This window comes from Pipistrellus kuhlii, unplaced genomic scaffold (assembly GCF_014108245.1).
Source record: "Pipistrellus kuhlii isolate mPipKuh1 unplaced genomic scaffold, mPipKuh1.p scaffold_m20_p_18, whole genome shotgun sequence".
NCBI lineage: Eukaryota > Metazoa > Chordata > Mammalia > Chiroptera > Vespertilionidae > Pipistrellus > Pipistrellus kuhlii.
In genome coordinates, this window is record NW_023425493.1 from 5,286,488 (window position 1) to 5,393,691 (window position 107,204).

General features: G+C 49.4%; 1 protein-coding gene across 8 annotated transcripts; it reads left to right on the forward strand.

The window, feature by feature from the left end:
* Positions 1-2,464: 2,464 nt before the first annotated feature.
* On the forward strand, positions 2,465-100,350 carry ATP2B4 (ATPase plasma membrane Ca2+ transporting 4). Of its 8 annotated transcripts, none has more exons than XM_036442090.2 (22): positions 2,465-2,921; positions 48,723-49,375; positions 65,038-65,235; positions 65,865-66,122; positions 66,508-66,633; positions 67,267-67,392; positions 68,694-68,729; positions 70,231-70,392; positions 73,648-73,862; positions 74,399-74,641; positions 75,210-75,451; positions 76,235-76,466; positions 77,784-77,963; positions 78,641-78,728; positions 80,128-80,234; positions 82,157-82,348; positions 82,681-82,894; positions 83,639-83,850; positions 84,591-84,698; positions 86,385-86,561; positions 89,879-89,986; positions 95,946-100,350. In XM_036442090.2, exons 2-22 carry the CDS (start codon positions 49,183-49,185, stop codon positions 96,258-96,260), a joined length of 3,732 nt encoding a protein of 1,243 aa, XP_036297983.1. In that variant the 5' UTR covers positions 2,465-2,921; positions 48,723-49,182; the 3' UTR covers positions 96,261-100,350. The 8 variants fall into 8 exon arrangements, 6 of the variants coding, with proteins under 6 accessions (XP_036297983.1, XP_036297979.1, XP_036297980.1 ...); XM_036442086.2 differs by having other exon boundaries at positions 89,879-90,056; positions 95,946-96,000; XR_004988679.2 differs by lacking the exon at positions 89,879-89,986 and having other exon boundaries at positions 84,591-84,610; positions 86,383-86,561; positions 95,946-96,000.
* The last annotated feature ends 6,854 nt before the right edge of the window (positions 100,351-107,204 follow it).

The following is a 107,204-nucleotide window of genomic DNA, read 5'->3' on the forward strand; positions in this document are numbered from 1 at the left end:
TTTTTAAACAAGTACAAATTGGTCATTACAGAATAGTCATGGGATAGCAAAAGGAATATAGTAAAGTACAGCATAGGGAATATAGTCAGTAATATTGTAATAACTATGTATGTTGTCAGATGAGTACTAGATCAGTTTGTACATTACATAAATGTCTAATGGGTTATATGACTGAACTAAATAAGAGTGCATGTCAACTGTAATTTAAAAGTAAGAAATATTTTTAACTGTTTAAGTCTATTCAGATAAATATACCTTGCTTTAGGGAGCAATATTTTAAAAAGTTATTTCACTTTTTAAAAAAATATATTTTATCGATTTTTTACAAAGAGGAAGAGAGAGAGATAGAGAGCTAGAAACATTGATGAGAAACACATCGATCAGCTGCCTCCTACACACCCTCCACTGGGGATGTGCCCTCAACCAAGGTACATGCCACTGACAGGAATCGAACCCAGGACCCTTCAGTCTGCAGGCTGATGCTTTATCCTCTGAGCCAAACCGGCTTTGGCAGTTATTTCACTTTTTAAAAATATATATTTTATTGATTTTTTTACAGAGAGGAAGGGAGAGAGATAGAGAGCTAGAAACTTCGATGAGAGAGAAACATCGACCAGCTGCCTCCTGCACACCCCCTACTGGGGATGTGCCCGCAACCATTGTACATGCCCTTAACCAGAATCGAACCTGGGATCTTTCAGTCCGCAGACCGACGCTCTACCACTGAGCCAAACCGGTTTCAGCAGTTATTTCACTTTTGTCTGTTTAACTTTCCCTAGCTCAGAAATAGGATGTCGATGAGCTGTTGAAAAATAGGAGGATAGGAAAGTTGAGAGAGAACAGAAAGGACCCAAATGTTAGGAAGCTGGGAAGGGCGCTCATGGGCAGAGGGAAACCAGTGCCCAGGGTCTACTAGTAATTCACAATTCTTTTTTTCTCACTGTGCATGTGGTTCTTAGATCTGGGGCAGGAAGGAAAGATGGCAGAGGAGGACCCTCCCGGTGTGAAAAGTTGGGTTAAGGTGGGAGGGTCAGAGAGGCCTCTTCTCAAAGCCCTGCAGTTGTGGTGAGTCACTCTCTTCACAGCAGTTTGCAACTCTAACCTGCCTTCCAGAGAAGCATATGTCTCTGAGGGTGTGTGTGTGTGTGTGTGTGTGTGTGCTGAGAGGTAGGTGTGGGAACAGCTCAGTCAATGAAGACGTGGTGTGTGAACCAGTTATGGTGCATGTTTGTACTTGAAAGCCATAAGGTTCTAGGCAGAATCTATGGGTGGCACTGTTGTACAGTGCTGTAGGTGTGTGGCGGCGGGGGTGTGATTAACAGTTTGTAGGCTGTGCGTAAGTGTGCGCGGCATCTGATTGTGTACAGATGAAAATGGAAACGTGTGCTGGGGTTTGATACGGGTGCAGGAAAGTACGGGAAGCCTTGGAGTCCGTCTGACTTCGCCTTGCATCCTGGTTCATCCAGATGTGTAACCTTGGGCCAGTCACTGACCCTCAATTTTCTTACCTCTGAAATAAGGGGAAGAGTAAGTACCTTTTAAGATTGCCATGAGTATTAGAAAGGAAACCCTACATGCAAAGCTTTTGGTGCCACAGACCACACATAGTAGGTCTCAAAAACAGGCAGATGTGATCATGCACTATGGAGGTGCCTCTTGGGGGTGCAGAGGCAAGAGGGAGCAACATGTGGCCCAGGACTGTGTGTGTGAAATCTGGGTGAGGATTGTGTACAGTGTACGAGGCGTGTGCGTGTGTGTGTGTGTGTGTGTGTGTGTGTGTGTGTATCCCAATCAATTCCTTTTCCTTCTCCATTGAGCCCCCTATGTCTGACTGCCAGTTTAGGCCCAATCCCACCCACCCACAATCTGGGACTCCCAACTGCTCAACTGCCTGCCAACCTGATCACCCCTAACCACTTCCCTGCCAGCCTTTTCTACACCTAACTGCTCCCCTGCCAGCCTGATTGCCCCCAACTCAACTGCCCTCCCCTGCAGGCCTGGTACCCCCAATCGCCCTCTAGGACAGTTAGGGGTGACTAGGATGGCAGGGGAGGGCAGTTGGGCAGAGGGTGAGAGGAGATGGTACAAGTTTACACAAACACCTCGGGTTTCTGGTTCCTGTGTCTAAGTGAGTAAGAGGTTGAGGGGCCCCTAGGAGCTGCAGGAAGCCAACTGCCTGCAGAAGCTTCCTTTTTTCCCCCTCCACCCAGCAACGGCTCAAACACTGTTACCCACATCCACGCCCCACCTCCACCCCACCTACTTTCCTTTCAACAAGTGAGAGAGCCCGGGCGAGGAGAACAACCCCCAGGAGGAAGGATTCCTCCCCGGCCTCTCCCCCCAGGTCCCCCTTAAGACGGAGCAGGAAGCAGCGCGGCTCGCGGCCGGGCCACCTTAACGGCGGAGCGCGGCGGGCCCCGCGCCAGGCCCCGCCCCCCCGCGGCTCGCGCCCCGCCCCTCCTCCTCCCGCGCCGCCGCCGGGGAGAGCGGGCAGACTGGAGTCGGTCCGAGTTGGCCGGAGCTGTTGCCATGACAAGCATTTTCTTAGGAAAGCTCCGCTGCTGCTGAGACCATCCAACCTGGGGATCGGAGGGGAAGGCACCAACTTCCCGGGGAGCCATCCTTCCGAGGAGAGCGAGGCCGGAGGCACCCGCCCAGCTCCCCCGCAGCATTTGCTTCCAGGAACCTGAGGTCCTTCCCGGCGGGAGGGCCGGCGGGGGAGACCGGCCCGCTCCCTGGCCAAGGAGGGGGGAAAAAGAAACGAAAAGAAAAGCAAAGCAGGAGCGCCTGCCGGCATCTCTAGCGTGGCTGCTCACTGGGGAGACCAGGGGTCACCCCCTCTCTGCCCTGCCCTGCCCATGGAAACCCGGAGGGAGAGTCCTGCGTGCAGAAGCCTGGATCTTTGCTAGAAAGAAGGAGAGGTAGGCTTGCAGAGAATGAATTGACTCGCGATGTGCAAACTTTTGTCTCTTTCCTCTCCCTGGGTTCTAAAACTCCCTGAATTTCCTGTTCCTGGCATCTTTCTCGTTGCTGGGTTTGGTGTGTGTGTGTGTGTGTGTGTGTGTGTGTGTGTGTGTTATGTACAGATTTGTCAAATACTGTCTTTCCTTTTCCTAGACTCAGTTCTGAGAAATCGCATAATCAAACAAGTGACTTATTTTTCCTTTTCCTAGTTTTTGTCATTCCTGGGCCGCAGGGGGTAGGGAAATGGAGGGATGTGTCTTTTTTTTCACACCCCAATGGAGCTTTTGGAAAAAACAGTTCATTGCCCCCATCTGCTCCTGCCCTCCTCCTCCCCTTCCCCATCCCCCTGGGCTTGGGAATGAGCAGCGCTGAATGGAAAACTTGCAAAAATATTTTCCGCGTCTGTTCCCTTTCTCGAAAGCCCCAAAGAGAGACGGGGAGGGGGTGGGGGGATGAACGGAGTCAGAAATCTGCAACAAGAAGGAGGGGCCGCCGTGGGGATGGGAGATGGGCGCGCTGGAGAGGGGCTGGAGGGAGCTGGACGAGGAAGGGGTGCACACACTGAAAGCCTCTGGCTTAGGGGAGGAACCCCAGCAGCTTCTCCCTGCCGCTTGCAACACATCCTCAGGCTCTCCCGGCTATAATTAGCCGTGGAAAAGCTGAGCGATCCCCGCGCCCTGTTGTTGGGCTGTGTAGCGCGGGGAGCCCAGGACCAACTGTGCGAGTGTCTCCGAGGGCAACGCCCCGCCGGCCCGGCCCCCGAGGGAGGAGGGGGAGGAGGTGGGGTTGGAAAGTTTGCAATCTCCAGGCTGGTGGGTGCTCCGCGGTGGAGGGTCTGGTCGTGGGCGCCTTTGGGAGGAGTGCCCCTGAGCGCCTTGGGGCCGGAGAGGGAGAGAGAGATTGAGGCTGGATGGTCCCTCCCGCCCTCCCTGCACACACACGCTCACTCGCATTCTTGGCCGGCTCCCGGGGCGGAGGAGGCTGGCTGGCATCCTCCCCGGAGGGAGCCCGGCCTCGCGCTCCTCCATCTCTCGGAAGGGCCCGGCGCTCTCCTCGGCGGCTGGGCGTGGAGGGCGCGGGAGGGGCCCGCCACATCCTGGGCGCGAGTGGGCACGCCGCCGGCCGGAGGCGGCTGCCTCCTGGGCATCCCGGCTGCACTCACAGTAACTTGCAGACGCGACGTCGGCGCCGGTTGGCCTGTTTGAGGGTGGGGTGGGCATGGGGAGGGGGTGTCAGATGAAGAAATGCACCGGCCCTCCACGGATGCCGCTGCGGGGGGGAGGGGAAGCGAAGTGCATTCTGCTGCTGCGCCACCTCCTCCTCTGGGTGGGCGGAGAGCCTGAGCCTCTGCTGTTTTCTTGTTTTCTTATTTTCTTATTTTATCCACGGATCTCAGGGTCCTCCCTTCCCTCCTTAAGCCCCTCCCAAAGCTGCCCCTTATGGTCTTCCTACGTGGAGGTGCCCCTCCAGCCCCCCACCCTGAGCTCCGAGCTCTCTTTGCCTGGAAAAGAAGGGAAGAGATGGGGGGGTCTTCCTTGGCCGGGACTGGCCCGGGGAGGGACCGTGGAGAGGGCCCTCGGGGTCCGGCGGGACTAGGTGGGGAAGGTCTGGTAGGAGGAGGAGGAGGAGGGGGAGGATGGGGGGAGGCAGGAAGAGGCGGTGGCTCCCTCGTTGGCTGGACGCGAAGCCCACACACGTGCGGGGGGTCAGGCCGGGGGAGAGGAAGCAGCCAGTTTGGTGGGAGGAGTGTTAGTCAAATGGAGCTCAGGAACTGGAAGGAAGGGACTGGGAGGAGAGCTTAACTGGGGGCCAGGAAACAATAGGAGCCAGTGTTCATGTTGAGGTGACGGTGGTTGACCTGACTGCCCCCCCTACGCCCCCCAAAGCGGCACAGCTGTTCCCTCATCCAGAGGGAAGGAGGGCTTCCCCGCTGGGATCCAAGAGAGGGCCCAGCCCTCGTTCTGCGGGATGAGGGTGGGGTTCCATTCCTCTGCTCCTGCATGGGAGCCCTCTCCTCTCAGCCACCATCTTGCCAAGGTGCACCCCCTGAATCACGACGCTCCGCACCCCCACGCCCTTCCCTCTGGGGCATCACCCCACCATTCCCGCAGCCCAGTTCTCTGGCTAGGGGTAGGTCCTGGTAGGTTTGGGGATGGGGTCTCTATGGAGCGTGCTCTGAGGTCCCTGCTCCCGCACAGCCTGGAGCAGCGGGTCTGGGCTGCAGGGCTGGATCCCGCTGGTGGCGGACCTGCTGCCCCGCCCCGGCAGCTCCCCGCGCGCCCGGCTCCGCCCCGGCTCTGCCTGGATGCCAGCTCTCTGTGCAGAAGGTGAGCGCCGAGGAGGGAACCTCAGTCCTCTCCCCTTACACTGTCCACCTCTGTGTCCCAGGCTAAGTTCAAGGTCAAGTTGAAGGAGCACAGCTCCCTTAGCCTCGGGGCCTCCCCGCACCTAGCACAGTGCCCAAGCCTAAAAAGCGTAAAAAGCGCAAAAAGGGCCAAAAGTGCTTGGTCAGTGTTTGTTGGAAGAAGCAGGTAGCATTTGGGGGGTGCCTGGGAATCAGCCTCACCCAGGCAGATGCTTCCTCAGGAATAGTGGGAGGAAGGGGCTGATCAGATTAGTCGGTTTGGCTCAGTGGATAGAGCGTTGGCCTGCGGACTGCAGGGTCCCAGGTTCAATTCCAGTCAAAGGCACATGCCTGGGTTGTGGGCTTGATCCCCAGTAGGGGGCCTGCAGGAGGCAACCGACCAGTGATTCTCTCTCATCGTTGATGTTTCTATCTCTTGATTTCCTTTCTGAAATCAATAAAAATATATTTTTAAAATTATTTTTTAAAAGAGTTTTCCTTTAGTGTGAGTGCTGGAAGAAGTAGGTGGGGTGGTGGGGAGGTGGGGAGGTGAAGTTCCTAAGTGGGGAGCCTTAGTGTCCCCCACTCTCACACCCCGGAGAGTCTTGAGCAGAAAGAGCCTGGTCCGCCCAGCACTGAGCCAGCTGCCACCTGTCAGCCGTCCAAGCATTCCCCAGCAAACTGCCTCCTACTCCAGAATTTAGCTTCTCTCAGTAACCTCCGTGGGCCCTTTTCTCCTGTAGTCTATGCTCCTGGCCTTGACCAGCACCCAAGGATATGGATAAGCCCTGGCCAGGGCATTCCAGACCCACCAAGCTCTGCAGGAAGGAAAAGAAGGTGCTCATTCTTGGTCCCCAAGGCTGTTTGGCTTCGGGCGGCCCAGGCGTTTGATTTGACCTTGAAGAGGGCTTTCCACCCTCGGACCTCTTCCCCTGAGCCTACCCCTTAGCCAGGGCTCCCTTCACTTCCTCAAGACATGCATTGATCCCCGTCCTCCCCAATTGCCGTCTGGTGGGAGGGGTGAGAAGGAGGGAGGGGTGAGAAGGAGGGAGGGGTGAGAAGGAGGGAGGGGTGAGAAGGAGGGAGGGGTGAGAAGGAGGGAGGGGTGAGAAGGAGGAAGGGGTGAGAAAGGCATGGCTTCTGGGTCACAAGGAAGCAGAGCCTCTGGGCCCCCTCAGACGGGGAGGGCATTCTTCCTCCCCACCCCCCCACTCCCCCTTTCTATAGAGCGGCCTTAGCAATAAAGCAGGTGCTAGGGCTGGAGTCCCAGGGGCTCGTGTGGAATGTTTTGGGCTCAGAATCTCTGTTCCCCTCCCAGCATCTCTGTCTGCTTTTTCCTTTGGATGAGCCATTCTTGTCCCGCTGGCTTATGTCCTCTGCACGTGTTAAAACAGAAGTGACAGGGGCCTTAGACTTCGGCCTCCACCCCGCCGCAGTCCTCTGTGGTGGGCCCACGTGAAGGTGGACGGAGGAGGGAAACCAGGCAGGATCTAGTCGGAACCAGAGCCCGGTCGGGGAGGAGCTGTCGAAGGCAGTTTGTGTTGGGGGAGAGTGGAGCGGCCAAAGGCAAGAACAGGGAGGTAAGAACATGGATGTCATGGGGCGCCGGCCCCCTGCTCTCTTGCCGCTCCTCACCCCTTCAGCCTCATCACTTCTCTCTGCTCTGCTTTTCCACATGAAGTACAGAAATTCAGAAGGATGAACTGGGATGGAATCAGAGACCTTTGTTCTTGCCTTCTGCAGGACAGAGGGAGCGTGGAATAGTGTGTTATTGGTGGGAAGGTCAAAGACTCAGGTTGGCTCAGAACACCTCCTAGATTTTAAATCAATGCCAGGTGTACAAACCAGGTCAACTCCTGTGGAGGGGAAGTTAGCAATATCTAACAAAGCAACATAAGCATTTACCCAGCAGTCCAACTTCTAGGAATTTATCCAGAAAAATGCACATTCACAGTTACAAAATACATATGCACACGGTGATTCTTTGAGGCTTATTTGTAATTGATAGGAAATCATTGGAAACTGCCCAATGCCCATCTCTAATAGACTGGTTGAGGGAACAGCAGGACACCCATATAGTGGAGAACTATGAAGCCAAAAACAAGGAACAGGAAGGAGCCCTATGAACTTATATGATATCATTTCTAGGATGAGTTATTAAATGAAAAAAGCAAGATGTAAAAGAATGCATGTAGTATAACCCCTTTGGGTTGAGAAAGCAGCAGAAATACTTTTTTGCCAACATACATGCACACACTCACGCGCACACACACTCATGCACACACACACCCACACACATACACACAGGAAAGACAAACCAGAAAATAATTAAAATGGTTACCCATATGGGTGAGTGGGAACAAAGTAAAGAAGATAGGAATGGAAGTAACTGATTACTGATTACACCTTTTTAGGCAGTTTTTATTTTTTAAATATATATATATTATATATTTTTTTTTTTTTTAATCAATTTCAGAGAGGAAGGGAGAGGGGGAGAGAGAGAGAAACATCAGTGATGAGAGAGAATCATTGATCAGCTGCCTTAAAACCTGGGCATGTACCCTGACTCGGAATCAAACCATAATCTCCTGGTTCATAGGTCGATACTCAACCACTGAGCCACACCAGCCGGGCCAGGCAATTTTGATTTTTGAACCAGGTAAATATTTTACATATTCACAAATTAAATTAGATCCAAAGAAAGAAAAAACAAACCCTAAAGCTAACCACACAGAGGCAATGAACTTAACTGTATATCAACTTGATTACAAGAAAAGAAGTAATTCAAGTAATTTTTTAGTTTAATTTTTTAGTCCTGCCTCTACAGCCTTAATAGAATATGTATTCCAAGGATAGAAAGAACTAGGAAAAAAATCTTAAACTTTACTTTGTAGGTCTGTTGTTGGTCATGTCACTGATGTCATAAATTGGAAACTTTGTTTATTGCAGGGATAGATCAAGTAACTATTGATGTTACTGAAAAGTAGGGTTTCACTGTGAAAAAAGAGAGACAAAAATATGGGCTGGGAACGGTGGGGAAGAGCCCTGTGTTTCTCTATGTCTCCCCTCAGTCTGTCCACTGGGAGAGTATAGAAGCAAGAATGCATAGTAGCCTTGAACACACCTCATGCCCAGCCTTTCAATCCTAAGCACCACTGCCCAGAGACAGAAAGTGGTGCTCCTTGGAGAAATGGCTGACTTCAGGTCTGGGATGGGGAGACTACAAGTGAGTCGTGTTATGCAGAAAGCTAGAGCATGCTCATGACAAATGGACATGGGAGTTGGCTTCGGGGGGCTCCCACTGCGCCAATTGGGGACACATTGAGCTTCAAAAAGAATAACATTAATAGACTGCAAGACACAGACTAAAAGATTCCATGTGTCTATTCTGACAGTTAAAATGGAGCAGGGAGGGAAAACTCTTAACAAATAAATGCCAGCTAATGCAATGTAGAAGTAATGACCGAATTTGAGATTTAACCAGTTTGCAGCCCCCGATATAATAGCTGACTCAGGCTAGGCTTACTCATGGATGCTAATCCCGTTGAGAGCAAGGTTGGTCTCAGTGTATCACCTCTTGGATTACTTCTTACAAAAGGAAAAACCTTTCTTTACAGAGTCAGCGCTATCCACTTTAACCAAGTAACCAGACAGTGTTAGTGGGATCCCCTGGCATTAATTCCTCTTGATATGCTAGAAGAATTCCAACCACATCACCCATGTTCTTGTCAAAATGTTTGTCCTGAATCTAATTATGAGGAAACAAAAGAAAAATCTAGATTGTGAGCCATTTTACATGACAACTGACTGAGATTTCAGGGAAGTAGATGTCATAAACACATTAAAATTGTGTTATGGGGAGAGGTTGAGGAGACAGAAACTGGTCTGGATTTAAAGAGGCTAAAGAGACATTATAGCCAAATGCATTGCATAAATCTTAATTGGATTCTGGGACACACACACACACGGCCATAAAAGACATCCTGTACACCTGGAAATTTTTCACATAGATATTAGGTAGCATGTAATTATTATTACATTTTTTTAAAATCAATCTTCATTGTTCATATTATTACAAAGGTTCCCCATTTCCTCCCCCCTCTATTATTACATTTTTAATATGTGATCATGGTAATGATGGTGGTTTTGAGGGAGACTGTCCATATTCTTGGAGAATATGCAAAAGTATCAGGAACTGCAAGTGATTTTCAAAAAAGGTGTGTGTGTGTGTGTGTGTGTGTGTGTGTGTGTGTGTACATGAAGAGAGAGCATATAAAATGTTAACAATTGGTGGATCAAAATGAAGGGTCTGAGTTGTTTATTGTACTATGTTTCCAATGTTTCAGGTTTTAGGTTTTCCTAACACTAAGCTGGGGAGAGAAGTCAATGTCAAGAAGGACTCCCACATTCCTAGACTCCTCTCACTCAGCCCCCAAACTCCTGGCCAGCTGAGCTCCCTGGGCCCCACGAGGCACACACAGGGATGTCCTGACAATGTGATTTCCCTCTGGGAGTCTTCCCTCTCACCCTCAGTGCTGCCAACACCAGGCTTTCCTTCCAGATGGGAAGCAGCTGGGCACAATGGGTGGGCCAGCTGGGCCCCGGGGCACCAGTGGGAGCAGGCATTCTCCCCACCCCACCCCCACCTCCTCTATCCCATGGCCATCTGAGGAAGCCTGGGCACAGGGGGCCTCCAGAATCACCCCCCTTGCCTTTTGAGGAGGGGTCTCCCAAGGAATCCATCAGAGACATCCTTCCTGAATTCTGTAATTGAGCAGTTTGGTGAGAACCCAGCTGTGCCTGCCCCGATATTTCAAGCCTGGGTTAAGCAAGACCTAAAGACTCGCACTGTCTGTGACCCACATCACCATGCTGCCCCCACCCCCTCAGCCAGGCTCTGGAGAGAGCTCGTGTTTCCAGGACTGCTCATCTCTCTCTTTCTCCTCTCCCTGGCAACCCTGGGGCCAGACCTAGCGTGACTCAGGCTCTTTTCGTGTAGGAGAGGGCTGGTATTGATCCTTTAGTCAATTCCCCTTCTGTCTAGCGAGGGAGCCTGAAAAAGTGGGGGCCAGGAAGCTGGAAGGGGGCAGACAGGGAGGGGCTTGTTCCCCCAGGCTGCCAGGATTGCCCAAGAGCACGAGACTGGGAACTGGTGATCTGGGCTGCGGTGTGACCCAGACCCGGACAGCTGACGAAGAGGAGCTTGGACAACAGGCATTTCTCATTCAAGACTCTCTTTTTCTGCAAAGAGGCCATGCTCTCCGTGCCTAAACCACACCCTGTTGTCATAGATTCGAGCACCATCTAACAGCCTGTAGTTAAGTTGCATCTTTCTACTGGAGATGGCCAAAGGAGGCCTGGGAGGGTCTACCTTGTGGGCAGCCACCCCTGAGGTTTAAGGGCAGGGTGCGCACTAATTACTCCCCATCTCACCGGCCCGGAAGTTTGATTGAGAAGTGCCTACTCGGTAGCTTCCGAGGCCGCAACTCCATGATGTCCTGAGCCGGAAACAGGAAGATTGGCTGGAGATACAGAGATCCCGGCCTTCAGCGTGCTCCCTGTCTCCTAGGGATCATGATTCCCAAATAGCCACTAGGTCCAGCCAGGTGCAATTGCCCACATGCAACCACTTCTGACCCACTAAAGACAGCTGAATATGGTTCGACCTGATACCGATATGATCAGACACTGGGAACCAGGGGCCAGCCAATGCTAGGGGCTGCAGAGAGAGGGTTTTCATCTGAACTGTGGGTTGGGCTTGGGGGGAAAAAACATTGGGTAAAGTCTCCAGCTGCTGGGCCAGCCTGCCTTCCCTCTCTTGGCCCTGGAAGTAGACACATGGGCGGAGCCCTCGTCCAGACTCTGGTTGAGAGCCCAGCATTAGCCTTCCTGGTCACTGGCCAGAGCTGCTGCCCGTGGGCAGAGAGGAGGGTGCTGTCCACTTGGAGTCCGCTGTCCGGGTGCCCTGGATGTCCCGCTTCATATTGTAGGAGCTGAGGATGGAGGAACCTGAGGAAGGAGGCAGTAGGAAACATCCATCCTGCTCCTCCCCCTGTCCAGTGGCGGACTAGAGCGGGGATCACCCTTCAGGCCTCATCTGACACAGGGACACATGAAGCTGGGAGCCAAGGGGTGTTGTGGGAGTGGGGGGGAACCAGAATTTGGCAGGGCTCACCTGGAAGTTATCCTTGGAGGAGGCGCTGGCCAAATAGGATATGAATGAGGAGAGAGGACAGGTTTGATGGAGAAGAGGATGGGGGAAGGGAGGAGGGGGTTTGGAACAGGAGCTGTGCTGCTGCATCTGGTCGAGGACACTCGGCATCATGGGGAGTCACATGCTCTGGCAGGTGAGGGAGGCTGTCTCCCTCCCACCCGCATCGCCCACTGGACCACCTCGTCTTTGAGCCAGCACCGGTGTCTGGGGCAGGATGGCGTCTGGCCTCAGCAGCCTGCTTTCTGCCTGCTGCCCTGGTGCTCATGGACCCCCGGGTGATATCTGATGTGTCCTCCCCGCCGTGTGTAATGCAGCTTCCGTGGTGGGAGGCATCGTAGGGCATCCTGTTAGGACGCTGGAACAGGTCAGCTGCATCCAGACCTTGGTACCCACGATGTCGGTCACCAGGCTCTGGGCTGGGTGCAGGGATTGGGGCAGGGGGGTGTTCAGAGCATTTGAGATGGATAGAGTGGAAGAGATGGTCCAGTTTTCCTCTTTGGTGAGAAAACTGAAACCTAAAGAGCTGCCCAGCGACACCAGACTAGGCTGAGCCTGAGCCAGAGCTGGAGTGGGCCTGTGCGTGGGCCCCCGCCCCCAACAGGGTGTCACTGTGTGGCCTACAAACCTCCTTGGTCCCCAATTTCTCTACCCACGTCCGAGGGAGACCCACTCCAGCCCCTGCAAGGATGCTGCTTGGCGTGAGGTCATGTGCTGGAAGCACTTGGGAAGAAAGATGCTAGAAACCATAAGTTCTGAGCCGGCATTGTTGCTGCTATTCTTAACAATTAAGGTCATTAGCACGCGAGAAGATGCAGAGGAGAAACACTCCGGGCACCACCCTCATCCCTGAGCGGCTCCCAGTGGCCCTCTGCAGACTGGCAGGGAGCCCTGAGCCAGAAAAGCAGAGACGTGAGAGGGTGCAGAAGTCGTGGGGAGGCCGGGCAGGGCCTTCCTCCTGCCTGGGCACCCTTGCCCCTGCCCTTTCTCAGGTGTAGCTCCTCTGAAAGGTCAGAGGAGGTGTGGAGGGGAAGCTGACTCTGACCAATTTCTTCCTCAGCAGCTGACTAAGCCCGGGAGGCTGAGGAGCCCTGATTTGGGGGCTGAGAGTCAGCAGAGCGAGGTTGCGATCATGTGACAACACAAGCTGATTGTATTGCCAGGGCCAACCTGTCATTCGTTCGCTTGCTCATTCGTTTATTCAACAAACATTGACGTGGATTCAAACTGCATGTCAGGCGCTGTGCTGGGCTTTGGGGAGACGCGGTGTACGGGAGGCAGGGAGCGGCTAAGAATGGCTGCTTTCAGCCGCAGGATGAGTGTGCTGAGCCTGGGGGGTGCCGCAGGCCCTGGCGGGAGCAGTGTTCAAAGGAACTTGCACTTATGTCCCTGGAGAACACTTGAACCCTGACTTCAGGAATAGAAGGCCTTGGCTCCATATTCAGTTGAACTGGAGGGGCCTTGGAGACCACTGCAGGGTGGCCCCTGGGTTACCAAGAGGTTGTGGCCTGGTGGTGAGGGAAGGACTTGCCCTTGGCCAGAGCCAGGCTTCTCCCGGGCCGGGGCCTGGCGCTGGTGCTGAAGCTGTGGGTGTTCAGCTAGTCTGGTATATCTTTCCCTGGGGTGGCACCCCAGTGTTACCTGATTTGGACACCCTCCTCCCTGCTTATATTTTGGGGCCTCTGAGTCTGCTGGGATGCCCAGGAGGGAACTGAATGGGACCTTGGAATGAAACTCTCAGTTTCTCTTTTAATCCTTACTTCTTTTTAAAAAATATATATATATATTTTATTGATTTTCCACAGAGTGGAAGGAAGAGGGATAGAGAGCTATTGTAGAAACATCGATGAGAGAGAAACATCAACCAGCTGCCTCTTGCACACCCCCTACCGGGGATGTGCCTGCAACCAGTGTACGTGCCCTTGACCGGAATCGAATCTGGGACCTTTCAGTCCGCAGACCGACACTCTATCCACTGAGCCAACCAGTTTCGGCTAATCCTTACTTCTTATGTTGGCCCCTTGCCCTACGTATGTTCCAGAGGCAGTATAGTATTACAGGATAAAAGAGTGGACTTAGATTTGGTTGGTACATATTATACACACTTTTACTGAGCCTCAGTTTCCCCATCTATAAAATGTGTATAATATCACCTTCCACTATGTGCCCTATAGAGTGTCCTGACAGACAATGAATGCTGATGTGCTAGGTCTGTGTGCTGCCCTCTCACGTCAGGCCCTTCTCTTCACTGCCCATACCCAGCCCTCCCCCCCACTCCAGAGCCCGCTCTTACCGTGTCTTCCCTCCTCCCCTAGATCAAGGCCTGCAACAATAGTTGTTGCATCTTAAATGATAATAACCACCGTGTGATTGTCTGAGCTAACTAACATTCATTAATTATGCACTAGGTATTAGATTTGGATTTCTCATTTAATATTCTTAGGAAATAATGAAGTCAACGCTAGTGTTGTCTTCATCTTACAGGTTAGTAAAGATGTTCATAAAGCATCAGGCTGAGGGCCTACCTGCTCCAGCCCATCTATGGATTTCCGCTTTCCATTGCTAAGTGACTGACTGCTTGCCAAGGGAAGGGAGCGATTCAACAGCATTTATTGAGTGTCGACTAACTGCCAGCTGCTTTCAAATTGTGTCACAACCACCACCTTCTGAGGCAGGTACAGGAATTGTCTTGGAGATGAGCTGGTTGTAAAAACAGAAACCCACCCAGAGACGTGAAAGTAAAAGGGGCTGGACTGGAAGGTCACAGAGACCCATCCCAGGAGGGTGGGAAGCACCGTCCCTGTGTGGACTGTGCCATCTGCACAGCCACAAAGACTCTCCCCTTTGCTGTCCCCATATCCACGTGTGAGCACCCATTGTGGTTAACCAAGCCGCCGGTTCAGTGGCCAAGTTCATATGACCTTCCCTCTTACCTCTCCAGAGTAAGTTAACAGCCTGTTCATCAGAATGCCAGGAGATGCTGGTTCCAGCAAGGTCCCGTGTGCACGCTGCTGTCTGTGGCCTGCTGCGGGAGGTGGGGAGAGGGAGGGGGAGGGTAGGTCTCTCCCTTCATCAGGGCCTATAGTGGGGGCAGGTGTTTCTAGGGGGGAAATTCCTTGACCTCAGGTGGATTCAAATCCAAGTATGCTCTTCACTGCACCTGACTCTCTAAGATATCATGGAGATGGTGCCCTGGTTGCAGAAATAAGAGGTCATGTGAGTTGTCCTGGACTATGTGGGTTTAGTGGGCTTGGCAAATACGATAGGTTACCATTTTGAACCCTGCTCTATGCCAGGCATTTTATATGCGTTATCTGTAATCATCATAACATACGTTATTGTCTGTACTTTACAGATAAGAAAGCTAACATTCAGGGAGTTAAGTCGCTTGCCCAGAGGTCATCTGGCTGGTTAGGGTTGGTTATTTGACCCAAGCCTTCTCTGACACTAAGTCCATGCTCTTTCTTTAAAAAAAAGAAAAGCCTTCCCAATCCCAGCCGCATGGCTTCCTGTCACAGCACAGATTTGGGAGGGTCAGTGGAACTGAGTTCCAGTCTGCCTGGCCAGCTCTATGACCCTGGACAACTTACTTAACCTCAGAGACTCCACGTTCTCTGGGAAATAAGGATAATACCTGAATATCAAGGGTGATGCATGTCCCAAGGGCCGGGCCCATAGTAAGTGCTGGTTGAATTTTTATTTTTCCTCTTCCATCCTTCCATTTCTCTTTTCCTGCTCCATGGATGTTGGCACAAACCTGCCCGCCTCCTCTCCGCTCGCCTTTGGCTGGACACCTTCATCAGAGGGTTATCGTCTCTCATCCCCCAGTACCAGAAAGGCCCAGGAGCCCCCGCCTGCTGCAGAGGGCCTGCCTGGGACTCCGTCATCCCCACGTGACAGGCTGTCCTCAGTGCCAGCTCCAGGACTGTGCTTGATGCTTGCACAACGAGAGTCCCGGCAAGATAAGGCGGAGTGGCAGGTGCGGAGCTGCCCCCGCCGCGCCTTGTTTGTTCCTGCCCTGCATTCCTCTCCCAGGGGCAGATGCTGTAAGCGCCTCTGCTGGGAAGGGACTTATCTTGTTGATGGGGAAAACCGGGCTGGGTGACTGAGCGCCACTTGCTTATGGAAACTGGGTGATCCCAACGATGCGATCACTATTTGGTCCCCAAGAGGAGCCACCAGCTGTCCTCAGAATGGAGCAGACCGCTGGACACACAGCCAGGGGCATCCCAGCCTGGGACTTCCCCTCTCCCCAGCGTACACCCACACAGAAATCTTCGGGGCATCTTGGCCAAGGCAATGCACGAACCGGAACTTGCCTTCCGTGGAAGGGGCTTGGCATTGAGTGGCTGGGTTGGGTCCCTGTTCTTGCTCCTGCTCCCCCATCGCCTAAATGCTCCAGGCTCTCTTGGGGGGTGGGGGGAGGATTCTCCAGCCCACCTTGCAGTTTCTCAGGGATGGGAGGTACTTTCAGAGGAAGTGAGGGCTTGGCGGTGAGCTGAGAGTGCTGTGAGCAGGCCTTGAGGCAGCAGGGACAATGACGATGTGTCAACTGGCGAGTTCTGGCTGTGGCATCAGCCCAGCCCACTCACAGCCTGTGAGCTCCTTGAAAGGAGAAGTGGTGCCTCCGTCATCTCTGCCTACCCGGTGTTCAGCACAGTCCTGGGTTCTTAGAGTGGTCGTCCAGAAGCGATGGTGGATGGGTGGATGGGTGGATGGATGGATGGATGGATGGTGGATGGATGGATGGATGGATGGTGGATGGATGGATGGATGAGTGGATGGATGGATAACAATAAGCAGATAGAAGTTTTTCTTTAACTAGAGAGCAGAGCACAGCAAGGTTTACCTTTTCCTTTCCCAGGGTCACGGTCCCTGTTCAGCCCTCCATCGCCTCGCGCCTGAGTAAGTGCAAAGGCAATCTAGAGACAGGCAGGTGGCCTGGGGGAATGAGCTCTCGCTTGGCAGGTGAGGGGCCTGGGATTTGAACCATTTATCACTTTGGGGAAATCACTGAACCTTTCTGGACTCCAGGTTGTTCATGTTTAAAGTGAATACGTTGGCCTAAATGTACTTCAAGGACATTCCAACTCTCAAGTTCTCCGCCTCCTCCTAGCCAAGCAGCCCTGCAGATTAATTACAGTTGGTATAAAATTTCACATAGAAGTCTAAATTGCTTCTTCTCACAAATCAGAGGCTCTGACAGAACCAGCCTGCCTTTCCCCAGGGCGGTGGTCAGCAGGGACTGTCCCTGCCGCTCTCTCAGACCAGCCTGTGCTTTCCGGCTTGCCACAGACTCCTCCCCTCCCTGACGCACAGCGCTCAGCCTGCTCTGCTTGTATTTGTGCCCATCTGGTCCCAGTAGGCATTTGAATTTGCAAACCGAGAATGGAAACAAATAAAACTCCTAAGAGTGAAGGCAAGGGCACTTGGGCGGCAGACGCTGTCTTCCTGGGACGTTGGTGACTGGGTTGTGTGGTCAGGGCCCCGGGAGACTTTGCTTAGGGACTTGGCTTCCCAAGAACTGTTGAGCCCTTGACTCACCCACCTCCCCCTCCCTGGGCCCCCTGGGAGCTTGGGAGGCTCCCTGGCGCCGCCTCTGGGTGACTGCGTGGGCACTGCTTGGAGGTGAGGAGAGGGCTGGGGCTCCATGGTGGGACTTTGGCAACGGTGCCAATTCCCCTTTCACTTCTTTCTTTCGTCCACCCTCATCTCGTGGCACCTGTTGCTGTCAACAGCTGCGCTTTGGAGCTCCCTGCCGGCCATCCCAATGCCCCCTGTCTCCCGGAGCTCACCTGTGCCCCGTTTAAGTCAGAGCTTTTTCCCCCTCAGCTCCCTGGCAGTTCTGCCATCTCCTACCCTACCCAGATAGGGCATCCCCTGCCTACCCCTCTGTCTTTTCATACCTTCTGGGTTGTGTACTTTTTTTTTTTTTTTTTTTTTTGAGGGTTGGAGGAACTAGTTCTTTGTTTTAAAATGCCACCTGTGAATTTTCAGTATCAAAACAGTCGCACTATTGGTTTCTCTTTCTCCCAAATGGCCCGCAAAGCGACCGCACCAAAGGAGAGTTTGCTTTAAGCTGATCAGCTGCAGGATGCACACCTCACAGGCCTCACAGAAACCTCACCGGAAAGGGGGTCTTGGGCAGGGACGGGAACCGGGGAAGGTCAGCACACTGCCAGCCCAGACTAGCGACCCTCACAGCCAGAGGGGATGGCCAGCCTGCCCCAACCACAGAGAAGCAAAGTTTCAAAATAATGCAAAATGTGAAAACAGAAACTATTCAGGATTTCTCCAGCACCAACTGGTGTATCCTTTCCTTAGGCTTGTTTTGTATCGTTTATTCTGGGTCTGAGCTAGCGCTGGGATTTTTTTTCTTCCAAGAGCCTCTCTCTTTTCTTTCATTGGCCTGGCGTTTCTCCTCGTGTGACACCCTCCCCTTGTCGTGGCTTCCTTCTCATACAGACATTGACACCCGACCTCCAGTTTACATTGTGATGGTTCTTTTTCAGTTAAAAAAAATTTTTTTTTCAGTTACATTTTGCATTCAGTATTATTTTGTGTTTGTTTCAGGTGTGCAGACTCGTGGTTAGACAATCATATGCTTTTACAAAGAGTAACTGTGTCTGGTGCCGGTCCCCACCTGGCACCAGACACAGTTACTACAATATCACTAGCTGTCTTTCCTATCCTCCACCCCATGACTACTGTGTCACGACCAGTCTGGACTTCTCAATCCCGTCCCCTTTTTCACCTGGCCCCCCCACTCCCTTTCCCCTCTGCCAGTCATCGGTCTGTTCCTGGAGTCTGTTTCTATTTCGTTTGCTTGCTTACATTGTTCCTTAGGTTCCACATATAAGTGAAATCATACGGCATTGGTCTTTCTCTGACTGTTTTCACTTAGTGCGATACTCTCTAGGTCCACCCAGGCTTTTTCGGTCAGTCCATTCGGATGGTTCTTGTCCCGGTCACTTCCAGAGACCTGGCATGGCTTTTGGTATTTCCCCGGTATTCTTTCATCTAAGCCAGGGGTGGAGAGCGTCGGGCCTGCGGGCCCTGTAAGGCCCACGAAATAATTTGGTCTGGCCCTGCCAAGGCACTAGGGGTGAGTTAAATTAAACGTTTGACCAAATATAGCAGGCTATTTTTTTTTCTTTTTTCTTTTTATTGTTGTTATAGCAGGCTTTTAAGTTGATAGTTTTGTATGGCCCGTGAATGATGTTATAAAAATCCAAATGGCCCTTGGTAGGAAAAAGGTTCCTCACCCCAGATCTAAATGGTGGGTTTTGAGCTAGGCAGGTCTTCAGTTTTCTCCTAGGTGTAAAGCAAAGCGTAAAAACAAATCGCTAGCATTTACTGAGCACTTACTATCTATCAGGCACCGTGCCAAGTGCTGACATTCCATGACCTCATTTCCTCCTTAGGACAGCTCTGTGTCATTCCTGGTCTTTCCCAGAGAAGAAAGTGAAGTTCAGAGAGTGGAAATCTTTTATCCAGGGACCCATGGCTACTAAGCGGGGAATGTGGTATTATTCAAAGCATGTCTCTTAAACTCAAATCTAAACTCTGTTGCTTTCATACAAGATCTTTCTAGAAAGTTTGGAAAATTCAGAAAAACATAAGGGAAAAAAAATAAGATTTCTATAAGTCCAGAGATAACAACATTTTGTTTGGTATGTTCCACTTTATTCTCTTACTAGAGGCCGGATGCACGAAATTCGTGCAAGAGTAGGCCTTCCTTCCCCCGGCTGCCAGCACCGGCTTCCCCCTGGCACCCAGGACCCGGGCTTCCCTCGCAGCCCTGGTTTTGTCCAGAAGGTCGTCTGGAAGGACGTCTGGTCTAATTAGGACATTACACTTTTATTATTATAGATTTTACTTTCTTAAATGTGGTTTTGGTTTTGTTTTGTTTTTTTATTGATTTTGAGAGAAAAAGAAAGGGAGAGGGATAGAGACATTGATTAGAGAGGAACATCATCCATCAGCTGCCTCCTGCACGCACCCCTACTAGGGATCAAGCCCACAACCCAAGCATGTGCCCTGACTAGAAATCGAGCCTGCAACCTTTTGGTTCCTGGGTGGATGATCAATCACTGAGCCATACCAGCCGGGCCCCTTTTATTCTTTTATATGTTATGAGTATATATACATGTTTCAATAACTTGTAAACACATTAAATATTGAATTGTTTTTAAATTTTATTTGTTGATTTTAGAAAGAGAGGAAGAGGGGGAGAGAAATATTTATTTGTTGTTTCACTTATTTATGCATTCATTGATTGATTCCTGAGCTACCCAGTGAGGGCAAATATTGAATTTTTTTATTCAGATTTTTTTCTAACCAATACTATATCGTGAGAGTTTTCCTACATCATAAGGAATTGGCCACCAGTCAGTCCCAAACATGGTTATGGAATCCAATAATAGCAGACAACCAGAGATGAAAGGTTAATGTGATTTTAGAAGGGAAATAATGATACTGAAGCCTGCAGCTTTTGCCATGAAAGGGGACCGTCTGGAGCTAGCCTGGGTGGAGCTCCGAGGTCTGGGTATGGGGTGAAGAGATCAGAGAAGGGAGAGAGCTTGGAGCTCTTGAACTGCCTTTGAGAAGTCCCTTCCCTTCCTTTGTGTGTCTGGATCCCACATGCAGGCACAGGCCAACCTGTGTTTGAAGTGAGAGTTAAAATGCAAAGTGGCTTTTACACGGACTCAGCTAAGGGCCAGGGTTTCTGGAAGCTGTGGTACACCCTAAATCAATCCCCTATAAACCTGTGAGTAGAGTTACTCATTAGAGCAGATCCACCGGATGTCAGAGAGGCTGGCTCCTGCTGGGATTGTTAGAGAGAACCCGGAGGCTTTCCTGCCTTTGTTCTCCGGGATGTGTATGTGTGAAAGAGGCAGAGCATATTTCTTAAGAAACTATACTTTTTAAGGTGAGCTCTCATCTGGGGAGCACTCCTACACCTTTCCCCGTTTCTTCCCCCACAGTCAGGAGGGCATCCCCTAAACTCTAAGGGACCCCACTAGACTTGCAACCAGGGGAACAATGGGTGGCGGCAGTTCGTCCTGGGCTAACCCCCTCCCCACACCCCTCTCCCCGAACCTGTCTCCAAATCCCCCTTTTCTCTGCCTCTCCAGTGAGTAAAGCAACCTTGCCTTGGCTCATTTCTTTCCTGTAACATTTCTAGGGAACCAAAGCGGCCCCACCGAGGTCTCTCCTGTTGCTTCTTCAATGCTAAGCCCTTCCTTGTTTCAGTGTCCCCAGCTTTAATAAATGTACGTTCAAAATAAAAAAATAAAAGGTACTTTAAAAAATGATTAAGAATAAAAGCAGGGAAGTGCAGAGAGGAAAAAAAAAAAAAGTTAGCAAATGTAGGGCTGGGGGCAAAGACAGGGCCCAGTGTGTATGACAGGGACAGGGGTCCCGTGCTAGTGGTAGGTGACTCAGCACCCTTAGCAGTCAGGATGCTCTGGAATGACACTCCGAGGTGCCAGCCTCTTGGCGGCTGCACCAGGCAGCTCTCATACATTGAGAGTGAGTGCTGTTGGCCTCCATCAGATACTGGCTTGTCCGAAGAATGTTGGCACTTGCTCAGTGCAGGCTCCAGGGCTGGAACACAAAGTCTTGGGTTCACTCATGAGCTGGTACTATCTCGTGGGTGACTCTGGGAAGCTTTCCACCACTCGGTGCCCACAGTCTGTCCCCTGGCCCACAGGAAGGTCTCACCCCTGCACCTCCCTCCTTCCTAGAGAGGCCTCACCCCTGCACCTCCCTCCTTGCTGGGCCACCTTAGAGAGATAGATGAGGGAAGTGCAGGGAGGTCCTTTGAATGTATGAATACAGAGGATTCTTCATTATCACGTTGGTTCCCCTAGAAGCTCCTGAGACAAGGCAAGAAGAGAACAGAGTGTTATTGTTGCCCGTGTCACTTAACTGTTACACTTCAGCCTTTTCACGCCTTAAAATGCCAAATAATATCATCTTGACTGCCTTTCAGTATTTTTACAAGAACCAAATGGGACAATGGATATGAAAGTGCTTTGAGCCCTGACTGGGTACCTCCGTTGGTGAGAGCATCGCCCCAATAAGCCAAGGTTGTGGGCTTGATCCCTGGTCAGGGCACATATAAGAATCAACCAATCAGTGCACAAATAAGCGGATCGACAAATCAGTGTTTCTCTTTCTGTGTGTCTCTACCTCCTTCTCTCTAAAAGTCAATCAACCAACCAATAGTTTTTAGAAAGAGAAAGGACTTTGTATACCGTAGAGTGCCTACACGTATGTAGATTATGACGTATGAAGATTCCTCAGTGGGGAAGCCCCTGTTCACGCCCCTGGCTCCTCTGAGGATTGGAAAGCCATTGCTCCAGCCCATGTGAAAGTTCACCCTCACTGTTGGGTAGGATGAGTTGAGTCTCAGGAAGTGAATGACTTGCTCAAAGTGGTGAAAGATTTGGGAGTCTCGAGGCATTAAGGAGAGCCCCTTGCCTTAGCCGGTTTGGCTCGGTGGATAGAGCATGGGGCTGTGGACTGAAGGGTCCCGGGTTCGATTCCGGTCCAGGGTACTGTACATGCCTGGGTTGCAGGCTCAGTCCCCAGTAGGGGTTGTGTAGGAGGCAGCCAATCAATGTTGCTCTGTCATCATTGATGTTTCTCTCTCTCCCTTCCTCTAAAATCAATTTAAAAACATACTTTTTGAAAAAGAAGAAGAGCCCCTTAATCGAATTGCACTCTTGACCAGGCCACTAGGTGTGACCTTGTGCAAGTCCCTTAGCCTCTGAGCTTCACTTTCCTCGTTTGTCATTTGTTTCCAACCACAAAGGATTATTAGGATAATCTATTCTAGTGGACTCCAAATGGAAGTGTTTGGGGGGGGGGGGGGGGGACGGTTAAAAGCGCCATATAACAGAGGACAGTGTTAGGGCTCACCGGTCTCCCTGGGGATGCTGAGAGGAGCCAAGGTTTGGTGACGGCTAGAAGCCCTAGACCTGGAAGGGGCCGTCACCCAGCTCCCTCCGTTTTTCAGACCAGACCAATGGAGGCCAAGGAAGCCACAAGGCTGGTCCCTCACGGGGGACCTGACCAAGCCTCACCCTCTATTCCAGGGGTCAGGTTCCCCCCATGCCAAGTGGGGCGCCCTCCAGTTTGCCTCCCTGTCCCCCCAGCCCTGCAGAGCCAGGACCGATGAGATCCCCCGCCTGTACATGCTGTGACATCCTGCGTTAGAGCGGACCACGGGATGTAAACAGCGGCTTTCACCCTCACATCCCGGAGTCACCCCCGTTTTTGTCCCTGGTCTCTGATCTTTTGTTAGAGGCCGAGTCCTTGGAGCGAGGAGGAACCTGCGGGGCGTGGCTGAGCCCGGGAACCCGGGGTTTTGCTCCGGTGTGGGAGCCAGGTGAAGGGCGGGGTGAGAGCTGGGCGGGCCCCACCTTCGAGGCTGCAGAGGAGATTCCTCCCCGGGGTGCGGCGGGGAGGGCGGAGGGTGGGCGGGCAGCTTGGCTGCTGGACCGATTGAGTCATGGCCCTCCCGTGAGTAATCCCCGGCTGGCGGGGCAGCGCCGCCCGTTCTGCCCGTGGTGCTGGGCCGCCCGCGGAGGGCTGTGGAGTGCGGGGCCCGGGGGGGGGGGGGGGGGGGGGGGGGCGCTGAGGGGTGCAGGGCCGCCTGCGGGGGGCTGAGGCTGTGGCTGAGGACCTGCAGCTGCACCGGGCGGGCGGGCCAGGCCGGGACGCGGGGGAGGGGGGTGGCGGGCCGCGCCTGCAGGTCTCAGCCTTCAGGGAGCTCCGCTGCGGGGCTGGAGGGGGAAGCTGGAGATGGAGGCCCAGGGGGACTCCCCGAGGGCGGGAGGCTCGCTCCTGTCAGGGGCCTTCCCCGCCCAGAGCTCCCAGTATGGGGCGGAGGGGGGGAGGCGGGGGAGACGGGGAGGTTGGTGTCGGTTTTAGGGCCCAGGAAGTCGCGATGGGAAGGGGTGTTGTACTCCGGATGCTAGAGGCCTGTGTCCCCGGTGCTGACGCCCTGAGTTTCCCTCCGTGGTGAAATGTGATGCCTCTCTTCTGCCTCCCTTGGCCCGACCCCCCCCAAAAAAAAAAAAAAAATAAGCTGGAGACCAAGCGGCTGCCAAGCTCCCCCACCTCTTTGTGTACTGCTCCCCATTTCCCTTCCTCCCCCTCTCCCTCCACCGCAGCCTTAGAAGAAGAATTTCTAAGTAATTGGTGTTTTTTATGAGGCTGATACGGTCAGCGCAGTATATTGACTATGGAGTTCAATGGCAGTTTCGGACCATGAAGCTGACAGATGGTCTCACCTAAGAGAGTCTTGTTAACTTTTGGTAGATCCATGGCTGTCTTTGATCGTGCTGATTACTAAGTGTTGCTGTCTCTCTCTCTCTCTCTTTCTCTCTCTCTCATCTCTATCTCTTTCTTCCCTTTATTTGATTTCTCAGGTGCAGTTCATATACTTCAGTAGCCTAATGAAGACACCCAAACCCACTCCCCACGCCAAAAAGTGAGGTCACTACCATCACTTGCACCCCCCTCTGTGCCCTTTCTGTCCTGTCCCCTCACCTCTTCACCCGACATAGCCACCACCGTCCTGCATGTTGTGATTATCTCTCTCTCGATAAACATGTTCACCTACACAAATACTTCATTTCGCTTTATATTCTGTATTAAAAAGGTGTACCATGCAGAGTCTTCTGGGGGTTTACTTATTTTCATTCAATATTGTAATACTAAGATGTACGCCTCCCTCTTGAGTGAGGAACGGAGTACTTTGGAATGGCATCCTGAGCTCAGGCTCATTCCTTGTCACTGCTGTCGGCTGTGCCCTGGGTGAAGCCAGCAGCCTTCTTCACCGCTTCTGGTGCGCATGTGCAACTTTCTCCTGGGTGGTGAGCTCCAAGGGAATTGCTAGGTCTTGGGATACAAATATTCAAATGTACATGGTAGTGACGGGTTGTTTCCAATACATCTGAAGTAGTTTAGCCCTTCCCAGTGAAGTGTAAGAGACGCTCTTGACCCACGCCCTCTCAAGTACGTGATTTTGACAAACTTTTTCATTTTTGCCAGAATGGTGTATGTGGTCTTGGTTTGTATTTCCCTGGTTACCAGTGAAGTTGAGGAGCAGAAATAACATTCCACAGACCAGACCCACAAAAATTGCAGATATTGGAGTGGTTGTAACCCACAACCTTTCGGTGCAGGGGCCATCGGTTTAACCACTGGGCCACACCGGCCAGGGTGGAGTGGTTGTATGTAGGAAATTTAAAATATATATTGACTACGTTAAAAGAAATAAGAGGATAATAAAAGAATGGTGAAGGGAAACAAAACTCAATTGACTAGATTGAGTTCTCTTTAGATATCGCTTGTGTCTCAGATGTCCAGAGAGAACTAGAAATGAAAGAAATACAGGGAAGCAAATTAAAATATTGGTGAAAAGGTATAGTGTAATTAAAGATAACGACAGGATTAGTGAATTGGAAGATATTTCTGGAGAAATTATATAGAAGACGGAAGAGAAGAAGATGGAAAAATGTGGAAGAGGTATAGAGGCATAGAAAAGAGAGCAGGAGTCGGCAAATTGTTTTCTGTAAATGACCAGCTAGTAAATATTTTAGGCCTTATGGCCCATATGGTCTGTCATAACTACTCAACTCTCCTATTGTAGTATGAAATTAGCCTGGGTGCTAATAAAACTATATATTTACAAAACCGGACAGCAGGCCAGATTTGTTAATACAGTTTGCCCACTTCCAGAATAGAGTAAGAAGGTCCCTATTTGCATTAAACTAATGTTCCATAAGGAGATAATACAGAGAATAGGAGTATGACAATAACGAAGAAGCAATGATCAAGAGTTGACTAAATACAATTATTATATTTATGAGGCCTAATGAATCACATGAAGAAGAAATAAACTTCACCCCTAGAAACATCATAACGAAACTACAGAACACCAAGGATAAATAATTTCAAAGTGAACTCAAAAGTAAATTGCCTTCAAGGGGATAAAATTAGAATGACAACTGATTTCTCTAGCTCAATAATAAAAGCCAGAAGATCGTGAAATAATGGATATGAAAAGTGCTTTGAGCCAAGACAATAACTGCTAACAAGGAATTCTATTATCAGTGGAAATCTTCCAAGAATGAGGGCAAAATTAAGGCCCGTGGGGGGAGGGGTTGAGGGAGAGGGGGAAGAGACACCGACAAAAAGAGGTTTCCACTAAAGAAAATAGTTCAAGAAGAAACATTACCTAAAAGAAACATCTAAGATTCAGGAAGGAATGATAGGCAAAGGAAATTGTTAGTGTGGTGCTAAGTCTAACTAACAATGATAGCAAAGGAAATAAAGGTAACAATGTCTAACTTATAGGGATAAAATATAGCTATAATTAATAAAGTGAATCTCTCGTAACAATAGCATGTCAGTTGGAAAGTTTGTGATTGGAGTCTGAGTGGTGTAAGGCCCTAGTATGGTTTGGGAAGAGGTTAAAGATGTTAGGTTTCCAGGCTTACACTAAAAAACTAGGAATAATGCAACTTCCAGACTACAAGAGGGGAGGAAAATCAAAAGAAAGACGAGAAAAAAGGAAATGTGAAGACAATAGGGAATGGGGCAGTTAAAAAATGAAGGCTGTGATCTAGAAGCAAATAATAAATATTACCATTTTTTGAGTAGTAGCTACCGTGTTAGTCATTTCCAGGCATTCATAGTCATAATTTCATGCAAAAAAAAGGCAAGAGTGTCCGGCACAAAATGGGTACACAATTATAGTTTCATTATGACTGTACTTTGGGGCGTAAACCAAGGACTGGAACTTAGTAGGCACTCATGTATTGAAGAGAGAATTAAATGGTAGTGATTCTTATCCAAGGATGAGCAAACTGAAGTTCTGAGAAGCAGCATGGCGGGAAGAAAAGCCTCAGACAGTGTGAATATGAAACTTGCTTCTTAGAAATGTTGTGGTGCTGTTTTCTTGTCTGTAACCGTAAGTCAGAGTGCTTGTCAGGTAATAACGTTCCTTAACTGGGCATTCACTAAATCAATGGTCGGCAAACTGCGTGGCTCGCGAGCCGAGGTTTGTCACTCTGCTGACTAATGAGGTTGCCCACCACTGACCTAGACTCTCGATTCCAATAATTTCAGGCTGTTGTTGTTCCTGTGATTAAGCCCAAATGATAGATGTTATTGGCAGGGAACTTTTTCGCAGTCACAGGACCTGGATTTCAGGTATTTGGGATTCAACCAAAGCTACTTTCCCCTCTGCCATGGGGTAGACCGGCTGCTCTCTAAGGCAGAAGCAGCATGTGATGGGTGAGCACGTGAGCTTTGGAGGCAGGCAGACCTGGGTTCGTGGCCCAGCTTGGTCACTAGTTAACTCTGGGACCTGGGGCCTTAGTTTCTCCAACTGTTGAAACGGGATCAAAAGAGCTGTCACAAGAGGTGATGGTAGGATTGCAAGAATGTGTGCCCATCATTTTGGTGGTGGCCACAAATTAGGTCCTAATTTATTTTATTATTTTTTAATATGTTTTTAATGATTTGAGAGAGAAACATCAATGTAGGAAAGATTGATTGGCTGCCCCCTGCATGCCTCCTACTGGGAATCAAGCCTGGAAACCAGGTCGAACCAGTGACCTCTCTGTGCATGGGACGACTTTCAACCAACTGAGCCGCACTGACCAGGGCTAGGCCCCAGTTTAGTACAGACATACCTTGGGGACATCATGGGTCCAGTTCCAGACCACCAAAAAAAAAAAAAAAAAAAAAAGTGTCATCGTCTTCTTGCTGGTGGAGGGTCTTGCCTTCAACTTGTAAAAAATGCAACGTCTGTGAGGCCCAATAAGATGAGGTTTGCCTGTATAAGGAAGAGTAAGAGCTAACGTGTAGGCTCTTAGGTAACAGTAAGAAGAAATGGTTTCTAACGTTGGAGAAGAGATTCGTCTAATCAGGCGTCTTCAAACTACGGCCCGCGGGCCACATGAGGCCCGCAGAGGAGTCTGATCCGGCCCGCCAGGTTTTTTGGGCAGTGAGCGCAGCCGAGGTGTTACAGTAGGAATTAGTAGTTCATATAATCCGGCCCTCCAGCTCTCTGAGGGACCGTGATCTGGCCCCCACTTTAAAAAGTTTGAGGACCCCTGGATGACCTTCAGTCTCTTCCAACCTTGAGGTGTTCCTTTCTCATGGAAACAGAACGAGGGGAGTAGGGCTGTATCCGCTCACCCACAGTCTGACTGATGGGCAGGTCCCCGGTGGCAGGGACTGACGGATCGCGTTATAGAATAGCCACAGCGCTTCCATTGGAATCTTCCCGTGTAGCAGCACTGTGTGCCTGTACATGGGTTCATTGTCTGAAATATTTCAAATGGGGTCGCTGTTGTTACCCCAAATTTATCAGTACCCAAGCTAAAGAACAGAGACAAGGACTCGCTTTTCCAAGGTCAAACAGGTAGTGATGGTGGGTGGGGACTTGGGTTCATGGGCCCACAGAGCCTGTGCTCTCTGTCACTGCACTGTGCTTTAGAGGTGACCTGGTCCCTGAGAAAAAGAGTTCTCGTTTCTGGAAAGCACTTTAAAGCGGTCTTACAGAAAAAGTGTCCTGGCTCTGCTTTTTACTGTGCGGCTCTAGACAAAGTGTTTAACCGGTTTTCTTTTCTACAAAATGGGGACAGTATTACCCATTTCCCAAGTTTGTTGGGAGGATCAAATGAAATAGTAGTTGAGGTATTCAAAAAAGACCGCAGACTCTGTATTTCCATTGTGAGTCTGGAAGGCTGTGTGCTCTGAGCTGATGCTGGGGTGACTTTCCGAGTGTGCAGAAACGGAAGCTGACTTTCCCTGCTCCTTGAAAAGATGACTTGTCCGTTGTTCTCAACACCTTCCCACTCCCGTCACCCCCTGTACACGGAGCAGGGTCTTCCGAAGCCCCATGCATTTCCCTCCCCTTGGCTTTGCCACACAGCCTTGCCAGGGAGCTGTCTGATGCTGTGCCCCTGTGGGCTCCCAGGCCTGGGCAGGTCAGAGGTCACTGTCTGGGGTAAGTGACCTCTATCCCACGGGGCTTCCACCCCCAATAGAAGGAGGTCCTGAGCGCCTGGTGACAGTGGGAGCGAGGCTCACAGCCCTGGGTTTATTTCTGCTCTTCCCTTCCCCACTCCCTCCCATCCCTATGCCAGCACTCTTCTATTTGCTTTCCTGTTTTCTTCTTTTAAAAAAATATTTTTATGGTGGTGAATGGCTTTAACTACATTCACATGATTGTGCTACCATCACTACGATCCATCACAGAACTTTTTCATCACCCCAAATAGAAACTGAACCCATTGAACAATATCCCCACCCTGTACCTTCTCCCCCAATCCCTGACAGCCTCTACTCTACTTCCCATCCTTGTGGATTTGTGCCTAGAGTAGGCACTTCATCTATGTGGAATCATACAATATTGACCCTTTTGTTTCTGGCTTCTTTCATTTAGCATACCGTTTTCTTTTTTGTTTGTTTGTTTTCTTTTTTTAATTTAATTTTATTTAAAAATTTTTAACTTGTTATTGAATTTATTGGGATGACATTGGTTACAATAGCATAACATTTTCAAGTTTCACCCATGTTATGGCACGTATCCGAATTTCACTCCCTTTTAAGGCTGAATATTACTTTATTGTAGGGATAATACCATATTTTGTTTATCCATTTTTCTGTGGATGTTTGCTCTTCTTTTTCTTTCTCTCTCTCTCTCTCTCTCTCTCTCTCTCTCTCTCTCTCTCTCTAATTTATCAATGCCTCTATCTTATAAGTAGAAAAATTGAGACATTTCCTGAAAAATGAAATCTGTATTACAGTGTATAATGCAGATGCTTTCTTTTCTTTAATCAAATTTGGGGCTATCAAGATTTGCATGGAGAACAGCCTACTCTTTCCTTGAAGTAAGAAAATGGAGAGTCACCCTCCCAGGGGGTGAGGAGTTATGCCCATTGTCCTGTTTGCAAAGTCTGCTCTGAAGCCTCTTCTGGGCTGTCACCCTGCCAAAGGTCTCTCAACAAGTGACACCACCTGGACCCGGAAGTGCTAGTTGGAAAGGAGAGAAGGGGTTGTCTGGGGCTCCAGCCACGCCTCTGCTTGCCTTTCAGGGGACAGAGTCCGAGATGCCTGGGGTGCTCTGCTTTCAGGACTGTAGGCAGTGGCTCTCAGCCTTTCTAATGCCGTGACCCTTTAACACAGTTCCTCATGTTGTGGTGACCCCCATCCTTACAATTATTTTCGTTGCTACTTCATAACTGTCATTTTGCTACTGTTATGAATCATAATGTAAATATCTGTGTTTTCCGATGGTCTTAGGCAACCCTGCTAGCGGTTGCTGTAGAGCCTAAGACCATTGGAAAACAAAGGTATTTACATTACGATTCATAACAGTAGCAAAATGACAGTTATGAAGTAGCAACGAAAATAATTCTATGGTTGGGGGTCACCACCACATGAGAAACTGTATTAAAGGGTCGAGGCATTAGGATGGTTGAGAACCACTGGCCTAGAGACGAGAGCAGCTTTTGTTTTACCTGTTTATAGTTCTGAGCTTTTGTTTGTTTTGCTTTGTATATTTCTTCTCCTTGTCAACTCTGTCATTTCTGGTCTCCCACATGGCTTCGATGCCCTTCGTGTATTTCTGTACCACTCCACTGTAATCACAGGGCTTCCTAATTTGGGTGTGCAGCGTCTTCTTTATTTAGACTCTGTGTCTGGGAGTTCCTGGAGGGGAAGGGCCCCCTTCCTTCCTTCCTCTCAGTCTTCCTCCATCCTTTTTTGTTCTCCTTTCTCTGTTTCTCTTACACCCCTCCCTGCACCAGGAATTGCATAACCTCTATCTCGGCCACAGTCTGTACCCTCAAGGTGTCCCCATTGCCTCTGACCCGGCCACGGTCTGTACCCTCAAGGTATCCACAGCCTAAGAGGATAAATGACACACCACATTACACACACCCTCGGCATGTGTCACAGTTGCCTCTGGGAGGAAGTAGGAAAACCCATATCAATCGTCTGAGCTCATCAGGGCAGGGATCCTCCAGCTCCAACGGCCTGGGTTGGGCCTAAAATTCCCAGACTGTTTCATTCTGGCTGCCCTCTTGCTCTCTTATCCCTGTTTATCTTCCTTTGTGGGACCATGGAGCACGGAGTATATTTTAGCTTCTTCTAGGCTCTCTCTGCAGTTGCCTGGCCTTAACTGAGTCACATCACCGTAAAGAACATGTGATATAAAATCCGCAGGAGTAATGTCACCAGGCCTGGCTGTCTTAAAAGGCTGCCCAAAGATAGCACATCAGATGAGAGTTCTTACCACAACCTTCTTGACTCTCATGAACTTTTCTGCCTTTCTTTTTATTTCTTCTTAAATATATTTTTATTTATTTCCGAGAGAGATAGAGACAGAGACAGAGAGAGAGAGAGAGAGAGAGAGAGAGAGGGAGAGAGAGAGAAACATCAATGATGAAAATCATTGCTCGGCTGTCTCCTGCATGTCCGCCTACAGGAGATCAAGCCTGCAACCCAGACATATGCCCTTACTGGAATTGAACCCGGAACCTTTCAGTCTGCAGTCAATGCTCTACTTGCTGAGCCAAAACCAGAAAGGACTTTTTTCTTTTTCTTTTCTTTTTTTTAAAGAAAGTGATTTTATTGATTTTTAGAGAGAGAAGGGAGAGGGAGAAAGATATAGAAACATTTGATGAGAGAGAAACATCAATCAGCTGCCTCCTGCACGCCCCCTTCTGGGGATTGAGCCCACAACCCAGACATGTGCCCTGACCAGGAATTGAACCTGAGACTTCCTTATGCATAGGCCCACGCTCAACCACTGAGCCACACCTGTAGGGCTGTGCCTTTCTTGCCAGCGCCACTTACGAGGGAACCTCAGGCAGACAGATTCCCCAGATATAGCTACAAAAGTTGGAGATGCTGGACAAGTCCATGAATGGCAGTATCAGCGTCTGCCTGGTACACACAGGCCAGGATGTGCAGCCAGGCCTGCAAAGTAGAGGAGAAGGGGCACTAGGAGCCTCTGACGAGGGCCAGCCTCCCTTTGCTTCTGTTGTTCAACAGCTTCCTAATTCAGTTGTTCTTCAGCGAAGGGCACTGGACCCTCATACATGAAAGGAGTGATAATGTTTCCAACTTCTGTGTGAGGTAGATTGCTTTCATTATTTCCACTCTCTGGTAAGAAATTAAGGCCCAAGGAGAATGGATTTGGAGGAAGGAATGCTGAGAGGAAGGCCAATCTGGTGCAACTTGGAGGAGCTGTGATGGGAGAGCCTGAGCTGTGAGGTGCAGGAGCCTGGCCCACACGGGGCAGGCTGGCCCCTAGACAGAGCTCTGGGGTGGCCTGGGCCTTTGGGTCTGGCTGATTTGACATCGTCAGCCCTTCTGGAGCATCCACTGGTCAAACTGGATTCACTTCTGGTTTTCTTCCTTGGATATTTCGCAGGGTCTGTGACCCACAGCAATATTGGACCGTTTCTTGCAGCTGCTAGCCCATAGCAGCTTATAAAGTGGTTAGAAAGATGCCCCCTTCAGATAGATGAATGCAGCCCATCGGCGCGTGGTCTGTCCAGCAACGCTAAGGGTGTTTCGTCTCCCAGCAACCTCCTCACCTGGTGCCCGTGTTCAAGGCACATTTTGTACACGCGTGTGTAGCAGCTCCGGGAAGCCTTAAGGAAGCTCAGGGTCTGAGCCTGAGCCCATTGGGGGAGGCGGGAGGCTCATGCTGTGAGCGAGCTCTTCCCCAGCAGCTGCTGGCTGCACCTGGCCTGCGGGGTGACCCCGGAGGTGTCCTACCAGGTGATCTTGCTCTTCATTTGACACCTATTACAGATTTCATTGCATCAGCTGCATCTGCCTATATCCTGCTTTCTAACCTCTTTGTCCCAGTGATCCATAGATGCTTCATTGTAAAATATAATCCTATGTGAAATAGTATTAGATCTTCTCCGGAGTTCCCACATGGCTGTGACTCTGGGATGCTCTGGGATGTTTGATGCAGGTGAAAAACTGGGGTGCCTGCTCCCTGAAAAGGTCCCTCGCTAGTGCAGTGACTAGTGGTGACATGGTGATTAGGACTGGTCATTTGACCCCTGGCCCTTCTCTGCTTTGAGAAGATAACGGGACGTTTGTGGTCCTTACCCTCCAATGGCACCACAGTCGCTGCCTTTGGGGGTAGCAGAGTCCCGAGCAGCTGTCTCCTTTCCTTCTCTCCAGTGGAGTCATGCTGGCACCAGCTCTGGAGGTGGAGGGGAAGGCATCCAGAGGGTACAGTGCTGCCCAGGAATATGAAAGGGAACCCCTTGGCCAGGTGGCCCTGTTCAGCTGACAGCTCCTGCTGGGAGGACAGGGTAGATATGGCACTTGGCACTGCTCTGCCCATCTGGCTCCTTTAGAATGAGTGTTGAAGACTCCTGGCCAGGGGACCAGGGAGGTGATGCACTGATGCCAGGGTAGCAGGGGGCAGTGGGCCTCGGTTGTGGGTAACAGCACCTCTGCACATCATCACTTCTGGGGATAGTTGTCCCACCTGCCTTCTTGCAGGCAAAACTCAGAGCCTTTGGAGGGCCTTGCCTTTCCCAGAGCAGCTCAATTTAGCCTCGGTTTCTCTTGCCTCCTAGGAGAGTCGGCTGAGCATCTTATATAGAGAGCTGCTCATCTTCCTGTTTACTTCTCGGCTTCTCTCGCCCCTCATTCTATGAATGGGGCCTTTCACCCTGGCCCATACAGGAAGAATGGGAACTGACCGGGCTGTCCATTTTCTCTCCCCTGAACCTCTGTAATCGTCTCATTTTACCCTCTTCCCCTCTGGTCTTGTCTCTTGAAACTATTCCCATAGGAAGAAAAAGGCAGTTCCCCCTCCTACCCCTTTTTTAGCGCCAAACCTCTGTTTGTTGTCTAGGAAACCATGGCAACATGGCCTAAGAAGCCCCTTCTACCCTTTTGGAAGTTAATGTTCCAAAGCCTCGTGCTCCCAGCTGTGAGTTCTCTACAAATTTTTCCCCAAAGGGGGACAGGAGCCTCTGGTTTTTCAGATCTGCTCCAAGGAGAATGTTCCAAACCAACCAGTCCCTACATAATCCTTTTACAAGTGGGTTAGGAAAGTGTTCTCCGTGGGATCTTTTGGGATGTGACTGTACTCACATTGACTGTGATTGAGGCCAGAAGAGTACTCTGGGACGTGGTCTACACTTACTTCTCTTGTGCTCTCCCCTCCTCGCACTCAGTTACTCACAAGACGGGTGTTGGAGGTGGTTATCTCTCGGCTTCCACCAGCTCTTCCCTGCTTTTTCTTCTCCTTGACATGTTTGTCCTGCTTGCTCTGGTGCTACCTTTTAAAGCCCCAAGTTGGGAATCCAGGCCGCCGGGATGATTAACTGCAGGAGCCCAGTCGAAGAATTCCACAGCCTTAGACGGCAAAGTTTCCACGGCCTCCCTGCCGTGGGACTTCCCCCGAGGAGTCCTCTTTCTTCAGCTGGCTGTGGAGGAGGGCGGGGAGAGCAGGCTGGCGTGTCCTCGCCTTCCCTTTGGACTTGTCTGCTTGCAGAGGGGAGGAGAGTCCAGTGGCTGAAACCCTGCAGGGAGAGCTCTGATCCCTCCCCGCACCCCGAAAAGGCTTGCTCTCTGATGATGGAGATCTTACTGATTTGGGACAGCCGGCCCCGGGTGTGTGAGACTAGAGCAGCTGGTGCTCCTGCAAACATTTTGTAGAAGCAAATGTTGGGCAAATAGAGGGAGATGCCTACGAAGGTCTGGCTCTGCCGGGTTAGGCTGCCTTTTGCCCCTCCTGCTGCTCTGGTCCTTTCTGTGAATCCTGGAAGTCTTGCATGGCGGTGGGGAGAGCTGGACAAAGGCAGCCATGTCACCAGGGAGCTGGACTTTAGCCTCCTATGCCTGTTCCTTACCCAAGCTTTCCAGGCTCAGAGTAGAACTGCGATGTGACCGTGGAACTACGGTCTTGCAGCTTGTCGTTGGGAAGGGCTAGCTTATCATGCTCAGTTCCTGAATTTTCAGCTTCCCTATGAGCGTTGAAAGGAGCCAGAGTCGGACTGTAGTCCTGGGTGCCTTTTATATTTAGTCTCCCAGCCTCCTTCCTGCATCGGGCTGCTTCCCTATTTATGCAGGAGTGGAAACTTGGCTGAGCATACCGAGTCCTGACTCTAGTTTTAAATTCATAGGAATAGTCTCATATCCTTCCTCTCCCTCCATCTCTGTTAGGACTCCTCACTTTGAGTCCTCGGTGTTAGCAGTTGGCCTCTGCTTCAAGCATACTGAGATGCTATATATTCGACTTAGCCAGGCAAGCCCCGAGTGGATTTGGGAGCGTGCCGATTGGCTCATAGAGTTCGTTCTGTGTGCCTTGGCCCATCATCCATGACCCCAGTGATATTGACTGGCCCTGTGTTGGTGCCCTCCTGGCTTCTCAGCATATCCATGTTCCTTCCACTGTTCGAACTAATATGGACTAGATGGGGGTGATTGATTTTTAGAGATTACCCAGGTAAGGGGAATAGAATTTCATCCAAGTAGGCTGTCCCTGGTGATGTGCAGAAGAGAGAATCGGAGAGATTCTGAGATTGAGGTTGACCAGTGGCGGTGGGGAGAGAGAGGAAATAGAAGGAGGGAGGAAGTTAGGGAGACAGGACAAGATGGGGAAAAGGTTATACATAGATTTGGAAAAACAAAGTGAGAAATTGGGAATGAGGGATGCAGAGGAAAGTGAGGAGGTGGGAAGAGTTTGGTAGCAGATATCTTCCCTATCATTTCCGGCAGCTCGGTGCTTCAGAAATAATCCTGAAAGCATCCTTTTTGCCACTTCCTACGGACTTCCTCACCACCATCACCATGGTTCTCCTCCCCGTCCTCCCTCAGGGGCTCGGCAGCGGTGTTTCAAATGCTGTGTGTGGGCGTTGAGAATCCAATGGGCGTTTGAGAGAACTTAAATTCTTCATGTTTCTCTTTGCTTCTCCCTAGAGAGGTGAACAGTTCCCGTAGTGACAGCTGGTCTTCCTTCTCCCTGCACCCAGAAAAGCCCTGCACTGTGTCCTGGAGAAGAGGGAACTATGCCTCCAACCCTCTCAGTCTAAGAAGGCCCTCAGGAGGGCCCCAGAAGGGAGAAGGTGGGGGGGGGGGGGGTGCTGAAGAGTGGTTCTGGGGACTTCCAGATAACGTTATCTCAGGGGATGGGCAGAATAGGGTGGCTCTTTCAAGAACTCCTCCTGTTAGGTCGGGCCCTGGGGCAGAGGTTGGGATGGAGAGATGGTACAACCTTTCTGTCAGCTTAGAAGAAGGCACAGTACCTCACACTTTCTCTTCCCTGGGACTCCCATCCACAATGACCAGCTGTGGCTGAGCTCCCTTTGTCTCCTACCCATTGTCTCGTTCCACAATGGGCCCTCTGTCCCTCACCTTGGATCCGAGCCCCGTTGTGAAGAGATGTTCTTTCGAGCCCATGAATTTTGGAAGCTTACTCTGTGTCGGTGGCTCTGAGACATGTCTGCTTCTCTTCATGTGTTCCCAAGTAATGGCCGCTCAGCGTGAGTTAATACCCTGAGACTCGGACAGAAACACTGGTGTCAGGGACACAAGCTCACCTGCCGTGTCTCTCCATCAGCCTACTCCCAGCTGTTCAGGATGGTGGCCCACAGGGGACCCTTCCCACCCCACAGGAAGAGGGGAGTGCTGATGACAGTGGGTTTGACAGGCCCAGAAACCATACCCGCTCTGCTCTTCTGACCCTCAAAGTGCTGCCAAGACTGATTTCTGTCCCAAGTCCTGACTTTCCCAGCAAGACTTTGTCAGCTGTCAGTTGGGACTGTGACCGCTCCTGGGGCAGCAGAGGGCGCTTCCCCAATGGAATTAGCAACAGCCTCCCCCTTCTCCTGCCCTCTCTCCTCCCCGTGGGTTCGTTCTCATTGATATTGTTTCTGAGCCATCATGGCACCATGATTCAATTTCGTTCTGAGATGGTGCTCTTCTTAACAGCGCCCTAACTTGACTTTTAACGGATCCATGTGCCCATCAGCAATTGGGGCAGGAGTAGGTTTCTCCTCTGAGGACCATAGGAACCCAATGGCACTGGAATAGGTGGAGGAAGAGGGATGATAAAACCCCACACCATCTTCTATATTCCAACTAGCTGTTTCTGGAAGGTGGTTCATCTCTCACTTAGATGTCATTTAGTGACTGACAGCCGATGGCGTAGATATTATCAACGTCAGTATCCACTTCCAGCTCAGCTGTGTGTGTGACTCCAGTGGCTGGTTTCTGATCACACGCTACCTCCTCTGCCCAGCCCTGTCCTGGGTGCCTGGGGCCCTGGAGACGTACGTGTCCCAGATGAATCAGCCTCACTTTTGATACTTTTTCAGCATCGGATTCCCTTTTTTAAATATATTTTATTGACTTTTTACAGAGATGAAGGGAGAGGGATAGAGAGTTAAAAACGTTAGATCAGCTACCTCTTGCACACCCCCTACTGGGGATGTGCCCGCAACCAAGGTACATGCCCCTGACCGGAATCAAACCTGGAACGCTTCAGTCCGCAGGCCAATACTCTATCCACGGAGCCACATCGATCAGGTCAGCGTCTGAATCTTGAATGCTGACTGCTTGCTCACCACCCTGACGGAAACTGAAATCTTGTGGTGCAGAAGTACCCCTCACCCCAGAGCTCCCTGAGGAGGGAGAACAGGAGGACCACCTTCTAATAAGGGGGAGGAAAGACCTGGGTCCCTTGCTTCAGAGCCACCTCTGAGGTCATTCCCTTCGGACCTCCAGCAGGGGTGGCCAGGCTGCATGCGGATGGCACTGCACCCTTGGGAGCGGGGAACTCTGCTCTGTGCCTCTCTGCCCATGACCCCTAGTGGGATCCTCAGTCTCTTCAGCATGCTGACAGTGGGGATGGTGGCGAGGCGGGAGGATGTGAGGAACGCTGCTGGCTGGAGCCTGGTTTCGCCAGGAAGGGAGAAGACTGAGTGTAGGTGGTGCAGAGGTGAGGAGAGCTGAGTCGTGGCCTCTCTCTGATGAGCTGGGCCGAGGCTGTGCGGACCAGCAGCCCACCTTCCCTTCTTTAGAGGAACGTACCCCTCCCCCACACTGCTCACTTCTGTCTAAGCCGTGCTGCCGGCTCTATCCTTTTTGTCCCTGAGAAAGTTGTGGTGGCTCTTTTTTATTTTATTTTTGTTTCTGAGGCTGTTTTAGGGGGCTGGGAAAGGGAAACATTAAAAGTAAAATAATAAAAACAGACCACTCTGCCATCACAGGCACATAAATAGCAGCGCCAGGCCAGGCTGCACACTTGCTTTGCCATAGCAACCTACACCGAGTGTTTACAGCAGCCCGTCGCCTGCTGGAAAACAGCAGCTGCTGCTGCCCCGCCAGCTGCCTGTGCCCAGGCCGCTGGCTGTGCCCCTCAGAGCAGAGGGTAGGTGGTGTGGCAGGAGGTCATGACCAGGGCTTTGGGGGTGGCAGGGAAAAGGCAGCCAGGGTTCAGAAGCGCCAAGGGGCGGTGAGACTTGGGGAGCCAGAAGTGAGTGGTGGGGTCTTTTGTCCTCTCATTTTCCCCTCCAGCCCTGTCTTTTGCAGATGAAGGAAACCAGAGTGCAGGGGATGCTGGGTGCCTCCTCCACCAGAGAGGGTCTCGGTGTGTCTCTGACCCTGGGTGTACCTCGGTTTGCCTTGAAAAATGCATTTGGTTCTGCTACAGGGAGGTCCTTTCTCTCCACTCTGTTCTCACAGGACGGGGGCTTTCCTTGGGAAGATCAGGGGTCTCCGGGAAGGATACTGCCCTGAGATGAATGGAAGCAGAGCATCCTGGGAGGGCTGGAGGAGGGAGAAGGGAAAGCAGGAGATAACAGATGGCGAGACCCTCCTGTGCCTCTCCTGTCAGCCTAGATGTAGGCAGTGTTTGGCCCAGACCCCACTCCAGGCCTTCAAGAGCGTTCGCCTTGTGTTGTTGGGCGTTGTCATGGCATTTTTTGCAGAGATGCCTCATAACTTCTGCAGCGTAAGAAAGTCTGGTCCCCAAACCAGCAGCGTCAGCATCCCCCGGTTAGGGAACCTACTACAAGTGCGTGTTCCCTGGCCACCCCACAACTCCTGAACCGGAAGCTCTGGGAGCTGGCCCAGCGGGAGGTTTCAGCCAGCCCTCCTGGCGAGGTGGTGCTCACTCAGGCTTGAGAACCACTGCTCTGAAACAAGACACAGTGCCCGGGAGGTGCCAGTCTGCTTGCCAAGCCCAGGCTGTCTTAGTGGCTCCTGCCTATGCAACGAGTGAACAAGAAGGAGAGGCACCGGGGCCGTGAGGTGACACAGGCTGCTAGGAGGTGCTCCCAGCTCTCTCCTGGATGACGCCTCCTCTCAGCACCGAGTTCTTGCCCGATTCCCTGGCACTTCCAGGGAACAGTGGGCTGAGAGAAGGCGGGCGAGGCGAAGCCATGGTTCCCTCACGCTGTGAGGAGCGCAGGGAGGCGATGGAGCACTGGCCAGGCATGATGTCCAGTGCGTGGTGCTCTGGCTAGTGTCTGGGTCACACAGGAAGGCTGTTTTGCTTCCTCTCTTGCTGGGCCCCTAGAGAGAGCAGCTGCCCACGGCACTCCCTTTCGGCGGCTGGGATGTGGCCTCCTCTGTCTGAGGCCAGACAGCTCTCTCCTCGGCCCCGAGCGCTCTGGCAGAACCCGCGGCTGGGGACAACAGGATCCTGACCCAGAAGCCCAGGGAGACGGACTGGCCTTCCTCTCCCTCTCCAGGGGCATGGCATGATTCTGCTGAGATCTGTTTCTAAAAATAACACAGGACCCAGTCCAGCTGCTAAAAAGCCCCTTTGTGCCCTTGGGACCCAAATGTGGAAAAACCACAGCAGCCCCAAGAAAGGCAATCTGTGTTGCCCAAGAGAGCGCCCACGCCAGACATCCCAGCGTTACCGCCCAAGGCCCGCGTCCTGTCTGCCAGCCTCGTAGCTTCCGGTCCCCGGGCCCCAGGAGCTGCACCTTGCTTAGCGTGGAAGACAGATGCTTAGCTCCCTCCTATCCTGAGCATTTCCCACAGGCGGGTGGGAGGGATCCAGAGGGGCCGCCAGCACCCCTTTCCTTAAACAACCGACCTCCTGATGGCTCTGCCATTCCCACTGAAATCAGCTCTGCCCCCTCCTGCTCGGAAGGAAAGGTCAGTATTCCTGTTTCATCCTCGACATTGTCTGGCTCTGGCTTGCAGCAAACACTCCCACCGCTGAATCATGGGAGACGATAGAGGTGCCCTGGGCCAGCACAACTCGGTTTCTTTGGGGGAGGGTACCTTCCCCATGGCTCTGGGGCGGAGGGATTGCCCTTTTTCATCTTGATATATTGGTGCTATATTTGGATGGAGACGGGAGGTGGGGCCCGGGAAGCATTGGCCTCTTGGGCACATTCCTGGTTCGGTTTCTTGACCCATGCCATGAAGCTTCTGTCTTCATCGTGTTGATTCCTGGGTCTCGGACATGAGCTGGGTCATCAGGCCAAAGGAACAGAGGGGCAACCCTGGACCCGTTCTTGGTATCACTCTTTTGAGAACGCCTAGGCTGTCTGTGGGCCCTACCTTCCCCCGGACTGCCGAAGGCATCTGGCCAGAGCTGATAAGTTTTGTCATTGTCATAACATGTCTTAGACAGTCCAGGTCTGAAAGGGTTCAGCATCGTGGTGTGTTGTAATTTTGTTTGTAGTTTTTGGACCTCACACACACAGAGTATTGATTTGATCAATACTGGACTCGTGGCCCATTTTTATCATTTGGCTCCTGCGAGGCCCTTCCTGTGCTTAGTGTTTCCCCACATTCCACATCTGTTCCCTTTTTTTGTGCATGAGCAGAATTCTCATGTGTTCTTTTGTTTAAATATGTTCCTTCAAATGTACAGAATTGCTTTTTTTTTTAAGTCTTCATTGATGAAAGTATTATATGTGTCCCCTTTTATCTCCCATTGACCCCTTCTAGCTATCCCCACTCGCACTCCTCACCCCAGGCCCTCACCACCCAACTGTGTCCATGGGTTATACATATATACATACAAGTTCTTGGGTTGATCTCTTCCACCCTCCATTGAAGGATTGCTTTAGATGCATGTGTTCCTAATTTATGTAAAAGCTGTTACAGCACCTTTTACCCCCACTAAGCACTGTTTTTAAGATAACCAGTATTACCTTATGTGACCTGTATTTCTAACTGTTGTATAATATCCCCTTTATCAGCTCGCCCATCACAGGGGAGGGGATCCCAAGTGGCCTTCAGTTCCCTGTCACCACACACATGTCCCCCTGAGCATCGTTACACGCGTCCCCTTCCGGACCTGTGCGAGAATCTCTCTGGGCGATGCCCCCAGCAGTAAATGACTGGGTCCTTCATGTCCATAGTCTTAACTTGGCCAAGAAGTACCAGGCGGTTCTGGGAGAAGGGATGAATTCTGGGTCTCTGAAACCCAGCTGTTGAGAGTGATATATTTTCTCCAGGCTGATGCTTCGATTTTAGTGCTGCATTTTGCTGCTAGATTGAAAACGCTGTCAGGCTGGACCTGGAAAATATTATGCTAAGTGACATAAGCCAGTCTGAGAAAGACAAATATCACATGATCTCGCTTATTCGTGGAATATAATAAACACAACGAATTGACCAACAAAATAAGACCTGAAGCATGGAACAGACTGACATACCTCGATGTGGGGTTGGGGAGACAAGAAGAGATAAACCGAAGAACTTACATGCTTATATGCAAAGCCCATAGACAGGGGCGATAGGGTAGTGAAGACCTGAAGAAGCGGGGGGGAGAAAATGCTGTCAGGATAGCCGATTTTGGGGAGAGACAGGGAAGGGCAAGGGAGTGTGTGTGTGTGTGTGTGTGTTGTGTGAGACCCACCCCTTAACCAGGAAGTGATGTTCTCTCTCTAGGAAGTGCTGAGAATTTGCATCAGGTCCCAGGCCCAGGCCCACCAGCTACGGTGTGCCATCCCGTGGGCATGCAGAGCCTGGTTTTGGTGCCCCAGCCCTCACTGGGCTTCCTGGCATGGCCTAGTGGTGGCTGATGATAACAGGTGGTGCCACCTGCACCTGAACTTCAGCCAGTGTGCTCTGCCTCTGACCTTCTGCCCACAGGCCTCCCTGGAGCCTCGGCAGATTGAGGGGAGGGTGTGTGCTCAGGTCCGCTTCTGCAGGCCAGCAGGCATGAGAGGAGTGATGAGGGCGGGCAGGCATGGGGAGCGAAGGAAGACCCCGGACCATGACTAGTCTGAGGAGGGAGCAGAGCAGCCTCTGTGTGGTGCTTAAACCTTCAGAGAGAAGAACCAGAAAGGGGGAAAGCAGAGGGTGGGAGAAGGATGCAGTGCCTGAGAGAAAGAGTAAAGACCCTCTAGGAGGTGATGGCACAGGAAGTGCCCTGCTGGAGGAAGGAGAGAGGATCTAGAGCAGGCTCTCTGAGTCTCTCCCAAGTCACTACCGGTTGCCAAGGCCAAGGGTGAGAGATGACAGAGTGGAGTAGCCCTCATCCCCATTCCCACATCTCCAGGTGGGAAATGGATGTGCTTGGAATCATGCTAGTCCAGAGACTACTGTATTCTGGTGGGGGGAGGAGGGGTACTACATGTGGTGGAGGAAGGACTAGGTGGAGTGTGTCTGCCCCTGAGAAGCCCTGGGTCTAGCCCAGAAAAATCAAAGGGTTAAGGAGGCGTTTCCCTGTTTCTGAGCTTTTACAGGTCATGGCCAAGGAGCAGGTAGGTGTATGTGGGCCAAGCGTGTCAAACACATGCCTGGTTGGCCTGCCGGCCGCAAGTTTGACATGCTTGAGTGGGCCTTCTCATCAAACTTTAGGAAGTAAATCCATAGCTTTGTTTCCATTTTCTTAGCGTCCTTGTACTTGAGGCAGGGTGGCTTTGAGTTCAGGACAGTCACACATCCTGGCTCCCGGAAATTCTCCTGCATGAGATAGGGTGCCCTCCTTAGAGGGCTGTTGGTGTGGGTCCATGAAACAATAGTCGTCATAATGACACTAACTACTGTGTGGACCAACCACTACCTATCAGCCACTATGCTAGGCACTACATAAGAATACATGTGTGTGTCTGTGTGTGTATGTGTGTGTGTGTGCATATATATGTATGTGCATATATATGTACATATACTATATATATAGAGGGTTTTTCTCTGATTTTCACATAAAGTGCTTAGCATGGTACCTGACTCATTGTAGGTGCTCAACAAATATTATTTCCCTCCCTGCCCAATCCTACCGTCGTGTCTCAAATTAAGGAGAAATAGAGCCTCTTTGGGGATGAGGAAGGGAGCATCTGGATCAGAGAAAAGAACAAATTTTATTTGAGGGAGGTGCCCTGAAGCAGGTTTCAGATTTCAGTGAGTGCATCCTAAGGTGGGACCAGCCTAACCCCTCCCCAGTTCTTCTCTTCCTCTTCCTCTTCTCCCCTTTTTTCTTCCTCCTCCTCTTTCCCCTCCTCCTCCTCCTCTTTCCCCTCCTCCTTCTTCTCCTCCTCTTTTTCCTCCTCCTTCTCCTCCTCATCCTCCTCTTCCTGCCTCAGTGATGCTGCCACTCCAACTGGAGCATCTCTGAGTGCTACCTCCTCCTGAGCAGGTGCTCAGCCCATGAAGCGGGCAGGGGAGGGCAGGGAACAGCAGCACTGCCTGCAGTCCAGAGGCCGGAGCTGAGTGTGGCCGCTTATTATTCCAGGCCGGTCCGGTCTGGCTACAGTGCTGCCCCAGCCTGAAGCCCTAGCCCCCAGGCCCCTCCTGTTTCCTTTCTCCCGTTTCCACTCAGGCTTCATCTCCCAGATTTAATAGGTACCGCTGGCAGGGAAGACTGGGAGAGTGGGTTCCATTTAAATCTTCAAAAATACCCCAGTCTCCCCCCTCCAGGGGAGTTACCCTTTTCCCTCACAGCCTGTAGATCTGTCTCTCCTTTAGCCTGCCGGGAACTTTTCCAAGAGTAAGGGATTCTCTGGACAGAACTGGAGGAAACAGAGCACCTGACTGTTGTTTATGGTGTGGTGGCTGAGGCCATGATGTTCTTGTCCCAGGCAGGTCTCCTTTTCTGGGACTCGCTCTGAGCCTCGCTGCAGACTGAGTTGTCAGGAAGTGCGGGGTGGTTTGTTTCTCAGGAATGGATGGCAGCGGGAGGTGGGGTCTGTGTCAGCCTCACGGCCCGGTGTATTGTATGATGGAGGCGATTCTGAGAGACAAAGAGCGAGGGCAAGAGTCAGCATTACCTCTAGATGGAAATGGGTATTTTCTGTGCCCAAGAGGGTTCTGGGTATATTTTCCCTGCAAAGTGTTCCCCCGGACACTTTTGCTGCACAACTAATTGGCCTAAAGCAATTTTTGTTTTTTTATCCTCACTCGAGGATATTTTTCCATTGCTTTTTAGAGAGAGTGGAAGAGAGAGGGAAAGACAGGGAAACATCGGTGTGAGAGAAACCAGTTGGTTGCCTCCTGCACAAGCCCTGACCAGTGCCTGGGCTGAGGAGGAGCCTGCAATCGACGTACGGGTTCTTGACCAGAACTGAACCCGGGACCCTTCGGTCCACAGGCAGATACTCTATCCATTGAGCCAAACCAGCCAGGGTGGCCTAAAGCAATTTTGCCGTAAAAGATAAAATAATTTTTTTAAAAAGGACATAATGATTCTGAGAGATGAAAAATTAAAACCAAAATTTAAAACTATTGAGAAAAAGGAAACTACATCTTCCAATGATAGCATTATCCTTTTTTAAAAATTTGCTTGCTGGTTGATCCCCTTGTAAGGCATAGCACTTTTTCCTTTTTGCTAAAATTTCTTCTTCCTGCCCTAAGAGAGGTATCAATTTGCACAGCCTGGTCAACTTGGTTTTGACAAGTGGGAGGGCTCCTTGGCTCAGGGAGGGATTTGCAGTCTGATCTGTGATCATTTTCCGGTAGAGTGTGCCGTCTGGTGGTCCACGGGGCTTTGCAGTCTGCTTTATACGTAGCTGTTACCCACATTTTAAGAACACCACGTCTACTTGTCACTGTACAGACCGCGGTGAAGGCGGAGATTTATACAATGTGAAATGGGAGTAACTATAAGAACTTCACTCACGGAGAAATAAAAGCCAGCTGACAACCAGCTTAAATACATGAAATCCGCCAAATGTAAGCCTAACTGTCAGCCAGTTATTTTGTCTTTTATGGCAAAACTGCCTTGTAGCCAATTAGCTGTGCAGCAAAAATGCTTGCCCCATAGATGTTTATAGGGAAACTATAAACCCAGAGAGGCCTGCATTTTAAAAGACCTCTCAGGCCCTAGCCGGTTTGGCTCAGTGGATAGAGCGTCAGCCTTCAGACCGAAGGGTCCCAGGTTCGATTGCAGTCAGGGGCACATGCCCAGATTGCAGGTTCATTCCTGATGTGGGGGGAGTACGTGAGGCAGCCGGCCAGTGGTTCTCTCTCATCATTGCTGTTTCTGTCTCTCCTCCCTCTCCTTTCCTCTCTGAAATCAATATATATATATATATATTTATTTTTTTTTAATTTTTTTTTTTTTTTTTTTTTTTTTAAAGACCAATTAGGTGTTTGTCAGAAAACGAGGAGGTTCAGACTGAGGGAAGGAGTAGGGCCAGGCAGTCAAGGTCACTGACTTGCCAAAGCCCGAATCACTTTTTATCTCCTTGGATCACACTGTCTCCCTCTGTAAGGCGGCGGTCCCAGCTGTCCTACCTAGAATTGACGTGACAGTGCTTTTACGTATCATTACAAATTGCAGAACACATTGCCAGACTGTAGGAGGGAAAAAATTAAAATGATTTTGTGATCATGTAGAATGATGGGATTTCTGGGCCCCAGCGAAGAGACGAGAGCCTTTGCTCTCCCGTCCTGTCATCCCCTAGGCTGGCTAACTGCTGGAAACGGAGTGAGAACACACCTCACCCAGCATGCCCGGAGCCCAGTGAGTAATCCTGACCTCACAAGAGGTCTCACCGCCCAGAGCGCTGTGTCTGAGGCCCAGGCAGCGGAGCACCCACTGAGTATTCTTTGCTGGCCGCCTAATAAGGTTAGGGACCAGGCAAGGGCAGGAGTTGCAGGGAGCTCATGTGCTCAGAGCTCAGAGCTCAGGGAGGCGGGGGCACCTGCCTCACCTCCGAATCCCGGAAGAACGTTCATGGAGAAATGAATGGGCTCCCAGCTGGCACTGCCCCCTGGACTTTGTGCCAGCAGCTTAGTGCTTGACCTCCTGAGCAACCTGAAGCAGGCAAACCTCATTGTTCCCACATGCCTCATGTGTTTTCATCTTAAAAAAAAACAAAAACTGTTTTTATTGATTTCAGAGATAGGAAGGGAGAGGGAGAAACATCAGTGATGAGAGAGAATCATCAAGCGGCTGTCTCCCGCACGTCCCCTACGGGGGATCAAGCTTCAACCTCCAGGTTCATGGGTCGGCGCTCAGCCACAGAGCCACACTCACTGGGCTGTGTTTTCATCTCCAGTGACTTTTTCCTCTCTGGTTGCCTATGTGAGTGGGAGAAGCTCTCCTCTTTGATACCTTGAGGAGGAGTTCAAAGGAAGGAATTCTGGCTTAGGCTGCTCCTTTTCTTGAGAGCCAAGGCTATGTAGCCTAGTGGTTATTACCTGGCTAGTGGTTATTGCTGGTGAAGCATCCTTGAGATTTTCCATTCTTCCTCTGGCAAGGAAAGACGGGGTGGGGGTGGGGGTGGGGGGCGCGTGGAGCTTATTGTCCTTCTGCTTAAAAGGCTAGATAACAAAGTTCACTGAGATCAAACGAAGCTTTCTCAAATCGCTAAGTGTCCTGTACTGGGCACTGGGCATCTTTTATCCAAGATTTTCAAGCATTGTCTGTGTTGATGGTATAGTGGTGAGCATAGCTGCCTTCCAAGATTTCCAAGCACTATTTCTGTCTATAATCCCATTCCTTTACCCCTTCTTTAGGATGGTGTGCAAAGGTAGGGCTGATTCCTCCCCCAGGTTAAGGTGGGAGGAAGTGAGCCCTAAGAAGGCTAAATGACTTGCCCAACGGGTGCCTGGGAAGATGGTAAATCTGGTTCTGAATCTGCTGTTGTTCATTCAGTAAGACATATAGCTGAACACCCATCATGTGCAGGTTCTCCTCTAGGCACCGGTGATAAAGCCATGAACAAGATGAGTAAAATCTCTACCTTCATGGAATGGACATTGTAGTGAGCAGAGACAGAGAAGAGATCTGATGTCCAGTTTAGCATGTCAGCACTGTTTTCAGCATCCTCTTGAAAGCTTAAGGAGGACTATGTAAGGACCAAGGTGGGCTTCTTACTACGATAGAATCTTCGCCCTCCACTGCCTCCGAGTAGCTCGGAGGAGAAGCTGAACTGGAGAGAAATTCTGTGGAGCTGATTATCTCTGTGCCAGTCAGAATGAAGGGAATTGGACACACTGCCTCAGGGTTTTTCCAGACCTCCTTGTTTCCAGGATCCTCTGATGACATCTAAAAGTAAAGGGAGTGTGATATTAAAAACAATAACAACAACAAAAGAAAACCCTGTGTAAGTCAGGATAGCTCTAAAAATCGGGGATAGAAGGAGGCAGCAGAAGGCCCATTGGGACAGGGGGTCTGTTTGTAATCACCTCCATCCAGGGGATCCTGCTGAGAACAGGATTGATAGGGATCAGCAGGAACTTTGGCCACATGTGATTTTTGGAAAAATAATTGATAGCCGTAACCAGTTTGACTCAGTGGATAGAGTGTCGGCCTGTGGACTCAAGGGTCCCAGGTTCGATTCCAGTCAAGGGTATGTACCTTGGTTGCAGGCATATCCCCAGTGGGTGGTGTGCAGGAGGCAGCTGATTGATGTATCTCTCTCATCAATGTTTCTAACTCTCTATTCCTCTCCCTTCCTCTCTGTGAAAAATCAATAAAATATATTTAAAAGAAAATAAAAGTAATTGATAAAAGAGAAAAGTCCTCATCTGCTAGTTCATGTGCTTTGTTCACCTTCTAGAAGCGAGGGTGCCATGTCTTTATTAGAGAGAGGCTGAGCAGAGCTCCTTGCTCCCCCCCTGGTAACCAAACTCAAGCCAGCGGGGAGAGTTTAACCACGGCTGGGCCTCTGGGTTCCGGTGCTGCGTCCAGAAAGAGCCCCTTCCCATGTCCGTGGCCATGGTCCTGCCTGCCACACGGAAGCCTCTCTGAAGCTGAAGCCCAGAGCAGGGCTCTGGATAAGCCTTCAGTCCCCCAGCCCGCCCTGTCCTCACCTGCCCATCGCCCTGCTCCTCTCCAGCCAGCATGTGCGAGAGGCAGCACATGCCTTTTTGAGTAACTCTGTTCCCCTGCGACCTTGCTGTGGGCTTGGGCTCTATCGGAATCAAACGCTGTCTTATCCCTGCCACCCCGAAAACACTAACACTCAGGCTTTAAACTCACTATCTCTTCTCCTCAGAGGTCCTTCTGCCCGCCCCCCTTGGGTAAAAAAGTCCCACCCTGTTTCATCGACTGCCAGAGCACTTCTCCCCTTCCCTCCAGAAGCTTTGTGGGGGAGGGAGGGGCTTAGCTCCAAGGCCTGCGCTTGCTTGCCTGGCCTGTTGACAACTGCAAGCTGCAGGATTTTCAGACAGCTGGAGGCGGGGTGTTCTGAGGGGCCGTGGAGGACGGACGGGGCCTCTTCCATCAGTCACCTTCTTGGTGTGTAAGTGTGTGTGTTGAGAGTAGGGAAGGGTATGGAGCAAGAGGGAGAGGGGCAGACTGGCAGGCCATCCTCCAGAGGAACACTCGGGTCCGCACTCTTTTTCTGATCTCTTCTCACCTCGTAGAAGTGAGGTCAAGATGAAAGGATTCTGTAGCGGGCCCACAAGTAGGGAGAACATCAGAGCCATGAGAGCTCATGCCTTTTATTTCCAAGCTTCTGAAGTGGTGGGATTTGTGTTGCTTGGGCTGGGAGAGAGCAGATAGGAAGCCTGGGTGTATCTGAAATTACTTACCTATGTTGGGCTTTACAGGCTGCTGGGGCCTCTGATAGGGGAAGGGGCCTCTCCTGAATGAGTTCTCTCAGCTCAGGGTTCCGCTGTCAGTTCAGGTCGGGCACCAACTGTCACCCAAACCCTCGTGCTAGAACGAGTATCTCTTCTTGCCTCCGCAGGTGCTGGGTCACCATGACTGCTCTAATTGTTTCTTTTTGTCTGTCTTTGAATCTTTTATTCCAGAGATCCAGTTGTCATCGGTATCCAGGGAGCCCTCCTCCTCCTGCTGCCTCTCTACCATCGCAGTTCCTGGTTGTTGCTAAGGTTGCCTCCATGGTAACATGCGCATGCTGTTTACACTTCCATCTGGGCAAGCTGGTCTAAGCTAGGAACCTACCTACCCTGGACAACCACTTCTGTCACCACCTGGGGGCACCAGTCATCGTGGCACGTGGTCCGGCTTCCACTCAGTTCCCCCGTCCTCTTCCTCTTCTTGCTGCCAAGCTTCCCAAGGGAAAAGGATCTTGGCTAGAAGCTCTGAAGCTTATTGCACAAGACAGAGCCCATCCATTTCCTAACTGGACTCCCACAGAAGCAAGAAACAGGAAGTAGGCAAAGAAGCAAGAGACCCTGATCAGTTGGAGGGGAACTCCACATTTTCTCTGACTGAGGCTGCCTGAAGGGCTTGGAAACAGCAGGCAACATGACAAACCCTTCAGAACATGCCTTGCCGGCCAACTCGACGATTGAGAGCCATGAAGGGGAATTTGGCTGCACAGTCATGGACCTAAGGAAGCTCATGGAGCTGCGTTCATCAGAAGCTCTGACCCAGATCCAGGCCCACTATGGAGGTGTAATGAATCTCTGCAGTAAACTGAAAAGCAACCCTGTGGAAGGTAAAGGCCATATGAGGAGTGGGGAGTTGGAGGAAGTGGCTAGGGTTAAAAAATATGTGTTTTTCCAGCTTCTAAAGAGGCATCTGGAGCCATGACTGGTATACCTGTGTCTAGTGGGGAAAGTGTGGTATATGAAGCACTAAAAGGTGGTGAGGCCATAGAGAGCCGTGTTCCCACACACACTGATGTTTAGGGAATGTGCTATTCTCAGAAAATTCTTCTTTCTTCCCTTGTCTATATCAATGGACAGAAAGGAGGGTATTTATCTCTATTTTGGAAACATTTGTGTTAGAGATGCTTTTATCAGTAAATAATCATCAGGTCCCTTATTATGTACTAGTCTTTTATTGCAACAGGATTAAGATAATCATTTTCCCCCACACTGATCTTACCATGTTAATCTCTAATGTATACAGTTAAAAATAAGGTGGTAAATCGTAAGGTATATCATTATAATTGTACCCATCAAATATGTGGATTACTCCTATTTCCTGTCATGGAATTATTGATGACTTTTTCAACCTGCCTGATGCACGTTTAATGTGGTTCTTCTCAATCTATACTTAAAAGAAACTAAATATCCAGCTTTATGCTTGCCTGGCTCAGTTGCCCAGTTGCCCAATGAGCCATGGTAATATGAAATTTTGCCTCATCAAAAACGGAGAGAGAACAAAACAAACCTTGCGCCTCACTTTTTGTCTGGTTTCAGCATCTATGCTACAGGCTCTTGTTCGGTCCTATCAGTCAGGCAGGCCATGGTTGAGTAGCATGAGATGAAATAAAGATCTTGTTCTTTAGATGCCTTCAGCCTCTTGAGGTGTACTATTTCTGAGTCTCCCATAAAGGCCACATCATCTTTTTTTTTTTCCCCCACAGACAGGAAGGGAGAGGGATAGAGAGCTAGAAATGTCAATGAGAGAGGAACATCGACCAGCTGCCTCCTGCACACCTCCCACCGGGGATGTGCCCGCAACCAATGTACATGCCCCTGACCGGAATCGAACCTGGGACCTTTCAGTCTGCAGACCGATGCTCTACCACTGAGCCAAACCGGTTTCAGCCACATCATCTTTCTTGCAATTCTAAGAAAAACTCTTTAGGAATTATAAAGGGGGGCAGGGAGGAAAAGGGGGAGATTTTTATCTCGATATCTGTTCATTGTCCATGCCTCGTTTTCTTTGCAATCTGAGAACGGCTCTATGTGTTCTCTTTACTTCTGGAATTCAGATTTATGTCTTACAGGCTTTGATTCAAATATCAGCTCTACCTATCATTTAGTACCTGGATAACACGGTACAGTTTACTCGTCCTCTCTAAGTCTGTTTCTGCTTTGAAAATGATTTTAATACCTAGCCCATGGAGTTATTGGGATTAAATAATGCAATGTATACCATGGTGCTCAGATTTATAATGGGGATTCAGGAAGTTGGCTGTCTCAGATTAACCTGGATCCCATGTGTCTAAAGATATTGCTGGAATATGAGCATTGTTATATCTCTAAAGGTTATTGCAACCACTGTCCACTTCTTCCATTCACCTCCCTATGTCAAAAAGAGATCTGGTTGGGGAAAACAAAAAGCGGCAAAAAGAAAAAAGGGAGAGAGAGAGAGAGATCTGGCTGAGTTGGCTGGGCATAGTTGCTTTCATGTGGCTCAGTCTTATCCGCTTACTTTCTTTATTCTGCCGCCCTGGTTGTACCATTGACCTTCAAGAGAGTCTATTCCTGGTAGGTTTTTACTCAGATAATGCACCCACCACAGTTTAGACAGGATCTCCTTTTTCCCCCTTTCTATCCTGCTCTTGACCCCTTTGGTGAGTTGTTTCCCTCACAAAGTGAAACTATGGAGTCCAAATAAGCTGGAACCCAGGATCCAGACTTTCTCCCCAAATTTCTAAATCCTTTCTCATAGCTGCTACTGTTTACTCTCTGATTCCTAGAGAGCTTCCATTCCCAAAGGCCAACATATATTCTACTTGAATCTCCACGCCATTTGTCACACGTTACAGAGTTAATGCTCTTAGATTCTTTCCCAGTCCGGTTTCAGGCTGATAGCTTGAAAGCCTCCTCTGTGGACAGCAGGTGCCTCTGTGGCCACAGACCCTGGCCATGCCTAGAGCCCCGTACCTCTACCATTGGCACAGCTGGCCACTGCCATTCTCCTGCTTCCTAGATCCCAAACGTGTGTCCTGATTTATTCCTGTGAAAGATGTATCATGGTGCTGGTAGTTGAGCTGGGGAGTTGGGGTGTCAGAAAAGAACTTTCCTATGAGTAATCTTTAACCTCCCCACCTCAGTGCCAGCAATGACGTCCTCATGTGTGAGAGGAACAAAGGGGCAGGAAAAGACACCACCAAATAGCTCTGACTCAGGGGTCTCTCCCCAGACACCGGTAATGCTGAGGGCTGTTTAGTTGGGCAGGCTGAGAAAAGACCATTGCTATCAAGTACCCCATTGAGCTGATGCTATAAAAACCAGCCTATTCACAGAAGATCACACTGAAGTGCCTCACAGCCCAGCACAATCTTGTCACCTGTGGGTGGCCCCTGTAGACTAATAATATGAATAAATTAATTTGTCTGGTACTTGAATTCTGTTGTTTGGAAACCAGCATGAAGTAAGGCTGGGAAGATGGATTCCTAGAGTATGACCCTTCACCTTCCTTTTTTTGTTAGTTGACAGTATCTGTAGTATAGGTTGACTTTTTTTTTTTTTTTTTTTTTTTTTAACCATAGCAACAAAGGGGCCTTATTGAACTTGGAGTTTATAACATTATTTTTTTTAACTTTATCTTTCAATTACAGTTTACATTCAGTATTTTGTATTAGTTTCAGGTTTATAGCATAGTAGTTACATAATCAAATATTTTACAAAGTGTTCCATCTGTCACCATACGTAGTTATTACAGTATTATTGATTATACTTCCTATGCTATACTTTACATCCCCATGACTATTTTGTAACTGCCAATTAGTACTTTTTAATCCCTTCACCTTTTTCACCCAGTTCCCCAATATCTCCCCTAATCTGTCAACCATCAGTCTGTTCTCTGTGTTTATGAATCTGTTCCAGTTTTCTTTGTTCATTTATTTTGTTCTTTGGATACTACACATAAGTGAAATCATATGATATTTGTCTTTCTCTGACTGACTTATTTAACTTAGCATAATACCATGTCCATCCATGTTGTCGCAATAGTAATATTTCTTTTCTTTTTTTCTGACCAAAGAAGATTCCTTTGTATATACACACTGAGTGGCCAGATTATTATGATCTCTGAACACATAATAATCTGGCTGCTCAGTGTATATCTTATATAATAAAAGGCTAATATGCAAATTAGCCCCTCAACCAGGAGTTCGACCAGCAGGCAGGCTGGTCAACCAACCATGTCCCCTCCCCCTGGCCAGGCTGGACAGATCCCACCCATACACGAATTCATGCACCAGGCTTCTAATAACCCTCCCCCCCCCCCCCCCCACACACACACACACACTGAGTGGCAGATTATTATGCGTTCAGAGACCATAATAATCTGGTCACTCAGTGTATATACCACAGCTTTTTTATCCACTCATCTATTGATGGGCACTTGGGTTGCTTCCATATCTTGGATAATGTAAATAATGCTGCAATGAGTATATTTTATTATTTTATATTATTTTGAATTCGTGTTTTGGGTTTCTTAGAATAAGTACCTAGAAGTGGAATTACTGGGTCATAAGGCAGTTCCATTTTTAAGTTTTTGAGGAACCTTTATACTGCTTTCCACAGTGGCTGTACCAGTCTGCATTCCCACCAACAGTGCACAGGCTCCCTTTCTCCACATCCTCACCAACACTTATTGTTTACTGATTTATTGATGACAGCCATTCTGACAGGTGTGAGGTGATATCTCATTGAGGTTTTAATTTATATTTCTCTGATGATTAGTGATGTTGAGCATCTTTGCATCTGTATATTGCCACATCTGTATGTTCTCTTTGGAGATGTGTCTATTTTGGTCCTCTGCCTATTTTAATTGGATTGTTTGTTTGTTTGTTTGTCTTTGGTGTTGAGTTATTTACAAATTTTTTATGTTAACCCCTTAATGGATGGATCATTGGGAATATCCTCTTCCATTCAGTAGGTTGTTTTTTTCATGTTGTTGATGGTTTCCTTTGCTGTGCAAAAAATTTACCTTGATGTAGTCCCATTTGTTTATTTTTTTCTTTTGTTTCCCTTGCCTGAGGAGATACGTTAGGGGAAAAAAAAAAATTGCTAAGAGAAATGTCAGAGATTTTACTGCCTATATTTTTTTCTAAGATATTTATGGTTTCAAGTCTTACATTTGTCTTTAATCCATTTTGAATTTATTCTTGCATATGGTATATGAAGATGGTCTACTAGTTTCATTTTTTGCGTATATCTATCGAGTTTTCCCAGCATCATTTGTTGAGTAGAATGTCTTTCTCCCGTTGTATGTTCTTGCCTCCTTGTCAAATATTAATTGATCATACAAGTGTGGGTTTATTTATGGGCTCTCTGTCTGTTCCATTGATCTATATGTATGTTTCAATGCTGGTTCTATGCTGTTTTGAGTACTATAGCCTTGTAGTATAGTTTTATATGAAATAGTATTATACCTCCAACTTTGAGGTATCATACTTTCTCAAGATTGATGGAGTCTTTGTGTTTCCATATAAAATTTGTGGTTATTTGTTCTAGTTCTATGAAACCACCATTGACATTTTTATAGGAATTATGTTGAATCTACAGATTGCTTTGGATAGTATGGACATTTTAATATGTTAATTCTTCCAATCCATGAACACAGTATATGCTTTCATTTATTTGTATCTTTTTCACTCTCTTTCTGGAGTGTCTTACAATTTTTCAAGTATCTGCTTGGTTAAATTTATTTATAAGTAACTTTTTGTGGCAGTTATAAGTGGAATTGTTTTCTTCATTTGCCTTTCTAATAGTTTATTATTAGTATATAAAAATATAATCAATATCTGAGCATTTATTTTGTATCCTACTACTTTACTAAATTCATTTATCAAGTTCTAGTAGATTTTTGGTGAAGTCCTTAGGTTTTTCTATGTACATTATATGTCACTTGAGAATAATGACAGTTTTACTTCTTTCTTTTCAATTTGGATGTTCTTTATTTCTTTTTCTTATCTGATTGCTATGGCTAGGACTTCTAGTACTATGTTGAAAAAGAGTGGTAAAACTAGACTTCCCTTCTCTTTTTTTCTGATCTTAAAGAAAACATTTAGTTTTTGCCTATTGAGTATAAATGTTGGCAGTGGGTTTGTCATATGTAGTCTTTTTTATGTTCAGGTATGTTCCTTTTATTCCCATTCTGCTGAAAGTTTTTATTGTAAATGGATGCTGGATTTTGTCAAATGCTTTTTCTGCATCTATTGATATGATATATAATTTTACATATTCTATTTTGTTTATGTGGTGTATTGTGTTAATTGATCTTCAGATATTGTACAAACCTTGCATCCAGGAGTAAATTTCACTTGATCGTGGTGTATGATCTTTTTAATGTATTGCTGAATTTTATTTGCTAATATTTTATTGAGGTCTTTTCTTTTGCATCTATGTTCATCGGGGATTTTGGCCTATAATTTTCTTTTCTTTGTAGGGTCTTTATCTGGTTTTATTAATAAATTAGGATAATGCTGGCTTCATAAATTGAGCTTGGGAGCCTTTCCTCTCTTGAATTTTTTAGAGTAGTTTGAGAAGGATAGGTGATAGTTATTCTTTGAATATTTGGTAAAATTTAACCATGAAACCATCTGGTCCAGATCTTTTGTTTGTTGGGAGTTGTTGTTTTTTTTTTTATTACTACTTAAATTTTAATTGTTATAGTAAGTCTATTCAGATTTTATGTTTTTTTCTTTGATTCCACTTTGGGAAATTGAATGCTTCTAGGTATTCAACCATTTCTTCTCGATTGTCCAATTTGTCGGCCTATAGTTTTCATAATATTTTCTTTTGTATTTCTGTGGTGTCAATTGTTACTTATACTCTTTTCTAACATGGTTTTATTCTTGTAAATTTACACATTCTAGAGGAAGGTGGGAATTAATTTAAAATTTTTAAGTCATATATAACCTTTCTCTCAACAGGCCAAAAGGTGCTCAATTAGTTGCCTAATGGAATGTTTTATGTTTTCTGACTCACAGTCCTCATGCTAGAGCAGCAACAGGGAATCTCAAAGCACAGATCATTTAAGTTTATTTTCTTTATCAACATAAGAACATCCAAACCTGTAGAGAATTCTCATGAGAGTTTATTTGAGCCAAACCATTGACATGCTGGGAAGTGAGCTCTCAGGTGCTCCGAGAATGACCGTTCGCAGCTCCTTTTACTCATTCAGAATTAAGGAGGGAATGGAAAGGAGATTACATGGAGGTAGGAGAAAGCAAGGCAGAGAAGTGAGGAGGGAATGGAAGGACGATTCCATGGAGGTAGGAGAAAGCAAGGCAGAGAAGTGAGGAGGGAATGGAAGGACGATTCCATGGAGGTGGGAGAAAGCAGTCTCTGTGATTGGATTACAGGATGTGTCCTTCTTTCCCCAAAGAACTTTCCCACATTGGTCCTCAGCTGTGCTACCCTTTTTTAGGAAAAAGAAAGATGTTTTATGAGGAGGAGCCAACAGTAGGGAGAAGATCTATGCCCAGACTAGAAAGGACAGAGAAGGGGAGCCTTCACTAAAGAATAAATCATTACCTGTGGACTTGGTTCTGAAAGGTAAAGCCTGTTCCTATTGAATTTGCATCTAGAAGAATGTTGGTGGGAATTGTATCTCATGTGCCCTCTCTACCCTGCCACTTCCCTCCTCTGAGCAGAGTTGAGGGTGTGACATGGGATACAGAGGGCTTCCAATTCCTTTGCAATCACATTCAACAAATACTTAATGTCTAGCCGGCGCTGGGGACACAATGACGAGCCCAGCAGGCACAGTTCCTCCTTCCATAGAACTGACAGGCTATAAGAGAATACCCGGAAAGAAAGGCAGTTTCAGAAATATTGTCAGAGCGCTGTGATGGGTGTTACAGGAGTACACACGTATGGGGACCTAGGCTGAAGGGATTGCAGGGGACAGGAAGGAGGCCTAGGAGTTGGAGACAGAACTCCTGTATCATCGGCCTGCCTCAGGAAGCTCTGTGTTGGCCATGCTCTACCCTCAGTCTTCTGGCTGGTCTAATCATCAAGTAGACATGAGAAAATAACCACACTTAACACATACATGTGAATGGAACCCCACATACAGGAGAGGATTAGAGACCCCACTTGCACGAGAAGTTCAGAGTCAGAAGGGGTCATGGAATTTGTAGGACACTGAGCTAGGGGTGAGGTAAGGGGCGTTGGGGCTTCAAAGGGTCATTGCAGGATGATCAGAAGAAAAAAAATAAAAGTTTGTTCTACCATTTGGAGAAGTCAAAATGTTACCTCCGATAATCTCTTATATCTGGGGAAGCCCCTAATTCAAGTTCTTCTAGGAGGTTAGAGGGAAGGGCATATAGTTTCTCCTGAGCCTGAGGCGAAAATTGCCTTTAGCTCAAAACAATCCACACCCCGCATAAACGCATCTCTGGGCGGCTGTTCTGAAGCCCCAGGTAATTGCTACCCCTTACTGAATGTCCCTGGCTTACTGTGTGAGCATCTGTGCCCAAGCGCTGAGCATCTACTAGGCTTAAGGAGCTGAGATCCTTTGGGGAGTCAATGGCAGGAGGGGAGAGAATCTTTTATAAGATAATCAGCCCGAATTGCAATTCTGGTTCATTAACCGAAGAATTTAGGTTAATGTCTCCTCCATGTTAAGACCTTAGGGCTTTCACAGCTCCTTTTGCCGTGTTCTGGAGGCATGTTTTTTTCCCACAAGCTGGGACATCCTGCGGTGGTGGCAGATTGGGATTTCTAATGGCATGGTCGATCCGGAAAACAAATCTGAACACCTAGCCCCCAATAAGTGTTCACCTATACAACACTACTGCATTACTATTAGCCCTACAAGCGCTAATATTACTTCCATAAGATATTCGAGAAATAAAGATGTATGGGGTAATATAAAAAAGTTCTAGTATTTTTCCTGGCCTCGACAGATGGAAGCACACCCACTCCTTAGAGACCACCGCTTTAGAGAGCGTTAGTGTGGAGGGGAGTGGAGTGGAGGGAACTGGAGAGTGAGTGACTGTGGATGGAACAGATATAAGATGGGCAACTGGCTTTTTTTAAAAAAATATATATTTTATTGAATTTTTACAGAGAGGAAGGGAGAGGGATAGAGAGCTAGAAACGTCGATGAGAGAGAAACATCGACCAGCTGCCTCTTGCACACCCCCTACCAGGGATGTGCCCGCAACCAACGTACATGCCCTTGACTAGATTCAAACCTGGGACCTTTCAGTCTGCAGACTGATGCTCTACCACTGAGCCAAACCGGCTTCGGCAGCAACTGGCTTCTTGGAGACTTTCTTCTCTCTGTTTGAGGATATCCCTGGTTAGAAGCTCATCGGTTTCAGGATAGAAGCAGAGCAGAGCTACCTCTCTCTCCTCTCGCCCTCTACCCCGCAGCCACCCCTGGCACCCTCGCCCCACTTCTACTAAAGATGCCAAATAAATTATCCTAAAAGTAATGTATGTGCTTGTGGCTGCAGAGATTCACAGCCTGCAGAGGTCACCCTTGGGGCAGATATGTTAGCCCTGATTTAAGATGCGAGAGAAACTCCAAACAACAGAGCATGTTGGAGAGAGGGGGCGGGGAGGAGTGGGGAGAACAGACCAGCTCAGACCGCCAGAAAGCAGCTCTGCTGGGAAGTGAGTAGTCCAGGCAAGCCCAGTCGCTCCATAAAAGGAATGTTTAGTACTTGGTGGAGGGGTGGGCAAGATTTTCACAAAACCTGGGGGAAGCAGCATCACTAACAGCCATATGGTGGATGATTGAGAAAAAAAACAGGAGCGTAAACGTGCCTGCCCTCAGTCCCTCCTCCTGCAGGGAATTCCACGGTGCATCCTGGGAGTTCTGTCTGGCTTGCGCTCCTGCCTAAGGTTGAATTAGGCCAACTGTGCGTGACAGCAGCGGGCCTTCTCTCGCTAGCTCAACCCCAGGCTCTGGGGGTTCTTTTCCACCCAGCCCCTCCCTGCCCAGAGCTGGGCTTCTGGGTTAGCTGGCATGAAGCTGCCAGGCAGGGGGGCAGAGAAATCTGGTTGGGGTGAGCAGCTGCATCTTCCTGAACCTGAGCACCCACCGTGCTCTCTCCCCTCCCACTAGCCGGGAACCCTCTGCACTGCAGAAGCGGTTGTGCGGTATTTTTTTGTTGTTTTTGTTTTGTTTAAAAAAATTTAAAAAAATTATATATATATATATATATATATATATATATATATATATATAATTTTTTTTAATAGAGAGGAAGGGAGAGAGATAGTTAGAAACATCAATGAGAGAGAAACATCAATCAGCTGCCTCCTGCACACCCCTATTGGGGATGTGCCTGTTACAAAGGTACATGCCCCTAACTGGAATCGAACCTGGGACCTTTCAATCCGTAGGCTGACGCTCTATCCACTGAACCAAACCAGTTTTTGGCACGAGGTTTGTTTTGAATTGCACCTTCTTGTTGCTGCCCTGCATGGAACCGTCGAGGGGGTCAGTTCCTCTTGACCCTGGACTGAGGCCGGTGCTGCCTCTCGCTGGAGGGGGGCCTTCGCTCTTCTGGATGAGCTCTGAGGTGTGAGCTGGGAGTGTGACGCGATGGAAGCACCTGCACGCAGTGTGGAGAAGGCAGCCCAGGAGAAGGGTGCGGGGTCCTTGGGGGGCTTGCCCTTCCCGCTGACAGAGTCGGGTGTTCAAAAGGGGCCCAGAGCAGAGGGCCAGGTAAGGGGCTGTTCCCTGGGGACACGCCCACCTCCGCAGGGTGTTTTGGAAGAGGTTGAGGCAGGGGGCATTCTTCCCCAAGCCCACCACCTCCTGCCGGCCCCTGGGGACGATGCTTCATCTCTGGGTTAACCAGAAGGCCAGGCTGCGGATGTGTTCAGCTGGAGAAGCTGAAGTTGGAAGCAGCTCTGCTCAGCAGCAGGAACTGGCTAAAGCCTGTTAGGTTCCTTTCCTTTCTTTTTAAATTTATTTTTATTGATTTCAGAGAGGAAGGGAGAGGGAGAGAGAGGTAAAAACATCAGTGATGATGCCTCCTGCACGCCCCACACTGGGGGTCAAGCACGCAGCCTCGGGCATGTGCCCTGATTGGGACTGGAACCATGACCTTCTGGTTCATAGGTCGCCACTCAACCACTGAGCCACACTGGCCAGGCATGCCTGTGGCTTCCTGTATTGACTTGAAGCTACTCCTCCGGGTAGCCCCTCGCCCGGGGTTTCTAAGGTAGGCCTTGAAAGGCATTCTGATGTCTGTGCTCCTGTCCCAGAAAGGACTGCCTTCAAGTCAAGCCCAGAGAAGCCTCGCCCTTGTGCTGCCTGTGTGGGCGAAGATTCGGCTGTCTGGTGAGGTGTCATCACTCAGACAGCTGGGAAGTCCCTCGTGAGGCCCAACCCAGCCAGCCACACCCTTCCTGGGGCTGAGCTGGTTCTGATAAAGAAGGGTGCCTCTGCCCACAGTCCTGGGCTTCCCAGGACCCCTGGCCCCGGCCCCTTCTGCTGGAGCTGGGCCACGGAGGGCCGGCCGCAGAGTCCCACCCTCGCCCCAGGCCCCAGCACAGCGCTGCACACACACATTTTCCATCTCCCGCCCGCCTGGGCAGCGGCCTGTCACTCCCAGCGTGGGGTGGGGGCGATGACTTCACAGCCTGCATTCCTGTCACCTCTCCCAGCTCCTGTGTTCAGTCTGGTCCCGGCCCGAGCACTCCTGTGTGGGTGGACTTTCCCATGTCCTGGTGGACAAGGTATCTCTCCTTTTCTTGACGTCTTTTAGGAGAAACCCTTTTCCTATGTTCCCAGCATGCTCTCCCTGCCAAGCCTTCCTTCCCCCTCCAGGAAGCCCAGCGTTTGAGAAGCAGCGCAGAGATCAGAGCTAAACCCCTCTCCTGGGCTGGACGAGGACGAGTGTGCGATTACGGCTGCTGGGCGCGGGCCCAGCGGCCTCTCGGGGGCAGGGGGAGTTGGAATGGCAAGCCCAGAATCGGGGATTGGCCCGGCTCCCAGCCCCACATGGCCTCCTGTGCCATGCCACATGTCTGAGGGAGGATTCCCAAGGCTACTATGCTAATAGCCCAGCCTAGCCCTCCCTGCCACGGGGCATGCTGGGAACTGGGACAGCCCCATGGCTTCTTAAGGTAGCTAGTGAAGAGCGTAGGGTGATTAAGGTGGAGCACACAGAGGAGAGAAAATGGCACAAAGGAAGTACGTGTGGGACTGAGGGCCTCTAGGTGCGAGCAAGGCCTGACCTTTTCTGTTTTCCATGCTGTGTCTTGTTTCGTTCACTTGGGTCCAAGAAAGGCCAGAGTGAACCTTTGATTGAATACAGAGGGTATAGGTTGGACTCTGACAGACGTGGTGTCACCCCATCCTTGAGGGCAGAGCTGACTCACCCCAACTGTAAGCAGTGGTAACGGGCTGATCTGCTTAGAGGCACAGGAAAGCACCTTGAGGGACTGCCCTGGGTGGATAAAGTGGGGTGGCCAACCCTCTCTGTTGGCCTGGGACTGAGCGGGTGTTCTGGGCATTCCCAGGAGGCGGGAGCTTCATTGTACAAACACCAGAGAAGTCCCAGGCAAACCCAGACAAGCCCTTGGCGCCGGGATGGAGCCTCAGGGAAGCAGCTGCCTCTGCCCAGCCCCTCTGTGGCCAGGTTGGCATCCAGTGGCTCCCGGTGGAACCCGACAGCCTTGGTCACATGCTCCGCTTGAGTAGTTACCTAACCGCTCCACGTCTTAGTTTGCTTATATGTAAAGTGGGGGTAAGAGTAGCTAGCGCATGGGGTTATTTCACATGAGAAGACACAGAAGTACCTAAGGAAGCGTCCGACACAGACGTCACTTAAATGTTGGCAAACTTATGTACTGCTCATTTATTCAGCTCACTCAACAGATATGGATGGGTACCATGTGCCAGGCACTGCTGCGGACCTCAGGAACAGTCAGAAGTCCTGCCCTCGTGGAGGGGATAGACAAGCAATCAGTCAATGCGTTCTAGCATATATTAGGGGAGAAGGCCAGGAGAGGGGACCATGAGCAGGGTAAGGGAGACGGGGAGTGCTGGAGCAGAGAGTCCTAATGTTAAATACAGTGGTCAGGGAAGGCCTCACTCTGAAGGTGACGTTTGTACAAAGACCCCTGTACAAGGAGGGGAGAGAATGACCCCTACCTAGTGAAGAGGAATCTGAGCAAAGGGAACGGGGGCCCCGAAATAGAAGCATGTGGAGTGCGTTCAGAGACTGAGGGGAAGGCTAGCTTGGCTGGGATCTCCGTGGCCCAGGGGAACGTGGTAGGAGGTAAGGGATGGGCGGTCTGGGGGCTCCTAGGGGGTCTTATTGGCCATCATACGGTCTTCAGTGCCCAGTTTCACTCCAAGGAAAAGCCACCAGAGGATTCTGAGGAGATGAGCGTCATGAGTTGGTTTGGAGAATATCATTCTGGCTGCTCCATTGAAGAGAATGAGAATAGAAGGCCAGAGGGGGAAGCAAGGAGACCAGTTAGAAGGCAGTTGTAATAATCCAGGCAAGAGATGATGATGATGGTGATGATGATGATGATGCTTTAGACCTGGATGGTAGCCATGGAAAAGGAGAAATGAGCAGGCCTTCGATGTATTTTGAATGTAAAGCTAACAGGATTTCCTGATTGAATGGATATAATAGATGAGAGGGAGAGGGAGAAAAGAAGAAGGAGTAGGAGGAGTCAAGGATGATTACACGGTATTAATATGAGAACAGAGAAAGGCAGGGCCACCTCACATGGGTGGTGGTTGCTGTTGTGGTTGTTGCTGTGGTGGTTGTTGGGCCTTCATTAAGCCAGTGTGGTGTTCCTTATGTTGATCCCTAACATCTGATGTCATGGTTTGCCCTCACAGCTTGTACTCGCTCTTGTAAAGGAGGCAACGACCACTCTTTTTTGTGAATCCCATTACACCGTGAATCCCATGACATCGTGAATGACTTTATATTGTGAACCCTGCCTCCTTGAGAAGCATCCCAAGTAGACCGGCAGATGATGAGACCTCCTGTTCCCTCAAGCAAGGCTGGCCCTCCAGCACAGCAGTCCCAACTTGGCACAGCCTTGCTGCCAGGGTCCCTGGGGAGGAGGAACCAGCAAACCCTGCCCCTGGCAGCTCTGCCTCTGCCTGCCTGGGGATTAAGATGCCCTGCCCAGGAGCACTCCTTTCCCAGGCCCTGGCTTTCCTTCCCCGCTGGGAGCCTGACTTCTCAGAGCCTCTAGGAGCAGCCTACTTGCCTCCAATGCTCTTGCCAAGGCATGCTCCCCTGCAGAGCTCAGCAGTGCCACCCAGAGGCCAGAGTGGTGCCACTGGGCCCTGGGAGGCAGGAGGCTGGGTATATGAGCATCGGGCACCACTCCCCCCACCAGCTCCTGTTTTCCTCCCCTAAACACAAGCTCTCGAATCCCAGACTCCCCACGTGTGGATGCCAGTTCACTCTCCCTTTGCATCCAGGCAGGGTCCCAAATCCACCTTCCCAGGCAGGTGAGTGTCTCGTGACGGGGAGGCTGTCTCAGGCCCTGTAAACAAGACTCCCTTCTCAAAACCCGTTTTTGTCTGAAAGCCTTCCTCAGTCTAACCCACACCTTCCCTCTTGCCTAGTTAAGGTAACACTCTTGGAGCCTATTCAGTGGAGAGGGCGAGTCGATATTTGCCCTCATGCTGCACCCCCCACCCGAGGCCAGGGGAAGCCCTGCATGTTGGCTTCAGTCTGAAGAAGCCCCCTGGCACCAGTGTCTCCGTTTTCTCCCGGCAGAGTCCTGTCATCTGCTTTTCTTTGCACTGTTGTTTGTGTTGTTGTTTTTTAAATACATTTATATTGATTTCAGAGAGGAAGGGAAAGGGAGAGAGAGATAGAAACATCAATGATGAGAGAGAATCATGGATCGGCTGCTTTCTGCATGCCCCACCCTAGGGATCCAGCCTGCAACCCGGGCATGTGTCCTGACCCGGAATCAAACCGTGACCTTCTGGTTCATAGGTCGACGCTCAACCACTGAGCTGTCTGGGCTGGGTTCTTTGCACTCTCTGAAGCTCTGTTGGCTGATTCTCACCCTCCTCATCTGCTGGCTTTTTTCATGACGAAGTTGCCCCACCCTGCCTGTGAGGACCCACCCAACTGTGCAGCCCAGTGACTTCAAGTGCCAAGAGGGCCAATTTGCTGTTTGTTGTGTGGAAACAACTCGAAGCCAGCCAATGGGCAGGAATGGAAACTTTAGGATTTTCCCACTTCCCTTAAAGTATAAACCCCTGGGGCCCAGCAGAGAGGCCTCGCTATGAGGAAAGCACCGGGAATAATTCTGTTTCCTCTCTGGGAACATGCTCAGAACATGTGTGCACACTGGCACAGGCATGCAAGCATGTCTATGTTAGTGGGAGCATGCTGGTTCTCAAGGATGGTGTACTCTCTGACTTTGTGGCTCCATCTTTTTTGTTGTTGTTCTCTTTTTATTCCACCTGAATAGCAGTACTTCTCTTAGTACTTAGTACTTAGTCTAGATATGTAGTACTTAATAGAATAGCAGTACCTCTTCGTGGGGTGTGCTATTGTGTCTTTGTGTGTGTGTCAGAGAGGGAAGGGGATGTGTGTGCAGAGGGGATGCCCAAGGTTGGAGTCTCAGCGCCTCTTTTCTGTGGATCTCCTACAGCCGCTGAAATCAGGACACCTGGTGGGGCTGTGCCTCCTGGCCTCCTAGCATGACCTTGAGCAGACAGCTTGTTCTTTCTGGCCTTTATGTGTGAGCCGATGGGTGGAAGCTAACTCTGTTTTTAAATCATCGCCAGCATATTCATGCTAATATGAGAGAGAAGTACCGTGAGCCCCAGGAAACATTTATTAAAATATATTTTTTATTGATTTCAGAGAGGAAGGGAGAGGGAGAGAGAAACATCAATGATGAGAGAGAATGTTTGTGTCCTTAGAGCTGGAGCCTGGTGCATAGCTCAGGAAGGAGATGAAGTGTAGGAATAAGCTAGCTTCCCCGGGAGACTAAGGAGGGTGAGTGGCCACTGTGACCACCTGGTTGCAGTTTACCCATTTTTTTTTTTACTGAAAGTTTCACACCCCTGGAGTCCTGAACAAATTGGGGCAGTTTGGCCACCCTAACTGGATCTCATACTTGGGCATGTTAGGAAGCAAGGGGTCTTTTTGTTGTTGTTTTGTTTTGTTAATCATCACCTGAGGATGTTTTTCCATTGATTTTTTTTAATTTTTATTTTTTGTAGAGAGAGAATGGAAGGGAAAAGCAGAGGAAACATTGATGTGAGAGAGACACTTCAATTGGTTGCCTTTGTACATGCCCCAACCAGGGTTAGGGATCAAGCCTGCAATTGTGGTTCATGACCTTGACCGGAATCAAACCCAGGATCCTTTAGTCCTCAAGCCAATGTTCTAACCACTGAGCAAACCTGCTAGGGCGCAGAGGGTGTTTTTTTGTAAAGAGATCTTTTCACTGCTTTTCTCTAGCATTCATCTCTTCCCCTGTCTCCTTTCAGGTCTCTCTGGGAACCCAGCAGATCTGGAAAAACGTAAACAAGTATTTGGACAGAACTTAATCCCCCCAAAAAAGCCCAAGACCTTCTTAGAATTAGTGTGGGAAGCCCTTCAAGATGTCACCCTCATCATCCTGGAGATCGCAGCCATCATCTCCCTGGTTCTGTCCTTCTACCGCCCCCATGGTGAAGAAAATGAAAGTGAGTGTCTTAGACCGCCCCGCAGAACTCTGACCTGGCTCTTCCCCCCACCACCAAAAAGCACTCCGTGGTTGACAGATTATAGCTTAAATAATCTGTCATTTCCCCCCATTATTCAGGGTGGGTTCTCCAAAGGAAGCCAACAAGTAGCTAATAAGCTATTCTCCCAACCCATTCTGGTCCCAGGGTTTTCTCCCCCTTCTCCCGTGAAATCCTTATGTGGAATGCCACAAATCCTCTACCCTCACCCAACCAACACGACCTGCTTCCCAGCATGCCCCACACCAATATTGGCATCTGGGGCCATAACAGCAGGCGCCTGACTGTGTCAGGAGTCATAAGTTCTTTACATGTGACCTGCCTATGATTTGCATTGACGTGTTTTGCACTATTTAGTCAGTTGCTACTCTTGGGTTAACATATAGTGATGGAATGAAGCCCAGTCCTGTTGTCCTCCAATGTCCCTCGAGGGAAGCTCTCTTACCCAAGAGTTTAATTTTTTTTTTTTTTTTTTTTAATGATTCTCTTTCCTTGACATTCTGAGGGACTGCAGAAGCACTACCCCCATTGTTTCAATGTCAATCAAAGCACCTAGGTGACCCTTTCTTTCTCTCCTTTCGATGGGCCAGAGTGTGGTCTACCTATCAATAGTCCAGAGGATGAAGGGGAGGCAGAAGCTGGCTGGATCGAGGGGGCAGCCATCCTGTTCTCGGTGATCATCGTGGTGCTAGTAACGGCCTTCAATGATTGGAGCAAAGAGAAGCAGTTCCGAGGGCTGCAGAACCGCATTGAAAGGGAACAGAAATTCTCCGTTATTCGAAATGGTCACATCATCCAGCTCCCTGTGGCTGAGATCGTGGTGGGTGACATCGCCCAAATCAAATATGGTGAGAGCTCCGGATTTCTCTTTCCCACGCCACCCTCCCTATGGCTGAGGGCCCAAGAAGATGTGATCCCAAACTGTGTTAGCCCCTCGGTCACATTTAAGAGGGTTATGAAAGGAAATTCAGAGAAAGAACTAACGGAAACTCTCCCAAAAGATTGTCAGATTTATGTGTCTTCGGGTTAAAAGTATGTAATATTCTGGCCATGGGAAGGTGTTTGGGGATGAACAGTTGTTTGAAGTTATAATACCTGGAAAATAGGCTTTCCAGCTACTCCCTGGGCCATTGCTTCTAGGTGAGAGGTCTGGGATGTGGTTGGATGGTCCCCACCCTCTGCCAGGCTCTTACCGCCCCCTTTCCCTGTTTCCCCTTCCCCTCTGTGCACTAGGTGACCTGCTGCCTGCAGATGGGATCCTGATCCAGGGGAATGATCTCAAGATTGACGAGAGCTCCCTAACTGGAGAATCGGACCATGTCAAGAAATCCTTGGAAAGAGACCCCATGTTGCTCTCTGGTATGGCTTTGGCCACCTTGGTTTCCATTCTGCCTCTTCCCACACGGCCATGCCACGGAGACCTGATTCAGGCCCCGCCCCGTCCCCTTTCTCTGGGGCAGTGGCATGAGTGGGTTAAATACAAGGATCTTCTAAAGTAACCTAACAGAAGTTCTCTGTGGAGCAAGTGCTGGAAGAGGGTGGATGGTCAGGGAAGGAGCCTTACCCTAAAGCAGTTAGACACACTTATCTCCTTAGCCCCCAATTTACTTTATCTATTTTAATTTTTTAGTGTATTTTTATTGGTTTCAGAGAGGAAAGGGAGAAGGAGAAAGAGAGAAACATCAATGATGAGAGGGAATCATTGATCAGCTGCCTTCTGCACACTCCCAACTGGGGATCAAGCCTGCAAGCTAGGCATGTGCCCTGATCAGGAATTGAACTGTGACCTCCTGGTTCATAGGTTGATACTCAACCACTGAATCACACCAGCCAGGCTACTTATTCTATTTTAAATGGCCTCAGCTCTTGACCTTTTCCTTCTCTCTGCTGAGTATCGTTATCCATAGGGGAAGAAGGAAGCTTGTGTCTTACACCGGAGCATGGTGAGGTGTAAAACACAACACTCTTCCCACCTTCTCCTTTCTCCCACAGGGACCCATGTCATGGAAGGTTCTGGCCGGATGTTAGTGACTGCTGTGGGTGTCAACTCCCAGACTGGAATCATCTTTACTCTCTTGGGGGCCAGTGAGGGAGAAGAGGAGGAGAAGAAGAAGAAAGGTAAGAGGCATTCAGAATGAGACTCTCTTCCCTCCTGTCCCCACGGACAAGCTAGGAGGCAAGGGAGCAGATCTGATGGGAGACTGCTGGATGAAGAGCGGAGACGAGATGTCCCCCCTGGCTCTCTAGGGGGCTCTGATGACCCCCCGATCCTGGCTCTAGCTCCCAAATCAGGTTGCAGTTGAGCCTCCATCCCTGTGCACATTGGTGGGTTGTAAAGAGGTGAGTTATAAAGCCTGCCCCAAGTGAGCTGGCCAGTGCTCTGGCCCTAAATGCCCCTCAGTGTAGTCCTCTGATCCCATCCCGTTCTTCCTCAAACATGGGGGGTGCGGGGGGCAGATGAACCATGAGGGCTAAGGCAGTGGTCGGCAAACTCATTAGTCAACAGAGCCAAATATCAACAGTACAACGATTGAAATTCATTTCTTTGGAGAGCCAAATTTTTTAAACTTAAACTTCTTCTAATGCCACTTCTTCAGAATAGACTCACCCAGGCTGTGGTATTTTTTGTGGAAGAGCCACACTCAAGGGGCCAAAGAGCCACATGTGGCTCGCGAGCCGCAGTTTGCCTACCAACGGGGCTAAGGGAAAACTGGCCAAGAGATGGCTGGATGCCTGCAGAACCATGGGATGCCAGTGGAAGGGAGAGAGCAGCTAGGAGAGTGAGCAAACAGGTGATGCCTGCTGTGAAGTTAGCCCCGCCTTGGCCATTCACTTGTTCTTGAAGGAAGGAGAAACAGAAGGCACCTGAGAAAAGCATAGTAAAACCACATCTGCAGCTTTCCCTACGCGTTCCCTCTTCCCTGGAAGGAGAGAAGGACTCCACCCGTTAGGCGGAGGGCCATCTTGGCTGGTTAGTGGAGGGCAGGGTATGAAAAGGAAACAACACCCTGTTCGTCTCTGCAGCCATCTGCAGATGAGTGAGGAGGAGGCGGCCTGGTGCTGGTGATGACGTGGGGACTCTGCAGAGCCTTTGCCATCAGGCCAACACAGTTCACCCTCTTGCTCTCCCCACCACCACCCCGTTTCTCCACGCGATGCAGCCGTGCTCGGGAAACGGCGCTGTGTGGGTGTGCGCTCGCCTGCATGCGTGGTCTGCTCCATTCCCCGTGGTGTCATGAGAAGCCCGAGTGAGAAGGGGCAGGAGCAGAGACGAAGCTTCCTTCATGCCCCCTCCCCTGTAGCTCAGTCCCTTTGCTGTCGCCCTTTTGGGCTCTGAGCAGGACCACCAAGTTGGATATCTGATCTCTTAATAGTTACCTTGGGTCTCCACCCCACTTTTTTCTTTCTTGTTCAAACAGGTAAAAAACAAGGAGTCCCCGAAAATCGCAACAAAGGTAACCTGTCCACCCACTCATCTCCCATCTCTACCTGACTACACTCAAACCAGACCTTCCAGGCCATCTGCCTTCTCCCTTTTCCTTGTCATAAATCTGTTATCTGCTGCTGTGGCCCAAATGCCTCATCCTGAGGAAGGTGCAGAGATGTGGGGTGGTCTCAAGGTCCCGGTCTCAATCCAAGATGGGACAACAGCACCCTCTGCTGTTGGCTCAGGGAACCTCCTGTCAAGGTTTCTCTTGGGGAGTGTACGGGGTCCACCTGTCGCTCTTCCCAGGGTGCTGAACTCTTTCCTCGTTGCCCTAGGCTGGATTTAACCATCAGCGTCTGGGTTGGAAGACTTCAGGGTCCTTGTGGTGGAGGGCGCCGGGGTGGGCAGTCCCTGCACCCTCCTCTTGCTGGCTTCCTCATCGGTGTTCTCTTCTGGTCTGGAACCCTCCGCTGGTCTCAGGAGCTCGGAGAGAGCCTTTTCTCTGTGCCTCTCTCCTACCCTATTCTTTGTTCTCTCCACAGTCTGTTTTCTTTCCCCTGATCTGATGTGTGTTCCTCTTGGTGGCTGTGCTAACATCCGTCTCTGTCTTGTTTGTGAGTCTGACAGCAGAGACCGAATCTCAGAAAGGGCATTCTAAGCAGAGGGTCCGAGCTCTGCAGGGGTGAAGGTGGAGGGAGTGGGAACCAGAGAGCACTGCTCTCAGACAGTGCCTCTGTCACCGTATCACTGCAGTCTTTAAAAAGAACATCTTCCCGTCGGAGAGCCAGGGCTGCACAAAAGTGATTCTTTAATTTTAGGACTTACCTTCTCTTCTTTAAAAAGCAAAAGGGATGTATATGTCTGTCTTAATCCCTTCTTTCTCTTCTTCCAGGAGCCCTCGCAGCAGCTTCTTCCCTCTCCCCCCAAAAGACTAACCCACGCTCCTACTCTGTGTCTCCCCACCTTTGTCAGAGATTCCCTTCCCTTGTTGTTCACCTGGTAGGAGGAGGAGCTGGAGAACGCCCTTGATTGGGGTCGGTGTTTCTTCCCTGGGAGTCTATGCGCAAAGAGAGATGAACCTTTTCACAGAGCAGACTAGGGCCCTCATGCTCTGGAAACATCTTCCAGCCTTCCCCTCAGCCCCTTTCTGCAAGATTCACTATAGCGAGTGCTAACTTCCAGGAAGGGTGGTGGTTGGAAATAGCACTTACTGGCATGACTGATCATCTCCGTAGCATAAACCTGGCTTGGGGCTCTGAGGTGGTGCCAGGAAGCTGCACCATCTGAGGAAATCTGTACCCCAAGAGCACCCCTGTTTTCTCTCCAGCTCTTAGAATATTACCCCATCGCCCTAATAGGGGGGTGAAGGCCAGCGCCCTCTCTGGCCTAGGGTGAGAGTGTTCAGGGCTGATGTCGGGGGTCCAAGGTGTATCCAGGAAGAAGACAGAAGGGTGTTTTGGTTTCCACCTGCCCGCTGCTCTGCGCGGCTCCCTCCCTGCTCACCTGTCCTGTTTGTGTGTGCACCCTAGCCAAGGCTCAGGATGGAGTGGCCCTGGAAATCCAGCCACTCAACAGCCAGGAGGGCGTGGACAGCGAGGAGAAGGAGAAGAAGGTGGTCAAGCTGCCCAAGAAGGAGAAGTCGGTGCTGCAGGGCAAGCTGACGCGCTTGGCTGTGCAGATCGGGAAAGCTGGTGAGTCCCGTGGAGCCTTCCGCTTGTTGTGGTCTATCGAGGCTGTTCCAGAGTCTCACTGCATCTGTTCCTTTCCCTCCACACCAGCCAGGTCTGGCGGAGGAAGCTGAGCCCTCCCAGGGGCTGGTGCGGTCTAGGCAGCCACATCATGACCCCACCTAGGCCCTCAGAGAGAAGTGTTTGCCCGCGTATAAAGGTTTAAAGGCCCTGAAATCTCTCATCCAAACACATGGGAAGTAAAGAACTTATATCACAACACGGGAGATTTACACTAGCAAGAAGAGAGGCTGTAATAACTGCTTACCTGTCACATGTGGCCTTGGGGCTTGTCCATTCCTTAAGCGTAGAGAAGGTTGTTAGAGATCGTTTCCTAGCAGAGTAGTTACATCAGGCCAGGCAGAGCCATAAACTCATAAATGCAAAATAAGGATTGCAGGGACGGGGGAGGCAGCGGCCTGGCCATTTGCAGAGGAGAAGTCACTAATGGCGCTTGTGAGGAGGTGGCTTCTCCAGGACTTCTGGCCCTGAGCCTGTCCTCTGCATTCTTTCAGGGGTGGGATGGGGAGAGGGGTTTGGAGGTGGGAACAAAAGGAAGATTGGGGATATAAGGGATCAACCGAAGGACTTGTATGCATGCATATAAGTACAACCAATGAACACAGAACTCTGGGGAGGGAGGGCATGTATGGGAGTGGGGGGGACAATGGTAAGATATGTACACAGATAATAATTTAATAAAAAGAAAAAAGGGGGGGAAAAGGAAGATTGCTTCTTCAACAGACATATCCCTCTGTTGAATTACTCCCTGACCCCACCCCTCTGCTTGCCACAATCATAGTCCGGCTTAGTGCATCTCTGTGTACAGTTCTCCTGAAACCTTGTGAAAGCACCGTGTCTGATTCAAGAGGTCTGTGCAGGGCCTGAGAGTCTGCATTTCTAGCAAGCCTAGGTGAGGCCAGTGCCACTGACCCACTAAGCACACACTGAGTGGCTTGAATCTACTGTCCACTACCGTAGCTGCTAACCATGTTTGGCTGTTGCTAGTTAAATTAACTAAAATTAAATATAATTAAACATTCTGTTCCTCAGTTCACACTAGCCTTATTTTGATTGGTCAATAATGACATGAGGCTGGTGGCTACCATATTGGACAGTGTAAATAGAGGATATTTTAAACATCACAGTGAGTTCTGGTAGCGCTAGTCTAGCCCAGTGGTCGGCAAACTCATTAGTCAACAGAGCCAAATATCAACAGGACAACAACTGAAATTTCTTTTGAGAGCCAAATTTTTTAAACTTAAACTATATGGGTAGGTACATTGTTATTAACTTAATCAGGGTGCTCCTAAGCTGGCCTTTGCTAAAAACTCAGGGACCAAAGAGCTACAGGTGGCTCGCAAGCCGCAGTTTGCCGACCACTGGTCTAGCCTGTTCATTCAGTTCTTTTACCCAACTAATCTTGACTACCGTGAAATCTCTTAAATATAAATTAGCCATGGATGAGATGAAATGCAGGTGTGGAGTCAAGTTATTGGGCCTGCCACACAGGTTTGGAACATTAACCAGACTCACCTAATCCTTCCTGTTTTCCTCCTAATCCCCGTGTTGTGCCGTGGGAAGCACAGACTTCCTGGTGGCTGGCCAGTCGTCTCCTCTGTTGTTTCATTTTACATTTCAAGCGAGGCCAGGACTGGGATGAGGAAAATGAGGTGCCTTGCGCCTCCCAGAGAGGAATACCTCATTCCGTTTCGTACCTTGGACATCTTGTTTGCCTCACCTTAGCCCTGAGCACGATGAAGCAAAGTGCAAAAGAATATGTTCTCATGGGTATGCATTGACCGCCTCTAGCCTTGCTCAGCAGGCCCTCAGGAAAAGGGAAGACCCAGCCAGACCACAGTGTGAGGCAGACATGGGCTCCTCTGCCCAGATGCTGGCCCCAGCGCCATTGAAACCCCTGGGCCAGTTCTTTATAGACCTTGAGCAGAACCTTCCATGTGCCTTGGTGTGTTGGTTGACCAGCTGTCCCAGTTTGCTTGGGACTTTCTTTCTTTCTTTTTTTTTCTTCTTTTTTTTCTTTTTCAAATACATTTTATTGATTTTTTTTACAGAGAGGAAGGGAGAGGGATAGAGAGCTAGAAACACCAATGAGAGAAAAACATTGATCAGCTGCCTCCTGCACACCCCCTACCAGGGATGTGCCTGCAACCAAGGTACCTGCCCTTGACCACAATCGAACCCAAATCCGTCCTGCCAGGCCTTGCAATGTGGCCCGCACCGTGCTGTCATCACTGCACTCCACTGCGTTTCCATCACAATGACAGTTTATGACTATTCAGTAAACCATTCGGCCCGCGATTTAGGCTGGATTTTAGATTTTGGCCCCTTCTCTGATTGAGTTCGACACCCCTACCTACCCACTGAGCCAAACCGGTTTTGACATGCTTGGGACTTTCTTGATTTTAGCTCGTTGACCACGTTTTAAAGGGAATTCTTTTCCTCCTGAGTCCTCCCACATCCCAGGAAACTGCTCACCTGCAAGCCAGATGCTTGGTCCCCCACCAGTGTGCCATACCAAAAACCTCTCTGTGCCTCCATTTCCTCAGAAAAGGGGATAATGACAGTAGCTTATCTCACCGGGGTGTCATGAGGATGAAATAGGTTAGTTAATAGGAAGGGCTGCCTGGCCCAGAGTAGGCACTATGTAAGTATGTGCTGTTGTTGCCTCCTTTTGCCTGGGAGGCTCTGTACTAGAGATTGGACTTTGGGGGTGCGATGCTAGCACCATGGGGGCATCGCTGTAAACAAGTTGCAAAATTGCCTGGCATTCTCAGCCTGCTACTGGGGAAAGTCTACCCTGAGAAACTACTAGGAAGCTGGCGAATATAATCACTGCATTGTGACTCGTGGGAAGAGAGTAGGTCTGAGATAAGATCATAGAATGCTGATTCAGAACACTAGGCCAGCCCCCTTACTTATGTGTGAGAAAATAGGCTGGACAGCGTGAGCGACTAGACCAAATCCAGAGTCAAATCAGTGCAGTGCTGAGACAGAACCCGTGTCTCTGAAATGCAAAACCCATGTCTCTCCCTACACTCATGCAAGCAACAAGAATGGGGAGGGGATTCTGGTATGACTTCCTGGAGGTAGCGGCTTGGAGAATTGGTGACAAAGGCCACAACTCAAGCCGGGGGGGGGGGGGGGGGTGTCCTAGGAATGGCCAGGTGCCAGGGTTCACGTGAGCTGTTTCTTGTGCAGGTCTGATCATGTCTGCTATCACCGTTCTCATCCTGATTCTGTACTTTGTGATCGACAACTTCGTGATACAGGGCAAGTCATGGCTAGCCGAGTGCACCCCCATCTACATCCAGTACTTTGTCAAGTTCTTCATCATCGGTATCACTGTCCTGGTGGTGGCTGTGCCCGAGGGGCTGCCTCTGGCTGTCACCATCTCACTGGCCTACTCTGTGAAGGTGAGACCAGAATGACACTTTCTCTTCCCTCAGGACACAGGTGGGAGGGGGAAGTGTCACACCACCTTTGACTCCGTGTGGTACCTCCTAAGAGCCCCAGTCCCGGGCCCTGTGGACGGGCCATTGTGATAGCTGCATCAGTGTTTCAGTGATCCAGTACAGTAGTCAGCAAACTGCGGCTCGAGAGCCACATGCGGCTCTTTGGCCCCTTGAGTGTGGTTCTTCCACAAAATACCACGGCCCGGGCGAGTCTATTTTGAAGAAGTGGCGTTAGAAGAAGTTTAAGTTTAAAAAAATGTGGCTCTCAAAAGAAATTTCAATCCTTGTTCTGTTTATATTTGGCTCTGTTGACTAACGAGTTTTGCTGACCACTGACCCAGTAGAATCTAAAGAGGATTCACAAGAAGAGTATCCTGCATTTTTCTGTGGGACAAGAGAACGGCGTGTGGACAGATGTTAGCTAGGAAATGGCCTTGGACCTTCCCTGGGGGAGCTCCGTGGGTCCCCTCTCGAGTCTTGGCTCTTGTCCTCCGTAGAAAATGATGAAAGACAATAACCTGGTGCGGCACCTGGACGCCTGTGAGACAATGGGCAACGCCACAGCCATTTGCTCTGACAAGACAGGCACGTTGACCATGAACCGCATGACCGTGGTACAGGCTTATATCGGGAACACCCACTACCGTCAGATCCCAAGCCCCGATGCCCTCGTGCCTAAGGTCCTGGACCTTCTTGTCAATGGCATTTCTATCAACAGTGCCTACACCTCCAAGATCCTGGTAAGCCCTTCCTTTGCCTGCACATATAGAATGGGCGGTTGGAGGGAACATTCATTTTCTCTGAGACAAGTCATCTCCTCTCATTCATTCTCCCTGAGCTGCCATCCCACGTTGCATTTCCTCCTCTTAAGTGAACGCGTTTGGGGCGAAACTAGGGAATAACCCACAGGAGGAGATTGGAAGTGGCAGCCGGGGGTGCCAGGGAGGAATCTATGGCTGTGGAATGCCCTCCAATTACCACGTAAGGACAATGTCTCCAGGGAGAGGCCTTGTGCTGATAGCAGGTCCGGGCTTATCAGGAGTCAAGTACTCACTTTCCAGAAACTCGGAGAGGGTATTAGAATGAGACCCACAAAGGGTGAGCCCCCAGGACAAACTGACCACCCATAACCCAGGTGGCTCAGGGGCAAGTCCCACTGACCACTGGCCACCTGCCCTTGAAAAGAACAGATGCCGCCCTCCCTCCACCCGGGCAGCCGTGTGAAAGGTCTGAGGGGCGTCGTTTCCTCCCGAATCCTCCCCGGCCAAGGCACCTTCTTCACGGGCGCCATGTGTGTTTCCCTCCCAGCCTCCGGAGCAGGAGGGGGGCCTGCCGCGGCAGGTGGGCAACAAGACGGAGTGCTCACTGCTGGGCTTCGTCATCGACCTGAAGCAGAGCTACCACGCTGTGCGCAACGAGGTGCCCGAGGAGAAGTTATACAAGGTGTACACCTTCAACTCGGTGCGCAAGTCCATGAGCACGGTCATCCAGAAGCCCGGCGGCGGCTACCGCATGTACAGCAAGGGCGCCTCCGAGATCATTCTGCGCAAGTGAGCTCTCCTCCCCCCCCCCCTTCCCTTCCAGAGCCTCCCTCACGAAGGTCCAGGCTGAGCCCACCGAGCGACGTGCCAGCTCCTAGCCTCTGAGCGCCGTCTCAGGCCAAGCATTGTCTTTTAAGTCCCTTCGGTGGCTCGTTTTATCCAATCCTCACCACTCAGTGAGGGAGATGCTATCGTCATCTCTTTTAGCAATGAGAGAACAGAGGTACAGCGAAGTGAAGTAAACTTGCTCAAGGTGTCGCAACTAAAAGTGGCCCAGCCAGGATTCAGGCCGTTCCAGCCTCCATCCCCAATCTGAAAGCCCATCGCACGGGGTGACTGTAATTAAGTGATTCGATGTATGTAAACACCTTCCTTGCACATGGCAAGTTTGAGAAACATTAGCTCCACCCCAACTTGGCTCTGGCCACCTGGGTCAATGAACACATTCTTGTTGAACACACCCTACCCACTGGGCACTGTTGTAGGTACTGGGCACACAAAAAAAAACATCTCTACCCTTGAGAAGTTCCACAAGTGACTCTTGGCACTGCGTCACACATGAAGTGGGAACAGATGACATGGGAGAGTCACACGCTCCGCCTAAGATGTGCCTGTCTACCTACAGGCCGCCCCACCTTGAAAAGGGGGCCCGGCTGGGTGGTGGATAGAGGTTTCTGGCCAGGACACAGGGCCTTCAGAGGTACTGCAGAGTTGCCAGAATGCCAATAGAGGGTGGTAGAGACACACTGGGTGGGAAGGGGGAGGCTGCTTTCTGACTGTGTGCCTCCCCAGGTGTAACCGCATCCTGGACAAGGATGGAGAAGCAGTGCCATTCAAGAGCAAGGACCGAGATGAGATCGTGCGCACGGTCATCGAGCCCATGGCCAGCGAGGGGCTCCGCACCATCTGCCTGGCCTATCGAGATTTCAATGACGGGGAGCCCCCGTGGGACAACGAGAGCGAGATCCTCACTGAACTGACCTGCATCGCGGTGGTGGGCATTGAGGACCCTGTGCGCCCAGAGGTGAGCAAGAACACATGAGTGGAAGTCTTCCAGTGGCCGCTGGCCCGCGTGTGGGCCCAATGTGACCTGCTGGGAAGTCACGGGAGCGAGGGTACTGGCTCTACTTCCAGTTGTGACCCACGAAAGTTACCTAATTGCTTCTCACCTGCACGGAGGGCTGTTTCTAGGCTTCCGGCTCCACAGAACTGCCGAGTGCTGAGCTGGCAGAAGGTGCCATTCCTACGTTGGCACTGCTTCAAGGTGGGCAGCACAGGGTTCACTAGGCTCATCATTTGGTTCGTAAGAACAGTCAGGAGGGAGAACTAATCAGGATGTTGTGGAGCGAACGCGAGTGAGTGACCACTGGAGCTCAGACCAAATTAAAATTTAGGGAGCCTTTATTAGCCGGCCAGGTGAACTACTAGCCGGCTGACTGCTCTACCATTCTCCACGCAGAGAGACCAGAGAGCAGCAGCGACCATTTGTGTACGACCACTTTTAAACCCATTAACCACATCCTGTTGCCAGCAGAGCAAGCAACCCAAGTCAAAACAGTTTTTCCTAAGTTACATCAGGATCATGCCATTGACGACCATGTTATTCACAGGGTCATCCTGTTCTTCAGAAAGCTGACAGTGTTCTGTGACAGAAGGCCTACATACTAGGAAGGGGCCATGAGACCAAATCTCAAGGCCTGGCCTGGTGTCAGCACTGACACCTCTATCTGGGGCATGGCCCACGGCCTCTGGAAGCATGCTCAAAAATCCCCTCTCTCTGACAAGGACACCAGCTTTGTCTCTGGCCACCTTCTTTCAATCAACATATTTTTGTTGATCCCCCTTCCCTGCACCCCCCTCCCAAAAGCCCAACACTGTTCTTGACACTAGGGAAGTGCAAAAGCCTCTGCTCCTAAGAAGTCCAGGGAGATCGGCTATCAATTTTCAAGGCCCCAGAAGCTCGGAAGGGTGTCCTGTGTTCGGGAAACCACAAGGAATTGCTGTGGTTGGAGCGTGGCCAGGGAGGGTAGAGGGAGCATGGATGGACAGTGTAAAGACTTCTGCTAGAAAGGAAGGCAGTGGCCAGATCTCAAAAGGCCACCTGTGCCCGCCCTGCTGAGGAGTCTAGATGGTACGTGGGAGAGTGAGCTTTCACTCCTGGCTCCTGCGGCCAGTCTCCCCTTCAACGCCTGGCACACGAGGCTAATTCCAACGTGACAGAAGTGGAGTGGCACTTCTTCGAGGGGGACCCCCCCGTCCTGTCCACAATGAAGGAGCCGCTGAGCAGGGCCGCTCCCCGGCATCACCAGCTGCTCCTCTCCTCTCGCCTCGCCCTCCACAGGTCCCAGATGCCATTGCCAAATGCAAACGAGCTGGCATCACTGTCAGAATGGTGACGGGGGACAACCTCAACACAGCCCGGGCCATTGCCACCAAGTGTGGCATCATCACACCTGGGGACGAGTTCCTGTGCTTGGAAGGGAAGGAGTTCAACCGGCTCATCCGCAACGAGAAGGGCGAGGTGGGTCCTGGGTGAGAGGAGCCAGGCCCGCGTTTGGCAGGGGAAGGGCCGGGTCTCGTGTTAGGCACCTGGGGCACGTGGGAGATCGTGGGTGCTTTTCAAACTAGAAGTTATTCACAGCGAACACCCTGACACCAGGGCTGCTCAGGCGGTAGAATTAAGAGCTTCCTTCTCACGACCTTCACTCACAAGCTCACTTTTGAGGGTGTGTCACTTAACTTTTCACATCTTTCGGGGGTTTTCTGCCCTCCTGGGTCACTGCCCTGTCACTGACAGTGGCACGGGTTGGTAGGAGGACGTGGTCTGGGTGTGGAGCAGACCAGAGCTTCCTGGTCTATGTCAAAATCAAACCTAAGGCCTCAGAAGCCCCACTTGAGCCATTTAGCTGACCCTGGCTCACCCCTCCCCTCCCTATCAAGGGTCTAGAAATGGGGGATCGGCTCCAGGTAGGGAATTGGGAGGAGAAGGCAGACAAGCAGGGCCTGGAGGGGCACCGTCAGTGAGTCTGCCCTTGGAGACGGGGTCCCCTGCTGCATCTGCACTGATGCAGGCGACCCCACCCCTGGCGTGGAGCACAGCCCTCCCCGCAGCCTGGAGTGGGCGGAGCAGGAGGGTTCTTCCTTGGGGGGGGGGGTCTTCTGATCGTGACTGACCCAGGTGTGGTCTGGTATTGGCAGGTAGAGCAAGAAAAACTGGACAAGATCTGGCCTAAGCTTCGAGTCCTGGCTCGATCGTCCCCCACGGACAAGCACACGCTGGTGAAAGGTGAGGTCAGCCCCTGAGCAGCAGGGACGGGCAGGGAAGACGGGCCGAGCGGGGACAGGTAGAAACCGTATACCAAAGCCGCTTCCCTGTCCCTAAGAGGGTGGGTCCTGGGGACAACATGCAGTGTAGCAAAAGCTGAACCCCTGTGAGTATAAGACGTATAATAAAGTTATTTTTAAACATTATCATACAGGGTTAGGGGAAAAGCAGGCTGACAGCTGTTTGTATGGAAAATAATACAATAATTAATAAATAAGAATAGCTAAAACCGGTTTGGCTCAGTGGATAGAGCGTCGGCCTATGGACTCGAAGGTCCGAGGTTCGATTCCGGTCAAGGGCATGTACCTTGTTACGGGCACATCCCCAGTAGGGGGTGTGCAAGAGGCAGCTAGTCGATGATTCTCTCTCACCAATGTTTCTAGCTATCTATCCCTTTCTCTTCCTCTCTGTGAAAAATCAATAAAATATATTTTTTTTAATAAAAATAAATAAATAAATAAGAACAAATTGTGTCACCCACTCCCAACTGAAAACCTGCTTTTGCCCCACCCTGCGTGTTGTTTGCCAATAATACTATGAACTAGGCATGACAGGTTAAGTGTGAAGCGGAAAAGACAGGTGGCGTACCCACACTGCCCCGCTGGTGTGCGGACGTGGTAGGTAGTTCGACCCTCGGTGGAGCTTGTGTGCCACAGAACAGCTGTCCTGGGGCCCCAGGCGCTGTGTGAGGAGGACAGACTTTCTTGCTCAGAGTGCTCCGCTTAAAACAGCGCACTGCCCTTGGGTGATGGTCCAGTGCAGTGGTCGGCAAACTGTGGCTCGCAAACCACATGCAGTTCTTTGGCCCCTTGAGTGTGGCTCTTCCACAAAATACCACGTGCGAGTGCACACTGCAGTGCGATTGAAACTTTGTGGCCCATGCGCAGAAGTCAGTTTTTGGCCTGGGTGAGTCTGTTTTGAAGAAGTGGTTCTAATGTAAGGTGACGACGGTCCTGATTTCTAACAATTTTTCCGGCGTCCTGCGGGGTTTTTAAAAAGTCCCGATTTTTGGAAAGATTGGAAACATTGGAAAGATTCTTTCCAAAAATCAGGACTTTTTAAAAACACTGCAGGACTCGGGAAAATTTGTTAGAAATCAGGACTGTCCCGCCAACACCTGGACGATCTGGTCACCTTATTTTAATGCCAAGCCACACTCAAGGGGCCAAAGAGCCGCATGTGGCTCACAAGCCTCGGTTTGCTGACCACTGCTCTAGTGCATCCACCAGAGGGAAGTGGGAAGGGAAGTGATGGCGGGATCGGGGAAGAAGACCAGAGAAGCATCTTGTGTGGGGACAAGGCTTGCCAAATGGCCTCCGACGGCACAGGCGGACTGACCGAGCTTGTCTGCTTTTCCCAGGCATCATTGACAGCATGGTTGGGGAGCAGCGACAGGTGGTGGCTGTCACAGGCGATGGCACCAATGACGGGCCGGCTCTGAAGAAAGCAGACGTGGGTTTTGCAATGGTAAGCAGCTGCTCCTGTCTCTCACTCCATCCCTCTACCTACCCAGCCAGGAATGATATGCAAAAACGGGGACCACTGAGTACGAAGACTAAGTGACACAGGCAGGGAAATGAGGAAGTGGCATTTCCCAGGAACTGAGACCTACTTGAACTTGCCCTGTGGCCATGGTAGTATTGTGTGTCTAGGCACACGTGGAAAATTGGTGTTCCATGTGGATTGTGTGCTCTTATTTGCTTTATTCTAAAATGTACTGTGTATAATGGTTTCAAAAGAGCAATATCTTCTACTAAATTATTCTACTAAAAGCAGTGAAAGGTTTTTCTTATAGTTCTTTTTACCCCACAGGTACATCCTACTAAGAATGTGCCATCCACTTGCTGTGTTGTTGTTTTTTTAAAAAGTCACTGGGGTCATTTTTTCCTTTGTATGATTGTGCTACCAACTGTTACACCAGTTCATTTACCTCATATTGCCTTTTAGTTTAGGGATTGCTTTGTTTTACTTTTTAATTTTATACCTTATTCAGTGGTGCGTGAAGCTCTCGTTTGTTTGTTTTGTGCTTATTAATCCTCACAAGCTCCTCTGCGGGTTACAGAAGTCACAAGGCATGTTTGACGTGGGATAGAAGCACGGGCCAGGGATGTTAGGGACAGCCGTGCAAAGCAAGTAGAGCTTAATTGAGAGGGACCTTAAAGACAGGCAGGATTTAAGCAGATGGGGAAAGTGGAGGTTCCAGACTTGGGGGGATGGGGTAAGTAAACGTCTAGGCCACATGTGTCAAACACAAGGACCACGGCCAAATCCGTCCCGCCAGGCCTTGCAATGTGGCCCGCACCGCGCTGTCATCACTGCACTCCGCTGCGTTTCCATCACAATGACAGTTTATGACTGTTCAGTAAACCATTCGGCCCGTGATTTAGGCTGGATTTTAGATTTTGGCCCCTTCTCTGATTGAGTTCGACACCCCTAGTCTAGGCTCTAAAGGTGAATGAGAGATCCAGGGAATTGTGAATAAACCAGCGGGTGTTGGGCAGAAAGAGCAAGTTGAAAGGGCTTCAGGGTTCACTTCCCGAGGGCTCTGCCTGCCAGGCCAGAAAGCTCACTGGGTCTAAAGCACAGCTTTCAACCCCCAACCGTCTACTCAGAAGCCTTCGGTGCTTGCCCAGTGGCAGGGTTTGAACAAGGATAAGACTTGAGAACTGTGCTGTCAGACTGCTTCTGCTTAACGTTGCAGAGCAGGTAAGAACTTACATGAGATACTGACAGTGGCAAAGGAAATTTAAGAATTGGGAGGTAGGATAGAACTTGTTTCTTATCTTTTAATTCGTTTGTAAGGTGGGGGAGTAGGAGGGAAGAGAGAGGAATATGGGAAAATAATTGACTTGCCTTCTGGGTTCAGTAGTGAGGTGGGAGCATTGGGCCTCAGCCCTCTTTTCTGTATAGTGACGGTGGCACATTTTCCCTTCATTTTCTTTTCTTTTTCTTTCTTTTTTTTTTTTTCTTCTTCTTTTTTTCCAATCTTTCATTTCTTTGGAAGGCAGCTATGCTCACCACTATACCACCAACGCAGCTTCAATCTTTCATTTCTTTATTGATTAAGGTATTACATATGTATCCTAATCCCCCCCCATTAACCCCCCAAATCCCCCCTCACGTATGTCCTCACCCCCCTGGTGTCTGTGTCCTAGGCTTGGGCTAGGCTTATATATATGCATACAACTCCTCTGCTTCTCTGTCACCAGGTCTGTTTTTGTTCATCAGTTTAGAAAAGAAAAGAACTCGTATTTGTGTCGCTGGTGTGCCCTCTAGCGTTAGTCCTAGGTCAGAAGCTTCTTGGGAGTCAGGAAATGGAGTCTGGGTTCAGAATGCTGGTAAATGCAGCTTTATCCGGTTTCTCAGCTTTCCTTCCCGTCTTCCCTCAGGGTATTGCAGGCACAGATGTGGCCAAGGAGGCCTCAGACATCATCCTGACCGATGACAACTTCACCAGCATTGTGAAGGCCGTGATGTGGGGACGCAACGTCTACGACAGCATCTCCAAGTTCTTGCAGTTCCAGCTCACCGTCAACGTGGTGGCCGTGATCGTGGCCTTCACCGGAGCCTGCATCACTCAGGTGAGGGGAGTGTGCGTGGAGCGGGCTGAACTGGGAGCGATGAGGCAGGGGCTGAGGAACGTGGGGAGCGCCCTGGCCGGGGTGGCTCAGTTGGTGAGTGCCATCCCAGGCATCAGAAGGTGGCCAGTTCGATTCCCAGTCAGGGCACGGGCCAGGTTGCAGTCCCCATCACCAGTAGCAAATGTGCAGGAGGCAGCCGATAAGTGGCCAGACCCCAAGTCCAGGGGGACAGCGGGAGCCAGGCCATCTCGGGGACAAAGGTGACGAGTGAGGAGAGGGTGGCTTCTGAGGAAAGCTAAAGCACCGGTTCTTCTCACCCCCCCACCCCCCAGGACTCCCCGTTGAAAGCTGTGCAGATGCTGTGGGTGAACCTAATCATGGACACGTTTGCCTCGCTGGCCCTGGCCACGGAGCCCCCCACAGACTCTTTGCTGAAGCGCCGCCCCTATGGCCGAAATAAGCCTCTGATCTCACGGACTATGATGAAGAACATCTTAGGCCACGCGGTCTATCAGCTCACCATCATCTTTTTCCTGGTCTTTGCCGGTGAGCCGAGTGTGGGGAGGCCTGAGGTGGGGGTTGGGGTGCTGGGCGGAGATGGGGCAGGGGGTGGCCCGAGGACAGAAGGCCGAAGGGAGCAGGCTGAGCACAAGACGAGGAGAGCAGCAGCTCACTCACTAGCGTGTCCTCTGACCCCACTATAGGACACATCATGCCGGCTTATGTGCTTCTGTAAAGAGCTTCATTAAACTTTTTTTTAATATACTTTATTGATTTTTTACAGAGAGGAAGGGAGAGAAATAGTTAGAAACATCGATAAAAGAGAAACATCGATGAGCTGCCTCTTGCACACCCCCTACTGGGGATGTGCCCACAATCAAGGTACATGCCCTTGACCAGAATCGAACCCGGGACCCTTGAGTCTGCAGGCCAATGCTCTATCCACTGAGCCAAACCGGCAACCCTTTTTTAATAGATCATAAAACAAAAGCTCAGGCCACATCATAGCAGCGCTGAGATTCAGACCTATGTCTGCCCGACTCTAGTGCACAAAGTTTTACAAAGTTTGCACTACAAGAAGATAAATATCGGAGCATACTGAGAGACAGTCAGATACGTTGGGGTCAGAGCTAATATTTGACATATTTAATAATTAGCATAGCTCAGTTACCGACCACTTCGAATGGACACCAGCCATCAGCAGGCAGAACGGCCACACCCACGTGTCTGACTCACCCCGAGCTCGCTGAGTTCATACTTACCCTCCAGTGCTTCCCCTCTCTCCACTAGGTGAGAAATTCTTTGACATTGATAGTGGGAGGAACGCACCTCTACATTCCCCACCCACCCAGCACTACACCATTATTTTCAACACTTTTGTGCTGATGCAGCTCTTCAATGAGATCAACTCACGCAAGATCCACGGAGAGAGGAATGTCTTTGCAGGCATCTTCCGTAATCTCATCTTTTGTTCTGTGGTTATGGGCACATTCATCAGCCAGGTGAGATGCCAGCTGGGGTTGGGGTTAGGAAGTCTGAGGTGATACAGGCCAGTCGCTGGGAGCCAGGGTTCCCCAAGGACCTGGGGAAAGGAGTGAGGGAGCGATGGGGCCGCAGGCAGTGGGCTGCTGGGTTCTCCGTTGGCTTCCGTTTGCACTTGGCTCTAGACCGCTGTGTCACGTACTCCAGCTCAAGGCAGCACGTCGGTGACAAATAAAACAAGACGTGTAGAATCCTTTCGTTATCTGCCTAAAACACAGAAATCTCACAACGTGACCCCAAGGAGGGTCACTCTCTTCCACCCCCTCCCCACGCCTCCTGCCAGCACACACGAGATGTGCATGCACGTGCTGTGGGCACTCTCAGTAGAACATGCTGTGCAGTTCACAGAGAAAGGGCAGTGATGGCGTGCACTAGCTGACAGATAAGCCTGGCTTGGGCTCCTGTGGGGACCGGGGTCAAGAGCATGGCTGCCCTGGTGGTAAGAGGAGTGGGGCCCTTCCTTCTGCTCTAGTCAAAGGTAAGACTGTCTCCTTGTCAGAGTGCTTAAGCCTGTGTCTTTCTCCCCTTCTCTCCTGTGTTTTTTTTTTCTTTTCTTTCTTTCTCTTTCCCCACAAGCAAATCAGGGCTTAGACCACAAGGGTCCTGGGGCAAGGGCTTGTGTGGCTCTGATGGCCTCAGTGGGAGGGCTAACTGCCTCTTACTCACCTCCCTGATGCGGGCTCCCCCTTCTCTCTTCAAGATTATCATCGTGGAATTTGGAGGGAAACCTTTCAGCTGCACGAAGCTCAGCCTGTCCCAGTGGTTTTGGTGCCTCTTCATTGGCATCGGAGAGCTGCTGTGGGGCCAGGTGAGTACAGGCCCGTCCTCCCTGTGCGCGCACTCAGCCTGGAGACCTCAAGTTTACAAATGTTTCCCGTCCTGTAGGGTCCCGAGGTGGAATGATCACTGCCCATCACTCTAGAGGCTTTGGATCTTTCTCTGACCAGGCCTGGAGCTTCTCTGAGATGGGAATAGAGAATTTAAATGAAATTTTGCTTTAAAATAATATTATAGTAATAAAGTAAGGGTCATAGAAGTAGACGAGTTTACAAAGCATATGTCTTTATTCTAATGAGGCTTCAGTCCTGCCCTGTCTACTTGGCTGGAATGGCTTAAGGCTCCCCCACTCTTTCGTTCCTCACCGTGGCCTTCTCTGGGTTGAATGCCTGACTCTCACCTAAAAGAAGTCCAGGCTCACAAGCTCTCTGGAGAAGCAGTCTAGCACATAGCTCAGAGCACGGATGTTGGCTCCCCTGCCTGAGTTTGAACGCCAGTGCTCCTTTGTATCATTTGAACAAGTTTCTTAACCACTCCGTGCCTCGGTTTCCTCAGCTTAGGATGACAGGGTCATTGGTCATTGTTATTAATCAGGAAATCAGTTACTGTATAGAATGACTTAGAACCATGTCTACTCTAAGGCTGCAATAAATGTTAGCTGTTCGCATCATAATAATGTCATCAGGTCTGGTAAGAGTGTCATTCCTGTCCTAACACCACTTTGCAAGACCCCAAAGACCCCTCCCTGGAGACCCGCTAGTTGTTTCTCTCATACCTCCCAGATCCCTCCCTGATTAGGATTTATCCCAGCTCCTAACCCAGTTCTGCTCACTGAAGGATTTCTGCCAGTGTGTCCCTAAAGTAGCTTATATTAGGGCGAAGCTTGGGTGTTTCACCTACTGTCTGAAGCTCTCACCTGAGTCTAGTCTGTGACTGTAGCCTTTATTCTATATCACAGCAGCTCCTTCCAAAATTCAAAAGCATAGCTTTGACATTCTTCCTGTTTGAATACCCATGGGTCTGTGTTGGATGGTCTGCCCACACAGCCCTTCTTTCCCACCCGAGCCCTGTCTACTCCTCCTCTTGTATATGGAAGACAATTGATTGACAGGCACTGAGCTCACCAAGTGATTTATTTTGAATGACAAGCCTGCCCTACTGCTCCATGGTTTCTGGTCATACTTATAGTCCTTTCTCCCATGGCCTGTCCCACCTCCTTCCTCACCCAAGTCCAAGAAGACCTTTCGTACCCTTTCACTACACTTTCATAGCAAGGAATTGCTCTGCAGGTGGTAACGAAGAAGAGGCTCATTCTTTCCAACGCCCTCTCTACCCCTTACTCGTACACATGTAACATGACCATCTTTTCCCCAGACTTGTTTTCCCCCAAGTCCTTGTCTCTATCCCCTCCTGCTATGTACCAGGCATCTTAGTTCTACTTCCCTGAAAAGACACCTGGCATAATGAGAAGGAAGAACTGAGACAGAAGGAGAAGGAGGAACTATAATGAGGCAGATGACTGGTCAAATGCTAGAATATAAGCTCTCTGCTGGATGTCCACAAATATTATACAGAAAGCCCTCCTGAGGTCCTGACAGCATGTAGACACTTCGAGTGCTTCCCTACTTTTCTCCCAATGGGACGGGTCATCGGGCAAAGAGAAACTTCCCCAAGGGCCTGGCCTTGATTCTGGTGTTTCCCCTTTTCCTGTTCTCAGGTCATCTCCACAATACCTACCCAATCCCTGAAGTTCCTGAAGGAGGCCGGGCATGGCACTGCCAAAGAGGAGATCACCAAGGATGCGGAGGGGATGGACGAAATTGACCATGCGGAGATGGAGCTACGCCGAGGCCAGATCCTCTGGTTTCGTGGTCTGAACCGAATCCAGACTCAGGTACTTGGATAGTGGTCTAGCCTCATCCTGGGAGAGGAAGTCTCCCCATCTTGGGAAGTTTGGGGAGGGCATCAGTTCTTGGTGGCCAACATCTCTTCCCTTAGAAGGCCCGCTACTAATGGCCAACCCTAGCTCCCTGGCTCTAGGACAGACAGGGGCAGAAGCAGCTGCGCAAGCTCCTCTGAGGGGAGTGTAGTCGTGGGACCTAGAGCACTGGACACTCACGGGGAGCTCAGTCCTTTGGCTTTGGGTTGGTTCTAACGCCCCTTTCCCACCCTCCGTTGGGCTGGGCTGGCTTCCCACACGAGGTCTCTTGCAAGCACTAGACTTAACCCAGGGAGAGAAAGTTCAGAATCCCTCCCTCCCCTTCAGAAGAAAGGAGTTAGACAGTGCCTCTATGCCAGCAGCCCCAGCAGACACTTAATGCACATTCTCAAGCCGCTGTCAGGTAATGTACATGCCACCTGGAGGGATTTTTGTAAAAAAAACTCACCCTCTTATATCTTCCCCACTTGGAACTTAAGGTCACGGTGGGGAACCTGATGGCTAAGTATGTATCAATGACAGTAGTCTCTCCATACCTGAGTATCGTTTGCAGGTACTTGCTTCCCCGAAAGGAAACTGTCATTTCCTCAAGCTTTGTGTTCTTGCAATTTCTGAAAGAGAAGAGAAGCTGTCCTCTTGCTCTTAAGTCCCCTGCCTACAACCTCACAGAAACTCTCCCCGACTCTTTATGTCACTGCGTCTACCTTCTGCTGGGCGAGTGGGCTGGACTAGGCCCTGGTAACCCTATCGCTTTCCCTGTTCTTGCCCCACGTGCCTCAGTTGTGTTGGTCCTGAGATTTCCCACTTGAAGAAACTTTAAATCCAAAGATGTCAAGGATGCTCTCCAGAGAGAACAGGCCTATTCCTCTCTACTGATTGGCTGAAAACCCAGAAATAAGTGTCACTCTCTAAAATTAGCCTTGCAGATATTTAGCCTTTTCTCCTCAGTGCACAGAGAGGAGGTACAATGGCTATTCTAAACTAAATACCTGCTGAGAACTTGTCTCCTGGAGGCAAGGAAGTGGGAGTGGGAAAGGGGCCAGATAGGAAATCACTGGGGCTCCCTCCCCTTTCCTCGAGTCCCTCCTCCCAGAGAAGGCAGTTCCCACAGGACCTGCACACACTGCCTCGGGACATCCCGAGTCCCCACCCGAGTCCCACCACTCTCCAGGCTGCTGGCCCATCCAGCAGTGGCCTCTGTGCCCAGGGAACCCTGGCACCTTTGGCTCCTGTCACCAAGGCCCCATGCTTTCCTTTCCACCTGCTGTTTCTGAAATAACCTGTCTGCTTTTCTTCCCCTCAGGATCCTCTGCCTCCTCTTCTGCTCTGTGGTTTCTTTCCTAGCCAGGATTCCCTTGTTCCGGTGTTTCCTGGCACCCGGCCAGTCTTCTCTCCTGGGGCTTGAGATTCATGGATCTTCCTTCCTTCCCCCTCCTCCACCAATGTTCACTCCTTGGACTGTGTAGTTTCATGGCCTACAGAGCTTTAAGAATTCCACCTTTCCCTATTGGAGCGTGAGGCAGTTGGGCCAGAAGGGCATTAAAGCCTAAACGTAGGCAGCAAAGGCAGCCTGTTAAGGAATGCCACAGTAACCAAATCCGTGCCATTGCAGCGTGCACCTGACTATAAGCAAACGAGGCTGCCTATGCCAACGTGTATCTGGCACCTGAAGCTCTCTCCTGGCACAATTCTTCAGCCTTAGCAGAGTCCTAACAAAATGCCCTGCCATCTGATTCCTGACCCTTGTTGCTATGGCAATATTTGGGGGGTTGTGAGGAGGTGTTGCCTAGCCTTTGTCCCATCCCGGTCCTGTTAGCTGGGGGAGCTAAAAGCACTAGGAAGCTGAAGTTTGGGAAACAAACTTCTAGTACCTGGAGAAGGTCTAACTGGGATCAGATTTCCTTGTGGAAGATGAGACCCCGTAACCCTAGGAAAGCACCCAGGGAGGTGTCTCTCCATGTAGCGGAACCCTCGCTCCATGCAGACCCATTTCCTCCTGCGGGATCAGGCTGCTCTGTCCCTGGAACCGAGAACTGGTGAAGGGGGTGGTGTTCTAGCTCCGAATCCAGAAACTAGCCCTACTCCCTTCCTGGCTTCTCAGAAAGCTTCCTAAGTAAGAGCAGCTGACTCGCACGACGCCTGCTTTCCCACCTTCTCTCCTGGGAGATGCAGTCAGATGAGTGGAATCAGCCCCTTTCCAGCATTCCTGGGAGATTGGCTATTGGTGCTAAGCATGTGGGCGTTTTTAAGATGGTTCTACCAGATTCTAAAGAATAAAGGAACCCCTTTTGATTTGTTCCTTGTTACTTAGGGGTCAGGGAGAAGGATGGTAGGTTTGACCAAGGCCCCACACCCAGATCATGGTTAGAAAACAAATGGCATGGATCGCCTCTGTCGCAGATAAGGAGGCCCCTGGAGACCAAAGGTCGCTCTGCAGGGCTAGCCTTAAGGCTACTCACCACCCACCAGCTAGCAACAACTCTTTCTGCCCCTCCTTCCTTCAGTCTACCTGCTGGGTTATTGTCCGCATTTCTGCCAGACATTTCGGGATCTCCAATGCGTTAATGCAGCCAGTGGCATCCTCTCTAAAGAGCCTGGCCATTGGATTTCTGAGCTCCCTTCTCAGCCCCTGTCCACCTCACACCAAGGGGAAGATGCCTCAGAGAAGAACCCCGTAAGAGTGAGAGCCCAGCAACCCATGATTCAGGAGCCTTTCCCCCGTGGCCCGCTATGTACTAGTATGGGCTGCTACATGCTCCTGTTTTTCCTTTAAACACGTGAGTTATTTTCTTGGGAAAATCTGTAAAAATAAGTAGCCAATTTCATTGGTTTAGAGGTCAATCATATATACTTTTCCTTCTATTTTAAATCGCACACCTGATTTTTTAAGAGAACACAGTGAATAAGCTGTCCCTATTAGAGGCATCATGAAGGGTGGAAGTCCCTACAAATTTTAAACACTTTGGATACCGGCATACATAAAATACCTTCCACTTGGCTCACAGGGGAGAGCAGGCTGGGTTCTGGCCGGGGATTTGGACGCCATGGCAAATTGTTCCTTAAATAAAGTGTGATGTGCAATGGACGCATCTCCCCCTGCCCCTCACCACTGCCTTGTGTGTGAGGGACTATCTGGCTTTTTCTCTCCTGCCCCATTCCCCAGCTCCTTCTGTCCCCCTTCCCGAACCTTCCACCACCCTACCCTTCCTTTCTCTCTCTTCACCTCTCTCTGACTTTGGAGCAAAGCTATTTCACTCTCTGATTCTTTGCAGATCGACGTAATTAACACATTCCAGACGGGAGCCAATTTTAAGGGAGTCCTAAAGCGACCAACCATGGGTCAACACCTTGATGTAAAACATGATCCTAGCTCATCCTATGTAACAGTTGTACCAGTCAATTCCCCCAACACTTCTGTTGCTGCTGCTGTTTCATCTCCTACTCTGGGCAGTGAGTGATAGTCTATTATGATGCATGATTTGCTAAAAATGACCACAAGAGAGCACGTGGCATCCACTTTAACCAGCCATGGTTATCTTTTTCTTTTGGTTTTCCTTTGGATCTTTGACTGAAGGGAAGAAAAACTGGATAAAAAGCCCACTCCAAAAATAAGCCTATGTGCCTGCCTATTTATTTATTATCTATTGATTGATTATTTATTTATTTACCTATAATGTTAAAAATCTATTAAACCATAGCCATTTTAAAGACAATAGCCCTGTTTTCTAATTGTTCCCTCTGCATTGCTTGTTTCTTTCCTCGAGGTTTTTGTTTTGCTTTGCTTTATTTTTTTTTGTATTTTACTTTGTTCTGATATGTTGTTGTTCCTCTCCATCTGCTCCTGAGAATCTAAACTCTATTTCCTGAGGCTAGATGTAAGGTTAGGTCAAATGAAACCCAGGACTTTCTTCATCTGGGGGCAAGTTTGAGGTCTCCTAAGAAAGGAATAAAGAGAACTGTTGTTCCCATGGTTTTGTTTTTTGGGGGGTTTTTTGTTTTGTTTTTTACCGCTAGACCAGTCATAATAAACCAATATTGAACTTTGCCATTAATAATACTCCTTTTAGCAACCACTCTATTAGCTGGCAGTGTTGGCATAAACGTTAGAATTGAATGTGAAGACGTGAAAGTGTTCAATTCGAATGCCCAGGGCTGAGCTGCTTTTATTTTTCAGGGACTTTAAACCAAATTCTGGTGTAAGAGTCAATTAATGCTCCTCTAGGGAGGAAAACACAAGAAAAGGTCAAAATAACATTTTTCTTCACCTGTTAAACTTATTATTTAGGAATTTCTGAAGAGCAAGCTTTTTTTAAAATAGGTAAATAAAAAATAAAATCTAGGGAAAGTGATATTTGTATTTTTTTTAAAAAAGAGCAACCTTTTTTATTATTATTATTGTTTCTTGCTTCTAGGAATAGAATAGAAAGATAGAAGCAGGAAGTTTGAAAGCCATTGCCTCGTGTACAGCAAGCCCTTCATATCGTATTTTGCACATAAAGTTTCAGGAACCCCTTTCTTAGCCATTGGGATGCTGCCCACACTCGACCAATGGTGTTCCCATTGGTAGGTTATTGGATTCTTGCTAGTTGTTTTACCTTTCCCAAATGGGATACAGAGAGGAGAGAGAAGTCTGTTTGCTGATAGTGCTATTACAGTATTGGTAGGAAAGGAATCCCTCTCTATTAAGTATATTGTGTGCTTCAAGTATCTGAGGGTTAGAAGGAAGTTCTCTCCCTTCCTCCTAACCCCCTATTCTAACACAGGGATTTGTGGGAGAGAGGATGAAAAAATAACAGTTACACTGTTTGTAGTTCGCATGGTTATAAGCTGCATAGATGGGCCAGGCTTAGATTATTTGTTGTCTTTTTATTAAAAAACCCTCACCCAAGGATATGTTTGTTTATTGATCAATAAACGAGAGGGAGGGAGGGACGGAGAGAGGGAGGGAGGGAGAGAGAGAGAGAGAGAGAGAGAGAGAGAGAGAGAGAGAGAGAGAGAGAGAGAGAGAGAGAAACATCAATGTGAGAGAGAAACATTTATCGGTTGCCTCGTGTACATACCTGACTAGGGTTCAAACTCACCACCTCGGTATGTGCCCTGACCAGGAATCAGACCCAAAACCTTTTGGTGTACAGGACAACAACCAACTGAGCTACCTGGATCAGGGCAGATTACTTGTTGTCTTTTTAACCAGCTGCAAGTGTTCTTATGGGAGGTATGGGAGGTGGGGGGATTTTATATAAATACATATTTATTTTGGCCCAAAGGCAGTCAAAGAACTAAATAAATCTTACCCTGCAAATATCCAAGAGCCTCTCACCCTAATTCTCCCATATTCCTCTCTTATTTCCGTTTTCTTCTAGTTTTGCTATGTCCTTCTAACTAATTTTTGTTCTTTTTTTTTTTTTTAATCATCCCTTTTATGAAGGGTTAATATCAGATAACCTAGCAATTCGATGGTAGAAGGAGCTAAGCAGAAGACACAGAGCCCACCAGGCTCTTGTAGAATTGCTGGTAGTCGGTAGGCTGCAAACCATCAAAGACTAGAAAATCCAGCAGGAGAGACAGGTCATCCTTACTCTCTCTCTGGCTCCTTCTTCCTTGGAGGTTCTAGAAGTTATACTCATGTTTAAAACTTCCTTTCCCATTTTAGATCTCCAAATGAATTCAGTTATTTATCTAACTTTCAGTAGATAAATCCCTAAGATTTCCTTCTTGCCGAAACCGGTTGGGCTCAGTGGATAGAGTGTCGGCCTGCGGACTGAAAGGTCCCAGGTTCGATTCCTGTCAAGGGCATATACCTTGGTTGTGGGCACATCCCCAGTAGGGGGTGTGCAAGAGGCAGCTGATCAATGATTCTCTCTCATCGATGTTTCTAACTCTCTATCCCTCTCCCTTCCTCTCTGTAAAAAATCAATAAAATATTAAAAATTAAATTTAAAAAAAAAGATTTTCCTCTGTAGGAAAGCCCTAATCTCTTCTCCTCCCCTGGTTTCTGAAAAGTGAGCAGAAGACTACAGAATACCAGCCCAGGAAGTGGAGTGTTCATCTGCCTGTTCATTGAGCTAGCACTAAAGTCTAGCCTGGTTAGGGCTCCTGAGTCATGAGAAAGAGTTGTCCTTCAGTGAACCACTCCACCAATAGGACAGGGACCACCGAAAAGACATTCCCCAAAGGTTTTCAGAGATAGTGACCAGGGAAGGAAGGGTTGATGGGCTGAGTGGAGAGACCCTAAAGCTCTCACAGCACCTGCCTCACTAGCTATGTCTCGTTTCCCGTACACTGCTCATGCACCACGCAGGATGCCCCAGGCAGGGAAGAGGTCTGGGGTGGAGTGAGGAGGGTATTTTTTGTGATTGTTCGTCAGCGGGAGTTATGTATTCTCTGAGGCCCCTGTGGAGCTTGAGGAGCATTCTGGCCCAGCCCCATGCCCTCTACCCCCTCCCCCTGCCCCCTACCCCACCTTCCAGACTCTACTTCACTTGAGCTTCCTTGCAGGTGACTGGTTTCCCTTTAGATTCCAGAAGTCCTGCAGTCTAGCCAGATGGCTGTTCCTTGCTCCCCCCAAAGAAGAAAATGTTTCTATTTTTTTCCATTTACCCAGCTCCAATTCCCTTTTTTATCTCCCTTATTGTATACCTGTAACAGCTGTTATGATCACCCCAACAGGTGAGAGGAAAAGCCAGCAAATAGGGCTCCAGACCCTCACTACAACCCCAGTTTTTTTTTAATCTGTTTTATATATTAGACTTCAAATACCATTCTTTCTATAAAGTATTCAATGCTTAAAACAACAGAAGCAGGAAGTTTGAAAATTGCTGATATCGAAGATGATCAACTGGTGGTATAAAGGTACCAGTTCACCTGCCGCACTTGGAAATTTTGAGATCTCAAGAGCAGATGGAAAGTAAGGCCTATGTTGTCACCCCTGTAGGCGGTGCCATGGCTTTGAACCCTTCTCTTGACCAGGGCCAAGGGAGAAGGCATTGAGTTTAGGTTTACTCAAACCAACTTGCCTTGCTCTAAGTCTGACATAGATCAGTTAAAACTTGGGACCTCCTGAAGACCAGGTGGAGACTCTCTATCTAATCTCACCCCGATCTGGATCAAAGAGAACATAATGGGTAAAATTCACCTATCAGATGGTCAGTAGGGATCACAGAAGGATGGAAAAGTAGGTCCTTACTTTCTCTTCAGCTTGGTGAATGAGTGCCCTGGTTCCTTGATTCTGCTTGGTTGGGGTGTTGAATTGATTCTATTGAGTGGCAAAGAATCCTTTGCCCTGTAAGCTCTGAGCACCCTCAGTCCTGGTGGGCTCTCAGGCTGTCATAGACTAAGGCAAGTCTAGCCAGCAGAGACAGACCTTAGGGAACCTTCTTTGCATGCTATTTTTGAAGGCACTCTACAATGATAGTAAGTGCTGGGACAGGCAATCCAACCAAATTATTTGCCTGACTCTTTGTATGCTCTGCTGTCTCCACATTCTTACCTCTTCTCCAGGAATGTATTCTTTGGTTAAACAGCAGAGTATGGTATGAGATGCCCTAACCCAACACTCATCATTCGTCCCTATCCCCCCTCCCCACCTCAATAGTTTTTCCTGTGTTACTCCCACTTCTTTTCCAAGGGAAGAATTTTCAAACAAGACTAGAATAAGCCACCAATGAAAATCGTATAACTACTTTCTTTTCCCCTGGCCTCTCTCTCCAACTTCTCAGGATTTAACTTTCTCCCAATCCCAATCCTACTACACCAGTTTCTAAATCCTCCCTTGGAGCAGGGGTGGGGAACATCCAGCCCATGGGCCATATAAGACCTGAAAAATCATTTGGTCTGTCCCTGCCAAGTCATTAGGAGTGAGTTAATTAAATGTTTGACCAAATATAGCAGGCTAATTTTTAAGGTGATAGTTTTATATGGCCTGAGAATCTATATATATAAAAGCCCAGCAACTGGAATGGTGGAAAGGCCAGAATGTCGAGAACAAACGGTGGCTATGACTGCAACAGTCAACCAGTCTGATCTGGCCCCAATCAGCCCCTCCCCACAACCCACCAGCCCAGCCCAATGGGCCTCAAACGGGATAGGCCAGCCACACCCGCTCATGCATAAATTCATGCACCAGGCCTCTAGTGATATTATAAATATCCAAATGGCCCTTGGCAGAAAAAAAGGTTCCCCACACCTTGGAGAGACCTGCAGTTCAGAAAAGCAGGCTGCCAAAGTGGGTGGTGTTGGGTAAGGCACAGGCTGGTCACAGAGATTAATTATGGTCAATTTTTCTCCTTTCTCTAAATTGATTGAATCCCTTTCTTTGCCCAGTAAAACTACACATTGTTGTTGTTTTTTTCCTTTCATCTTCTTCATCCACCCCATGAGAAAAGCCACTTGTTTGTAGCACTGCCCCCTGGATTGCACCCAACCTAGGTCCCATCCTTTTCCTTCACGTACAATTATGCTTCTCTTTGCAATTTAGAAATGGCTGGAGGAAGCGATGAGGCTGGGCAGAGTTGCCATGTGTCAGAGACATAGACATGCATCTGAGTGTGAGAGGAAGGTCTTCTCCCAGTATCAGGAGGAAGGCATCTTTTGATACCTTTGATACCTTTGTTTCATCCGCATCTTCCAGGGGAGGGGCAGAAGGAAGGGGACAGGGTGGAGTTGTGGGATATAAATATATGTGTGTTACCTGATGAAAGAGCAATTCTTCAATTGAACAGTATAAGTTCTCATTTCTTGCATGCTGCTGACACAAATGAAGATTGGTTTGTCTGCCTTGCTGTATTGTAATTATGGCCACTTCTCACCCAAAGTGTATTATGTGCAGATCGGTATGTGTTTGGCTCTTTGAGGCTTTTAAACAGATAACTAAACCTCAATGTGTAATTTTTTTATCCCACATTCACAAAATGTTTGGCCTCAACACAGAAACCCACATGTCTGACTCATCTTTTAAATTTGGCTATTAATTTGCACCTCGTTCCAACATTTGTGCCCTCTGTTCAAAAGAACTAATGAACCTTTTTGTTTTCTGTTTCATTTTATTGTAAGAGTGGATTGTTTGGGAATGCTAACTTTGCTTTGGGTTTCCTGTTTTTATTTAACTGCAGCTTTTGAAACATCCTCGTTGTTTGCCATTCCTCACCTCACCCCACCCCAATGCTTGAAAGTTGAGCCACGTAAATGTTTCTAGTGTCCTATTGTATGGTTTTGTGTCGATGATCCATAATGTTTGGTAGTTTGGATTTTGTTTCTCTCCTCAGACCACCAGTTCCTTATGCTACTGGCCAATTCTCACATCTGTCTTTTCTTATCCTTCTCTTCCTCCCCCTGGTATAGATCAAAGTGGTCAAAGCATTCCATAGTTCCCTCCATGAAAGCATCCAGAAACCCAGGAACCAAAACTCCATCCACAACTTCATGACCCACCCTGAATTCGCCATAGATGAGGAGGGGCCACGAACACCACTCCTGGATGAGCAAGAGGAGGAAAGTTTTGAAAAGGTTCCTAAGCCTGGGACTAGGGTGCTGCTGTTGGATGGTGAGGTCACTCCATCCGCCAACACAAACAACAATGCCGTGGATTGCAGCCAGGTGCAAATTGTTCCCTCCCACCCTGACAGCCCTCTACATAGCCTGGAGACATCCGTTTGAACTTCATCCTCTGACTCCCCACTCTTGCTTTCCCTATTTCTTGTTCATCTCTCCCATCTGTAAGATGATGATGGGAATTTTCACTGTCGTGTCAGCTGCTCCCAATTATGTGTGAGCCCCCTCGCCTGACCACGAAGAGACAAGAGAACGTAACCTACAAGGATTTCAACTTAAACTTGAGTTGGGGTTTGTAGCAGGACCAGTGAATAGTAGAACCTACTTCTGGAGTGTATGAGTTGTCGTTTTTTTTTTTTTAAAGAAATGCTATGATCTTCTTAGCATTCATTCCAACCCAATTGTCCCCCAGTATTCATGCTTATGTTGCCATCTCCTGACTTCTGGAGTGTACCTTATGTGTCTGGGTCATGTATCACCTCAGTTGAGGGTTCAGCAAGACAAATATTCTCAAATGAATTGTGTGGGAAGCAGGAATGGAATGTATGGAATTAGCCTATAGAGTGATCGTTGTTAAAATTGTTTTCCCATTCTGAAAGCTTATCCCTAAAGCCCTCTAACTCTTTCTACCCTTCCGGTCAAACTTCCCTTCTCTCTTTAACTATTGTCTTCCTTACCTACACCATTTTTATTTTTAAGTTGCAATGAAAGTGGAAAGGACCTGACTGAATTAAGTCAACTTTGACCATTCTCCCTTCTGGGCCCAATGGAACCATTGATTTAGTTCTATGGGCACACAGGTTTTCTTTGCTAATTAGGGTCTTTTGAAGCAATTGAGAGCTGGTATCGGTTATCTACTTCTAAACTTGCCAGGTATGTGTCGTTTCTACATCCTAAGGAGATCAACCTTGACCATGAAGCTTGCATAGGTGTGGTGGGTAATTTTTATCATAATCCTGAGATTCCTCCTATTTCTAAAGTGGTGGTACATGAGTCTGTTGAGAATGGCCCTGACTCCTAACTGAACTTTGGTATCGAGGACCAGGAGCTGGCCAGCTCTTATGGAGCCCTGGGGTGACCTCTGCTGCTTTCAAAGCCACCTGCCAAGGCTCTTGGAGGGCAGGACCTGGTTTTGGGGGCAGTGAGCCTTGAGAAGCCTTGGGAGAGGCCTAAGGGCTGTCTAGGATCTGAGCTTGGGTACCAGCTTTGATATTCCCTTCCATTGTCTAACTCTGTTCCTTGCTGTGTTCCTTAACTTGTCCAGTCTCTGAAAAGGTCCCGACCTTTATCAAATACTTTGATTTTGAAATTATGAATCCAAAGTGGGAGGCTCCAGTGACATTTTGCTGACTTAAAGGAGAGAGAAAAAAAACCCACCCTGCAAACCTCTCCTCCATCCTTTCCTCCTTCCCCTCTCGTGCCCCACTCAAGCCCCTCTCCAGCGCGTGCTCACCTGCTACACCGTCAAGCCCTGTGCCTTCTCTCCCTGAACACTGCCCAAAGCATCCCCTCTCGCCTGCCTCTCGGGAGCCGGGGACTTTCCTAGGGAACTTTTTAAGCGTTCCTTCATGGGACAAGGTGGAGCCACGTTTGCAGCAGCTCCATTTCTATCTCGTGTCTGCCAGTTCCCTCCTCCCATTGGATAGCTGGGGGAGCCTGCCCCACTTTGCCGCGCGATGGGAGGAGGGAGAAGGGCTGGAGGCTCTTGCGAACTGCCAGATGTCCCTCTGTGAGAGGAAGGGCACCCGAACCTGTCTTCTCCAGCATTTTCTTCTGGCTGCCACCCCCTCTCCCACTCTCACCTGAGCTGGCCGAGGCAGGAAGAGGAAAGAAGCATGCTCCCGACACATCCCGTTATTACAGAATCTCCCCGAGCTGGGTTTGGGTTTTTGTAAAGGTGACCTGCGTCAGCGACCTTTTCTCTGTCTGTAACATGGGGGAGGAAAGACGGCTCACGCGAGGTGTCCGGTGTTCACCTGTCTATTTATTAAGTACATTGGAAGATTTCGTTCTGTCTTTTATTACCTCAGATCAGTTTTTAAAAGGAAAAAAAAAAAAAAGCCAATAACAAACTTTGGAGGCTATTTTTACCATTCCTGCTCCAAAAAGACTCTCATGGTGCCGCCAGGTTACTCCTGAGAGCCAGCGTCTACTTTTTCAGTCAACGGTTTTTTGTGTATTCTAGTTTCCACGGTAGGAGAGAAAAATATAGAAATATTATGCAAAAAAAAAATATATATATATAGTTTTCTTTAGATCAGAAACGTATTTTTTGAGTCAGCCATATGTATTTTGTTTAAAAGGATGTACAATAAAGTGCTGTCGTGTAACCCCTGTGGAGGGAGCACATAACCAGCTGTTGCACTTGACAGGTGACTTCGTATATTTGTCATTGGTTTGTTTTTTTTTAAACCAATGCCGCGTAATTCCTTTCTCCAAACAGCCATCTTTATACTTAGGGGGGTGGGGGGAACTTGTTGGGTTCTAGACTTTTTTAATATACATTTTGTTGCTGCGGAACTAAGTTTAAGTGTTTATGTGCCTATGTTTTTTATATAAGTTTTTTCCTGTTCCATTTCAGCGATCCAACTGACAGTGAGTAAACACGGCGTAAGTTAAAGCTTTTCTCCAAAACGGTGCTTTGGATTTGAAAAGGGTCTGATGGGGAGAAGGGGGAAATAGTGTCCTAGATTAACCTAGAAAAATGGGCGGCAGGTAGGCTGATGGGAAGGAAAGCATCCAGTAAGAAGGCAGGGGGCTGGAGGGGACAGCAGCGAATGAGCGTGGACCCCTGGGAGATGGGATAAGGGTCAGTGGCCTTACTTGGATCTTGTTTCTTGATGCATAGCTGGCAGTGTGGAGCCCAAGACATGAACATCTCTTGGGCTGCAAGGATCCTCTAATTTGGGGTTTGCATATCTTACCTCCAATAAGGTTCTTTTACCTCCGGTTGTCCCTGGAACTTTCCATCAGTGAGTTTTTAAGCAAGGATCTGAGCAGGACTTCCTCCCCTCTCCTAGAAAGGCTTCGTGCCAGTTGTAGAGTGGGGATAGAGCTGTAAGAGCTGTTTCTAGCCCTGGCCGACAGTCTTGGAGCTCGGTCCCTCCCGTAGGCGCCCTCTGACCTCTGAAATGACTTGCATCCCTGGAAGCTGCAGAGAGACCTTCTAGAAACCCCTCTGGCACTCTGTAGGTTTTGGTTTCTTCTCACCCTTGAGCGCCAGAGGGGAGCATGTGCACTTACATCTGAGTGATTGCCTCACTGCCGACAACCCAGAGGGGCGTGGCAAGATCACCTGTGCCCTGCACCCCCCAAACGCTTTCCTTCTCTCCTGCTTCCTTACCCATCGACTGAAGCAGCCCCTGCACCATCACCAAGTGCCCACTTCCTCACTTTCCGGACAGGGACCGCCCCTCCGCGGCGGTGGGGGTGAGGCGTTGCCAATGCCTGCCGTTTCTAAGCCATTCCAGCCCCTCCCTCGGAGTAGACCAGACACCCTTGCAGGTGGCACAGTGCCAGTCTCCTTTGCCTTCCCAGCCCTGCGGTTAGGCCCGCTGTCCCCTTTCCTCTTGACCAAGAGAGATGGAGGGAGGTGAGCTCCCTGGCCAAAGTGGCTATTGGTTCATGTTTCCGCCCCATATGTATATATGCCATATGTGAATATGCCATATATATATGTGCCAACCAACCTAACTACTTTGTTCTTTCCAAACTAGCACAGAGATAGGAATTTTGACTTTCTTTTCTTCTTTTTTTTTCTGTAACTAGTATAGCAAGCACTGGTTTGTGTGTTTTGCTTTGTTTTTTGTATAAAATAATAAAAACAAAAGTTAGGCCACTGCGGTCTGCATGACATCAATAAGCAAATGGTGATATCAGAGCAATGTGTACCCCAGTGTGTGTTGCCATAATTTGCAGTTCGGCTTAACAGTGCACCCAATCTGTATTTGCATTTTGATATTATTTAAGCTCTCTGTACAGTGTTTTGCATGTATTTATATGGTTCATAGAGGGGAAATGCTACAAACTGACAAATCTGAAATTCAAATATGTTGTTCCGCTGAGACGGGAAGAGCAGGAGTTTGAAAAGATGGGAACAAAAGGGATAATTTTTTTGGAACCAATAAAACGTGTTGCTGATGAGCAGAACGCAGAACTGCTGTGCACTGAGAATAAAGCCCGTGCCCACTCGCGACTGTGCTGTCCTCGGTGTGTCTCACTTTGGGGCAATGTTGTCTGCTGAAGGTAGGAGAGTGTGTCACAGCCCTGTGGGGAACACCTCTCTGCAAGCCCAGAACTCAGCTTACGAATGGGCCCTGATCTGCATCTCTGCCACATCTCCCTTGGGGATCCGTGCCCCAATTGCTAGTCCCATTCCCTCGTAGCCCAATTACCCTTGCCAAAAAGGGTGCAAAACACATCCACACAGAGTCCTTCGTAAAGCTCATCCCTATATTTCCCCTCCACTCTCACCTTTTCCTTGCTAGGCCCTAGGTCTGCGCCTCTCTGCTAAGCCAGACAGGATCTTAAGGATCCACACTCCTAGCCCCAGTGCACAGTAAGGCACTGAGAAGAATGAACTTCAAAGTAGCTTTCTGGCAGAGACCAGTGTCTCCTGAGATGTTGGTTTAATAGGGTGTAAAGCCAGCTTGGCTCCTTGGGAGTTACTGCGTGGAAAAGACCACTCTCTTTTCTTCCATCCTTTTCCCTACCCCCAGTTCCAGAAAAGAATAGTTTATGTGGCCTCAATCTATATATATAAAAGCCTAAGCAACTGTTACAACTGACCAACTGGAATAACCTGCCGACCAGTCACTATGACACGCCCAGACACTCAACACAGGACCTTCCCGCTGGTGGTCAGTGTGCTCCCACAGCCAACCTCCTACAGCTGGCCAACTTCCTGTGGCCCTTCCCTCCTCCTCCCCTGGGCCGGCCAGCCAACCTCCCACGGTCCGTCCCCCTGCCCAGCAGGCCTCAATCGGCCCTGATCAGCAGCCAGGCTTAGGGACCTCACTTGTGCACAAATTTGTGCACTGAACCTCTAGTCTTTAATAACAGCTGGTGAGTCTCCCCTTCCTCAGCCATCATTTTCTCCCCCTACAGTCACTGGGTTTGTTGGTTGGTCTCTACAAAGAGAGACTATTTCTCTTCCAAGTACACATACAACTTGGCAACTACCTGAATTCCTCTGGAAATCCAGAGATGACTCTTTGGGTACCAGCAAATAATTTTAAAACTCTGTTGTAAATAAAACATGCAATCCTGTGCCCCTTTCTGTGTGGATCATGTCCCCAGCGTGAACCTAACTGGAGGTCCATGCCTGTAATACTTTCAGCTTTGATAGGCAGCAGAGTCTGGGTTCTGGGCTTGCCTGTATCCTGATGTAGAACCAACCATAAGTCTTAACTTCTCTGAAGTTTGTTTGGGACGCCTCCCTGTCCTCAGCAGACACACGCATAGAAGGGAGCGGTCTCCTTGGAGTAGCCTCCCACTGCCATCCCAGAGAGGCTGCTGGTGAAACCAGAACGCCATGTCACACTGACGAAGAGGACTTGAATAACCTACCTGTTTGGAAAGCCAGCTCACAATCAGAAGTTTGGCTGCTGCTTGTGAAATCGTAGGCGGGGGAAATGCTTTGTGAGTGGCCGGTGCCATCACACTCAGCCAGGTACCTCCCTCTCTGCTGGGATGGAGCCGGTCCCATCCCAGTTAGTTTTTCGGTTGTCCCTGTAATGGAGGTCACCTTCCACACAGCACTATGGGTCAGGTTAGACCCAGGAACACTGCACTGAAAGGCTGACGGGTTTTGTCACTCCAGATCTACCTGTGCTGGCCTTATTTAAAGCAAGGTGCATGAAACCTTGCATGAAAGAGGAAGTGAGGCCGGGGAAGGAAGGGCTAGGAACAAGTGATTGCCCTCATCCACACATAAGAGGGAGAACAGCCCTGGCCAGTGAGCCCAATGGTTAGAGTGTAGATTGTGCACCAAAGGGTTTGATTCCCGGTCAAGGCCACCTCCCTGGGTTGTGGGTTCACTGCCTGCCCCCAGTCAGGGTGCCTCCTGTGGGAGACAACCAGTTAATGTGTCTCTCTCACGTTGATGTTTCTCTCTCTCTCTCTCTCTCTCTCTCTCTCTCTCTCTCTCTCTCTCTCTCCTTTCCCCCTCCTCCCTTCCTCCCTTCCACTCTCTCTGAAAAGCAATGGGAAAAATACCCCAGGTGAGGATTAACAAGCAAACAAAAAAAAAAGGAGGGGGGGGGAAATACCCCCAAGATGACCCGAAGCCCTTCTCTTCAGAATTTCCACAGCTTCCCTTCCAAACCTTTGAACTGCAGCTGCTGCTGATCAGTTGGGAGAGAGAGGGTTTGAGTAATTCCCTGCCCACCTTCTGATGGAGGATCTAAAACGGAAGAACGGGGGAGCTGGAGGAAGCAGGAGACTCGTGTCCTGAGCCCCACCTGTCTCTCGGCCGGCTTCATTTCCCATTCTACACGGAGACTGTTAAATGGCATCGGCGATTTTCAGACTACATTTTGAAAATCTGAAAGGTTTCCACACAGTTGACTCAGTACACAGGTGTTCAACAAAATTTTTTTTAATGTATTTGTATTCCAGGTGAGCTGTAGCTTTATAAAAAATATAATTTAAGAGCACTGTAAACTGGCCATCTCCAAAATGCTGTGATTCTAATTAAGAAACCAAATAATCAGTGCTGAAATGATTCGAATGTGGGAAGCCAAGCTTGGGTCCTGTTTCGATGGCGTCCCATTATCATTTTCAATGTATGCACAATTTCACAATGAGAGTTCAGCCTGCTGAGAAAGAGCAGTGGTCTGTGAATCCAGAGATCCATCCTGCTGAAATGGCCTAACGTTAGAGCAGGGCCACTCACGGGAGCTGGTGAAGGAGCTGGCCTGGGAATAGAGGCCTGTGTTGCCATCCTGACCTGCTGCTTATTTGCTGAGACCCAAGGTTCCTCCAACTCGCACACTGTCCGTTCTTGCTCTAGTCTCTAAGATTGCTGTCAAGCCCTAGCCAGTTTGGCTCAGTGGATAGAGCATCTGCCTGTGGACTGAAGGGTCCCAGGTTTGATTCCAGTCAAGGGCACATGCCCGGGTTGTGGGCTCGATCCCCCAGTAGAGGGCGTGCAGGAAGCAGCTGATCAATGATTGCCTCTCTTCATTGATGTTTCTATCTTCCTCTCCCTCTCTAAAACCAATAAAAAATATTTTTTTAAATAGAATAAAATTTCTATCAAAAACTACAGTATAGTTGTTCTGAAATATTTTTATTGAATTTGTTAAACTAGTTCTCTTGCCCTATGATCTATAAAATTTTAGTGATTAAGACTTCAAAGAACAAACCAACTTGATGTGAAAAGTACAGCTATATGGCCCTGGCCAGCGTGCTCAGTGGTTAGAGCATCAGCCTGTGCACTTGTAAGGTTGCAGTTTCAATTTCTGGTCAAGGGCACATACCTGGGTTGCAGGTTTGCTACCCATCCCAGGTCGGGACACAAGCAAGAGTAATCAATCAATGTGTCTCTCTCGCATTGATGTTTCTCTCCCTTTCCCCTCTCTCCCTCCCTCCCATCCTTCCTCCTCTCTTCTACTCTCGCTGAAAAAGCAATGGGAAAAACATCCTCAGCTGAGAATTAATAGAAAGTACTGCTATATGTACCCTGTTTCCCCAAAAATAAGACAGTGTCTTATATTAATTTTTGCTCCCAACGATGCGCTAGGTCTTATTTTCAGGGGATGTCTTATTTTTCCATGAAGAAGAATACGGTACACATTTATTGTTAAATGAAAATAAAGGAAATTTATTACCTGTATACGGTACGGTAGTATGGTAGTTGTCAACACAAACCAGACAACTGTGAATCCTACAGTATCAAGAATTTACTCATTTATTCAATGACAATCATGTCATCATCTTCTGGAACATCATCCTAACAATCCAATTCCTGAATTTCCTGCTGAATTTCTTGTGACTCCATTTCTTTCAGAATCAGTGGACCAAATCTCTCATGTTTAGCAATAGCATTCTGAGACAGAGCCTAGGGGGGTCTTATTTTCGGGGGGATGCCTTATATTTCACTCAGAAGGAAAACTGTAAATAGGACTTATTTTCGGAGGATGTTTTATTTTTGGGGAAACACGGTAGTAGTGATGCCACAAGTAGTATTTTTGTTAAGTGAAAGTCCTTGTTGAGAAATACCTCTAGGTTTGGGCTTTATGGTGTTAGGCATATGACAAGAAATAAAGTGGCCTGTTGTAAAATGAGGCATCCTTTAGATTGTGTGTGTATTTTGTAAAAAATAAATAAAATCATCCCTAAAAATAAGTAACCATCAGAGAAGGTCCACCTAGCGTTGCCCTGTCATTGTTGAACTCCGCTGGAAGTCGCCTCGTTGTGTGTGCACGAACACAGCAGCATCCTGCATTCCCGATGCATCCGGGACGCATCTGGGACGTGTGCAGGCAGGCCTTCACGTACACCTGCCACGAAGACACACTGCTTCCCAGCCCTGGCAGGACAAGAAGTCAGATCAAATGCAGCGCGGGACTAGCGAGCACTCACCACAGTCTGAGAGAGGTCCCCTGGCGCCTGTAGGCGAGCTCCCCCGGCTCACAGGCCTAAGGAAAGGGCTCTCTTTGAAGGCTTGGCCAGAGCGGGGACAGAAACCATCCCCCGCTAGTCTGGTCACACTCCTTTTGCTTCCCAAATCTCCTCCCTCTTCCCAAGGGCCTTGGGTGAAGTGGGGACAGGGAGCAGAGAAATGAGCAATATTTCTGTAGTTCCTACATCTGTCTTAACGCTGCCTTCTCACAACTTAAAAGTATTTAAAAGAACTTAAAAGAGAGGTATTTCTGCCGTTGCTCTCTGTTTCAGACTTGTCTGGACTGGAGAAGGCCCTCCGGGATAGAAGCACATGAGCAGGGAGGGTGGGAGGTGGCCGCCATGGAGGCTCCTGTTGTGACCCTGCGTGCTGGCTTCAGCTCCCAACCCTTCTGCAAGGAAGCCTGGCTGGAGCGCTTTCTCAGGGGCTCAGAAATACAAACGCCATGGGAACCCCCCCACGCCCCCACCCCAGACGGCCAAGGAGACCCAACTCAGGGTGCCCTTCCCACGGAGGGCAGGGAGGGGGCGCCTGGCTCGCCTTCTTCCTGTGGCTGATGAGTGCAGGGCGGGAAGAAAGACTAGACACTGACTTCTTCCTCAATATCTCACCCCGTACACACCTAGGTCATAAATTCACAGCAGCAACACGTACTCAGGGAGCTTCTCAGAGGGTCAGCCGCTGTGTCAAATGCCAGAGATACAACAACTATTGTATTCAATATCTTGCCCAGAAGGGGTTCAAGGTCTACTTGGGGAGACAGACATTTCAAAATGGAATCTCATGCCGAAACCGGTTTGGCTCAGTGGTAGAACGTCGGTCTGCGGACTGAAAGGTCCCGGGTTCGATTCCGGTCAAGGGCATGTACCTTGGTTGCGGGCACATCCCCAGAAAGGGGTGTGCAAGAGGCAGCTGGTCGATGATTCTCTTTCATCGATGTTTCTAACTCTCTATTCCTCTCTCTTTCTGTAAAAAAAAAATCAATAAAAAAAAAATATATATATATATATATATATATATATATTTTTTTTTTTTTTTTTTTTTTTAAATGGAATCCCAACAACTGAGAAGCACTATCATGCCTGGCCGTGGAGACACAGAAGGCAAGAACCCTGTTCTCAGGAGGGGAAGGCTTCACAGAGGAGGTGACAGCTAGGGCAAGGGTTTAAAAAAAAAAAAATGACACTTGAACTTTGTAATAATTCAAGCAAGAAGTGTCCAAAGAACGTAACAAAATACCTCAAGTCCCAAACCCAGAAATAACCAGTATACTTTCTTAAATGTGGTTTAAATGGAATTCTACTGGAGAAAAAGGAACTGCTGTGAAAATGAAGAAACTTACCGTTCAAAGGCCCAGAGTACAAAAGTGGCGAGGAGTTGGGTGGGTCTGGGTGGCGTGCAAAGTACCTGCAAGGGGCCCAGCCCAGGCTGACCACTGCATGAGGGCAGGGACATGTCTGTGTCATCACTAGGCCCTTAAGGAATAAAGTAGCACACTGGAGGCAGGCAGCCTAAGAGTCAAGAGGGAAAGGCAAAGAGGCCAGTCCATTAGGTATAAAGAAATGAGATAATAACATAAGAGCAGCCTCCCTTTAATGAGCTCTTGCATATGCCAAGTGTGAGGCCAAGCATTTTTCAACGCTCACAACAGCTCTACCTAAGTACTGTTATTATTGTCATTTTACACCCTAACAATATGAGAGGGTCTTCCCAAGATCACCCAAGTAGTAATTTAGGATCTGAACTCCTGGTGATACTCAGCACGGGGCCTCTGTCTTTCCAAAGAGGATTTCGAGAGGTTCTCGGTGTTTGAAAAATAAATCCTAATCCTGGTAGAGAACAAAATTCTACCAAGTAAACTTGAAGATCTAATTGGCAAAGTCATAAAGCAGCATCCCATCCAGCAAGTAGAAGGGTACTCTGAGGGGCCGTACAAATTGGAGGATGTTTATAGGAAGAAGGGCAGGGCAGGGGTGTTTTCAGTGAAAAAATAATAATTACTTTTAAATCAGGACATCTTTTGGGGGTGGAGAAAAGGGAAAGACAATGATTTTATGAGGCAGGTTGTCTCTTCTTCTTTGCAAGGGAGGCAAAAGATAGAGACAGGTGCTTGGCCAGAAAACTCCAGACTGGTTGATTAAGATTACATTTCTGGAACCAAGATGGCAGCATAATTAATGCGGTACTCTCCGCCTCCCACATCACAATTACAACCAAAATACAGGACAACCATCATTCAAAACCACCTGAAAACTGGCTGAAAGGGAGTCCTACAGCTAGAGCAGTAAAGAAAAAAGCACATTGAGACTGGTAGGAGGGGCAGAGGAGCAGAAAGGGCTGGTCCAACACCCACATGTAGTGTTTGTTTAATCAGGAGAGAGATCTAGGCTGCAGAGGCCTCCCGTGAGGAGCAATGGGTTCCA

What these genes read in the sequence shown, in the direction of transcription:
- ATP2B4 (XM_036442090.2), top strand. Translation starts at nt 49,183, where the DNA reads ATGACAAACCCTTCAGAACATGCCTTGCCGGCCAACTCGACGATTGAG. An exon ending in CCATGGTGAAGAAAATGAAA is followed by an intron (nt 65,236 to 65,864) that starts GTGAGTGTCTTA and finishes TCGATGGGCCAG; the next exon opens with AGTGTGGTCTACCTATCAAT. An exon ending in TGAACCGAATCCAGACTCAG is followed by an intron (nt 86,562 to 89,878) that starts GTACTTGGATAG and finishes GATTCTTTGCAG; the next exon opens with ATCGACGTAATTAACACATT.